Source organism: Salmo salar, chromosome 01, assembly GCF_965601325.2.
Source record: "Salmo salar chromosome 01, fSalSal1, whole genome shotgun sequence".
Taxonomy (NCBI): Eukaryota; Metazoa; Chordata; class Actinopteri; order Salmoniformes; family Salmonidae; genus Salmo; species Salmo salar.
In genome coordinates, this window is record NC_138291.1 from 153,911,542 (window position 1) to 154,020,321 (window position 108,780).

At 42.7% G+C, this 108,780-nt stretch overlaps 4 protein-coding genes across 8 annotated transcripts; 2 read left to right on the forward strand and 2 right to left on the reverse strand.

The window, feature by feature from the left end:
- Positions 1–6,419: 6,419 nt before the first annotated feature.
- On the forward strand, positions 6,420–15,128 carry LOC106566682 (amyloid-beta A4 precursor protein-binding family A member 1-like). Of its 2 annotated transcripts, none has more exons than XM_014134956.3 (13): positions 6,420–6,902; positions 7,682–9,661; positions 9,987–10,190; positions 10,916–10,955; positions 11,165–11,310; positions 11,797–11,829; positions 11,959–12,042; positions 12,276–12,491; positions 12,641–12,820; positions 13,097–13,309; positions 13,592–13,711; positions 13,823–13,963; positions 14,189–15,128. In XM_014134956.3, exons 2-13 carry the CDS (start codon positions 7,751–7,753, stop codon positions 14,258–14,260), a joined length of 3,360 nt encoding a protein of 1,119 aa, XP_013990431.3. In that variant the 5' UTR covers positions 6,420–6,902; positions 7,682–7,750; the 3' UTR covers positions 14,261–15,128. The 2 variants fall into 2 exon arrangements, with proteins under 2 accessions (XP_013990431.3, XP_013990435.3); XM_014134960.3 differs by having other exon boundaries at positions 12,279–12,491.
- On the reverse strand, positions 14,858–53,079 carry LOC106566671 (tight junction protein 2). Of its 3 annotated transcripts, none has more exons than XM_082955374.1 (25): positions 52,886–53,079; positions 47,958–48,762; positions 43,225–43,363; positions 35,921–35,974; positions 31,363–31,487; positions 31,141–31,243; positions 30,232–30,973; positions 29,985–30,088; positions 29,671–29,824; positions 28,890–29,001; positions 28,577–28,719; positions 25,371–25,455; positions 25,046–25,196; positions 24,757–24,865; positions 24,429–24,648; positions 24,140–24,321; positions 23,812–23,907; positions 23,512–23,591; positions 22,821–23,031; positions 21,845–21,945; positions 19,134–19,361; positions 16,785–16,886; positions 16,387–16,677; positions 16,100–16,185; positions 14,858–15,938 (listed from the first exon to the last, which is right to left on the reverse strand). In XM_082955374.1, exons 2-25 carry the CDS (start codon positions 47,972–47,974, stop codon positions 15,770–15,772), a joined length of 3,804 nt encoding a protein of 1,267 aa, XP_082811500.1. In that variant the 5' UTR covers positions 47,975–48,762; positions 52,886–53,079; the 3' UTR covers positions 14,858–15,769. The 3 variants fall into 3 exon arrangements, with proteins under 3 accessions (XP_082811500.1, XP_045547396.2, XP_013990421.3); XM_045691440.2 differs by lacking the exon at positions 47,958–48,762 and adding an exon at positions 39,230–41,476 and having other exon boundaries at positions 52,886–53,061; XM_014134946.3 differs by lacking the exon at positions 47,958–48,762 and having other exon boundaries at positions 52,886–53,061.
- Positions 53,080–59,041: 5,962 nt separating this feature from the next.
- On the reverse strand, positions 59,042–72,200 carry pip5k1ba (phosphatidylinositol-4-phosphate 5-kinase, type I, beta a). 2 transcript variants are annotated; one of them, XM_014134907.3, is made up of 14 exons: positions 72,068–72,200; positions 68,435–68,491; positions 66,894–67,024; positions 66,397–66,514; positions 66,036–66,188; positions 63,625–63,921; positions 62,678–62,871; positions 62,453–62,533; positions 62,319–62,367; positions 62,160–62,244; positions 61,914–62,051; positions 61,664–61,787; positions 61,384–61,471; positions 59,042–59,330 (listed from the first exon to the last, which is right to left on the reverse strand). In XM_014134907.3, the coding sequence occupies exons 2-14, from the start codon at positions 68,489–68,491 to the stop codon at positions 59,316–59,318; spliced, it is 1,530 nt and encodes a 509-aa protein (XP_013990382.1). In that variant the 5' UTR covers positions 72,068–72,200; the 3' UTR covers positions 59,042–59,315. The 2 variants fall into 2 exon arrangements, with proteins under 2 accessions (XP_013990382.1, XP_045547404.1); XM_045691448.2 differs by having other exon boundaries at positions 59,077–59,335.
- A 32,194-nt stretch (positions 72,201–104,394) lies between these two features.
- Positions 104,395–106,588, forward strand: LOC106566635 (uncharacterized). Its single transcript, XM_082955375.1, has one exon. The coding sequence runs from the start codon at positions 104,395–104,397 to the stop codon at positions 105,097–105,099; it is 705 nt and encodes a 234-aa protein (XP_082811501.1). The 3' UTR covers positions 105,100–106,588.
- Positions 106,589–108,780: the final 2,192 nt, after the last annotated feature.

A 108,780-nucleotide genomic window follows, 5' to 3' on the forward strand; every position in this document is an offset into this window, starting at 1 on the left:
GGCGGGGATACATTCGGCCTTCCACTTCACCTGCCTCCTCGAGTTTCTTTTTTGTGAAGAAGGATGGAGGTTTACACCCGTGTATTGACTATTGAGGTATAAATCAGATCACTGTGAAGTACAGTTACCCACTGCCTCTCATAGCCAGTGTGACAGAGTCATTGCACGGGGTGTGCTTCTTCACAAAATTGGATCTCAGGTGCGCTGACAACCTGGTGCGTGTCCGGGAGGGGGATGAGTGGAAGACGGCATTTAGTACCACCTCTGGGCACTATGAGTACCTCGTCATGCCGTACGGGTTGATGAAGGCTCCATAAGTCTTCCAATCCTTTGTAGACGAGATTTTCAGGGACCTGCACGGGCAGGGCGTAGTGGTGTATATAGATGACATTCTGATATACTCCGCTACACGCGCCGAGCATGTGTCCCTGGTGCGCAGGGTGCTTGGTCGACTGTTGGAGCATGACCTGTATGTCAAGGCTGAGAAATGTCTGTTCTTCCAACAGTCCGTCTCATTGCTAGGGTACCGCCTTTCCACGTCAGGGGTGGAGATGGAAAATGACCGCATTTCAGCCGTGCGTAATTGGCCGACTCCAACCACGGTAAAGGAGGTGCAGGTTCTTAGGGTTTGCCAACTACTACCGGAGGTTTATCCGGGCTTTGGTCAGGTAGCGGCTCCCATTACCTCATTGCTGAAGGGGGGACTGGTGCGACTGCAGTGGTCAGCTGGGGCGGACAGGGCTTTTGGTCACCTGAAGGCTCTGTTTACCTCGGCTCCCGTGCTGGCTCATCCTGATCCCTCCCTGGCATTTATAGTGGAGATGGACGCGTCCAAGGCTGGGATAGGTGCTGTGCTGTCTCAGTGCTCGGGTACGCCACCAAAGCTCCACCCCTGTGCTTTCTTTTCGAAGAAGCTCAGCCCGGCGGAGCGAAACTATGATGTGGGGGACCAGGAGCTGTTGGCTGTCATTAAGGCTCTGAAGGCGTGGAGGCATTGGCTTGAGGGGGCTAAACACCCTTTCCTCATATGGACTGACCACCGTAATCTGGAGCACATCCGGGCCGCGAGGACACTGAACCCTCGCCAGGCAAGGTGGGCCATGTTTTTCACACGTTTTATTTTCACCCGACCTTACAGACCAGGTTCCCAGAATGCTAAGGCAGACGCACTTTCCCGGATGTATGACACAGAGGAGCGGTCCACGGATCCCACTTCCATTCTTCCGGCTTCTTGCCTGGTGGCAACGGTGGTATGGGAGGTGGACGCGGACATCGAGCGGGCGTTAAATACAGAGCCCACTCCCACCCAGTGTCCAGTTGGGCGTCTGTACGTTCCGTCTGATGTCCGCGATCGTTTGATCTGTTGGGCCACACGTCACCCTCCTCTGGTCATCCTGGCATCGGTCGGACAGTGCGCTGTCTTAGTGGGAAGTACTGGTGGCCCACTTTAGCTAAGGACGTGAGGGTTTATGTTTCCTCCTGCTCGGTGTGCGCCCAGTGCAAGGCACCTAGACACCTGCCCAGAGGGAAATTACAATCGGTGGATTTCGTGACGGATCTTCCTCCGTCACAGGGCAACACCACGATCCTGGTCGTTGATGATCGGTTTTCTAAGTCCTGCCGTCTCCTCCCTTTGCCCGGTCTCCCTACGGCTCTACAGACTGCGGAGGCCCTGTTCACCCACGTCTTCCGGCACTACGGGGTGCCTGAGGATATAGATTCTGATCGGGGTCCCCAGTTCACGTCTAAGGTCTGGAGGGCGTTTATGGAACGCCTGGGGGTCTCGGTCAGCCTCACATCAGGTTTTCACCCCGAGAGTAATGGGTAGGTGGAAAGAGTAAACCAGGATGTGGGTAGGTTTCTGCGGTCCTATTGCCAGGACCGGCCGGGGGAGTGGGCGGCTTTCATCCCCAGGGCAGAGATGGCCCAAAACTCCCTCCGCCACTAACCTATCTCCTTTTCAGTGTGTACTAGGTTATCAGCCAGTCCTGGCACCGTGGCATCAGAGCCAGATCGAGGCACCTGCGGTGGATGAATGGTTTCGGCGCTCGGAGGAGACATGGGACGCTGCCCATGTGCACCTGCAATGGGCCATCAGGCGGCAGAAGGTGAGCGCCGACCGCCACCGCAGTGAGGCCCCGGTGTATGCACCGGGGGACCGGGTCTGGCTCTCGACCCGAAACCTGCTCCTTCGCCTGCCCTGCCGCTGGGTCCACGGTTTGTGGGGCCATTTAAAGTCCTGAGGAGACTGAACGAGGTTTGTTATAGGTTACAGCTCCCCCCTGATTACCGTATTACCCCCTCGTTCCATGTGTCTCTCCTCTGGCCGGTGGTGGCTGGTCCACTCCAGGAGTCTGAGGTGCGGGAGGTTCCTCCGCCCCCTCTGGACATCGAGGGGGCCCCGGCGTATACTGTTCGAGCCATCATGGACTCAAGGCGTCGGGCGAGGGGCCTTCAATACCTTGTGGAGTGGGAGGGGTACGGTCCGGAGAAGAGATGCTGGGTGCCGGTGGAGGACATCCTGGACCCTTCCTTACTGCAGGAATTTCACCATCTCCACCCGGATCGTCCTGCGCCTCGTCCTCCGGGTCGTCCCCGAGGCCGGTGTCAGCGCACTGCTGGAGCCGCGCGTCGGGGGGGTACTGTCACGACTTCCGCCGAAGTTGGTGCCTCTCCTTGTTCGGGCGGCGTTCGGCGGTCGACGTCACCGGCTTTCTAGCCGCCACCAATCTACGTTTCATTGTCCATTTGTTTTGTCTTGATTGTACACACCTGGTTTCAATTACATTATTATTTATTCCCTATTTAACCCTCTGGTTCCCACATGGTTTTGTGCGTGTTTGTTCGTTGTTATGTGTTCGCTATTTCTGTGAGCTGGAGTATTTTCCCAGCGTGGAATTATTTTGTGGTTTTTCAAGTAAAGTATGTTTTTTTACTCAGTTCTGTGTCCTACGCCTGACTCCGTCCTACCCGCTGCACACTGACACCTGACAATTCCTTTTGCCTGGCCGGTCTGTAATGCATGTTGTAGGTTTGTGTACATGTCCATGACATGCAAAAATGAACATCATGAACTAGCCCTTAATTCCTTGCTGTTTAAACACACACACACACACATGGAAACTTTGTAGCTGAAAAAGTGGCCTGATTGGAAGGAATTATGTGTAAAAAGTATCAGAAGTAAATCACAAGAGGACAGCCAGATTTAGAGTGGCTTTTTTAATAACATGGTTCTCTGTTATATTTTGTCATTTTCTTCAGAACTGAAGCAAATGAATGTCAGAGGGAGGTAAAAGTAAAGATGCTTCAGGGTGATGGATTGTGCAGAGAGGGTCTGATGCTAGTTATAAGACACATGTTATCCCACATTTGTTCTCCATATGTACTTTAACTGCCTGGTCTGTCTTTCCCTCTTTCATGAAGGTGCAGGGAAATGCTATGAGAGAAAAACAGATGGAATCCGTTCTGGGTGAAATATTACAGTATATACACTTGATTATGTGAAGGAGGGCCAGACTTGAGCAATCAATGCATTTAATTTGCTAAGAGAGAAGAGTGGGGTCATTTCTAGTGTAAGGCCAAGCATTGAGAGAACTGAACCAACATGCTATACAGAAATCCATTTTTACCGAAACTACCACAATTGTCATGAAATGACAATCAACAAAAACAGTATAAATAACAGAATGCCATTTCTCAAGCACCTTGTAAACATTGGGACAATGGTTTCATTAACACCCACGTGTGGTTTAAAAATATGACATCTGTAGCCTAGTTTGGGTCGACACAGTGCAGTTGTGTGTAAGCTGATACCCTGACGTGTTCTGTTCAGAATGTGGCAAGGTGCCAGAGGACTGATCCTTCTGGGCCCCACCTATCCGCGGGGTCTGCCCAGCCCAGAGGGCCTCATCAGGGGCCTAGATGGATAATAGCTAGTCCCCCCTTTCAGAACAATCATCAACGACAGAATCACAAAATCATTTGTCTCTCAACCAGAAGTTACAAGTGTGAGTTTGTATGAACTCCCTGTTTTTGAACTGCACCAAAGATCATCTGAGTAATAATATTATTACTGTAATAATGCAAGAGATAGGACATTAACTTTGAATATATATTCAAATGTCACACATTGCTTATGGGAGTGGACTGTTATGGAAATGGTTTAAGCCATGCAGTATATATTATATTAACACAGGAGACTGATACCATGTGGTTGGTCAGCTCATATCAGAAGATTAAGAACAGTTCAGCTATTGGACAGTGCCACCTGCAGCCCAGCCCAGGCAATACTACACCATCCATCCCTTGCTTTCTTCAGTGTAGTTTAAGCCTGGAAGAAGGCTACTGCATGAACAATTCTGGAGGTATTGCATGTGGCCCATGGGTTTTGCGTGACAACACTGTAATGAGCCTGATCAAACATTTATGAATGATATTTTCAGAGATGGGTTTTAAGCATACTCTTAGCCAGTCATGTCAGTTAAGAACACATTTTTATTTACAATGACGGCCTACCCTGACCAAATCCAAACCCAGACGACGCTGTACCAATTGTGCGCCTCCCTATGGGACTCCCAATCACAGCTGGTTGTGATACAGCCTGGGATCCAACCAGGGTCTGTAGTGACACCTCTAGCACTGAGAAGCAGTGCCTTAGACCGATGCGCCACTTAGGAGCCCAAGTTTCCATTTAACCATTCATGCAGATGAATTACCTGACACATGAAAAAAGTAATGACTGGGCTGAAAAACATGAAATGCCTGGACAGTTGTATAAATGCCGACAGACAATTTGTTCGTTTGACATGGTGGGATAATTTGGTGTCGGTAAAATGAACGATGTGAGAAATGATGGTGGAAATGCCTTTATGAGCAAATATTGATATAATAACCATCATATCGAAGTAAACTTGGAGTCACACGATGATATGTTGTGTGGTCCTCCCACTACGATTCGGGAAACAATGCAATTTATTAGGCTACAGATGAAATAAGTTATGATGAACTTCACAGGGTGGTGAATATGCAAGATGATGAGCTTGATGCTCCTCTCCAATAAATATTGAGGGTCTTCTGATGCTGTCTGGTCAAAAAGAGTATGATATTGTTGCCGCCTGTAGCATTGAATGCAAGGGAAGCCAGCCAGCTTTTGGCCTCCCTTGAATTTGTTTGACAATTAAATAAGAACCAATCAGCTGAGTGAGCTCACATTTCAATGGTCCTGGCACACCCCCCCAAAAAAAGTGTCAAGGGAAGGCAGTTTGGATTTGGCTTCACACCAATCACATCACATCAAAAGCCTAACTCCATTTACAGAAAAAAATATTATTGTTGCATCTCAAGGTTTTTCTCCTCCAGTGGCTAGCTAGGTAGCTAAAATTGGCCCTTTCCTAAATTAGCCATGGATGGAGATAGGGATTTGGACTTGTGGTTTGATTTAATTCTCACTACTGGCCAGTACAGGCGATTCTGATCCAACCATTATTTCATACATTGTGCCCATGGCCTGAGAGGATGGAAGTTCAATATGTAGCTAGATGTAGAAGGCTAATGTTAACTTGCAGGCTCATCGTTGCCCATCAAAGGAAGTTAGGCTAGCGATCAAGCATTTTAGCCAGGTAGCCTAGGACAACAAAAACTAAAAGCATGTACTGGATGACAGAGTCATAGACCGTTTAGGCAAAATGAAAGAGAGGAGGATGGCATTGGCGTTTCTCTACAAGTAGGGTGAGTCAGCAAGTTTTTCAGCGCTCACACATACACACACACAGAAATCAGTAGCATGGACAGCCACATCATATTTCGCTTATGTTGATTGAACTAAATTGTTTTAGGTATATTTTAGTTGTCACTGTAATAGACTAAGTATTGGTAATTTGATGAGGTTGAAATGTTAACGTTTAAATGGTGCTAGCTGGAATAGTGGAGAGATCTCTTGTTTTCTTTGTGACTTGCGTTAACTAGTGATTCTAAATCACGTTTAGTAGTCTTGAAAATGACAGAAAAATGAACTTGCTTGACAATGCTGTAGGTCATGTAACTGTTTGTAACATACAATATGCTTTGTGGACTTCACCAGACAGAGGTTGCTCTCTGGTTTTGTGATGAAACACAGGTGTGGTTGAATTTATTCTGCATCTTGTTATTGTCTCTCAGCCTTAGCCCTAAATATCACGGTGTCAAGGCATATGAACTAACAGGTTATAGAGCAAACATGCAATGATCACAAAGCATAGGTTGTAATATGGCACATTTTTCCTGGCTTGGCTTCCCCAATGATTTTACCCACACACCGCTACTTGGGGAGGGGTGAGGATCAAAGATTGGATACCATTACCATGGTTACTACTCACATCAGTATCTTCAGTCACATGTTGTCACGGTAACACGACAGCTCTGTTACGGTGAAGAGAGTCATGTGACTGAGGTGGGAGTGCGTTCTAGGGAATAATGTTCTCCCTAGATAACGTAGCCCACAGCCTATATATAGCCTAGTATATTCTGATAAAATGCAGGGAGCGAGTGTCCTTGAATAGCTTGTTTTGTGTGGTTGACACCGTGGTGTGGATATTCTGTTTAGTTTACACAGGTGTTTCTCAGCCCCAGGGGTAGAATTGGCGGGCTCTGATATCTCACTGCGCTCACGAAAAAGTGGTGCAGAGCATACAGCAGCGTTGCCTACGAAGAGGCGGAATACGGCCGGTGCAGCCCCGTAAATATTATGTTGAAACACAGCAGTCTTTTAAAGGCGCTTTGTGCGTCGGTAATCCGCTCTGATGTCACGATCAGGAGGAGTTGACCGCTCAGGCCTAATCCATGCAAATTGTCTGAAGGGACAGAGGGACCAGCAAAAATGGTGAAACGGATTGTTACGCGACCAACCCATTCCTACTGACGAACAGGTAAGATTATATTTATCATCCAGAATATAGGGCAACGATTAACATGACAGCGACTGGCATGTCGACCGCATTCCGTCTGTAGTATATAGATTGAAATGGAATGGATTAAGGTAGTCTACCGGTGGCGCCGATTATTTGACCACGAAAAGCAGCTGGCAGATGGATAATTTCATTAGAGATGTGTCACATTGTATAACCTTTCATCGTCGTCGGACATTCAGACAGGTGCCTGTTTTTTAAATATGACGACAGTCCATTCGTAGTGCAGTTGTCAATAACAAAAATGTATTATTTAACCACAGGATCGAGCGCCAAAATTACTGTTTGCTTTCCTTTTGGTCTGTGACACAGGATGACAGAATCGGGAGAGCGCTTTCTCATCCCATAGAATAGTGACTGTTCTGTCCGGACTCTGGACATATCGCGGGTTGAAAAGCCACGTTATTGCACATCGGCCTATAACTAATACGGAACAAAAATATGAACGTAACATGCAACAATTTCAAAGATTTTACTGAGTTACAGTTCATATAAGGAAATCAGTCAATTGAAGTAAATGCATGAGGCCCTAATCTATGGATTTCACATGACTGTGCAGGAGCGCAGCAATGGGTGGGCCTGGGAGGGCATAGGCCCACCCACTGGGGAGCCAGGCCCAGCAATCATAATGAGGTTATCCCCACAAAGGGGCTTTATTACAGACAGAAATACCCTGCTGTTTCATCCAGACCCCTGAACTATGACCTATCTGTTCTCATGAATTTCCTGTCTCTCTGCAGGCAGTGCTGTGATTGGTGTTTCTTTGGAGAAGGACCATGTTCTATATGTAAACAGATTACAGCAGAGCGATGAGCCACAAGCAGCAGGGGGAGGGGCTAGGTGATGCTGTGGGGGAGGAGCAGAAGTCTCCAGCTGCTCCCAGAAACAGGCAGCCCAATGGCACAGCAGGAGGAGGCGGAGGAGAGGGGGTCCCTGTCCGGAGAAGTTGGAGACCCTGCCAAATGCTCGGTCAAGACGGGCAGGATCCTTATCTTCATCACAACCACCATCATCATCCCTCTATTCCGCACCAAGGCTCGGGCCGCGGCCCCCCACGGCACCATAGGCGTTCACCCTCAGGGCAGGGCCTGTCCAGGCAGGGGGAGAGAGTGGCTATGGAGCCTCCTCGCCACACCCAGCCGCCCCGCCCTGGCGTGGCCCACTACCGCCGCCAGGGGGAGCCCAGGGTCAGAGTTCACAGACGGAGACAGACGCCGAGAGACTTCGAAGAGATCCACGACCCGCCATTTCCACATCAATGGTCATCTGACGCTTCTCTGACTGAGCAGAGTGACAGGACTGGTCCAGCAGCAATGAAGCAGCGGCACCCCCTGCACTCCCCTCCACCCCACCACACACAGGACAGTGGAGCACCTGACCTTACTGCTGGTACTCTTACGCCAACACACCACACACCATGTCCCCCTGCATCTGATATCCCTCCTCAAGAGCTGCCACCACCCCTTACCAACAGAGAGTCTCCCCAGCCTCAGGAGGATGAGGAGAAGGAGGAGGAAGGGTGCAGCTCATCCATAACTCAGTCTGTTAGTGCTCAGAGTGGATTTGACATCCAGACAGACCTAGAGTGGAACCAGGAGCATGGGGGCCATGGAGAAGGGGACCTAAAAGAGACGAGTCTGGGAGAAGAGGACAAAAGAGAGAGGGATTTGGGAGAGGACAACCAGGAAGATGGAACAAATGGCCACTGTTCTGACACTGATAGTGCTGCCTCTCTAAGCATGGAGGCTCCGTCCCTGAGCCCACCTCCTCGCCAATCAGCACCTTCCTCTCCATCTCCATTCTCGCCCCCTCCACTTCAGTCTGAGCTCTCGGACCAATGTAGTGATGAGTTTAGCCCAAGCCCCACCCACGACACTGACATAATGCCTGACGATGAGAGCTGCACTGATTCTCCACTGTCCCATTCTGAATCCTTCACCTTCACAGACTCGTATCCAAAGACCTATGCAGAATTTTATAATGAGTCCTACCCACAGTCAGAATCCATCACAGAATCCTACACAGAGCCCTACGCAAAATCCTACCCCCAGTCTTTCCCTGAACCCTTGAAATTGATGAATTATCCAGACTTAGACAAAGAGCTCCACAGGAGATCTGAGGCCGACCCTGATGAGCCATATGCAGAACCCTACCCAGAGCCATATAGTTGTAGACAGAGGGAGCATGTTTATAAAGGAGCTCCAAGCACTGAGCCCCCCACTGATCCACAACCCCATGCCTCCTGGCCAGGTAGGGATGTGGGGTTACCACAGACCAGCCCCCCTTGGCAGGGTCGCTCAGTTGGCTCAAGACTGCACCACTACGATGACACTACATCTGATGGGGAGGGCGACAGCCTTAAAGAAAGCTCCAGCTCTCAAAGCCTGGGGCCACCTCCCAGGTACGTTCAGGGTGAAACCCAGTCAGAGTGTCTCAGCTCTGGGCAGCCTAGTTCAGGCGAGTTACAGGATGAGCAGGCCAGGAGGGAGCTCAGGCTTCCAGCAGAAGGCCTTTCAGAGGACAGTGTCAGGGGATCAGGGAATGCCATCTCTCTGGCCATCAGGGACATCCGAGAGGCCATAGAGGAGGTGAAGACTAAGACGGTGAGATCGCCCTACACTCCTGACCAGCCCATAGAGCCTGTGTGGGTGATGAGACAGGAAGTCAGTCCTACCGAAGAGGAGTATTCCCCACAGCAGCCACCGGGAGGCAACGTGAGTGTGAGTATGAGGCAGCTCTGGATCACTATGAAGTGTTTACATAGTTGAGTTGTGTCAGTGATCATTGCATCATTGATAATAGTGAACACCTCTATGGGTGTGTGAGCATGGGGTCTGTCCAGGTGTGATGTAGTTGTTTGTATGTGTATGTTTTGTATTGTTTAAAATAAAATCTTACAACAACAAAAATTATAGGGAACAACACAGTGGCAATAATGTTATTTACTCAGATCTGTTTAAATGTGCCACCAGAAAACATCAATAATATCATTAACTGAAGTTTTCTCTATGTATTTCTTAATCTTTCCTACTGCCCGTCTCTCAGTCACCTTCACACTATACCCAAGTTCCAGTTCGCGACACAGTTCCAGTCCCTGTCTGTGTTCCAGTCCCATCACCAGCCCAAGTTCTGGCGCAAGTCCCAGAGCCTGTCTGTCCTGTGAGGGCAGAGTCCTCCAGAACACACCAGGTACAGCACAGGGAGCATAGAGAGCAGAAGGAACCGCCTAGGCCTCCATCGATTGAGGAGGTAAGTGACTGCTGTGCACTGTTTCAAATGCGGTTGACGTTTTATCATGAGTCTTGTACTGGAGGCAGAACCGAGCGATTTCTCCTTAGGCCAGCTGCAAAGTCAAAATTGGCTATATTGTAAAAATTCATGAAAACAAAAATCACTTTTTGTTCTTAATTTAAGGTTAAAGGGATACTTTGGGATGTTGGCAATGAAGCCCTTTATCTACTTCCCCAGAGTTAGATGAACTCGTGGATACCATTTTTATGTCCCTGTGTGCAGTTTTAAGGAAGTTGCTAACTAGCGCTAGTGCAATTTCGAAGTAGAATTAGCACAATGGCTGGAAGTCTGCATGCTCGCAGATACCCATAGACTTCCAGTCATCGCGCTATTGCTAGTTAGCATTGGCCTGAGAAGCTGCCTCTAACTTCCTTCGTACTGGACACAGAGACATAAAAATGGTATCCACGAGTTCATCTGACTCTGGGAAAGTAGATAAAAGGCTTCATTGCCAAAATCCCAAAGTGTCACCTTTAAGGTTAGACATTGGGGTTAGCAGTGTGGTTAAGGTTAGGGTTAAGGTTAGGGTTAGGTTTAAGTCAGATTTTATGACTTTGTGGCTGTGCCAGCTAGTGACCACTCTGCAGAGCTCTGAAAAGAGATGACTGAGGTTTAAGGAAGTGCTATTCTATAGTTACTGTCATCACCATTACTGATGTATAACAGTAATATTCATATTTCAGATCCGGAGGAGTATGCCCTTCTTTCCCTCATATGTGGAAGGTGAGTGTCTCAGTTGGGGGATTATTAGTTAGACAGGTGAAGGAGTGTATTCTTGGAGACAAAGCTTTGCTCTGGTATGAAGGAATTCAAATTACATTATGGAACAAGTCAGGATCAGTGGTATGTTTTCACTCAAATCTGATGTACAGACATTGTAATTTATGATGACTATTGATTGTACCCAGCCTCAATGACCGTCTTGTCTATAGTCCCAGGGCCATGTGACCCAGAGGACCTGATCGATGGCATCATCTTTGCAGCCAGCTACCTGGGCTCCACCCACCTGCTGTCAGAGAGGACACCCACTAAGAGTGCCCGCATGCAGCAGGCCCAGGAGGCTATGAGCCGTGTCAGGGTGAGAGTCACATGGGGGTCATATCAACTAGGACCCAATTCTCTTCCCTCATTTTCCTTTTTCAATCTTTTAAATGACCACTAACAAGGAGGTAAGATTTTCATAGATAATAATTCTCATGTCCTTAGATTCATATAATTATGTGCATTACATTTTTACTGAATAGTTATTGATAGATCTGCCAAATAACATTATTTCATGTCCATAAACAAGCATTGAAGAATGCCTAGGGCACCTGCCACTTAGTGTATGTTGTTAACACATGCAGTCTGTTTCTTGAGGTGTGCTCATATCACATTGATAAAGGGGCAACTTTTGAGGATGTTTGCCTTATAACCTCTGGACCAATAACTTTTGTCGGATGTGATAGACAGCTAACATCACACATGCCCCATCTTACTGTTCTTTACTAAGCACTGTTTTGAACGCTCTCTCTGATTCTCTCTATCTCTCTCGGTCTATTGCTTTTGCTATTCCATACGGCAGACCGCCCAAAAGCAAGCTAAACACAGAAAGAAGGTACAGTGACAGTGTTACGGCTGTTTGTTCTGTGTCTTTTTATTATTATAACTAAGTCTTGTCTGTTATTGTTGTGATTAAAGTCTCATGTTGTTGAAATGCTGCTCTCCTCTCTCCCTAAATGTGCAGACTGAGGATGAGGTTCCTTCCTCCACTGAAGTGGATCTCTTCATGTCTACACAGAGGATCAAAGTGCTGAACGCAGACACTCAGGTAAATACTGTATACTATTCACCTTTACATGGACTCAAGGATAGCAAACACTATGTTGCAGGTACCAAACAATCTATAGTATTAGTAAATCCAACACTACAAGTTATCAAATTTACCTCTCACCAGTAGTCACTGCTACCACACACACCTAAACTACACCCACATACTATACTGCCAAACACCTCTCTTTCCCTCTACAGCCACATAACCATGTCCTTATCCTGTGTTCCTAGCAGGAGTCCATGATGGACCTGCCTCTGAGGACCATCTCCTACATTGCTGATATAGGCAACATGGTGGTGCTGATGGCCAGGGGGAAGATGGTGCGCTCCAGGAGCGCTCAGGAAAACTTGAACCAAACCACTGACCACTCTGACCACACCAACAGCCCTGTCCGTGACGACCTTCCCCAGTACAGGATGATCTGCCACGTGTTTGAGTCAGAGGATGTAAGTGTGTGCGTGTATGTGTGTGTTTACAAATTATCCGTTTGACTCAGACACAAGTGTGTCGATGTAGAAATTGTGTGACATATGTGATATGTGCATATTTTTGTATTCATCAGGCATATATGATGCCTCTCCTTCTCTCTGTCCAGGCCCAGCTCATAGCTCAGTCCATTGGCCAGGCATTCAGTGTGGCATATCAGGAGTTCCTGCGGGCCAATGGAATCGACCCAGAGGACTTGAGTCAGAGGGAGTACAGCGACCTGCTCAACACTCAGGACATGTACAACGATGACCTCATCCACTTCTCCAAGTCAGAGAACTGCAGAGATGTGAGTCAACCACTAGGTGGCAGGCCAGTGTTGTGCTTGATTGATATGGGATTTTAGATCTATAGTGGATATGTCAATTACTTTTAATACAGTACAAGGTAGACCTATAATACACGCAACCTTTCTTGTTAATGTAACAAATAGATGCACAAATTCCGTCCTTATTGCAGTCAGAATGCTAACTACAACCATGAAGGCATTCAAGTGAACATAGTTGCATTGACCATAATTGTGTAAGTAGTGGTATGTCTTACTGTTCTGTGTATCCTACCTCAGGTTAACATCGAGAAGCACAAGGGAGAGATGCTGGGGGTGGTCATAGTGGAGTCAGGCTGGGGCTCTATCCTGCCCACCGTCATCATTGCTAGCATGATGCATTCTGGGCCAGCAGAGAAGTCTGGTCGACTCAACATTGGTGACCAGATTATGACCATCAATGGAACAAGTCTGGTTGGACTGCCCCTCTCCACCTGCCAGAGTATCATTAAGGTGTGTTTTTCCTTCTCTCTTTTTGTGTTTCCTGAAGTCTTTTTCCACGGTATCCTCTCCCTTTCTGTGTCACTGGAGCCCAACTGTGCATTTCTGCTGAAAATGCAGATACATGGTTGTCAACCTTAATCTAGTCTGCCCCTATGCAAGCCGGCACACATTGCAAACAATTGACTGACTGCTTGACGAGGCAGTTCTGCAAGCATCTGCATGTCTTTCCCTCGTCTTGGCTGTTAACTCCTGTTTACAATCCTCCCCTTAATGTCCATCTCTACTCTCCAGGGTCTGAAGGCCCAGTGCAGGATCAAGTTGAACATCGTCAGGTGTCCCCCTGTCACCATGGTGCTGATCCGCAGACCAGACCTCAGATACCAGCTGGGCTTCAGCGTACAGAATGGGATTGTGGGTACCATGACAATAGAAACCAATACAGATGTCCCCTATATATATATTTTTTTTTTAAACATAATTGTAGTTTTCTTTATCAGCTGTTTGTGTCCCTCTCCTCTACAGATCTGCAGCCTGATGAGGGGGGGCATTGCTGAGAGAGGGGGGGTCCGCGTCGGTCATCGCATCATTGAGATCAACGGCCAGAGTGTGGTGGCTACGCCTCATGAGAAGATTGTTGACATCCTGTCTAATGCAGTGGGAGAGGTATGAGAAGACACTTAACAGCTAGAATGTACTACAGTCCAGGGTTGAGGGTCAATCTATTTCAACTCAGACACTTTAGTAATGAGTTGAAATAATCCTTATTTAATCTGTAAATGGTGCTACAATGAATTAATGGGATTTTATTGAGTTGAGAACGGTAGGAAGCCTCATGCCCGGCTGTGTAGCATGTCTGATCATGCAACCTGTGATTTCTTTGTGCTGCAGATCCACATGAAGACTATGCCTGCAGCCATGTACCGTCTGCTGACTGCCCAGGAACAGCCAGTCTACATCTGAAAATGCTGTCCACATTAAGAGGATTTACTTCCATTTTATTTAATTACTTGCATTTATTTATTAACCATGTATTCATTAATTTTCACACTCACTGAAATGCTTGAAATGTTTTTTTCCCCCATTTCTCAGCACTGACTTGCCTTAATCTGAATCTATTTTCATTATACATATGAATGACAAGTGCATCGCTGAAGGCACAGATTAATTTACCAGACAGAGTATATATGTGATGTTTGATCAATAACCAAAGAACTGAATTTAATGTGCATATTTAAGAAAAACAAAGAGCAAGGAATACATTTGGTCTTTCAGGGTCCTATGAATGTACTATAATACTACACATACAAACAGTCTCCATGGGGGCATAGAAACAAATGTGAGCTTGTCATTGGACAAGAAAAAAACAACACTTAAATTCAGGCTTGCATGTACAAATATGTAACTCTGCAAAGGCAATGTCCTTAGATGTTAGATGTTGCTGCTATGCTATAATTTGCACCTGGTTGAATTAACTCCCAGAAGCCATCCTGCTTGAGCCAGCGTTAGACGTACACACAGCACTGTCACCTTTATTTATAGAATGAACTAAGACTCAAGTGAAAGTTAAAAAGTTATTTATTTATGTGTATTTGTTTGAGAAAGTTAAACTCCCTACAGTCGATTTCAGCAGCCTGAGGAACACAGACACGTAGAGCAAAGCAACAGACATGTTAAAGACAGTAAGAGTCACTCTCCTATACACCATGGTAAAAAAAGAAAAACGTATATACTGTATATGCCATAAAAATGTGATCGTCTCAGGTTGTATGTATGCAGCTAATCCAGAGAAGTAAACTGGCATGTTTTGCCCATCACCTCTGAGAGCCAAGTGTTGACTGCTTGTTTGTTCTTTCAGTGATCTGACACTGTTACACTTTCAGAGCTAAAGGCACTTTGTATGTGCTGATCTCTAGTATTTATGGAGACAAAATGTCCAAGTGTAGAGTAAATCAAAAGGGTATGCAATGCATGATTTAAAAGGATAAAGGCTAGATTCTCCACCACTAGCAGACCATAGAGCAGCAGTAGACAGAATATTCTGTCCGTCCAAATACATTTGTATTAATGTAACAAAGAATGCTTAAGATGTATAACATGTATAAAGATAAATATATACACAAATGTAAGGTTTATACATAAAAAAAAGACAGGGTACTCAGACTCCATTGGTTTGGGCAGATATGACTGAGGGGTTGAGGGTGAAGATCAAACACTACCCATCAGGGTAGACATTGTGAGGTTGGGAGGTTAAAATGCCGAGTCACCATCCACATAGTGTGGCAAACAAATAGTCAAGGTAAGGACACATACTTGGTTAGTGGTCACAAGGAACGGGATATATCCTCCTGCCACTAGGTCGGGCCAAAGATTCAGATAGGCAACCATAACACTAGGCTGTTTGAGTGAGCACAGTGAGGGCCTCGCTGATTGGGTGAGAACGGAAGGGTGCGATAGGTGGGTCTGTCTGTCCTACAGCTCAGTGTCTTTGTATTTCTGGGGGTTACTGTAGTAGCCTCGTCTGGTCTGGTCGGCCAGCTGTCTGCGGTACTCTTCCTCGTCGTCATAGTGACCCCTGCTCTCAGAGTACGGAGGCCTGGAGGATGGGGTCTGGGGCTCCGGGTTGGGGTTGGAGCTGGAGCTGGACACAGGAGAGCGAGAGAGAGAGACATTTTCATTCATTCTGATTGTTGTGCATCAAGTCTGTAAACATAAAAAAAAAAAAAACTATGACAGGCAGTGGAAAGTTAAGTTAAAATGCTAATTTGTGTGGTGACAGACAAGGTTCATATACGAACTTACCCTATTGGCTGTGGGCGGTTGTGGTTGGGCTTTGGTAGTTTCACTGGGACTGCATAGATGTCTGGATGCTTCTGGGCTATTTCCAGCTACAGTCAGAGATCAGGATATTACATACATTACAATCTAAGAAGGCAACATCCACACTTGAATATACCTTTGGGTACATGCAATGCAAAGTTGACCAGAAAAATGACATGATTACTCAGAATGCATGGTGCTGTAGCTCCATTAGTAATGCTTCATAAACAAACTATCTATACTTAGTTTCCACTATCAGTAGTACTGACCCGTGCTTGCTCGGCCTCCTGGAGCTCCAGCATCCTCTGGGCTCTGGCCAGGTGGTCCATCTTTTCAAAGGCCTTCACCTTTCCCATGAAGGAGCGGTTGGCCGGGTCCTCTCCCTCCGGGACAGCGTGGTCCTCAGATGACTGGTTGAGTGCCCTCAGAGTGGGCTTAAGGGCCACAGTGGGCTTGAGGGCAACTGGAGGTGGGGTTGGCTTGGGCCCCCCGGCAGTGTCGCTGCTAATGGTGCTACTGGAGTGGGAGTCGTAGCCCCCGCGAGACTGCACCCTCACCTGCTGCAATAGGAGAGGATAGTAACCTTAGTAAGTCTTAAGTGCAAGATGTGGGTCAGAGTTAGGCTTCAGGGGATTGAGAGGTGATGGTGGGCTTCAAGGGGTCTCACCTTGGGGGGCTCAGGGACGAAGGAGGGGGGTGGACTGGGGTCTCTCAGCACCTCTCTGCTCCCTGATCGCCTCATACGAGGTATGGGGGCAGGATGGGCTCTCTGGAGAGGGGAAGGATGTACATATGTCAACAGATATACATACGCACAGTGAGGGAAAAAAGTATTTGATCCCCTGCTGATTTTGTACGTTTGCCCACTGACAAAGAAATGATCAGTCTATAATTTTAATGGTAGGTTTATTTGAACAGTGAGAGACAGAATAACAACAACAAAAAATCCAGAAAAACGCGTCAAAAATGTTATAAATTGATTTGCATTTTAATGAGGGAAATAAGTATTTGACCCCTCTGCAAAACATTACTTAGTACTTGGTGGCAAAACCCTTGTTGGCAATCACAGAGGTCAGACGTTTCTTGTAGTTGGCCACCAGGTTTGCACACATCTCAGGAGGGATTTTGACCCCCTCTCAATCAGAAAGATTTCTGGCTCCCAGGTCTCTTTTATACAGGCAACGAGCTGAGATTAGGAGCACACTCTTAAAGGGAGTGCTCCTAATCTCAGTTTGTTACCTGTATAAAAGACACCTGTCCACAGAAGCAATCAATCAATCAATCAGATTCCAAATTCTCCACCATGGCCAAGACCAAAGAGCTCTCCAAGGATGTCAGGGACAAGATTGTAGACCTACACAAGGCTGGAATGGGCTACAAGACCATCACCAAGCAGCTTGGTGAGAAGGTGACAACAGAAACACAAAATAACTGTCAATCTCCCTCAGCCTGGGGCTCCATGCAAGATCTCACCTCGTGGAGTTGCAATGATCATGAGAACGGTGAGGAATCAGCCCAGAACTACACGGGAGGATCTTGTCAATGATCTCAAGGCAGTTGGGACCATAGTCACAAAGAAAACAATTGGTAACACACTACGCCGTGAAGGACTGAAATCCTGCAGCGCCCGCAAGGTCCCCCTGCACAAGAAAGCACATATACATGCCTGTCTGAAGTTTGCCAATGAACATCTGAATGATTCAGAGGACAACTGGGTGAAAGTGTTGTGGTCAGATGAGACCAAAATGGAGCTCTTTGGCATCAACTCAACTCGCCGTGTTTGGAGGAGGAGGAATGCTGCCTATGACCTCAAAGATTACCATCCCCACCGTCAAACATGGAGGTGGAAACATTATGCTTTGGGGGTGTTTTTCTGCTAATGGGACAGGACAACTTCACCGCATTAAAGGGACGATGGACGGGGCCATGTACCGTCAAATCTTGGGTGAGAACCTCCTTCCCTCAGCCAGGTCATTGAAAATGGGTCGTGTATGGGTATTCCAGCATGACAATGACCCAAAACACCCGGCCAAGGCAACAAAGGAGTGGCTCAAGAAGAAGCACATTAAGGTCCTGGAGTGGCCTAGCCAGTCTCCAGACCTTAATCCCATAGAAAATCTGTGGAGGGAGCTGAAGGTTCGAGTTGCCAAACTCCAGCCTCGAAACCTTAATGACTTGGAGAAGACCTGCAAAGAGGAGTGGGACAAAATCCCTCCTGAGATGTGTGCAAACCTGGTGGCCAACGACAAGAAACGTCTGACCTCTGTAATTGCCAACAAGGGTTTTGCCACCAAGTACTAAGTCATGTTTTGCAGAGGGGTCAAATACTTATTTCCCTCATTAAAATGCAAATCCTTTTATAACATTTTTGACATGTGTTTTTCTGGATTTTTTTGTTGTTATTCTGTCTCTCACTGTTCAAATAAACCTACCATTAAAATTAGACTGATCATTTATTTGACAGTGGGCAAACGTACAAAATCAGCAGGGGATCAAATGCTTTTTTCCCCCCACTGTATGTCAACAAAAACAGACTAGTTCAACACAACTAGTCAAGATTTTTGACTGACAATGGGAGATTGTAGCGTTAAGTATACTCCAATAATCTGTCAATATGGAATTTTTTGGCCGATCCGTCCATATTCACATAGAAATACCAGTTATAGGTCTGTCACTCTTATTGAAAGCAAGTCAAAATGTGGTAGATCTGTTCTATGTGCGCTATTTCTATGCTTCCAGGTCTTAAGTTTAGTTTTTTCGTCTTTTACTTTCAGTTTTGTACACCAGCTTCAAACAGTTGAAAATGCAATGTTTTGGTAATGAATAAGATTCACAGCATTTTTGATGGTACTTATGTCACAAACTGAAATAAGCAAACTATTAGAATTTTAGCAACCAGAAAATGGCAGAGCAATTTCTGTACAGTGCACCTTTAACAGGGAGGTTGGACAGAGAAATGCCATTCTCTCTCTGACACTGAATGAGCGTGATAGTAATTGACAGCAGTAAAGCCCACCTCCTCTGTAAGTACGGGCTCTGAGGAGCGGCTGATTGCCGACACCAGCTGATGGGGCTCGTCCATTGGTTCGTCCAGCTCGTTGTCGGTGTAAGCACCGCCCTCATCGGCCATGTCTTCGTAGTCGCTGGTCAGCCGGCTGTCCATGCTCAGGTAGTCAGCGCTCATCGCTGACAGGTATGACATTCGGTCGTCATGGATATCCAGGTCCTCCTCCGAGGCGTCCAACTGAGAAACACAAAGAGACAGAGAGATGCAGGTTGGTGTTTCAGAAGCTTGTGTTTCAGACATAAGGAAGTGAATGGCGGCAAATGTTTCACTTTTAAACTCGGACAAAACAGAGATGCTAGTTCTAGGTCTCAAGAAACAAAGAACTTCTGTTGAATCTGACAATTAATCTTGATGGTTGTACAGTCATCACAAATAAAACTGAAAGACTTCGGCGTTACTCTGGACCATGATCTCTTTTGACGAACATATCAAGACCATTTCAAGGACAGCTTTTTTTTTTATCTTCATAACATTGCAAAAAAGTTCATCCATGCTTTTGTCACTTCTAGATTAGACTACTGCAATGCTCTACTTTCCGGCTACCCGGACAGAGCACAAAATAAACTTCAGTTAGTGCTAAACACGGCTGCTAGAATCTTGACTAGAACCAAGAAATTTGATCATATTACTCCAGTGCTAGCCTCTCTACACTGGCTTCCTGTAAAGAAAGACTAGGGCTGATTTCAAGGTTTTACTGCTAACCTACAAAGCATTACATGGGCTTGCTCCTACCCATCTCTCCGATTTGGTCCTGCTGTACATACCTACACGTACGCTACGGTCACAAGACGCAGGCCTCCTTATTGTCCTTAAAATGTCTAATCAAACAGCTGGAGGAAGGGCTTCCTCCTATAGAGCTCCATTTTTATGAAATGTCTGCCTATCCATGTGAGAGACGCAGACTCTGTCTCAACCTTTAAGTCTTCATTGAAGACTCATCTCTTCAGTAGGTCTTAAGATTGAGTGTAGTCTGGCCCAGGGGTGTGAAGGTGAACAGAAAGGCACTGGAGCAACGAACTGCCCTTGCGTCTCTGCCTGGCCGGTTCCCTTCTCTCCACAAGGATTCTCTGCCTCTAAACCTATTACAGGGGCTGAGTCACTGGCTTACTAGTGCTCTTCCATCCCGTCCCTAGGAGGGTTGCGTCACTTGAGTGGGTTGAGTCACTGACGTGATCTTCCTGTCCGGGTTGGCGCGCCCCTCGGGTTCGTGACGTGGGGGAGATCTTCGTGGGCTATACTCAGCCTTGTCTCAGGGTAGTACATTTTTGCTAATTTAAACTGAAATATCACATTTAAGTATTCAGACCCTTTACTCAGTACTTTGAAGAAGAACCTTTGGTAGTGATTACAGCCTCGAGTCTTCTTGGGTATGATGCTACAAGCTTGGCACAACTGTATTTGGGGAGTTTCTCCCATTCGTCTCTGCAGATCCTCTCAAGCTCTATGAGGTTGGATGGGGAGCATCGCTGCACAGCTATTTTCAGGTTCAAGTCTGGGCCACTCAAGGACATTGAGACCTGTCCCGAAGCCACTCCTGCATTGTCTTGGCTGTGTGCTTAGGGTCGTTGCCCTGTTCGAAGATGAACCTTCGCCCCAGTCTGAGGTCCTGAGCGCTCTGGAGCAGGTTTTCATCAAGGATCTCTCTGTACTTTGCTCAGTTCATCTTTCCCTCGATCCTGACTAGTCTCCCAGTCCCTCCCACTGAAAAACATCCCCCCAGCATAATGCTGCCACCACTATGCTTCACCGTAAGAATGTTACTCGGTTTCCTCCAGATGTGACGCTTGGCATTCAGGAGAGTTCAATCTTGGTTTCATTAGACCAGAGAATCTTGTTTCTCATGGTCAGTCATTTAAGTGCCTTTTGGCAAACTTAAAGCAGGCTGTCGTGTGCTTTTTACTGAGGAGTGGCTTCTGTCTGACCACTCTACCATGAAGGCCTGATTGGCAGAGTGCTGCAGAGATGGTTGTCCTTCTGCAAGGTTATCCCACCTCCACAAAGGAACTCTGGAGCTCTGTCAGAGTGACCATCGGGTTCTTGGTCACCTCCCTGACCAAGGCCCTTCTCCTCCAATTACTCAGTTTTGCCGGGTGGCCAGCTCTAGAAAGAGTCTTGGTGGTTCCAAACGTCTTCCATTTAAGAATGATGGCAGCCACTGTTCTTGTGGACCTTCAATGCTGCAGAAATGTTTTTGTACCCTTCCCCAGATCTGTGCCTCGACACAATCCTGTCTCGGAGCTCTACAAACAATTCCTTGAACCTCATGGCTTGATTTTTGCTTTGACATGCACTGTCGACTGTTGGACATTAGATAGACAGGTGTGTGCCTTTCCAAATCATGTCCAATCAAGTTGTAGAAACATCAAGGATGATTAATGGAAACAGGATGCACCTGACTGCAATTTTGAGTCTCATTGCATAGGGTCTGAATACTTATGTAATTAATCAGTTTTTTATTTTATTGCCAAAAATTTCTAAAAACATTTTTCACTTCGACATTATGGGGTATTGTGTGTAGATTTATGAGGAAAAAAATGAATTCAACCAATTTTTGAATAAGACTAACGTAACAAAATTTGTAAAAAAGGGAAGGGGGTCTGAATACTTTCCGAATGCACTGTATATATTGTATACATTTACTAAGCATAAACAGAGCTTACCTTGCCCTCACAGACCCACACGGCCCGCTCCTGCTGTGCCCGGATAGAGTCCTTCACACTCCCGTACCACCCGTCATTGGCTGAGTTCAGGTCAACGGTCGCTGTGCATGGAAACAAAGCAGAAAGATTGGCACAGTAGCCACCCTGGCTATCCAACACTGCCACCGAGGACCACCAGTGTAACTGCAATACTGCTTGCTGTACACTGTACTGTATAATTGTACACATGAATTGGATTGTGTGTTTACTAACGCATTAGTTATAGTTTGTTGACTATAAAGTTAATATAGTGACAACGATGTAGGCAGTGTAACGTTATGGTATGAGGGTTTGGCTTGAAGAGGTTTTTGCACCTGGTCACAGGCAGCTGTTGTGGTGTGCACAGAAGTCCACAAGTGGAGGGAAAATGTGAGATGAGGATAGCGCCTATATGCGAGAAGGAATTATACAACGAGTAAAGTGATGATGCTGTATGTGGCTGCTACAAAATTGAACTGTGTGTGTGGGTTTATTCATTCCACCGATTCCGTTGCGAAACATTTTTTTTAAACGGAAGCATACGGAAAGAAACAGAGGGACCTACCTGAATTTGTCAAATAGAAACTCGTTTTGCAACTGTTTTGACTAATGATGACACCACTCATCAGTTAGATGAAGGCAAGAGTGTGCAATGCGGTATTGAATGTTTCACTGTCTGTCACCTTGATTACTCCAATTTTCTCTCGACCTGTGCACCTACGTTGTAAACTTTCATTCATAGGCTAGGTTGTAGCAACCTCATGATGGGTATAAGGAAAATTAGAGTATCATGTAGTAGCCTAAACCTATCACTGTTACATTGAGCTGGATTAATGGAATATGAATGCCTTTCATCTAATATGCTATAAAAGAAACACCACACTCATAACAAATAAAATGTAAAAATCCTCCCTAATCTCAAACGGCACCGACTGCCAGTGGTGTGTGTGTGACTGACCAGTGAAGAGGTGAGAACAGGTCTTCCTCAGTTTGACCGCCTGCTCGTAGAGTTTGCGGGCACTGCGGCTGGAGCCGGGCACCAGGCGGTTCCTCATGGTCTTGACGCCACCCTTGCTGTCCGGGTTGAGGAACACCACGATGGGGTACCACTGGGTGTAATTCAGGGTGTCCACCGCCTTGGGAGTTACATCCAGCAGGGCATGGCGGTCCTGGGGAGACAAGGAAGAGGGTCAATGTGAGGGGAGGCTGGAAAAGATGAGAGTGAAAGAGTAAGGTGAGGTGGAGTATGATGGAAATGAGAATTGCCGTGTTCAAAAGAATGAGGAATATTACTATGGTGATGAAGAGGATGGTAATGATCAAATCAAATTTATTTATACAGCCCTTCTTACATCAGCTGATATCACAAAGTGCTGTACAGAAACCCAGCCTAAAACCCCAAACAGCAAGCAATGCAGGTGTAGAAGCACGGTGGCTAGGAATAACTCCCTAGAAAGGCCAAAACCTAGGAAGAAACCTAGAGAGGAACCAGGCTATGAGGGGTGGCCAGTCCTCTTCTGGCTGTGCCGGGTGGAGATTATAACAGCACATGGCCTAGATGTTCAAATGTTCATAAATGACCAGCATGGTCAAATAATAATAATCATAGTAGTAATGATTAGGATGAAGATGCTGGTGGTTGTCTTCACCTGTTCTATGATCTGTCGAATGGTATTGAGTCTCACCACACCGGAGGACTTCTCAGTGCCTGCATCCTTGGGCTCAGTCTCTGTGTGGGCAAACAAAAACACATCAGCTTCTCACCAAAACCAGACACACACATAAACACACGCTCATAGAAGCAATAAGGCAGAGCTCAATTTAGCTTGCCTGGTCAGCGAAGGGGGAGAAATTTGCATTGAAATAAAAAATGCTAAAATAGAGCGCACCTAACGTAAATACATGATGCAAATTCAGTCAAAAGCAGAAGTTAGAGGCACCATACTTACTGGCTATGACAAACTCTTCAGGCAGGTCGTTTCCCAGTTTCTCATTGACTGCGTCTGCGATGGGCCCAAACACAACCACTGGTCTCCTGAAGCCAGCTGAGGATCAACACAGACACAGTTAGTATCTCACATCTGGAATAGACTTCTACTTGCGGTCTAGTGCAGACCATTATTGGAAAATTAAGAATCATTTCAGAAACATTCAGTTGAAGTTCAAACGAAGGTTTAGTGTTCTGATATGTCCTTTTTGATCTTACTCTGTTCTATGCAGTCAAGTGGCTCTTAGACCACAACAGGAGATAGGAGTCTTCTGCCTTGGGTGACCTACCTTCTCGTAAGACCACCCTCTCATAGGCAGGGAAGCGTGTGGTGACAGAGATGGCAGTCAGGTCCTCTCTGCTCTTACGGAGGTCCTTCTTCACCGCTCTTTGACCTCTCAACCTCCAGAAGTCTCCTCTGTCATTGGCTGTTCCTCTCTGGGCGTTCTGCACATTTGACATTTGTTCGGCCCTGAGAAGCAGAGAACGCCATGCATCATAAATTGGCACCAACTACCAATCATTGCACGCGCACACACACATAATCCTTGACACACATACTAGCACACACACACACACCTGCTCTTATTGGGGATGATGCCCTTCTCCAGCAGCTGGTTGTCTTTGTCAGTGCGGATGGCCAGCCAGTTACCAAGCTTGCCGTCATAGAGTGTGTCCGTCACCTTGAAGATCTCCCCCCGGAAGAAGGGCAGGCTCTGGGGAACCTCTTTCTCATACTCAAAGTGGGTCCTGATGAAGAAAGAGTCCCCCCTACCCGATGCCAGGATGTCCTTATAGACTAGAACAGACAACACACACCACAAACCTCAAATTACTTCACCTGCAATATGACCTGAAATAATATGACAGACTTGCCTTAAATCTATAGAGTGAAGGCGTTTCTCACCATCAGGTTTGCTCTGAGCCAGGATGGTGACATCATCTCCCTTTGGAATCTCCAGCAAGTACAGGACAGCATCCTCACGCACTATGCCCCTGAAGTCCATGTTATTCACCTGGACAAACAGACAGACATAACATTAGATCTATCATGTAAAGCACTCATGAACAGACCTAAGGGGTTTCAAACATGACACACAGGAGACACACAAACATAAATCAGACAAAGACATGCTATTCATATAGTGACACAGATCAAACAATGACATTAGACTAAGAGTTAACCCTTCCCCTACCTTCATGATCTGGTCCCCGGTGCGAAGGCCCTCCTGTTCTGCAGGGCTGTCCTCCTGAATGCCTGCAATGAAGATTCCCACATCGTTTCCTCCCGCCAGCCTCAGCCCCACGCTATCTCCCTTCTGGAAACGCACCATCCCCGTGTTGGGGCTGGACAACACATAATACATTTAAGACAAATGACAAGTTAATAACATTTGTACATTTCTATACATAATCTACTTTAGAGTATACTACACTGTTGAGTTAACAGAATCTGCACCCTAGACACATTCTCTGTAGATGAGGAACCAACACACTGTGCATGTAAAGTCGATGACTCACCCGTATATGTCCTGGTCCTCTATGCTTGGCCTCAGTGGCAGCTTTGGGGCAGCGTGGACTTTTGGGGCAACATTGACTACCGGTGCTGTAAAAAGAAAATCCTAGTGAGACAGATCAGTGATTGTGTGCTTCTTTTAGCATTACTATGATGGAGGTGTAAGTAGGGCTGTGACGGTCATTAAATTTTTTCGCCGGTTATTGTCATGCAAAAGACTGCCAGCCAGTCTCTAGGTAATTCACCGGTAATTAACATAAAGATGTTGAGCGTCGCCAAGCCTCCACTCATACAAGCCACGGATGTGTTTTATGAACATCTACATAAAAAACAAATCTAAATAAAATGTAATATACACCATCCCAAATCCATTACTTATTTTATGCAGGTATGAAGAAACATTTTGATATGATGAACATGTATTTCAGAAGAACAGAATGAGTTGGCCTACTGTATGTTATCTGGCTATGCACCATGCCATAGGCTTGTTCATTTAGCAGACAAGATATGCTATCAGTCCAGTGTGATTATTTGATATGATTTTATAGTAAGAAGAGTATAATTGAACTGTGCTGAATAAAATAGAAAGGATATTTTTCCCATTCTGGAGCGAGTGAGCATATGAAGTGTAAAAGTGATCACTTGAAACAGGTCCTATACCCTAGATTTATAGTTATTTTGCTAATTTAGTTGTGAAGGATACAAACCTTAATGTCTTAGAAATCAAAACATATGGGCTGCATGATGCAACTACAAGCGATTGATGATTTGATAACATAAAAAAGAAAGAAATTGCACTCTGTTCCTTGCTTCAGGCTGCACATGCTGTTCTCACATCAAGAGGTCATATTTTCACCCATCAGACTATTCTCAATTTAATCTTGTCTTGTAAAATGAGTTTCGATTTAGAACAGCCCATTATCAAATGGGCAGGAAGAGTGGCAGGGGGAAAAAATTACATGTAATGCACAAAATAGCCAACAGAGACCGCTTTCCCACCGGTTCGTTCAATCATGCAGGTAGGCTACTCCATTTATCGTTCTGCCCATGAGCAAGGCAGTTAACCCACTGTTCCCCAGGCGCCGAAAACGGACGTCGATTAGGCAGCCCCCACCCGCACCTCTCTGATTCAGAGGGGTTGGGTTAAATGCAGAAGACACATTTCAGTTGAAGGCATTCAGTTGTACAACTGACTAGGTATCCCCCTTTCCCCCTAGTAGGCCTAACATGTTTCCACAATGAAACATAATTCAACTTTGAGGTGGAGAAAGGAATTAAAGAGAGCGATGTTAACGCACAGTGGTGAGATATTCTGTAGCTAAAAAGATCATTATTAATTGAATTATGAAAATATAAAAGAATGCCCTATTACTAGGCTACTCCAAATGAAATATACTATAATTGTAGGCTAACTGTTGCCCTGCACAGACCTGGTGGATCTTCAAGGCATTCCTAGTCGATCACCAAACATCGCTGTAGAAAAGCCAACGATAAATGCTTGCGCTCCTTTTTTCTTTTTCATATTGCACTGTTAGCGGTAGGTGCAGTTGATTCAGAAGCCCTGCGCACCGGGTTGGAAAAGTGTCCCCATTTTGAACCATTTTATTTGTCTGAAACAAACACGCTCAAATCACAGCGCCTACAAGTTTGATACTAGCCTATGTGAGATTTCATAACGTAAAACCATGACCAGAGAGAGACTTCAAAGAATATAGCAAAGAGCTGCTGTTTTTATGAATGAGTTAATGTTAAATGTTTTACTTGGCACTGTCAACACAGTCTTTATTACAAAACATAAAAGGCCTTCTCCCTCCCACTTGCTCCGCAGCAGAAATGAATGAGTAGCCAAGTGTAGTGATAGCCCTGCGTTTGTATTATTAGCAGCTTGTCGTGTCCATTTTAATATTAAGGGATATTTCACTTTCTCTGGTCATAGGAACAACATGAATTTGTGCATGAGGCAGATGCAGTGCGACTCGAGTTTCGCCATCAGGTGGAAGACTGTATCCCCTCTCTCTGGTCAGTCTCACCAGAGGAAAGGAATGAGAGCAGGGACTTTGAGAGGCTGACCCTTTGCTGCTCTCTCCCTCCCTCTGCAGAGACTAATGCCATGTTCAAAACAACTGGAAACTCGGACATCTCCCGACTTCAGTACGTTCAAGACAACTGGTAACTGTGAAAAAAGTTGGATTGCCTGGGCAAAACCGTTTTGAGCAGTCATCCAACTTGGAATTCCAAGGCAGAAACTCTGGCACCTTTCTAGAGCCCCGATTTTCCGACTTGAACATCACGGACGTTGTGATTTTACCCAGTTCCCAGGTGTCTTGAAAGCACCATGACCATCAAATGCAGGTACCATCAGTCCAATAAAATAAAAATGCTAATTATTTCAATCAGAGCTACACCAACTGATCTATTTTGTTATCAAAGCTTGAGTTTTGAAATATAATAAGGTCTGAGAAGAACAATATTGGCAGGCCAGGCATATCGCCAATATTCTGTGATAATGTACTAGGCCTGCCTACAGCACAAATGGAATTCCTACAGAACTGTTTTTATTAGGTTAATGTTACATTTTTTTAAGTGATGTTTAAAAAAAATGTAAGAGTTAGATCTCGGCTTGCTTTTTGGCTGCGAAAGTGATCTTTACTCAGAAAAGGTTGGTGACCACTGGCCTAGGTCGATAAGTTCTTTCACAGACTCATTAATAGAATGTTTGGAGCATAGTAGACAATAACCAGCCCATCCAGGATGCATAATAATACATTTGCATTGATGTCAGAGTGGTTAGTCCCGTGTAGCTCAGTTGGTAGAGCATGGTGTTTGCAACACCAGGGTTGTGGGTTTGATTCCCATGGGGGACCAGTACGGAGAAAAAAAATGTATGCATTCACTACTGTAAGTCGCTCTGGATAAGAGAGTCTGCTAAATGACTAAAATGTAAAATGTTAGAGGGACAGTAGAGTCCTGAGTACCATAAGTGACCTCATTGCCATTAACAAGTTTGGTACTACCAACGCATGTCCAGAGTGCATAAAAGGAGACTACCGTGACTCAATGGTCACGTGGAATTAACTGCAGTTATGACATGACTGCCGGTAATAAGGTACAGCCCAAGGTGTAAGTTACCCGATGCTGGTTATATAATAACAGGTAAATGTGATAAAATTTGTATCTATCGTATTCATTTGTTTAAAGGCATTGTAGTTACCTGGGGGCGTTTCTGGGCGGGACTCCTTCCTCTCTGCTGGCAGAGGGGGCGTGTCCTCCATAACTCTATCTGATACTCGTGCCGGCATGGCGAACGGTGTTGGCATGGCGCCCATCTTAGCCAGCCTGCTTGGTGGGTCCTCCCTGATGTTAACGCACACAGAATCCTATGGTTCTCAAACTCTACAGCACAGCTACAGTCAAAGTAGACTTTTCTCATAGTGATGGAGTAAAAACACTCATTCTGTAAATATCTGAACTTGTTACATAAGAGTGATCCATAGTGCAGGTGGGACCAGAGGGTGACGGTTTACCTGGGTTTGTCTCGGAGCCTCTCATTGGAGGAATGGGAAGACAGGTCTGAGGTGGGGGCCCGTCGGTCATCCTGTGGCGAGTAGGAGCGGTACGACTCGATCTCCGAGATATCTGGAACACAAAATATCACCAACATCTAGTTCATCTTCAGACAGATCACCCAAGTCATGTTTCATACATACAGCCTCAGTGAAACACCAACTCAACTTTTTACCCAAGAAACATTCTAAGTAGAGTGAAACAGACACAGCAAATCTCACACAGTTACACTGTGGCAGTGGCTGACACACAGACATGCACTCCTGTACTCAATGACCTAGCTGCAGCTCCAATCTTAGACAGCACATATGCTACATGTCAGACCATAAGATAATACAATTCTGTCATATTCAATAGGTGGACTATGAGGGGTATTATATTCCCATGGCAAGCGCTCCCACACTACATCCCTGAATGGAACATTCTGGGTGAGAAGTCTCTGGGGCATGTGACATCTCTATACCAATGATCGTGTGGATGGTGAGTAAAGTAACAAATAAATAAAGGATTATCCCAAAAAGGTGGAAAGTGCTTTTTGTGAGAATGAAACAAAAACTAAACAGACATTTCAATAAAATCAGACAGGGACAGAACAATAGACAGCAGAAAACGTACATGTTCAAATCAGCAGATTATACAGAAGGTCAATGAAAGAAAAAAGCACTGGGACAGTTCTGAATCTGTCCACATAAAAAGTGAAAAGGAGCTGCTGCCACAGAGACAGAGTGGAGGGTCTCTCACCATCAAGCTCAGAGTCACTGTCTGCCAGGGGAGGAATCCTGACGAGGACCTGTCTTCTGTCTCTCTGCACCACCAGCTGCAGCTTCCCACGAGACTTCTCGATCAGCTTCCCTGCATCACTCAGAGACAGGTTCTCTGTCACCGTACCATTGATCTGACACAGGGTGAGATGTCAAAGCACATTCACATCTGTAGCCACCTGTCATGCCTTTAGACAACTTTACACATCATTTTTGAAGAGGCAGCACTGAAACAATACTTCCCCCAGGGCAGAGATGAAACGGTGGTGTGTCTGTGTGTGAGGCCCTTCCTACCTTCAGTATGATGTCTCCCTCCTGGAGGTTGCCATCCCTGCAGGCCAGACCTGTGCTGGTCATCTCCTTAATGAACAGCTGACTACCCAGATGCAGACCATACTCTACAACACAAACACACGTCAACATAAAAACGAAGTAAACATTTAAACACAGGCAGTCTTGGAGGAGAGGGTAGGTAGAGTCAACAGAAATGGAGGAGCAAGAGATCAATATAATGTAATGTTTCATATAGACCTCTTCTGACCTTCGTTGGGCCTGTTCTTCAGTAGCAGCACACTAACGGGTTTCTCCAGGGGCTCCGGCTCCCGAGGAGGGCGGGACATGGGGATTGGCATGGAGGCGGGGGAGGGTGAACGATCCAGACGTTCCCTGCTCCCACTCCTCTTCATCTGCTCCTTCCTCTGGTCGCGGTCACTAGGAACATGTTTGTGGTTCCGCTCAAAGCTGCGGTCACGACCGTGACTGGCTCTGTATCGCAAGTCAGGGCTGTTAGTGCAGTCCAGAGTGCGTTCGCTACGGAAACGCCTGTCAGGGCTGGGGTCGCGGTCAAGGGCCCGCTCACTGCGGTAGCGGCGGTCTGGGCTGGGCTCGCGGTCGAGAGTAAGATCACTACGGTAACGCAGATTGGGGCTGTGGTCACGGTCAAGAGTGCGGTCACTTTTGTAGCGGCGGTCAGGGCTACGTTCGCGGTCCAGAGTCCGACCTTTGCTGCCGTCACGTCTGTACTGCCTCTCTGGATCAAGGTCCCTCTCCATACTCCTTCCCCGGTCATCTCGACCGTAATCCCGGTCAAAGCCCTGTCCCTGGTAGCCAGCGTCTGTGTAACCTCCCCTCTCCTGGCTGTGGTCGCGATCTTGATGACCGCTGCGTCCACTGTACACACTGTGGCGGTCCTGGTCATAATCATTGTTGCTGAAGACACGGTCGTCAGGGGAAGGGCCGTGTTTCAGCAGGTTGACCGGAACCTTCCTGGGCCTCTTGACCGTCTGTCAAAACCAAAGACCACATAATGCACTAACTGAACAGTCAGGAATCATTGACACTTATCCAACCCTCAGATCCCAAACTCCTATACTCAAATCCTAAATGTAAAATCGCAAGCATCTTCATCTTTTGCCACCATAATAAAACGGATGTCAAATATTATACTCACAATTTTGGCTACTTTTCCACACTTTCTGAGGGTCTGTACAGCGAAGGAGTGTGGCACACCATCCATGGGAGTAGCGTTCACCTGCACCACCCGGTCATTCTCACTACAAAACACAATTAACATATGAGGGAGAAAAAAATTCCACTGAGATATTCAAACTGTAGATTCAAAATGACTGAACACATGATGCATCATTATGATTGATTGACAGGAGGTACGTACAATAGCAGGCCATCGGCGGGCCCTCCCTGAAGCACGTCAGACACTACTATGGACATCTCCCCGTTTTCCTCGTTGGGGTTGTCCCGCCCACCGGACACTGCAATACCAAAACCCATCTTGGGGTCCTGCAGTGGAGAGGACATGTATTAGAGATGTGTTTGTATGGGTGTTTTGATTAGATTTTTGTTCATGCAAGCGCCTGTTTCCTAGTCGGTTCAGGTTATATTCACTCACACTAATTATTTTAAGTACGTCTAAGTTTACTTTGTGTGTGTGTACCCTTCTGTCCCTGTCCTTGTTGTCTGAGTGGTGTACCTGCCCCTGCGCTGCCCAGATGAGATTGGAGCAAAGATTTGATGGTCCTCTAGGACTCCACCCCACCCCCCTCACTCTCCCATCTGTACAATTCTTTTTTTTTCTTCTGAGAATTGCTCCACTCCAATGTCTTTCAACACCAGATAGAGAGAGAGAGACAGGGACAATGGAGGCAATGGATTGTTAGAGAGCGAGTGATATGGTAAGCTAAAGAAAGAGGACAAGAGGAAGGGTAAATTGGAAAGAGGAGCGTGAGAGAAACTGGGACTAAGGAGATGTAGAAGGACGGATGAAGAAAGAGAGTCTAGAAAGCGCATATGACATCTGGCCTTGGAAGGGTCAGTGATATGGTGGTGAACAAAATCTATTTGTTAAAAGCAGCTTCATAGCCAGAGCATAGAGTGAGGCTATGAGACAATGAGTGTGAGCTCCACACGATTAACAGTGCTGGGCAGATGTGCTGCATGCATGGAATGTGTGCTGTAGATGGATGAACATGTTCTAGATCAGTGGTTTCCAAACTTCTTATAGTCCCGTACCCCTTTAAACATTCAACCTCCAGCTGCGTACCCCCTCTAGCACCAGGGGCAGCGTTCTCTCAAATGTTTTTTTGCCATCATTGTAAGCCTGCCACACACACGATACATTTATTAAACATAAGAATGAGTGTGAGTTTTCCCACAAGCCAGGTTGTGAGTGACAAAGAACTCTTATAGGACATGGGTACAAATCTTACATATAACATTTTACATATAAAACCTTATTTGTTCATCAAAATTGTGAACAACTCACCACAGGTTTATGAGAAGGATGTGCTTGAAAGGATGCACATAACTCTGCAATGTTGGGTTGTATTGGAGAGAGTCTCAGTCTTAAATCATTATCCACAGTCTGTGCCTGTATTTCATTTTCATGCTAGTGAGGGCCGAGAATCCACTCTCACATAGGTACGTGGTTGCAAAGGGCATCAGTGTCTTAACAACGCATTTTTTTGCCAAGGCAGGATACTCTGAGCGCAGCCTAATCCAGAAATCTGGCAGTGGCTTCTGATTAAATTACATTTTCACAGAACCGCTTCTTGCAATTTCAATGAGGCTCTTGTTCAGATATCAGTAAGTGGACTGGAGGCAGGGCATGAAAGGGATAATGAATCCAGTTGTTTGGGTCATCCGTTTCAGGAAAGTACCTGCTTAATTACGTACCCAACTCACTCAGGTGGTTTGCTATATCACATTTGACATTGTCCGTAAGCTTGAGTTCATTTGCACACAAAAAAAATCATACAATGATGGAAAGACCTGTGTGTTTTCCTTGTTAATGCAGACAGAGAAGAGCTCCAACTTCTTCATCATAGCCTCAAATTTGTCCCACACATTGAATATAGTTGCAGAGAGTCCCTGTAATCCTAGATTCAGATCATTCAGGTGAGAAAAAAACCTTCACCCAAATAGGCCAGTCGTGTGAGAAACTCATCATGCAAGTGGTCAGGCAAGTGAAGATTATGATCAGTAAATAACTTTAAGCTCGTCTCTCAATTTAAAAAATGTGTCAATACTTTGCCCCTTGATAAACAGCGCACTTCTGTATGTTGTAAAAGCGTTACATGGTCGCTGCCCATATCATTGCATAGTGCAGAAAATACACAAGAGTTCAGGGGCCTTGCTTTAACAAAGTTAACCATTTTCACTGGATTGTCCAAAACGTCTTTCAAGCTGTCAGGCATTCCCTTGGAGCAAGAGCCTCTCGATGGATGCTGCAGTGTACTCAAGTGGCGTCGGGAGCAACTGCTTGCATGCCAGTTACCACTCCACTATGTCTCCCTGGCATGGCTTTTGTGCCATCAGTGCAGATACATTTAAATTTTTTACATTACATTTTAGTCATTTAGCAGACGCTCTTATCCAGAGCGACTTACAGTAGTGAATGCATAGATTTCATACATTTTTTTTCTCCGTACTGGTCCCCTGTGGGAATCGAACCCACAACCCTGGCGTTGCAAACACCATGCTCTACCAACTGAGCCACACGAGACACGATATCAAAACATCTTGACCACTAAAAGTCCATTTGATGTCACAAAGCTGTCCAGTACTTTAAAAATATCCTCTCATGATGTCCTGGTTTTCAGAAGAGGATGTGTTTCTTAGTTAAACCCCCATAAATGTAAACGGACATATACCAGGAGCTGTGCCACATCTGTTGACTCATCCAGCTGTAAATGCATAGAATTCACTGGCTTGTATGCAAAGCAGTAATTGTTTCAAAACATCTCCTGCCATGTCACTGATGCATCGTGAAACAGTGTTGTTTGATGAAGATATTGTCTGTATAGTTTTTTGGCGTTTTCCCCCAGCATTGTACCAGCTATATCTGCGGCAGCAGGAAGAATTACGTCCTCCACAATAGTATGGGGCCTGCCTGTCCTAGCCACTCGGTAGCTCACCATATAAGATGCTTCTAGCCCCTTCTTATTAATGGTATCTGTTGCTTTTATAGGTCTTACTACTCGAAAGTCTTAATTCTCGCTCCAAAAACTCCTGCAGCTTATTTTTCAAATTGGTATGTTTTGTTTCTAAAATGTCTGTGCAAGAGTGAAGGTTTCATCAAGTTGTGAGACTTTTGCACATATAACACACTGTGGCTGAGGAAAGGCACTACTCCCAATATAAGTGAACCCCAAATCAATGTAGTTCTCATCATATTTGCGCTTCTTCGATGGTCCAACGGCCCTGTCTGTTGTTCGGTGCTCTTCAGCTGCATCAGATTCACAACTGTCAGTGTCCATGCTAGCTGGGCTAACAACAAATGTAGAATTACTGATGCTAGCATTGGATGTGCTCGTGGAAGCAGAACAACTTGTGTCGTCGACAGGTGCAGGTGTAGTACTGCTGGTAGTAGCAGCTGGTAGTAGCAGTACTACCAGTAGAGCTGGTATATGTCTCTATGGACGCGGGCTTTACTTTTTTTTAACCCTTTGTTCATTTTCGAGCAAACGGAATGAGCAGCAGCTACGTTTGGCTACATACGGACCGTTTGTGGAATATTCGCGAGAGAGTAACACCGTACCTAAACCGGCCGCACGTGCGCCAATTGATTTTGTCCCCCCACACCAAATGCGTTCACGACATGCAGGTTGAAATTTCAAAACAAATTCTGAACCAATTATATTAATTTGAGGACAGGTCAAAAAGTATTAAATATTTATGGCAATTTAGCTAGCTGGCTTGCAGTTGCTAGCTAATTTATCCTATTTAGCTAGCTTGCTGTTTCTAGCTAATTTGTCCTGGGATATAAACATTGAGTTGTTATTTTACCTGAAATGCACAAGGTACTCTACTCCGACAATTAATCCACACATAAAACGGTCAACCGAATCATTTCTAGTTCTCTCCTCCTTCCAAGCCTTTTCTTCTTTGGACCTTTATGGCGATTGGCATTGAACTTTCATAGTTATCACGACGACCGACCCAACTCAGTTCATCTTTCAATCACCCACGTGGGTATACCAACGAGGAGATGGCACGTGGGTATCTGCTTCTATAAACCAATGAGGAGATGGGAGAGGCAGGACTTGCACCGCGTTCAGGGTCACAAATAGAACTGACTTCTATATTAGCGCTTGGCAAAGCAGACGCTTGTTGGCGCGCAAGCAGTGTAGGTGCAATAATTGAATAACACGCATGTTTACATTTATTTTGCAACGCTTGCGCACGCGACTCGAGAGGTGTGGGAGACATTTAACAGTTAATATGATTGGATGTTAATTATTTGACTAGGCTACCTGTATTTGACATTGTGTTGTGATTTTGCTGAACACTAGATGGTTTCATTTTGGCAGTGTAACGAGGCTACTCAGGCGAGAAAACCTCACCCAAATGTATAGCCCCGTTGGAAAATATAAATGGACTGTTTGAAAATGTGAAGATTTAAAAAATAAAAATGTTTGTGGCGTACCCTCGACGGCACTGTACGTACCACTGGGGGTTGATAGCATAGCACATGTTCTGAAAGAAACAGAGCTTAAAAGGATCCACAGTATATTGCATTGTAATCTGGTGTTGTAGCTGTAGATGGCAATTATAATTAATATCTGGTTTGGTTATAACCCTACAAGAAGGGTAATGTTATGCACTGAAATGTGATATGGTTGGAGTAAAGGATGTTATGGTTGCAGTAACGGCAAGCAATATATTGTATTCTGTAGTAATCCAGTGTGGTGTGTGTATTGCAAAGCTAGACTCACCCTCTGCAGTGTCACAGTATACTGCTCCCACATGGTTTCCTCCATGACTGGGCTCTATGGGAGAAGGGCACATTCCACAATGAGGGTTAGAACAGGATATATTAACCATTTGTTTCTCATTTCAACAAGACATACAGTGTCAGATTAATCTTTAATGACCATGCCAATAGAATACATCAAAACATCTTACTCCAAATCTCATATAGCCAACAACACAAAGGTTAACAGTACTATACCTGGCACAAACAAACTCTTATGTTTCCAACACATGCTCTCTGAGCACATAGTACAGTACACACCAACCCATCACTTTGCCTGGCTAACCAGACTCCTTTCTCCCGCCAAACGCTACGCCCACGGAAGAGTTCCTTCTCCATAATGAGTCTAGATTGGAGTACCTCCCCGACCCGTCACAGAATGTGAACACATTAGGGGCCGTCCGATTTGTCCAGAAAGCCAGAGCCAGAACACACGTGGGTAAAGTGGCAGTTTGAAAATGTGTCATTGACTTTGATACTTGGTTAGAGATGATCCTATCACTGATTATTTTTGTACAAGGCCCCCCCGTAGCACAAACAACTTCAATGATGGCAGTCTCTGACTAAAATATGTAGCGAACGACAGAGCAGCGGAAGAATTTAGCGTGAGTTGTCAGTCTACTAACCAGCATCACACATGGACTACTGATTCCACACACCCTCAGCCTTACAACACAGAACCCATACCACCAGTTGAAAACAGAAAACTCTACCAAAATAACCACTGACACATTTACCAACTTCACTCACTGAAACTACTACACACATCATGAAACACTTGTCCCAACTGCCTGTCTACCTGCTTACCTTTCCACCCAAAGACCACCTGTCTTAACTATCTAGAGCCAAGCTGGAGTCACTCACAAGCCCCTTGAGGATGGGGGTGGCCTTGTAGGTGTGGATCCATTTCCTGTGCAGGTGAAGGACAGTCTTCATGGTTCCTCCTCTGCGCCTCTACCTCCACTGATGCGCTGCTCTGGCTGCTACGACTCTACCTCCTCCATTTCTACAGCAGCACCAGCGGTAACTGCAACACCCTGTTTTGGTCTGCCTGCCTAGCTTTGACGTAAGCTGGATTCTGCTGGCCTACATTCAGCGCAAATCCCACCATCCACAGACTGTGTAAACACAATCGCACACGACCATGCTGATGATTAAAATACACACACAAAATAACGCACTGACCTAATCGCACACACACATACAAATAAGTATGCAATTGTGTGTGTGTGTGTATGCATTTAACCCAAATACTCACACATACAGAAAATCAAACGCTTTAACCACATACTTAAAAAAAAACACACATGGGGGCACACACAGCCAATCTGAGAGCGCAGGTCTTAAGAAGTACTTTTTTTTTTTTACTTAAGTGGAGCCGAATCCCTGTGCTGCTGACATCTCCAGCCCAGGCTTTTAGAAATGGGGGCATCACTCTGGCTGACAGAGGGGACAGATCATAATCCACTTTTAGAAGTTTGGACTGACAGGACAGATAAGGAGTGGTCAGGGAGTGTATTCATTAGTGCACACTAGCAAACTGTAGCAAAACGTTGTGCAACAGAAAACCTTTTGCCGCAAAAATGAATGTTTCTTATTGGGAAAGTACAGGCTAGTGCTTTGTGTTTGGTTCCTAGTGAATAAACCCCTGGACTATTGCTATGACTCAATATAGAATGAGCATATATTGACACACAGTTGTTCTACAGACTAGTAGAACTACATTGTAAATCACTTGTGATTAAGTGTGAGGAATCAGGATATTGCCACACACGTGATGGAGGATATTGCAAAATCCACCATGATAAAAAAAAAAAGAGAGATTAGAAAGTTGGAATCTGTGTGGATAGCAGTTAGCAGACCAGAGCGTGGGAGTCTGGGGGTCTGTAGAGTGTATACCTCCAAGCAGAGACATGGAATGTTGGGCAGCGCAACAGTGCGTTCTCAAATATCTGAAGTAGCCAGCATTATGGAAAAAGTATCCAGCTTGTGGATCAGCGAGGGAACATTTTACAGGACAGGAGCTCACCTATAATACCAACATTTACCACACACATATTTCATCTCCCACAGTACAGCTTCTTAAAACCACTCATAACAATTTCTTCCCTTCATTTGCCTGACCATCTGGCGGTGAGAGTGGTGCTACACCCTAGTGGTAGGACAGTGGTATTGAGTATGTAGGCACAGAGAGAATCAAGTGCGTATAGTCTGCTTGCTCCTACTGTACGTCTGTCTCTCCTGAACAGTGATGAGAACAGGGAACAGGCAAGCCCAGTGGCACAGTGAGTCAAATTGCGTTTTTCTGCTGTGTGATGTCATTTAGTTCACTGGCAGGTCCGGTGGCTGAGTCTTGGCTTCCTGTGAGTATTACGCGAGAACACAGTTTCTCTGATGAGATTGAGCATTTCTACATTGAAATGGCTGAAATAACACTGAGCTAACCTCATGGGATGTGGCTTAGAAGAACAGATCCTTTAAGTGCATGCAGCGCTCTCAATCATAAACACACAGACACACACAACTGCAAAGACAGCACAAGCAAGGCAACCAACCATACTAAAAGAAACTAATCTACACACATGACAGCTAGAACTCCGGCAATGAAAATCTATAGTTCCCATTATGGCAGAGAAGTAATGTGGTTTTATCTGAAGGGTAGCCATCCTAGCCATCAGTCTAATCCACTCTAGATTGTTTTGTTGTAGTACGCCCTCTACTTGCAGTACAGCCACATTACATGGAGTGACTACGCACTGTCTATTAAATACACTGGAACATTAAAAAAGGATCATAACTACACTGTACATCACCTCAGGGTAGGTAACTTCTACCAACAGCAATCCATTAAAACCACTAGTAGGATTTTTTTTGGGGGGGGGATAATGACTCCCAAATATTGCCACACTTGCTCAGACGCAATCGTGAATGAATTATTACTGAATTATAACTTTGACTGCCCATTGTGCAATGACTTCAAACACCATATTAAGTAATATCTTCACTTCTTACGGAATATCACAACGTGGCTTGCAAAAGTTGACAGGCACAGCCTTTCAATGGTTGCTACGAGTGAACTCATTCCTTCGTGATACTATGTAACGTTAGCAGCAGCAGGTGGAAACATTCCAGTAAGGGTCCCGTGACAGACTTGAAACTTTGTAAAACATTTGTGCTCTAGTGTGTGTCAGCGAAATTAACATTGCAACAAGATAATTAAACAATATGGAATAATTTCTAAATGGACCTTAGAATCGTTAGTTTTACTTACTTTGAAATAATGTGTCTCATATCTACTAAGACTGAAGAGTCTCCCTCCATTTACGGGCATTATGCACTTTCAAACCGGAGACCACTTTTCTTGTGATTCAAACAAAGGAAATTAGGCAACGACCATTGTTAATAGTAACATGCAAAGTAACATGCATCCAATATATTTTTTAAAATGCCCCCATGTTTTTTTAAATAATCAGTAAAACAACCCAGCAAATTGAGTCAGTTAGAGAGCCCCTGAAAGGGACGACAGTATTAGGATGTACCAATTCAAGATGGGGTAACCTAAGTGGTCTCGATATTTTCATCTCGACAAATATGTAGAGGAATTGCAGTCCATTGCTACAACAAAAAAATCAAATAACTGATAGAAATGCTGAAAATGTACATTTTACCTTTACAAAAAAAATATAAAACACGCATTCATTTTTGCTTGGAATGCTGTAAATTTTCGGGCAAAATGGATCCTTCCAGATTACTTAAAGCAACCACATTCACATAGAATTATGAGGTATAGATCTGTCATTATAGAAAGCAAGTCAAGAAGTGGTATCTCTTCTATGTGTGCATGTTTCACATGCTTAAGTTTCGTTTTTTACTTTCAGTTTTGTACACAAGCTTCAAACAGCTGAAAATACAATATTTGTTGTTATGGAAAAGTCATTTCACAATGGTTTAGATGCTACAATGATGCTTTACACCAGGGGTACTCAACTACTATTTCAGAAGGTCCAGTGACAAATGTCCTTGGTGGCAAATGTCCTGATGGATATTGTCCTTTATTGGCGCTGTGGTACAGCATAGTAATAAACAGGTCTGTACATTAAATTAGACTAAGAATTTGAATTACAACTCATTTCGATTGTAAACATGCTGAAGAACAAAAGTGGTTGCATAATTATCTATGCAAACACCTTTGCTTGAAGGTAAACTAAAAGATGAGCTCATGGAAAAGATCAAACAGATCCCACTACAGAATGCACCATGCATTTAACTCTGAATGGCCTCAAGTTGTTAAGTTATATCTTCAGCTAATATTTCAGTTTTCCTCATTGCTGTGGAATCTGACAGTGGGATCAGTTTCATCTTTTCCATGAGCTCATCTTTTAGTTTACCTTCAAGCAAGGTGTCAGCAACTTCACACATGCATTCTTTTACCATCTCAGCATCTGAAAAAGTTTTTTTCCCCCAAAACCCAAGCTATCCTCAGTGAACACTCCATTGCACGTTGTTGGGCTGCCAGGGAATTGACAAGGACTTTGGTGTGGGATTTGAGTAAGTTAATCTTGTTTTTTCTCACCTCTGTGTTCAGGGGACACATCTGATCGAATTTACTATGCCTGGTGTGATAATGGCACTTAACATTGACACTTTTCACAAGAGCTACAGACACATTGGTTTTGTGCTAGTTGCAGGGAGAATGAATGAATACTGTTCCGTCCACTCGTCTTTGAATACATGGTTTAACTTTATTTTTTATTTAACAAGCCATATTAAACAAAGATACTGGTAACAAAGCTCCTTCTGTCATATTTACAGTTGAACTGCGGTAAAATCTGCTTCTTTCTGCCTGCTTGTCCCAAGGTTCTGCAAAGGATATTTGAATTAATGTGATTGTGTAAGACGTGGCCTCTTGTATTTGCACATAACCACGCGATCGGATTAGTAGGCACTAGTAGAGGTGAGCGTTGCTTCAATAGAGAGAGAGAGAGAGAGTGAGAGGTTGCCGAGTTTAAGAGGCCGCTGCGCCGGTAGATTTTTTAAAAGCTGTCAAAAAAAGAATGTATTGACTTTTATATAACAAAATGCAATATGTTGTCCCATCCGGATTGACTGTTCTCTGGGTCTGGACTCGGACCGCCAGTTGAGTTTGGCTGCACTACACTATACTTGCTTGTTTTGTCACAACCTGAAATTAGGTGAACTATTCAAATTTTAGCAACCAGGAAATGGCGGAGCGATTTCTGCATAGCGCACACACGCAGGCACGCACACACAACCGGCCAAAAGTTTTGGAACACCTAATCATTCCAGCGTTTCTTTATTTTTCCTATTTTCTACATTGTAGGATAATAGTGAAGACATCAAAACTATGAAATAACACATATTGAATCATGTAGTAACCAAAAAAAAGTGTTAAACAAATCAAAATATACTTGAGATTCTTCAAAGTAGCCACCCTTTGCCTTGATGACAGCTTTGCACACTCTTGGCATTCTCTAAACCAGCTTCATGAGGTAGTCACCTGGAAAGCATTTCAATTTACAGGTCAGTCAATCCAGAAAATTAAGAACTGAACATTTCTTCAAGTACAGTCGCAAAAATCATCAGGCGCTATGAGGACCGCCACAGGAAAGGAAGACCTAGGATTTACATTAGTTCATTAGAGTTACCAGCCTCAGAAATTTCAGGCCAAACAAATGCATCACAGAGTTCAGACACGTCAGGCCTTCATGGTCGAATTGCTGCAAAGAAAACACTACTAAAAAGACAGCAATAAGAAGAAGAGACTTGCTTGTGGCTAGAAACACACGCAATGGACATTAGACCAGAGGAAATTTGTCCTTTAGTCTAGAGTTCAAATTGGAGATTTTTGGTTCCAACCGCCGTGTCTCTGTGAGACGCAGTGTGGGTGAATGGATGATCTCCGCGTGTGTGGGAAACCATGGAGAAGGTGTTATGGTGTGGGGGTGCTTTGCTGGTGACACTGTGATTTAGTTAGAATTCAAGGCACACTTAACCAGCACGGCTACCACAGCATTCTGCAGCAATACGCCATACGATCTGGTTTGGGCTTAGTGGGTCTATCATTTGTTTTTCAACAGGACAATGAGCCAACACACATTCCAGGCTGTGTAAGGGATATTTTACCAAGACGTAAGCTTTTCTCCTTTGCCAAGATAATCCATCCACCTGACAGGTGTGGCATATATCAAGAAGCTGATTAAACAGCATGATCGTTACACAGGTGCACCTTGTGTGTGCTGGGGACAATAAAAGGCCGCTACAAAATGTGCAGTTTGTCACACACCACAATGCCACAGATGTCTCAAGTTGAGGGAGCTAGCAATTGGCATGTTGACTGCAGGAAAGTCCACCAAAGCTGTTGCCAGAGAATTTTGTTAATTTCTCTACCATAAGCTGCCTCCAACTTCTATTTTAGAGAATTTTGCAGTACATCCAACCGGCTTAACAATCACAGACCACGTGTAACCACGCCAGCCCAGAACCTCCACATCCGGCTTTTGTCTGATGAGAGGTGGGAGGGATGCTGAGGAGTATTTCTGTCTATAATAATGCCCTTTTGTGGTGAAAAACTCATTCCGATTGGCTGGGCCTGGCTCCCCAGTTGGTGCACCTGTGTAATGATCATGTTGTTTAATCAGCTTCTTGATATGTCACACCTGTCAGGTGGATGGATTATCTTGGCAAAGGAGAAATGCTCACTAATAGGGATGTAAACAAATTTGCGCACAAAATTTGAGAGAAATAAGCTTTTTGTGTGTATGGAAAATCTCTGGGAGATATATTTCAGCTCATGAAACATGGGACCAACACTTTACATGTTACGTTTATATTTTTGTTCAGCGTAGCACAACAATACGTGTTGTGATGGTTGGCCTGAATCTCTCACTCGGAGTTCTCTTTGAACCGCTTCTATGGATGAGTCCTGTCTTCCTGGTTAAATTTGCATTGGGGGAGGGGAGAGAACCAGCAACTTCCAAATAGGGCAATGGGACAAAGGCCTTGGATACATACACTTTGTGAATGGGGAACATGAATACCTGAAGGAAGACCTAAGGAAATAGATAACCATCAGAGCTTTTCCAACTGACTTAAAACATAAACAGGAAATCCAGAATGGTTTTGCCTAAAGACTAGATCACACGGCACCATATAAATCATACGTCCAACCACACATGCTCACAGTGTTAGGGCAGAATAGGATGGGTAAAGAACACATGTACAAAGTAAGCAGAAAGGATGAGGTACCCTCAGAATAGCAGAGTAGCTGCGTGCAGAGAGTCGACGGAGACACAGGTACTGGGCTTCCTTGGTCCAGTAGAACCTATCCCAGGAGCAGCTGGACCTGAACAGGTCAGTGTTGGACTGGTCAGTACTGGGTGTGTCCCTGTTGGGAGAGACAGCAGGGCTTTAGATGACCATTACTCAACATTAGGAATAGAGTTCAACTTTGTATAAAGAATTGTTATTGGTAACCTATGTAAAATCTCAGCTGAAAAGAGTAGAAACTGTATGAAATGAATTTCATTCCACATTAGAGAATTAAAACACTGACGGGCCATTGAAGTGAAACATTAAAAGAGTGAAAGGTATTGGTTCAAACACCAATCCATAACAAAACAAAGCCTTGCCCTGGTCACAACCATACAAACACACACATGTAAAGGCACAGTCTGATGCACAGGCATGCGCACACACAAACTTAAGGCCTCAATGCAGCTGTAATCTGTTTGCGCTTGAGCCAAACATTTACTCCGCAGCCATTTGACCTCATGTCAGAATAGTACTAAATAAAGTGATTGACCTTGTCGTGATCTTTGACCAAATGCTCAGCTTGTGTTGTTTGACTTTTCCTTTCCAATGAACTCCCCAATCCCCTACCCTAGCCGTATTATAGCTGAGCAGGGAAGCGATAGACAAGCTTCTGTCAGCATGAGACCCACACAATTAGGACATCTCCAAACTTAGATCACATTCATGTCCAAAATGGAATTCATGTACCTTGGGAGAATTACTAAGAGCAATGTTGTGTATACTGAATAATTGATCCACAACGTCAACCTCACAGTGAGTGAGGGGGGTCACATAAATATACACACAAACAAAAAACCTTCCTTGACAACTTAGTAACCGCTTGAGTGGCAATACACTGCAAATTTTATTTGCAACAATAAATACAGTAGCAGCCATGGACTAAAGAATGGTTCCACAGTGGATCTGATAATGGATCCAGTGAGTGACTGTATGCTGGATTGGTCCAGCTAAGGAGAGCCATGCTACTCACAGAAAGGATCTCTGCTACATTCATTAATCTGCTGTGCTCCAATAGCAGAGTCACAATCAAAATGCGGCATCTATGATCTGAGCAGTAACTAATGGCAACAGACATGCTCATGCTGTAGCATGTAGGCTAGTACCATCTGGTGAGCAAAGCAGAAACATATATTCCAAATCATGGTTGTGATTCACCCAGCGATATTGGCAACATTTTGAATACTTGTGCAAAAGATTCAAATATTGAAGAGGTACAGTAGATGCTTGTACTTGAATACACCAAAAGCTACATACAGACAGTAGACAAACATTCATTTTATGCATACAAGCTCATATTTACACCTCTGCTTAACTCACCCTGGGGGTCTCCATAGTTTCCTCCCAGGTGGTAGGAGCTCTCGTTTGTTGAGGGGGACAATCCCCATGGCCGCCTGCATGATGGTAATGAACTTCTTAAACTTCATATTTGAGCCCTCGGCTGTTTCTCCACTTACAACTGCATTACATACACCCCATGCTACTCACAACGGCTCCACTAACATCTCACTTCCCTCCGCAATATTCTGAAAGGAAGCCCTGACTTCTAACCCTCTCTGCCACCACTGTGCTCACTGCCATCATACACACTACACTGAACCCACTGAGCCCTGCCCACTTGCTACTAGGTTCGCAATCACGAGCCCTGTGTCCCCTACCGTCGGCTCTGACAGATGGTTTTTCCCCTCAGAGAAACGAAATGGACAACAGTCATGCTACTGGCGGTGGGCAGGCCCAGAGGGGATGACAGCGCGTCACTGTTACATAACTCTGGAGATCTCTAAACATTACACTAATGAAAACACTGCTGCTGCCGCCGGGATAATTGTGGTACGAAGCCCTGACAGATCATGTATGTACACCGCCCCATTTTCCCAAAATCCCTATGTAGGTTTAGTCCCCATTAAAACCCAGAGCCCCCCCATCATCATCTCACACACTCAACTTTCCATCATCACACCATACCCTCTCCCATCCCCAAAACTATTCTCCATCTAGCAGACCATTCACTTCTTTATTCACTTCAACATTCACATTCCCTGTCACCCACTGACAGCATGCAGCCATGTCCCGTGAGGGGGGAAATAAAGAAATAAATGCAGCTGGAGAGCTGCCAGCCAATACAAACCTCTGGATAGGAATTATATCCCAGCAGTTTGCATGTCTGGATTACTGCTCTCTATATGTCTGGACCATGAGAGCAGGAGATTTCACTGCGAAAGAGCAGGGCACAGAAATCCCTTGGCACTCTAAGGGCCCCAAACCAGCAGCAAGCCCATAAGTAACAGACTATTTATACCCAGTTAGGTAACAAAAACACTACAGAATGGAATAACTTTAATGGCTATGCATTGTGCATCATCCAGGCAGCAGGCACTGCCTAAAGGGCATACAGGACAAAGAGCATGTAGGATCCTTCCACTGTGCTGACTGATGACTAGGATTCTAATCTAAAACCCTCACTACCTCACAGAACATCTTAATAAACAAGGCATGGTCTCATAGAATCAAAAACTTTATAGTAATCTCATCAAATACATTTCTAGTATTAATCCATGTAGTCGGTGGCACATGCGCACAAGTGTCTCACTTCTCTCTTGCTGAGCATGGATGTCAGCAGAACAAAAGCATTAATCCTGTGGCCTCGTTCAGTCTTTTACTGTAAATCTCACCAGCTGGACCCGTGTCATGGCACATTACTACACACACACTAACCCCTCCACCATGCTGTCCCAAATATCACAATATGTCTTCTACATGATGTAATCACTGAATTCAGCATTAAACTGGTTTAAGATAAGCCTTTATGGACATCTGAAAAGCAGTGACACCACAACAGGGGGAATGAGAATATGTTTTACATCAAATAACATTTCCCTCAAATCAAAACAGCTCATCTCCTAAGCTGCAAAGTGATGCAATTTGACCAGAACATTGTGATGCAAAGTCTCTTGTGGTGATGAGTGTTTGGGTTGCTACATTTATTTATACTAGTTAACGTTTTAGTCACATTCTATTCTGCATGTTCCAAAAAATAACAATGAGATGAATGAACATCAGAAGCCAGCAAAGTACCCAAACCACCCTCAATATAAAAAAGATCACTTGGATCAGGAGGACAGGTAGGCCTACCTGTTTGGACCCCAGGAAGAGTAGCGGCTGCCTTGGAAGCAGCTAATGGGGAACATAATAAAATACCCACATCCGAATGCCTACCACAAGCGTGAGTGCCACATGCTCAGATAAGCGAAAAGGATAAAAGATGCTTGGTTATCTGTACTTTACTATTTATATTTTTGACTACTTTTACTTCACTACATTCCTAAAGAAAATATTGTACTTTTTACTCCATACATTTTCCATGACACCCAAAAGTACTCGTTACATTTTGAATGCTTAGCAGGACAGGAAAAGTCAAATTCACACTCTTATCAAGAGAACATCACTGGTCATCCCTACTGCCTCTGATCTGACAGACTCACTAAACACAAATGCTTAGTTTGTAAATAATCTCCTAGTGTTGGAGTGTCGCCTGGCTATCCGTAAATTTTCAAAACCAGAAAAGGAATTAAGTATATTTTAGCAATTAAATATACTTAGGTATCATAAGTAAACAAAAAAAAGTAAACCAAATAATTTTACTCAAGTAGTATTTTACTGGCTGACTTTCACTTGAGTCATTTTCTATTAACATATCTATACTTTTACTCAAGTATGACAATTGGATACTTTTTCCACTACTGGTGGTGGTTTCTAAAATCGGTAGCCAGTCTGTTTGCAAGTTGTTTTATGTCATGTTTTGATTGTCTTTATGGCTTTACGTAAGCAGTCTGTTTTATTGCGACCCTGTCTCTCACCAATTACCACTTGTAGAATTATTGTTGTATTTTTCTCGCTCGGCTTTCACTTGATTATGCATTGTCCCTATGGAATGCACACAGTATGCCAGACGGAGAGCCATGTCACTCACAAATAAATGTATTGAACTTGTTTGATTTCCTACTAAGCTCAATACATTTTTGAATACTGTTGAATTACGTTTAAATATCTGGATTCCATGATTACGTCCTCTTTTGCCGCAACGCAGATTTTCTAGGACCCTACTCCAATGCGGGTGTGGTTCTTTTTTTTTATTAAAAAAAAAATCTAAATATCAAATCGTTTCTGGGTAACAATTAAGTGCCTTAATGTGATTATTTTAAATTAAAATGTTCAAAAATAGCTTCTTAGCAAAGACCAATTTCTCAAGCAAGAACTGACTGTTTGGTAGGACTGTTTGGGAATGGTCTGAGTGGGGAGGGGAAAACTGAACACTAGCTGTTATTGGCAGGTTTGGAAATACTGCATCTTTCTTATTGGTCTATTAACAAATTTAGCAGGCAGGCCAAAATTAAATCCCACCAAAACAGTCTCAATCGTCAGGCGGTCTTTTAAAACAGCTCTTCCATTAAAAGGGCATCATCATACATTTCACAATATTATTTCAACCTCAGTGTGGAAATACACTGAACAAAAATATAAGACCCAGCACGCAACAATGTCAAACGTTTTACTGACGTATGGTTCATAGAAGGAAATCAGTCAATTGAAATAAATTCATCAAGCCCTAATCTCTGGATTTCACATGACTGGGAATACAGGTATGCACCTGTTGGTCAGAGATACTGTACCTTAAAAGTAGGGGCATGGATCAGAAAACCACTCAGTATCTGGTGTGACCACCATTTGCCTAATGCAGCGCGATGCAGCTCCTTCATATAGAGTTGATCAGGCTGTTGATTGTGGTCTGTGGAATGTTGTCTCACTCCTCTTCAATGTCTGTGCAAAGTTGCTGGATATTGGCAGAAATACACTGGCATACACGTTGTTCCAGAGCATTCCAAACGTGCTCTATGGGTGACATGTCTAGTGAGTATGCAGGCCATGGAAGAACTGGGACATTTTCTGCTTCCAGGAATTGTGTACAGAGCCTTGTGACATGGGGCCGTGCATTATCATGCTGAAACATGAGGTGATGGCGGCAGATGAATGGCATGACAATGTGCATCAGGATCTCGTCATGGTATCTCTGTGCATTCAAATTGCCATTTATGAAATGCAATTGTTTTCTTTGTCCATAGCTTATGCCTGCCCATACCCCACCTCCACAATGGGGCACTCTTGTTCACAACGTTGACATCACCCAGACGACACCATACACGCTGTCTGCCATCTTCCCGGTTTCATCCGTGAAGAGCACACTTCTCCAGCATGCCAGTGACCATCGAAGGGAGCATTTGCCTACTGAAGTCAGTTCCGACGCCAAAACTGCAGTCAGGTCAAGAGCCTGGTGAGGACGACGAGCACGCAGGTGAGCTTCCCAAGACAGTTTTTGACAGTTTGTGCAGAAATTCTTCGGTCTCAGATGATCCCGCAGGTGAAAAAGCCAGACGTGGAGGTCCTGGGCTGGAGTGGTTGCACGTTGTCTTGGACGCTCTGCCAAATTCCCAAAAAGTATGTTAGATAAATGAACATTCAATTCTCTGGAAACAGCTTTGGTGGACATTCCCCCCTTAAAACTTCTGTCTTCTATACATGACCAGTCAAAAGTTTGGACACACCTACTCATTCAAGGGTTTTTATTTGACTATTTTATACATTGTAAAAGAATAGTGAAGACATCAAATCTATGAAATAACACATATGGTATCATGTAGTAACCAAAAAAAAAGTGTTAAAGAAATCAAAATATATTTTATATTTGAGATTCTTCAAAGTAGCCACCCTTTGCATTCTCTCAAGTAGGTGTATCCAAACTTTTGACTGGTACTGTGTACCTACATATATACAACGTGCAAAGAAAAAGTATATGAACCCTTTGGAATTACCTGGATTTCTACATGAATGTGACCAAATTTGATCTGGTCTTCATCTAAGTCACAACAATAGACAAACATACTGTGCTTAAACTAATAACACATTGTATTTTTCTTGTCTATATTGAGCACATCATTTAAACATTCACAGTGTAGGTTGGAAAAAGTATGTGAACTCCTAGGCTAATGACTTCTCCAAAAGCTAATTGGAGTCAGGAGTCAGCTAACCTGGAGTCCAATCAATGAGACGAGATTGGAGATGTTGGTTAGAGCTGCCTTGCCCAATAAAAAACCCTCAATTTGAGAAGCATTGCTGATGTGAATCATGCCTCAAACAAGAGAGATCGCAGAAGACCTAAGATTAAGAATTGTTGCCTTGCATAAAGTTGGAAAGGGTTACAAAAGTATCTCTAAAAAAAGTCAGTCCGCGGTAAGACAAAATGTCTATGGAGAAAGTTCAGCACTGTTGCTACTCTCCCTAGGAGTGGACGTCCTGCAAAGATGACTGCAAGAGCACAGCGCAGAATGCTCAATGAGGTTAAGAAGAATCCTAGTGTCAGCTAAAGAAAATCCAGAAATCTCTGGAACATGCTAACATCTCTGACGAGTCTACAACACATAAAACACTAAACAAGAATGGTGTTCATGGGAGGACACCATGGAAGAAGACCCTGCTGTCCAAAAAAAAACATTGCTGCACGTCTGAAGTTCGCAAAAGAACACCTGGATGTTCCACAGCGCTACTGGCAAAATATTCTGTGGACAGATGAAACTAAAGTTGTTTGGAAGCAACACACAACACTATGTGTGGAGAAAAAAAAGGCACAGCACAACAACATCAAAACCTCATCCCAACTGTAAACTATGGTGGAGGGAGCATCATGGTTTGGGGCTGCTTTGCTGCCTCACAGCCTGGAGAGCTTGCTATCATCAACGGAAAAATGTATTCCAAAGTTTATCAAGACATTTTTTCAGGAGAATGTAAGGCTATTTGTCCGCCAATTCAAGTGCAACAGAAGTTAAGTGACGCAACAGGACAACAACCCAAAACACAGAAGTAAAACAACAACAAAATGGCTTCAACAGAAGAAAGATACACCTTCTGGAGTGGCCCAGTCAGAGTCCTGACCTCATCCTGATTTGAGATGCTGTGGCATGACCTCAAGAGAGCAGTTCACACCAGACATCCCAAGAATATTGTGGAACTGAAACAGTTTTGTAAAGAGGAATGGTCCAAAATTCCTCCTGACCATTGTGCAGGTCTGATCTGCAACTACAGAAAACGTTTGGTTGAGTGTATTGCTGCCAAAGGAGGGTCAACCAGTTATTAAATCCAAGGGTTCACGTACTTTTCCCAACCTGCACTGTGAAGGTTTACACGGTGTGTTCAATAAAGACATTACATTTTTTTCCCCCAAAAAAGGTAGTCAACATTACTGACACCCCCAAAGATTCTTAGAAATAAAATAATTAAAAGTTGGTTTGGTCCCATACTCCTAGCACGTAATGACTACATCAAGCTTTTGACTACAAAGTTGAATGCATTTGCAGTTTGTTTTGGTTGCGTTTCTGATTATTTTGTGCCCAATAGATATTTAAGGTAAATAATGTATTGTGTAATTTTGGAGTCACTTTTATTATAAATAAGAACAGAAGGTTTCTAAACATTTTTACATTCATGTGGATGCTACCATGATTGTGGATAATCCTTAACTCGTGAATAATGATGAATGAGAAAGTCAAAGGGTCAAAGACCATAACCCAAAGACATGCTAACCTCTAACCATTACCAATAAAAGGTAAGGTTAGCATGTCTTGGAACTTTCCCACTCATCATTATTCATGATTCATTCAAGATATTACCGTAATCATGGTAGTATCCACATCAATATAGAAGTGTTTAGAAACATATATTCTTATTTACAATTAAATTGACTCCTAAATGACACAATACATTACCCCCGAATTAAGATTGAAAGATGTCTGCAGAAAGAATGGGACGTCAGCTATAATGACACTTTTGAAAAAAATCTATTTTCGTTATTGAACTACAGTAAGTGAAGTGGATCAACACCCGGTAACAGAATGATGGTACCAGAATGAAATCATGGGACTATACTTGTGCTTATAACTTTTGCTTAGACCATGGTCTAAAATGCTTTCACATAGGCCAACCTGGCCTAATTAGCAACAATGCTGAGGACAGCCAGCTGAGCAGATAAATTATATCCAGTAACAAATTCTGTCTCAGCCAATTAAAATTATTCACGTAGTTGGATGTGATCCAACCCTTTTTTCATCTAAAGCATCCTTACCAGAACTCCACCAGCACATTCTGATACTCAAATCAAACCGCATCAAATGCAAAAATGTGTCTAGACAATTCTCACAGTATAAGACCTAGTTCCTCACACTTTTCAGGACTTGCAATTTAAGTTAGGGATTCTAAGGGGGGTCATCATTTTTCCTTTGACATGTCTCCCTTCATAAATCTACACATAATACCTCATAATGGTCAAAGCAAAAACAGGTTTTTAGAAATGTTTGAAAATGTATTCAAAATAAAAAACTGAAATATCACATTCACATAACTATTCAGACCCTTAACTCAGTACCTTATTGAAGGACCTTTGGCAGCAATTACAGCCTAGAGTCTTGTTGGGTATGACACTACAAGCTTGGCACACCTATATTTGGGGGAGTTTCTCCCATTTCTTCTATGCAGATCCTCTCAAGCTCTGTCAGGTTGGATGGGGAGCATCGCTTCACAGCATTGCCATCTTTGAATGCATCAACTTTATTTTCGGAAACTCTTTAGGGACTATTGTGATGAGCCCAAAAACCAAATCTGGAGTGAATCTGACTTTTACTCCACCAGAAAATATAAATAAATAAAAAATGTAAGCATTAGTGTTACATTGGCAAAAAAATTGTTGATTGATATCTTTAAAAAAAAGTAAACTATGCTAAACTTAACATGGTTCATCACGGTAATGTCTGAAATCAGATGTTTCATTTATCAATACCAAATGTGTTGTTATTTAGTCTAATGGTTAATGAGAGGTTTTTTCAAACGTTTCCCAAGATGGAAACGATGACGGACCTTATGGGGAAATTATTTGGCAAATTTGTTCCGCACGAGGAAAGACACCGACATACGAAGTTTCAAGTTGAGGGTTTATGCAAGACTGCCTATAAACAGCGCCACCTATAGCAGTGGCATTATTTTTACCAAAGTCACTCATGTCCTCAATGTTTTTTTTTTTAAAGTTACCAATCTATGCTTGAGTTATTTGATTATGTCAACAACAACAAAAAGGTTTCACAGCTTTGTTGTGAACCCCAAAAGGTCATAAGTTACACATGATTTAAAGATTAAATAGGTTTTGGTTGCCCAAACAGAAAAGCCAGAATGGATAAATACATCAACTATTAGGGAGGGAGGGGTCAACAACATTGAGGTCTCAGAATGTAGGCCAAATCGTTACAGCATAGCACTTCGCTGTGGGCAACAAAGGACAAACTCTGAAGCCGCCCAAGCCTGGTCAGTTATAACTGTACTCTATTTTCAGAAGCTTTGTTTTCCTTATGAATTAAGCGCATGAGAAGGCTACTGAATAAGCGCAACAGAGGCTACTGCAAAGAATGGTCAATGCCCAAATAAGGCAAAAGAAGCAAGCAGACAGTAGGCTAGGTTACAAAAGGACATGTCAGTTTCGAAGTTCGACACAAGTTTGACTTACCTAATGGAAGTTCTGGATATTTGATAGTTTGCTATGGAAATGCACAATTAAATACCGAATATGATAGTCCACCAACAGAATGTGAGTTTTGAAGTAACAAAATAAGCAGTTCGTCTTCCATCAAAGCTTTATATTTCCTGGTTTCTGCAGGTATGGGCGTGGCGTTGAAACTGAAGGTGAGTCGCACACGCTACCGTAAGCTTCCACGTGAGCGTAGGTGGGTGAGTTCAGGGGTGTAATCCTTACACCAAACAGTTGCAAAACGTTCTGTTTTGCAACGAAAACTAGCGTTTCTATTTGACAGATTCAGGTAGGTCTCGCCCTGTTTGCTGAACATGACCAATATAAACGCTTGTTTTTGTGTTTTGAGTAATGATTACACCCTAGTTTCGACCAAGGGAACGAGTCACACCACAAATGTTTACTTATGGCCCACTTTCCGTTTGATGTCCACTCTCCAGTGAATTGTACAGAAACTTAATGTCAGCTCATAAATATTTGTGAGGTGGGGGAATGCCTATTCGCTCATCTCTACTACTCACTCCTTTGAATTCAAAGTAATCCACACTAAAACTGAATGAATCATGTCTGGGAAGTGGAACATAAAAGGAAACATCCTCCACAACCAATTTTACTTAACCATGAGCACACTCCAACCCCTACCTTTTATCAGTAGGCTACAATTTGAATACCTGCCTAGTTGGTTTCACTTGTCATGTAAGAGGAGGACCCTGTGGCATATCCAATGTCTATCAGACAGAAGGCCTATGTATGGCTTAAATAGCACACAGTTCAGTTTGCTAAATGAGCATGACAATTGTTATAAGGGCTTCAATTGAATCACATCCTGAGCTGGATGTGTTAGGACTTGTACTATTATTTTGTTACTCGAGTCATTGACTTGGGTTGTCGAGAATCAAGTAATGCACAGGTAAGTTGAAACAATGCATACAGCACGCTATGTTCCCAAGATGTCAGCTTTTGCTTTAATGCATATGAAAATCATGAATGCAGGGTTGTAATGCACCCATTATTTTAGAGGGGGTACAAAGTATGTAAGGATGAAACAGCCTTTTCCTGCAATCTAGAGCCATAATCATTGTGCCATTCTATGTACAAAAAATGTGTATATTTCTCTGCATATGTTATCTAAACATACCTCTTTAACTGTTAAGGATGTCATTCTGACTTTTGTAAATCACACATCTCAATATACTGTCCTACAATGGTGTGTATTCCAGGATGCTAAGAGAAGCCAGGATTCCCCAAACAATTTGCCAGGAAAAAAAGATCAAATTTATCTTTCGTCTCTCTGTGTTTCATAATTTTCCTTCAATTAGCAAGAGGCTGAATGTATCTCACCGGAGAAAGCATCCAAGCGAACAAAACAGCACCCCTCTGTCTCCATTATGTGTAGCCCATCTTTTTGATGCTGTCTGGACAAAAATATAATTATATTGTTGCCGCCCGTAGCATTGAATGTAAGGGAAGCCAGCAAGCATTTGGCCTCCCTTGATAAAAAATAATTATACAATAATAGCCAATCAGTGTTGAGCTAAACTGAGTGATCAACTGTGAAAAGTGTCAAAAGTTTGGATTTAGCTTCACATCAAACCAAACTTCATTGACAAACAACAATTCAAATGTTTTATCTAGTTGTGTTGTGGTCCTCCAGTGGCTAGCTACCTAGCTAAAATGAGCCCTTTCCTAAATTAGCCATGGGTGGAGATGGGGATTTGGACTTGTGATTTTACTTAATTCTCCATACTGGCCAAAGATTATAATGGCGATTCTGATCCAACCATATATTCATACATTGTGCCTCTGGCCTGAGAGGATGACAGTTCAAAATGTAGCTAGATGTAGTAGGCTAATGTTAACTAGCTGGCTAATCGTTGCCCATGAAAGGAAGTTAGGCGAGCGAGCATTTTAGCCAGGTAGCCTAGGACAACAAAAACTAAAAGTGTGTACTGTATGACAGAGTCATAGACCGTTTCGGCAACATGACAGAGAGGAGGATGGCATTGGTGTTTCTCACCTAGTAGGGTGAGTCAACATGTTTTTTCTACTTACACGCACATAAATCAGTCCCATGGACAGCCACACGATATTTAGCTTACGTTGATTGGACTAAATTGTTTGTGGAATATTTTAGTTGTTACTGTATTAGAGTAAGCATAGGTGATTTGACGATGTTGAAATGGTGCTGGAATAGTGGAGGCAGCTTCTTTTTATTGTGACTTGCGTTAACTCTCCGGTGTTCTAAATCAAAAGTTGTTTTGTAGTCCAAAAATGTTGTAAATATTAACTTGATTGACCATGCTGTAGGTCATGTAACTGTTTAATTACAATATGCTTTGTAGACTCCACCGGACAATGTTGCTCTGCAGTTTTGTGATGAAACAAAGGTGTGGTTGAATTTATTCTGACACCATCTTATTGTCTTGACCTTATATTTATATATCTCACAGTGGCAAGGCATATGAACTAACATTATAGAGCAAACAACGCAATTATCACAACACATACAGTTGAAGTTGGAAGTTTACATACCTTAGCCAAATACATTTAAACTCAGTTTTTCACAATTTCTGACATTTAATCTTAGTAATGTCAGTAATGCCTAGTAATTCCATGTCTTAGGTCAGTTAGGATCACCACTTTATTTTAAGAATGTGAAATGTCAGAATAATAGTACAGATGATGATTTTTCTGCTTTTATTTCTTTCATCACATTCCCAGTGAGTCAGAAGTTTACATACACTCAATTAGTATTTGGTAGCATTGCCTTTAAATTGTTTAACTTGGGTCAAACGTTTAGAGTAGCCTTCCACAAGCTTCCCACAATAACTTGGGTGAATTTTGGCCCATTCCTCCTGACAGAGCTGGTGTAACTGAGTCAGGTTTGTAGGCCTCCTTGCTCGCACACACCTTTTCAGTTCTGCCCACAAATTTCTATAGGATTGAGGTCAGCACTTTGACTCCAATACCTTGACTTTGTTGTCCTTAAGCCATTTTGCCACAACTTTGGAAGTATGCTTGGGGTCATTGTCCATTTGGAAGACCCATTTGCGACCAAGCTTTAACTTCCTGACTGATGTCTTGAGATGTTGCTTCAATATATCCACATAATCTTCCTCCTCATGATGCCATCTATTTTGTGAAGCGCACCAGTCCCTCCTGCAGCAAAGCACCCCCACAACATGATGCTGCCACCCCCATGCTTCACGGTTGGGATGGTGTTTTTCAGCATGCAAGCCTCCCCCTTTTTCCTCCAAACATAACAATGGTCATTATGGCCAAACAGATCTATTTTTGTTTCATCAGACCAGAGGACATTTCTCCAAAAAGTATGATCTTTGTTCCCATGTACAGTTGCAAACCATAGTCTGGCTTTTTTATGGCGGTTTTGGAGCAGTGGCTTCTTCCTTGCTGAGTCAGGTTATGTCGATATAGGACTCGTTTTACTGTGGATAAAGATACTTTTGTACCCGTTTCCTCCAGCATCTTCACAAGGTCCTTTGCTGTTCTTCTGGGATTGATTTGCACTTTCCGCACCAATGTACGTTCATCTCTAGGACACAGAACGCGTCTCCTTCCTGAGCGGTATGACGGCTGCGTGATCCCATGGCGTTTATACTTGCGTAATATTGTTTGTACAGATGAACGTGGTACCTTCAGGCATTTGGAAATTGCTCCCAAGGATGAACCAGACTTGTGGAGGTCTACAATTGTTTTTCTGAGGTCTTGGCTGATTTCTTTAGATTTTCCCATATGTCAAGCAAAGAGGCACTAAGTTTAAAGGTAGGCCTTGAAATACATCCACAGGTACATGTCCAATTGATTCAAATGATGTCAATTAGCCTATCGGAAGCTTCTAAAACCATGACATAATTTTCTGGAATTTTCCAAGTTTTTTAAAGGCACAGTCAACTTTATGTAAACTTCTGACCCACTGGAATTGTGATACAATGAAGTGTAAGTGAAATAATCTGTCTGTAAACAATTGTTGGAAAAATTACTTGTCATGCCAAAAGGAGATGTCCTAACCGACTTGCCAAAACCATAGTTTGTTAACAATACATTTGTGAGAGGTTGAAAAACGAGTTTTAATGACTCCAACCTAAGTGTATGTAAACTTCCGACTTAACTTCCGTAATATGGCTTTCTGTCTTGGCTTGGCTTCCCCATTGATTTTACTCACGCACCGCTACTACTGCACTAACATACCTAGGATACTACATCCAAATTGCAACACAGTACATGGGATCATAATACAGGCATATCATAGCATCCTATTTACTACACAACCACAAAAAAATATATATATATATTTTTTTTAAACGCACAAATTTCTATCAATAATTATGATAAAACATGGCCTTAAATGCACTGTAGTTTAGTAATTAATTTAACATTGAAAAATGCAAAAACAGGAGAAATCTGAGGGGCATGTACGCTTGTGCCCCCCATGGGCATGACGCCACTGTATGCATGGCTTGATTGTATTTAAACAGGGTACATTGACAGCATTATGTCCAACAATATCCATAGGAGAGTAATAGCGAGATTACCTGATGTGTAGGTTTAGTGGTCTCCAAACTGTGATCCACCTAAAACCTTTTGAATTTGCCTGTACATCTCCAGATAATCAAAAATGTTTTAAGCCAAAACAGCCCAGTCTTAAGCCGTGACCCAGGAGGACTTGGCTGTGAATCACCAGGGGTCCTGACCACCGTGGCCCATCTCACTCACCATTTGGAAAATACTACCCTATGGGTTATATTACTCAACTGACTTCCACCAACATTTTTCCAATCAAAGATTTATGATTATTTCAAATAAGTAATCAGATTGAGGCTGTAAACAGTTGATCAACTTATTGCAGAAGCAGTTGTCTTTTAAAAACTCAGTTACTTTCTATGTTCAGTTTTTACTGAAAAAGCCTCTTCTATATGGAATTCTGATAGCATTTGCATCTATTCATAACAATCCTGGAAGAAATAGATTAGTAATTCTATTCACATTATGCCACCTACTGATCATTTATGGAAATGATTATGTTGCCCTCTTAGGGCTGAAGAATTTAGAGATGAAAACATAACGCTATTGCATACAATCTGATTTTATTTTACTTTGGCTGCATCCAGACAGGCAGTCCAATTCAGATTTTTTTGCCTAATAACTTTTTTTGATCAATCAGATTAGATCTTTTGCCAATAATTTAGCATCAGAAACAAAATTGGTGTATAAACTCAACCAATTAGTATTTTCTATAAATATAACATTTATTACAATATACATTAGGCCAACTGTACATTTAATTATCTTAAATACATCATTTCACAAAGAATGTATAATCATGACTGATCATTAATAGGACAACAGCTACATGAAATGTGTGATCATGAAAGGAAGACAATTGATATGGCATATTCACAAATCATTAGCTACATGACATAAGCCTTGGATGGTATTCCTTCACCATGGCATTGTTTTAAAATCTTGACCAAGTCATTGAACATTGATTGGCCTGTTGCACTGATTCTGAAGTGACTTGATTTCTGAGGACTCAGAGGTATGTCATGTAAATAAAGCATTTGCCCAATGCAGTATTTTCTGGTACCATTTTAGATTATTTATCTTAATGCAATCTTATGCAAAAAAAAAGTGTCTCTTTGTGCATGTATATACTTTTTGTATGCTTCAAATAAAAATATTTGATGGATTTTATCTTTCAGGGATCCAGCCTCAGAGATTTGAACTATATTGTTAGTGATGTCAAATCACTTATATTCATTGCTTCTCTAGCAGAGCTCTGTTTGTATGCACATCCATGTGATTGATTCTTTTAATATTGACATCACTAACAATATAGTTCAAATAAAAATATTTGATGGATTTTATCTTTCAGGGATCCAGCCTCAGAGATTTGAACTATATTGTTAGTGATGTCAATATTAAAAGAATCAATCACATGGATGTGCATACAAACAGAGCTCTGCTAGAGAAGCAATGAATATAAGTGATTTGACATGCTCCACAAGGGCTGCGTTTACACAAACAGCCCAATTCTGATATTTTTTCTATTAGTCTTTTGATCAATCACATCAAGATCTATTCACATCAGATATTGTTCAGAGCTGACCTGATTGGTCAAAAGACCAATTAGTGAAAAAAAGATCAGAATTGGGCTGCCTTTGTAACAGCCTATGTGACTGTTGCTAGTAGTCTCCATCTGAAAACCTTAGGGCTGTCTCTGTTACAGTAGCAGCAAAGTGTACTGTAGCAGGAGAAAGCAGCTTCATAGTGCAGGTCACGACATTAAAAAGGCAGGACAGTTTGTAAAGGAGTGCTGTCATGATAGCATTTGTTGTGCAGTTGATGCTTAGAGGTCATCGTCTATTTTGTGGTGCTGTTGGATGGGACTTCAGTCTTCACCAGTCTTCACTAGAACGCAGAGGTTGAGTATCAGTGATGTAACAGAGGAGCATTGTTGGTGATGACTTCATAGATTATTTGTTTGGTAGTGATTTCACACAGGATTGGTCAGAGAAGAACAAAAGTCATGCTGATGTCAGTGAAAAAAAAAAGACATTTACAGGAAATAGGTTATCAATAAACGTCACGGTGCAGAGCTTTAGATTTGGCTGCTGGGGGGCAAGGAGACCCCCAGCTTCGCTAAAACCATTGACAACCATGTGCCGTTTAATTTTTTGGGTTTTTGCTACCTATTGAACTACACATTTGTTATTCCAATTGAGCAGATTTATCTATCAGAGTTATGCATGCTTTTTACGATCAGTAAACATCAATTGATCATGTATTTTAAGATAGCTAATCAAACAGCATGTAATTTAGCTTGCGTCAGAGATTAGATTATTGGCAAGAGCTTAACGAAGCATGCCGCAAAGTTCTTCAATGTACAGTTGCGGCCAAACGTTTTGAGAATGAGAAATTAATTTCCACAAAGTTTGCTGCTTCAGTGTCTTTAGATATGTCAGATGTTACTATGGAATACTGAAGTATAATTACAAGCATTTCATAAGTGTCAAAGGCTTTTATTGACAATGATGGTAGCGCTCACCTTGTCTTCTCCGGATGCCCCAAACAATCGGAAAGGGGATTCATCAGAGAAAATGACTTTACCCCAGTCCTCAGCAGTCCAATCCCTGTACCTTTTGCAGAATATCAGTCTGTCCCTGATGTTTTTCCTGGAGAGAAGTGGCTTCTTTGCTGCCCTTCTTGACACCAGGCCATCCTCCAAAAGTCTTTGCCTCACTGTGCGTGCAGATGCACTCACACCTGCCTGCTGCCATTCCTGAGCAAGCTCTGTACTGGTGGTGCCCCGATCCCGCAGCTGAATCAACTTCAGGAGACGGTCCTGGCGCTTGTTCAACTTTCTTGGGCAGCCTGAATCCTTCTTTGCAACAATTGAACCTCTCTCCTTGAAGTTCTTGATGATCCGATAAATGGTTGATTTAGGTGCAATCTTACTGGCAGCAATATCCTTGCCTGTGAAGCCCTTTTTGTGCAATGCAATGATGACGGCACATTTTTCCTTGCAGGTAACCATGATTGACAGAGGAAGAACATTGATTCCAAGCACCACCCTCCTTTTGAAGCTTCCAGTCTGTTATTCAAACTCAGTCAGCATGACAGAGTGATCTCTAGCCTTGTCCTCGTCAACACTAACACCTGTGTTAACAAGAGAATCACTGACATGATGTCAGCTGGTCCTTTTGTGGCAGGGCTGAAATGCAGTAGAAATGTTTTTGGGGTATTCAGTTCATTTGCATGGCAAAGAGGGACTTTGCAATTAATTGCAATTCATCTGATCACTCTTCATAACATTCTGGCGTATATGCAAATTGCCATCATACAAACTGAGGCAGCAGACTTTGTGAAAATTAATATTTGTGTCATTCTCAAAACTTTTGGCCACAATTGTACATGTAGCCAAATCAAAAATCCCGACCTATGGTTCGCAATGCTCCACTCACTACTTGTATCTGTATAGTCTGTTTGTTTCTGTTGTTGGTCTTGGCTAGCTTAATGTTCCGGTCGGTAGTAAGCTAGCACTCACTCAAGTGGCTGCTAGCATCCTCATGAAAAGGGGCATGAGGGAAGCCTTACAATATTCCGTTTCTCTAAGAAGTGAGAACGCTACTTTTCAACATTTTGCCTGCTCCGTAATCTTTAGACGTGTTGTACTTTTCTTAATGTAGTTTTGTAATTGACTAAAACAAGCAGACAAGGAAAGTGTTTTTCCTGTGAGCCAATGAGAACCTAGGTAACCACAGGTTATTTTCCCCACAGGTGGACAGGGTCACAACGTTCTAATACCGACTGGGCCCATGAGTGACTTCAAAGGGCATGGAATATTTATGATATCAGAGACAAAACAAGCGGTGATGTTATAGAGAATGGAAAAATATATATTCTATTAAGCAATTTCTGACTTCTAACTAAATACATATTGTATCTTGTACACCCACCAAGTAGACATCATGTACAGAGTCTGGGCTGCCCTGGGTAGGGGGAAAGGGGACAGTGTCATCCAGGGCCACAATCGTACAAGAGGCACTGGGGAGACAGTGGGAAGAGAAACAATAACTCCATCACTGTCTTACAGAACAAACGGTTGATTCCATCAAGGGATGAGCCTTGAAAGGTACTGTATATGGGTGCTAAGGTGGTTAAGGTCTATATGAAGTGGGGCAGTGTACAATCAGGGTATTGAAGGTGTAAACACTGTATGAGCAGTTGACACTGTACCTATTCTCCAGGTGCTCCTCGAGGTCTTTCTTGATAGTCTGAAGAGCGGAGGAGGAGAAGGAAACAGCCTGCTTTAAACTTTTAGGGAGCGTAACTAGGTCAGGGTGCTTGGAGGAACTTATTACTGTTGAACAAAACAGAGAAATACAAAAAAAAAGCATAAAGAAAGGATAAAGCAGAGATTGCATGATGTGTGTTTATGTACAGGCCCAATAGATTGTGGGTTGTGTAGTTTATAAAGGGTGACTACATGGTCTGTCCAGGCATTCCATGCTTTGGGCCTTCCTCTCATCCTTCTCCTCCTTTTGGGGGGACAGCACCTCTTGGGAGGCTGACCTCATCGCATGGATGGAGCTCCTCTTCCTCTTGGAGGATGCTCCTCTTAGAGCTGAGGGAGAGAGAGCATTAGTGAAATGACTAAGCAAATGAATGGGAAAATATGATATAAAAGGACATGAGGCAACCAGTTCAGTGTGTGTGAGTCAAAGTCACTTACGATGAATCTTTTTGAATACAGTGCCACCCATGAAATTAAGAAATCTGTCTGCATAGAAACCGGGCCTGTGAACTGACACTGTGTCCTGAAACACAAACAGGTGTCAGGCCACTATGACAAATGGAATATGAACACAATCACACATGCACACTACCCTACCCCATCGTGTACAAGGGCCTTCCAGGAGTGTTCCATCTTCTTAATTAACCTTGAAAAGAAGCACAGATGTTACGTTACATAGATATGTTTTTCTTGATGGCAGTGCCAACAGTGGTTCCATGAAAAGCTCTTACCTGTAGGACTGTAGGATGTCAATGATCCCCAAGAAGATCAGCAGCTTCTCATCTTTGTGTTTTGCTGGAATTCCACCCATTCTGATAATTTATCAAAAATACATTTACATCTCACAGCTGCTATGCACTGTATGACTGGATCACGGTGTGAATAATACAATGTACTAACGTTTACAATGACATGTCATTGGTTAAAGGGCCTTATTAAGGTGAATGTTCGCTCACGTGTCATCGTCTGCCACTGGCTCTGCAACCTTGCCATCCCCTTCCCCTTGGATGGACTCCAGGGCGGTGGAGTAGAGGACCCTCTGGCCGTTGAGGCGCTTACTGTCCCCCCTGGACCCCCTTTCCAGACTCTTGTCCAGAACATGCACCCCTAGCAGGAGACTGTAGTCCATGATCTTAAAGCTTTCCAGGACCTGACCGAGACATAACCACACAATCCACACACATGAATATGACAGGAACATAAAAGAGCCGCAACACATGCAGTACACATGCTTCTGGCCAAGGATTCCTGGTCCTACAATGTGAACAAAGCACAAACATGAGCACATTTTGTTCCCACTTAATTAATAAACAATCCTCTTAATTGGCATCTCCACGTGACCTTTGAAAACCACCCATGCTGAAAGCTGTAAAAGCAAGAGCTGGATTATCAAACCAAACACACTCAAACCTCCAGCCTTCTGACCAAACACTGATGTGAAGCTGTAACTCCTCTAAACAAAGGCCTTTTCAGTGCCTGCGTTACCAAACACATTTACTGTAGGCTTATACTGTGTTGCTGCCTACATACCACATTGTGTTGGGTGACTGTTATTCTGCCGCAGTCCAGTTCCTAAGCCTTGTAATGAGTCAGGTGTTCTGCTCTGGGCTGTTCTTGAAAGTAATCCCTGTTGAGGGGTCTACTGTGCTTTCCCAGTAATCAAACAACATACAGTACTAATGAGGTCATTCAGAAGAGCTTAAGGTGATGCAGAAGAGGTCCGTCATCCTTTCATAATATTAATCGACAATGGGGGTTCAAAGTTCAATGACGTCAGCGATATAGCCAACCAAATGCTACTGAAGGAACTACTATTTTCCTGTCACAACACCAATTTGACTAGCCTTCCTGTTTTGAATATGCAATACCAATATGTAAGTGAATCTACTGTGAGTGGCCTCACCCTGCAATCCCTCTGCAGAGTCTTCATCAAGGCACTGTACGTGTCGCCATCAAAGTGCAGGCCCTCGAGCGTCTCCTGGAAGTCCAGGTCTTTGAAGGTGGGCGAGGACTTGGCGCGCTCCTTGCGCGAGGCGTGCCGTTTGTAGGTGGAGCCTTTCAGGTCGTATTTGTAGTGCATCTTAAGGGCCCTGGGTAACACGTTGTTCATCACCACCAGACGGATGTTGACCCCGGCACACTGGATGCAGTACAGGCCGTAGAACTTAGGTAGCAGTGTCCTCGGGTTCTGATTCAGATTCTGACAGAGGGAAAAACAGATAAATGTTCATATGAGGATATGATCAAGTGTGTTACTAACACTTAAATAAAGAGACTTTCTGGAAAATTTGCATAATCTTTAGCAAGTAGTTCTGAAAGTAGCGCTCACGAGCCAAAACGGGTCTCCGAAAATTGCATACTACGTCATATACAGTGCCTTCAGAAAGTATTCAGACCCCTTTACTTTTTCCACATTTTGTTACATCCTTATTCTAAAATGGATTACATAAAAAACCATCAGCAATCTACACACAATACCCCATAATGACAAAGCGAAAACAGGTTTAGAATGTTTTGGCATATGTATAAATACCTTATTTACATAAGTATTCAGACCCTTTGCTATGAGACTGCAAATTGAGCTCAGGTGCATCCGGTTTCCATTGATCATCCTTGAGAAGTTTCTACAACTTGGAGTCCACCTGTGGTAAATTGAATTGATTGGACATGATTTGGAAAGGCACACACCTGTCTATATAAGGTCCCACAGTTGGCAGTGCATGTCTGAGCAAAAACCAAGCCTTGAGGTCGAAGGAATTGTCCTTAGAGCTCCGAGACAGGATTGTGTTGAGGCATAGATCTGGGGAAGGGTACCAAAAAAAATGTATGCAGCATTGTAGGTCCCCAAGAACACAGCTTATTTAAATCACTCTTCAATGGAAGACGTTTGGAACCACCAAGACTCTTCCTAGAGCTGGCTGCCGGCCAAACTGAGCAATCGGGGGAGAAGGGCCTCGGTCAGGGAGGTGACCAAGAACCCGATGGTCACTCTGACAGAGTTCCTCTGTGGAGATGGGAGAACCTTCCAGAAGGACAACCATCTCACCAATCAGGCCTTTATGATAGAGTGGCCAGACGGAAGCCACTCCTCAATAAAAAGGCAGAGGAGTCCGTCTGGAGTTCGCCAAAAGGCACCTGAAGAATCTCAGACCATGAGAAGCAAGATTCTCTGGTCTGGTGTAACCAAGATTGAACTTTTGGCCTGAATGCCAAGCATCTTTCAGCGGCAAGGACTGGGAGACTAGTCAGGATCGAGGCAAAGATGAACAGAGCAAACTACAGATCCTTGTTGAAAACCTGCTCCAGAGCGCTCAGGACCTCAGAATGGGGCGACGGTTCACCTTCCAACAGGACAACAACCCTAAGTACACAGCCAAAGCAACGCAGGATTGGCGTCGGGACAAGTCTCAATGTCCTTGAGTGGCCCAGCCAGAGCCCAGACTTGAACCCGATCGAACATCTCTGGAGAGACCTGAAAATAGTTGTGCAGCAACACTCCCATCTAACCTGACAGAGCTAGAGAGGATCTGCAGAGAAGGGAGAAACTCCCCAAATACAGGTGTGCCAAGCTTGTAGCGTCATACCCAAGAAGACTCGAAGCTGTAATCACTGCCAAAGATGTTTCAAAGTACTGAGTAAAGGGTCTGAATACTTATGTAAATGTAATGTTTATTTTAATAAATTAGCAAAAAAGTTCTAAACCTGTTTTTGCTTTGTCATTATGGGGTATTGTGTGTAGATTAATGAGAATCTATTTAATACATTTTAGAATAAGGCTGTAACCTAACAAAATGTGGAAAAGGGGTCTGAATACTTTCCGAAGGCACTGTATGTGCAGTACGTCACTGCCCTCTTTCTATCTGCTGTGTCACTAAGCCGTTGAGCCTGCCCTGCAACCTCATTGGATAACGCTCGGCAGGCCTGAGCCAGCCTCCTTTCACTGTGCAACTCCTCGATATGCATCTTGGTTGCTGTCACTCAAATGGTGAGGGGCTGAAGCTCATTGGCTGGAAATCGAATTGCTAAGGGACTGGCCCATGTGGGCCAAGCTTGCAGTACTCAAAATAGCGCCACACAACTTCCAGAAAACAGTTGCTTTCAAACTATGGATTTCATGGCTAATTGAAGACAGTAATTCTTCTCATATTATGCATGTATGAACTACAAATTGCCCAAAGAGTGAGGTTTAAAAAAGATGTTCCGGAATGTCTCTTTAAATAATACTTTACAATCTATGAATTGGAATTTTCTGAAAGTACTAGAGATGATAAGAATTGCCCCATTTATGGTGTTTGTGTAAAGGGAGAGGCTCACCATGTAGTAACCGGGAAGGAGTTTCTGCAGGAATTCAGCCTCTTTATGCTGCACAGTCTTAATGATGAACTCATCGTCGCTGGTCAGGTAGAACCAGGAACTGCTGGCCCCGGGGTTGGACAGCTCAAGCAGAGGTTCGTTACAGATGGAGTACTGGAATTCATACAGGATGAGCTATTAGCACGCATTCATATAGACAGGAATGCAATAAAGAAGTATCAAACGAATAAAACAAAATTGTGCTCTTATTGATACATCATGGACAACTAACGGTGTGAATTGCTACATGACTGTATGCTGCATTATCAGTGAAGAACATGGTATGTAGGAGTGTTTTCTGTAAAGGGCTTTCCACACTAACCAGGTAGTCATCTGCTTTGATGCCAAAGAGCTCTCGGAAGTAGCGGAAGGCGAGAGGGGCGTAGGTTTTGAGACGGAAGTCTGGGAAGTGGTGCGCTGGTGTCATGTTGCTCCCCTCACTGACGGCACAAACAGATTAGTGTTAGTACAACAACACCTATATACAAACACTCATTTAGGACTGAAAATATGTACATTTGCAACAGAGAATATTGACTGAGTGACGCAAGGAAGCTATTGAAGTGTACACTAAGCATCAGTTGGGTGATATGCAGTGCCTAACAGATGCCACAACAGACGTGCGTCTTTCAGTGACGCTTAGAGGGTCGCGCTAAATGTTGTAGTTAACACTTGTAGTGGAAGGGACTTCTGTGTCAATGGGAAAATTTGACCAATGCGGTGTAGATATGCTTCTTTTACAGGGTTTGTGCTGTATTAGTGTCACTGACTAGTGATGTGTAGAACCCTGCTGAGTGATGCCAGTGCTGTGTACTGTACCTGGGTAGGAAGACACTCTCCACCATGTAGAAGTCCTGCATGAGTACATCTCTGTCAGGCTTGGATGTCAGGTTCCCCACAGCATACCCAATGCCCAGCTGGATGGCTCCTTTCAGGGCAGCTGCTGTGGGCTGGGACCACACAGACATGTTCTCACAGGGTACCAGTGAAAAGTCCAATGTGCAGAGGTAATTGAGGTAGATACAGTACATATAAACCAGGATAGATATTAAGCAGTAGCAGCAGAGTGTGTGATCAGTCAAAAGAGTTGGTGCAATGGAAGGGGGAGTCAATGTAGATAGTCCAGGTAGCTATTTGGTTAACTATTTAGCAGTCTTATGGCTTGGGGCTAGAAGCTGTTCAGGGTTCTGTTGGTTCTAGAGCGGCGGATAACATGATTAGGTAGATCAGCCACTACGTTGAGTCACACAAGGCACGCTGACTGCCCTGAAGATTGTTTCTGCCTTTCCATCAGTTCAGGATAAACAACTCAGTGGCCTTGTGGTTAGTGTCCGCCATGTGATTGGAAGTATGATCCCTGGCAGAGTCATACCAAAGACTGTAAAAATGGGACCTGTTGCGTATCTGCTTGGCACTCCGCATTAGGGAGATAGATTCGGGGTAAGGCCCTGCGATAGATTAGCGTCCTGTCCAGGGGGTGTACTTGTACTTCAAGCTGCCTCATGCTACAGAGGTGTTTGGCTACCTACATTGGTATAGGATGGAAAAGCCCAAATCAGTTAAAGCTGAAGGTGGTCCCGACATCAGATATACAGAAATATGATGGTTATGGTTTCATCTGGAACCTTACCCATTATAAACCAACTTCCAATCTCAGGGTGGACACTAACCACAAGGACACTGAGTTGTTCATCCTGAACCAATGGAAAGTCAAAAACAATCTGTAGGGCAGTCAGCATGCCTCAACACAGTGGATGATCTACCTAGTCACGTCGTCGGCTGCTCTGGATCCAACAGGACCCTGAACAGCTTCTAGCCATAAGATTGCTAAATAGCTACCTGGACTGGACTATCGGCATTGACCCCCCATTGCGCCAACTCTTCTGACTCATCACATACACTGCTGCTTATTATTTATCCTGTTTCCTAGCCACGTTATCCCTATCCATGTACTATACATATCTACCTCTGCAGATCGACTTGGTACTGGTACCCTGTGTATATAACAAAGTTATCGTTACTCATTGTGCAACTATTCCTCGTATTAACTTTATTTTTCTCTCTGCATTGTTGGGAAGGGCCCGGAGTAAGCATTTCACTGTTAGTCTACATGCTGTTTACAAAGCACATTTGATTTCATCAGCAAGCACAAACAGACTGAGCACCGTTATATAACACTCCACCATCTCTAGTCTCATGAGGACAAAGAATTGACCAATATTTCAGAGGAATAGCAGTTATCCTTCTTGAAGCTCAGTTCACCAATGGGACCATGTTCATTCTCAGAAGGACTTGATACAGAATTTGTACATGTGTGCCATGCAGTATAAATAAACTATCGGGGCCCAAAGACTCCATACCTTTTTGTAATCTTTTGACCCACTGGTTCCTCCACTTTCAGTGGTTGTTGTTGCCATCTTTTGGATAGAAAGAATATAGATTAATTTACAAGCAAGTTCAAGTATACACCTTTTCACCCTCTAACATGATCTACTAATAGATGTATTATAATCATGGTTCTGGTATGTCGTTATTACCCACCAATCAAATGTATGATAAAAATCGAATTTATTTTATTCAGAAGTTGTCACAAATTGCTTTCCAGATATCCAGCCTAAAATTCTAAAGAGCAAGCAATGCCGCCTAAGAGGCCATTGCACAGTGAGGGAAAAACTCCCTAGGCCACCATTCTGGTTCTTTTGTTAAGCAGAAAAACGGGAAACAGGAGAGTTCCTATTCCATGACACAATAAAATCGTGTGATATGAGGGTTGCATCTACAGCAAATATTTTGCAATTACTGCATATCCCAGTTACACAATTCCTAGAGGAGATAGTCAAGTCCAGAACATTCTGAGCACTGTATACCACCATAGCTAACATATAGATGTTTGTATCTACTATCCCACTTGCACTGAAGTTTATCTTTCTAATCACCATCGACAAAAATGAAGGTTTCTGCATATTACTGTACCAAATATAAACAAACAAAGTCAAGAGTACTCAGGTGACCAAAAATCTGAAATATCTCCTAACGCCAACGTCAATAGTGGAAAGAAGTACACCTGAACTAAATCCATCTGAGGCTTCCCTGTGAGAATATTATTCAGCTCTGAAAGGCTTCTTCCATAACAAACAATCTTCCATTCCCAGCCACACAGTATACTCCAATGTCTTCTGCGTATTTTCCATAGTTTCTGCTAGTGTCCAATACCTATGCCATCTTGTAGTCTAGAATGCGAGAGAGACATACGTACCTCTATGGGTAGTGCTGTGTTGTGAGGAACTGTGGGGCAGAAAGGGTCTATAACTCTACTCTGCTGACTGGACCCCTCAACACAACCCTTGATCCCAATTAAGGAGGATTGAAAAACCAGTGGAGGCTAAATCTCCCCCAGGGACATTCCAAGAAGTCTGAAATTCACAATTTAAAGTCTCTGCCTATATGTCGACAACTAGAACCTTAAAATCATGATTAGGCCCATATAACAATGGGTCTCATGTCCACTTCACTAAGCAACTTTACCTCTGGAGCTACTTGTTGTTTTGTTTCTTTGGGCAGAGGTAGCCTAATTTAAAGAGCTTTGAATTTCAGACTTCTTCTTGGAATGTCCCTGGAGGTGATTTAGCCTCCACTGGTTTTTCAATCCTCCTTAATTGGGATCAAGGGTTGTGTTGAGGGGTCAAGTCAGCAGAATAGAGTTATAGACCCTTTCTGCCCCACAGTTCCTCACAACACAGCACTGTGCAGAGAGGTACGTATGGCTCTCAATCTTGGAAAGCAATTATTTTACACACCCACATTGTGTTGAGAAAAATGAAAAAATATATATATTGTGCTGCTTTATCATGTTTTCAATGTGAATGCTATTCATCTGCTAGCCTCATACCAACCCATGAACCACTCACATTCTCAAGGAGCTAACATAAGTGACTGCCTCAAGCAAGCATCTCAGTGTTCATAAGTTGACTGGGGCCCATCATCAAATATGCATCCAATGGACCTGCTTCAAAGTGCAAAACTGTGTGCGAAGGGTTTTATTCTTTGGAGAGGTCTGATGAGATTGCATTCTCAAACAATCATTGTGATCAGAGCTAAATCAGACTGTTTCATACCCACCGGGCACACACTGGTTGAATCAATGTTGTTTCCATGTCATTTCAATGAAATTACGCTGAACCAATGTTGAATAGATGACTTTTCCTTGTGGGTATGTGTTTATTATAGCTCACGTTCCCTGCTTGTTTGTCACTGTACTGGACTCACGTACTGTGAATGGTGTTAGATAACATTTCATTATGATGGGGTTTCAGTTCAAACTGGTTAACTTGTTAAATGTATAAAATAATGTGTCAGAACCAAATCATGTCAATGCAGAAGCAGGACTACAGTGGGACCTATAGTCAGATTTAGGGTTTGAGTGTTGGGGTTATGGTAAGGGATTGGGGTATCAGTTAGTGTGGTAGTTTTCCTGTTTTGCCTTCAAATTGCTCTTCATGACCCTGTCTCTGGATTACATTATGTACAGCATAACGTGAGTAAACACATGCAACTTTTGATCAGTCATTGCTATTCTACTTAGAATAAGTTGAGTGTTAAGAGTTGACCAGTCGTGAAAGGCTCTCCCCATCAAAAACAATGATGTAAAGAAAAGTGGTGCTTGGTCAGACTTTAGATTGAATGCCATTCAGGAGTTGATGTATAATGCTAGTACTGGGGTTCTGTTATCTGAGCTGAAGATTTGTTGACCATGCTATAGTCATACGGTACACACACATTCAGCAGATGCTCTTATCCAGAGCGACTTACAGTAGTGAGTGCATACATTTTCCATTTTCGTACTGGTCCCACATGGGAATCAAACCCACAACCCTGGCATTGCAAGCACCATGCTCTACCAAGTCAGCCACGTGGTACAATGTCTCTTTATGAGTGGCGGAGAGGGGATGCAATAAACATTTTCCAAAGTTAATATTTGGTGTGTGGAGAGGGCGAGAACAGAGAATAAATTACGCAAATAAGGCACGAGATCACCTAAGCAAACAATGGACTGGATGAATTGTAGGATAGGTGGCAGGAGAGCAGATTAACCAGAGGGAGGAACCCTGCCAAATTTGAACAAAGAAATCTCTGAAAGCAATCCTATTAAGAGCTGTCCATGGGGACTATTCTAATCAAGTAGAAGTTCATAGAAATATCTGGTTTACTGTATATCTTATGCCTGAATGCTGAAAGGCAGTCACAGAGCCCAAATAGTATAGGCATCATGTCCTGTTATTAAATAATATCATAAGCAGGTCAACAACTCCTGTTACTGAATTGTGTATACTTTTAGCACAGGCTAATCATATTCATAGCGGTCATAATGATGCATGAACAGGTGAACAGTCGTAGGTAGCCTACGTTCTTCTACAACGTGTAGTTAGTTCCTTCTGTTAGGTTATGGGGAAGTGACAAACCAGATGTATTTCTGCCTGTTGCTAGGGCTAATGGTGCTTTCAAGACAACTGGGAACTCTGAAAGAAAACGAGGTGAAATCATTACGTCAGTGATCTTCAGGTCGGAGCTCTAGAAAGCAGGCCAAGTTCCCGAGCTCGTTTTTTCCAGAGTTCACAGTTGTCTTGATCAAACTGAGGTCAGAATTCGGAGATTTCCGAGTTCACAGTTGTTTTGAACGCGGCATAAGCAAGTCAGCTTCTTGTGTCATCAATAGTTTGCCTTACAATGAGCAAGTAAAATCCTACTAAGACTGCTTGAATAGGCGTTACCAACAACTGCAAAAGAGAAGTGATTGAGTGCGAACTTCGACTGTCAAGAAAATAGTTGTTTTATGAAACAAAAAAAGGTAGCGTATTCCATTGACGCCCAAAACGTCGGCAGGTGGCGGCACCAACAATATGACCGACATCTTCAGGTGGTGACAAGTTGGCAAAAGAAATTGGTGACAAGAAGACAACACAGTCTTTTCGCTTATAAAATATGTTTGTCCTTACCTTGAATATTATCGCCGTTGTCAAATGAAAATACAAAGACAGGTAACTTTGCAACCAGGCTTCATCGTTTCTGGCTCGTCTGAAGGCTTGTGGTAATCAGTGACGTGCGAGCATCCTCTGTGCTTCCGTGCCATTCTCCGCCTACTGTCACGTACCTTTATGTCGCCTAGGCCTACAACCCGGAGGTTGCTGCCTACATATTCGAAACTGTTCTCTAATGAACAAATAAATTGAAACACTTAACCTATAGTTAAATGCATTCCGGTACTCCCATGGAATTGAAGTCAAATAGCCTGCAACCAGTAGGCATATTATGAGTTGTTATTTAGTAAATGCACAAACCAACAGTGTTTAAATATTAGACTACTATATTGTTTGTATTGGTTATGACCGGGAGATGACTGTAGCCTATAATTAGCCATGAACCATTATCATTCTTTGTTCAGAACTGTGAGTTGTATAGGTGTAGTCTAGTCAGTAGGGGGTGCAATTGGTTCAGAATCATAATAACCTAGGCCTACTATACTCTAAAGCTCAGCATCCCGACATGAGATACAATACGTTTTACAATATAATACGACAGTTGGCTACTTACGATAGAATTCTGTAGTATACTGTAGAATACTATACTACACACTGTAATATCTCTAACATGTGTAGTACTTACTATAGAATGTTGTAGTATACTGTAGAATACTATAGTAAATACTACAGTATAATCTGCAAAACAACACTGTAGTAAATACTACAGTAATGTCCGCAAAAACACTACAATCTGCAAAAACACAACACTTTTTAACGATAGTAAATACTACAGTATTTAATTTGCATACTGACACCTAAGAAGTGTTCCACCTAAATGTTCCACCAGAGAGAGCAAGAGAGAGAATGGCTTCCAACACACACAGCAGTACTGAAGAGCTGCTTTGTGTCACTGGGGGACATATCAACAAACCGCTCTTTGAATTGTTGTGAAGTAAGAGTAACACACAAATTACACAATGTCAACTCATAAAACCTGATTTATAGAGGAGTGAAAAGCTTCAGTCTCTTACCACCCCTTCTTCCTGTGGCATTCGGCTGCAAAGACGGAAACAGTGAACATGCAATCCAGATGTTATTTACCTATAAGGGAATAATTATCAGGAAACAAAGTGCTAATAGACAAATCAATGGTAAGTCTAGAATTATTTTCTGAGTATAACAATTCAGCTTGGTCTTTTCTCCGCTGCCAAATGCAGCGACATCTATCAGGAAAGACGGCAATGGTTTTGATAAGTCAATGTGATAGTGTGATTATTGGATTAACGGTAGGATCCAAGGGGGCAGAGGGCAGGGAATGGAGCTGCTGAGAGAAAGTGCTCTGATTATGGACAGGCTCATATTACATGTGTGAGGGAGAGTGACCAGGTCACACTACATGCTACACTAAGGAATAGGATCGGACTCTGAGTGTACCATAGTGGGCTATTAGACGAGACAAACTTATACTGGGAAAAAGACGAGATGAAACAAACCTACTCTAATATAATGTATTTGTACAGTAAAATTATAAACTTGGATTAGCTAACACAACGTGCCATTGGAACACAGGAGTGATGGTTGCTGATAATGGGCCTCTGTACGCCTGTGTAGATATTCCATAAAAAATTATCAGTTTCTAGCTACAATAGTCCTTTACAACATTAACAATGTCTACACTGTATTTCGGATCAATTTGATGTTATTTTAATGGACAAAAAATATGCTTGGCTATCAAAAACAAGGACATTTCTAAGTGACTCCAAACTTTTGAATGGCAGTGTGTATATATACAGTACCAGTCAAACGTTTGGACACACCTACTCATTCAAGGGTTTTTCTTTATTTTTTACTGTTTTCTACATTGTAGAATAATAGTGAAGACATCAAAACTATGAAATAACACATATGGAATCATGTAGTAACCAAAAAGTTCTAAATCAAATATATATATATATATATATATATATATATATATATATATATATATATATATTTGAGATTCTTCAAAGTAGTCACCCTTTGCCTTGATGACAGCTTTGCACACTCTTGGCATTCTCTCATCCAGCTTCATGAGGATTGCTTTTCCAACAGTCTTGAAGGAGTTCCCAAATATGCTGAGCAGTTGTTGGCTGCTTTTCCTTCACTCTGCGGTCCAACTCGTCCCAAACCATCTCAATTGGGTTGAGGTCGGGTAATTGTGGATGCCAGGTCATCTGATGCAGCACTCAATCACTCTCATTCTTGGTCAAATAGCCCTAACACAGCCTGGAGGTGTGTTTTGGGTCATTGCCCTGTTGTAAAACAAATGATAGTCCCACTAAGCGCAAACCAGATGGGATGGCATATCGCTGCAGAATGCTGTGGTAGCCATGCTGGTTAAGTGTGCCTTGAATTCTAAATTAATCATTGACAGTGTCACCAGCAAAGCACCATCACACCTCCTCCTCCATGCTTTATTTATTATTTTATTTATTTATTTCACCTTTATTTAACCAGGTAGGCAAGTTGAGAACAAGTTCTCATTTACAATTGCGACCTGGCCAAGATAAAGCAAAGCAGTTTGACAACATACAACAACACAGAGTTACACATGGAGTAAAACAAGCATACAGTCAATAATACAGTAGAAAAATAAGTCTATATACAATGTGAGCAAATGAGGTGAGATAAGAGAGGTAAAGGCAAAAAAGGCCATGGTGGCAAAGTAAATACAATATAGCAAGTAAAACACTGGAATGGTAGATTTGTAGTAGAAGAAAGTGCAAAGTAGAAATTAATAATGGGGTGCAAAGGAGCAAAATAAATAAATACTGTAGGGGAAGAGGTAGTTGTTTGGGCTAATTATAGATGGGCTATGTACAGGTGCAGTGATCTGTGAGCTGCTCTGACAGCTGGTGCTTAAAGCTAGTGAGGGAGATAAGTGTTTCCAGTTTCAGAGATTTTTGTAGTTTGTTCCAGTCATTGGCAGCAGAGAACTGGAAGGAGAGACGGCCAAAGGAGGAATTGGCTTTGTGGGTGACCAGAGAGATATACCTGCTGGAGCGTGTGCTACAGGTGGGTGCTGCTATGGTGACCAGTGAGTGGAGATAAGGGGGGACTTTACCTAGCAGGGTCTTGTAGATGACCTGGAGCCAGTGGGTTTGGCGACGAGTATGAAGCGAAGGCCAGCCAACGAGAGCGTACAGGTCGCAGTGGTGGGTAGTATATGGGGCTTTGGTGACAAAACGGATGGCACTGTGATAGACTGCATCCAGTTTGTTGAGTAGGGTATTGGAGGCTATTTTGTAAATGACATCGCCGAAGTCGAGGATTGGTAGGATGGTCAGTTTTACGAGGGTATGTTTGGCAGCATAAGTGAAGGATGCTTTGTTGTGAAATAGGAAGCCAATTCTAGATTTAACTTTGGATTGGAGATGTTTGATGTGAGTCTGGAAGGAGAGTTTACAGTCTAACCAGACACCTAGGTATTTGTAGTTGTCCACATATTCTAAGTCAGAACCGTCCAGAGTAGTGATGCTGGACAGGCGGACAGGTGCAGGCAGTGATCGGTTGAAGAGCTTGTATTTAGGAGCAGTTGGAGGCCACGGAAGGAGAGTTGTATGGCATTGAAGCTTGTCTGGAGGGTTGTTAACACAGTGTCCAAAGAAGGGCCAGAAGTATACAGAATGGTGTCGTCTGCCTAGAGGTGGATCAGAGACTCACCAGCAGCATATTTTATGATGGGAACCACACATGCAGAGATCATCCGTTCACCTACTCTGCGTTTCACAAAGACACAGCAGTTGGAACCAAAAATCTCAAATTTGGACTCAACAGACCAAATGACAGATGTCCACCGGTGTAATGTCTATTGCTCATGTTTCTTGGCCCATGCAAGTCTCTTCTTCTTATTGGTGTCCTTTAGTAGTGGTTTCTTTGCAGCAATTCAACCATGAAGGCCTGATTCACGCAGTCTACTCTGAACAGTTGATGTTGAGATGTGTCTGTTACTCGAACTCTGTGAAGCATATATTTGGGCTGCAATCTGAGGTGCAGTTAACTCTAATGAACTTATCCTTTGCAGCAGAGGTAACTCTTCCTTTCCTGTGGCGGTCCTCATGAGAGCCAGTTTCATCATAACGCATCACGGTTTTTGCAACTGCACTTGAAGAAACGTTAAGTTCTTGACATTTTCGGAAATGACTGACCTTCATGTCTTAAAGTAATGATGGACTGTTGTTTCTCTTTGCTTGTTTGAGCTGTTCTTGCCATAATATGGAGATGGTCTTTTACCAAATAGGGCTATCTTCTGTATACCAACCCTACCTTGTCACAACACAACTGATTGGCTCAAACACATTAAGGAAAGAAATTCCACAAATTAACTTTTAACAAGGCATACCTGTTAATTGAAATGCATTCCAGGTGACTACCTAATGAAGCTGGTTGAGAGAATGCCAAGAGTGTGCAAAGCTGTAATCAAGGCAGAGGGTGGCTACTTTGAAGAATCTCAAATATATATACAGTGGGGGGAAAAAGTATTTGATCCCCTGCTGATTTTGTACGTTTGCCCACTTACAAAGAAATTATCAGTCTATAATTTTAATAGTAGGTTCATTTGAACAGTGAGAGACAGAATAACAACAAACAAATCCAGAAAAACGCATGTCAAAAATGTTATCAAATGATTTGCATTTTAATGAGGGAAATAAGTATTTGACCCCTCTGCAAAACATGACTTAGTACTTGGTGGCAAAACCCTTGTTGGAAATCACAGAGGTCAGACGTTTCTTGTAGTTGGCCACCAGGTTTGCACACATCTCAGGAGGGATTTTGTCCCACTCCTCTTTGCAGATCTTCTCGAAGTCATTAATGTTTCGAGGCTGATGTTTGGCAACTCAAACCTTCAGCTCCCTCCACAGATTTTCTATTGTATTAAGGTCTGGAGACTGGCTAGGCCACTCCAGGACCTTAATGTGCTTCTTCTTGAGCCACTCCTTTGTTGCCTTGGCCGTGTGTTTTGGGTCATTGTCATACTGGAATACCCATCCACGACCCATTTTCAATGCCCTGGCTGAGGGAAGGAGGTTCTCACCCAAGATTTGACAGTACATGGCCCCGTCAAATGATGCGGTGAAGTTGTCCTGTCCCCTTAGCAGAAAAACACCCCCAAAGCATAATGTTTCCACCTCCATGTTTGATGGTGAAGATGGTGTTCTTGGGGTCATAGGCAGCATTCCTCCTCCTCCAAACACGGTGAGTTGAGTTGATGTCAAAGAGCTCCATTTTGGTCTCATCTGAGCACAACACTTTCACCCAGTTGTCCTCTGAGTCATTCAGATGTTCATTGGCAAACTTCAGACGGGCATGTATATGTATTTTTGAGCAGGGGGACCTTGCGGGCGCTGCAGGATTTCAGTCCTTCACGGCGTAGTGTGTTACCAATTGTTTTCTTGGTGACTATGGTCCCAGCTGCGTTGTGATCATTGACAAGATCCTCCCGTGTAGTTCTAGGCTGATTCCTCACCGTTCTCATGATCATTGCAACTGCACGAGGTGAGATCTTGCATGGAGCCCCAGGCCGAGGGATATTGACAGTTCTTTTGTGTTTCTTCCATTGGCGAATAATCGCACCAAATGTTGTCACCTTCTCACCAAGCTGCTTGGCGATGGTCTTGTAGCCCATTCCAGCCTTGTGTAGGTCTACAATCTTGTCCCTGACATCCTTGGAGAGCTCTTTGGTCTTGGCCATGGTGGAGAGTTTGGAATCTGATTGATTGATTGATTCAGTGGACAGGTGTCTTTTATACAGGTAACAAACTGAGATTAGGAGCACTCCCTTTAAGAGTGTGCTCCTAATCTCAGCTCGTTACCTATATAAAAGACACCTGGGAGCCAGAAATCTTTCTGATTGAGAGGGGGTCAAATACTTATTTCCCTCATTAAAATGCAAATCAATTCATAAACTTTTTGACATGCGTTTTTCTGGATTTTTTTGTTGTTGTTATTCTGTCTCTCACTGTTCAAATAAACCTACCATTAAAATTATAGACTGATCCTTTCTTTGTCAGTGGGCAAACGTACAAAATCAGCAGGGGATCAAATACTTTTTTCCCCCACTGTATATATTTTGATTTAGAACTTTTTTGTTACTGCATATACATGATTCCATGTGTTATTTCATAGTTTTGATGTCTTCACTATATTATTCTACAATGTAGAAAATAGTAAAAATAAAGATAAAGCCTTGAATGAGTAGGTGTGTCCAAACTTATGACTGGTACAGTATATCTTTTTTTGAGGAGTGGGAAAATATCAGATCATTAGGCAATGATGTCTCCCTGGAGTTAGACTGAACTGGATTGACTTGGCTCCACCTCTGGTGGCTGTATTAGGTTTTCTCTCTGTCTCCGTCTCTCTATGTGCAAGTCTTATGGATGTGATTCTGAAGGTGAGTGTTGTTTGCTTATTTTATTTAAGAAGAAAACATTTCCAGAAAAAGTATTGGGGAGAAAAAAGCCCCCCCAAAAGGTATGAATGTGATCCTTGTAGAGTAAATCATCAACTTCAGTGATGTATTTTGATGCTGTTAACTTCTCCATCCTGACTCTCTTTAGGTGGGGGTGGCGATTGTCAGATTCCATGCAGTCAGTTGAAAACACAGAAAATAGATTAATTCAGTGAGTCAGCCTCACAGGAACTGAATAGGTCCCCGTTTGTTCTTTTACAATAATCAATGGCTCTGCACAGAGTCAGAGGGGCCACACAAGCTTTTGTGCTATAATGGTGTATGTGTACATGCATCTGTCTGCCTGTCTGTTTGAGAGTGGTTCATGCTACAGAGGGATTCCTGTGTTGAGGCAGAAACAGTGTCACGTTCGTGTGTGTATAGACAGACCAAGGCGCAGCGTGAGTAGCGTTCTACATCTTTATTATAAAGTGAAACTTAGCAAAATACAAAACAGACAATAAATGAATAAACAAACCGTAACTACAGCGACGCTACGTGCACTAACTCAAAACAAACAATATCCCATAACCCACAGGTGGAAAAAATGCTTCTTAAGTATGATCCCCAATTAGAGACAACGATAGCCAGCTGCCTCTAATTGGGAATCATACCAAACACCCAAACATAGAAAAACTAAACTAGAACCCCACATAGAAAATAATAACTAGAAAAAAAAGTCACGCCCTGACCTACTCTACCATAGAAAATAAGAGCTCTCTATGGTCAGAACGTGACACACAGATTGTAGTGTGCTGTTCAAGTGGAAGGGGTCGAGATCTGAGGACAAAATTATGTAGATTTGGAAGGAGAAGTGGTATTCCTTGATTATGTATGGTTGGATGGATAGAGGAGGAAGGGTTGGAGAATAAGGGTTAGTGCTCCAACAAGAGAGAGAGATGGAGAGAGGGGTGGTATTACTGTAATATCTCTGATCACACCCACGTTCTTGGTCGCTCGATTTCCCTGCCCCCAGTGCAGCCCTGACTGGAACCCTCCAGTAGGTTTTCTCAAGGAGAAAGCCTACACATTTATGTGAAAGATAATAAAACAAAACATTATAGTAAATACTACAGAATACTACAGTCCGCAAAAACACTACAGTAAATACTAGTGATAGGGAAACTAAGCTTCCTGAAGCATTGAGGTTTTCCAGACAATTGTGTCAAAAATAAGTTAATTATTCAAGACTTTGATCAACACATTGTACAGTAGTGGCACCTGCTGAGCAGCCAAATGAATATAGATAACATCCCACACCTTTTTGTCTTCTACCAATCCAATACCAAACTAATCAGGTGGTTGTTCGACGAAACTAATCTTCAAACGTCATTGATCACGTACTTCTGATAAAGGGATACAGGCATCGACACATTGCTTCGAAGTACACTGCTTAGCGATTCCGACGCATGCCTTGGAGCTCCGGTATCAAACGTAGTAAATACTACAATATAGTACAGTCCGCAAAAACACTACTGTAAATACTACAGTATACTACAATTTGCAAAACACTACATTAGTTACTATAGTGTATACTACAGTTTTTTACTATAGTATTTATACTATAGTTAACTGTAAATACTACAGTATACTACAGAATTCACTGTAGTGGTTTTGCAGACTGTAGTTCACAAAAACACTACAGTGAATACTACCGTAAAGTCAGCAAAAACACTACAGTGAGTACTATAGTATTTATACCATGGTATACTATAGTATTATTTCATGTAGGTTGCTTAATTAGACTAAGTTAGTGAGAGCTGTGAATTTATGAGGCATATTATTTACGTGACATGAGCAGCTGGGATGAGTGACAGGTTTGCTAGGCAGCTCTGGAGTGTGCTGTCACAGAACATAAATCCTCAGATTGGCTGCTGAGTTTATTTATTCACTGTTAGCACCAGTTATTGTTGATGTTTATAGATGAACAACAAAAATGACTTTTTTCCAACTCAAATTTGAATCATTTTCAGATGTGTTATAAAAGTGAGACAGCTTGAGACTATTCGATATCCAAATGCAACATATACCCGGTATCCAAATGCAACATGTACCCAGTAAGCAAAATTACTTTGAAAATATGTATTATTTTCCAGACGTTTGAAGTTAGGTTCATTTTAGGTTCTGAATGAAAGGTGAAAATAAGCTCCAGCCATTGCCAAGAGCCCGTCCTCCCCAATTAAGGTGCCACCAACTTCCTGTGTTCCATATACACAACTGTGTTTCCAGCGTATAATTGTCCGGACACTAGCCTGTAAAGCACGGAAGGAGTGTTTGAAATGTATTCGTAATCAGTTTGAGGCCCAGACAAATAATGAGATAATTACACCCATGGAGATTTCTATCAGACCTAACCCACATGGTGATGTGCCACCAAAGCCTCTGCACTGTTCTCATCAGAATAACCATTCTAACAAAGTGTGTGTTTGCGTATGTGTGTGAGTGTTTGTGTATGTGTGTACACCTTTACAGTGTCAACCCTGCATTTATTTCTCTCTCTCTCTCTCTCTCTCTCTAGCAGCTATTTGACCTCCTGCTGGGGACATGCGTTATCACGAGGGGTGTGTGCTTGTCATTAAATTCTGGAGGTGGCAAAGAGTCCTCCTTCAGGACCAATAAAAGTGCAAGGAGAGAGCCAGGATCTCTGCCTACGGCTCCTCTGACAGGTCATGCAGCATCTCGGCTCACATGGGAATTGAGATAGGCACAAGGGGGTTTGGCTGGATACAATTCTGGAGATATTGCTGGTACGTGGTGATGTTTTGAACAACACTGTTTCTGAACTGGTATGTCAAATTAAATTAAATTAAATTGTATTAGTCACATGCTTCGTAAACAACAGGTATGGACTAACAGTGAAATACTTACTTACGAGCCCTTCCCAACAATCTTTTTTCCAAGATGGCGTAGCAGTCAGACGTCTTTGTCCTGTCGTGTCCCTTGTATATATCTTTTTACATCTTTTTCTTCGCATATCTTTTAAAAATATTTTCCTAAACCTCAACTTCTAAACACTCTCCTGCCACCCGCCACACCCAATGTGGCGTGGATCTGTTTATAATTTTTTTTCTAAAGTATTTATATTTACTTCGGATCTGGAATCCCTCAACTGAAGCTAGCCAGCTAACTACCTACCAGCTATCAGTCAGCAAACCATTGCTAGCGGTCATCAGCTAACCTTTAGCTCGGAAAGCTCTCGCCAGTTCGAACAACGTGACTCAAACCAGAGCATAACGGACCTATTATTATTTTATATATTTTTTTCCCCATATCCCCGGATTCCTACCGCAAACGCTGAACATTTTCATCTGGATCTTCGCAACTAGCTAACCGCAATCCCAGGTGACTACTCCTGGCTAGCGTTTCCATCCCGGAGCAAGCACCAATTAGCCTGAAGCTAGCTCGGCCATGGCTCCTGTGCTACCACCAAAGCCCACTCCTGGGCTACAATATCCGGACCCCTTCTACTGCCGGTACGGGGCACAGAACCCCGCCGATCCTCTACGACTGGAATACCATCATAATCTGCCCGAGGATTCCAACAGGCCCCTCAGGCGCGACGTCCGCTGAAGGCCCATTCTGCTAACCGGCCTGCTAGCTATCTAGAGTTACTTGAACCCTACTAATTCCACGACTGGTTTATCGACGTCACCGCACGAAGAGGCAAAAACAGACTTACCTCCATCGCGACTTCCCCCAAAGGCTAGCTTGCCTGCCCCTGTCTGCTAACTGCTAGCTTGCCTGCCCCGGTCTGCTAACTGCTAGCTTGCCTGCCCCGGTCTGCTAATTGTTAGCTTGTTAGCACCGGCCTGCTAACTGTCTGAATCGCCGTGTCCCCAGTCAGCCCAACCAATCACTGGACCCATATGTTCACATGGTTACGCATGCCTCTCTCTAATATCAATATGCCTCGTCCATTACTGTCCTGGTTAGTGATTACTGTCTTATTTCACTATAGAGACTCTAGCCCTGCTCAATATGCCTTAACCAACCATGTTGTTCCACCTCCTACATATGCGATGACATCACCTGGTTTACACGTCTCTAGAGACTATATCGCTCTCATCATTACTCAATGCCTAGGTTTACCTCCAATGTACTCACATCCTACCTTACCTTTGTCTGTACACTATGCCTTGAATCTATGCTATCATGCCCAGAAACCTGCTCCTTTTACTCTCTGTTCCGAACGTGCTAGACGGCCAGTTCGTATAGCCTTTAGCCGTACCCTTATCCTACTTCTCCTCTGTTCCTCTGGTGATGTGGAGGTTAATCCAGGTCCTGCAGTGCCTAGCTCCACTCCCACTCCCCAGGTGCTCTCATTTGTTGACTTCTGTAACTGTAAAAGCCTTGGTTTCATGCATGTTAACATTAGAAGCCTACTCCCAAAGTTTATTTTACTCACTGCTTTAGCACACTCTGCCAACCCGGATGTCTTAGCCGTGTCTGAATCCTGGCTTAGGAAAACCACCAAAAACCCTGAAATCTCCATTGCTAACTATAACATTTTCCGCCAAGATAGAACTGCCAAAGGGGGCGGTGTTGCAATCTACTGCAAAGATAACCTGCAGAGTTCTGTATTACTATCCAAGTCTATACCCAAACAATTCAAGCTTCTACTTCAAAAAATTCACCTTTCCAGAAACAAGTCTCTCACTGTTGCCGCTTGCTATAGACCTCCCTCTGCCCCCAGCTGTGCCCTCGATACCATATGTGAATTGATTGCCCCCCATCTATCTTCTGAGCTCGTGCTACTAGGTGACCTAAACTGGGACATGCTTAACACCCCGGCCATCCTACAATCTAAGCTTGATGCCCTCAATCTCACACAAATTATCAATGAACCTACCAGGTACAACTCCAAATCCGTAAACACGGGCACCCTCATAGATGTTATCCTAACTAACTCACCCTCCAAATACACCTCTGCTGTTTTCAATCAAGATCTCAGCGATCACTGCCTCATTGCCTGCATCCATAATGGTTCTGCGACCAAACGACCCTCATCACTGTCAAACGCTCCCTAAAACACTTCTGCGAGCAGGCCTTTCTAATCGACCTGGCCGGTGTATCCTGGAATGACACTGACCTTATCCCGTCAGTAGATGATGCCTGGCTACTCTTTAAAAGTGCCTTCCTCACCATCTTAAATAAGCATGCCCCACTCAAAATTGAACTAGGAATAGATATAGTCCTTGGTTCACTCCAGACCTGTCTGCCCTTGACCAGCACAAAAACATCCTGTGGCATTCTGCATTAGCATCAAATAGCCCCCGTGATATGCAACTTTTCAGGGAAGTTAGGAACAAATATACACAGGCAGTTAGAAAAGCTAAGGCTAGCTTTTTCAAACAGAAATTTGCATCCTGTAGTACTAACTCAAAAAAGTTCTGGGACACTGTAAAGTCCATGGAGAATAAGAGCACCTCCTCCCAGCTGCCCGCTGCTCTGAGGCTAGGAAACACTGTTATACCACCGATAAATCCACTATAATTGAGAATTTCAATAAGCATTTCTCTACGGCTGGCCATGCTTTCCACCTGGCTACCCCTACCCCGGTCAACTGCCCGGCACCCTCCACAGCAACCCGCCAAAGCCCCCACCATTTCTCCTTCACCCAAATCCAGATAGCTGAAGTCCTGAAAGAGCTGCAAAATCCGGACCCATACAAATCAGCTGGGCTAGACAATCTGGACCCTCTCTTTCTAAAATGATCTGCCAAAATTGTTCAACCTCTATTACTAGCCTGTTCAACCGCTCTTTCGTATCGTCTGAGATCCCTAAAGATTGGAAAGCTGCCGCGGTCATCCCCCTCTTCAAAGCGGGTGACACCCTAGACCCAAACTGTTACAGACCTATATCTATCCTACCCTGTCTTTCTAAGGTCTTCGAAAGCCAAGTTAACAAACCGATTACTGACCATTTCGAATCCCACCGTACCTTCTCCGCTATGCAATCTGGTTTCAGAGCTGGTAATGGATGCACCTCAGCCACGCTCAAGGTCCTAAACGACATCATAACCACCATCGATAAGAGACATTACTGTGCTGCCGTCTTCATCGACCTGGCCAAGGCTTTCGACTCTGTCAATCACCACATTCTTATCGGCAGACTCGACAGCCGTGGTTTCTCAAATGATTGCCTCGCCTGGTTTACCAACTACTTCTCTGATAGAGTTCAGTGTGTCAAATCGGAGGGCCTGTTGTCCGGACCTCTGGCAGTCTCTATGGGGGTGCCACAGAGTTCAATTCTCAGGCCGACTCTCTTCTCTGTATACATCAATGATGTTGCTCTTGCTGCTGGTGATTCTCTGATCCACCTCTACGCAGACGACACCATTCTGTATACTTCTGGCCCCTCTTTGGACACTGTATTAACTAACCTCCAGACGAGTTTCAATGCCGTACAACTCTCCTTCCGTGGCCTCCAACTGCTCTTAAACGCAGGTAAAACTAAATGCATGCTATTCAATCAATCACTGCCTGCACCTGCTCGCCCGTCCAGCATCACTACTCTGGACGGCTCTGACTTAGAATACGTGGACAACTACAAATACCTGGGTGTCTGGTTAGACTGTAAACTCTCCTTCCAGGCTCACATTAATATGGCTAGGGGGCAGTATTTTCACGGCCGGATGAAAAATGTACCCAATTTAAACCGGTTACTACTCTGGCCCAGAAAATATAATATGCATATTATTAGTAGATTTGGATAGAAAACACTCTGAAGTTTCTACAACTGTTTGAATGATGTCTGTGAGTATAACAGAACTCATATGGCAGGCAAAAACCTGAGAAAAATGTAACCAGGAAGTGGCAGAAATGAGAATTGTAGTTCTTCTTTTGAATCCCTTGAGAAACTACAGTGACATAGGGGTCACGTTGCACTTCCTAAGGCTTCCATTGGCTGTCAACAGTCTTAAGAAACTGGTTTCATCCTTATCCTGTTACCGGGCAGAAAATTGTGGCTCAGTCAATCAGTGGCCAGTCTGAGGACAGGTGTCTCGTGACGCGCATGCACGCGAGCTCGCTGTTCGTTCTTTTTCTTCTGGGATGAATACCTATTGTCCGGTTGGAAAATTATCGCAATTTTACGTAAAAAAATACCCTAAAGATTGATTGTAAACATCGTTTCACATGTTTCTACAAACGGTAATGGAACTTTTGAACTTTTCGTCTACAACCCCTCACGGCATTGTAATAGTGTTCTGGATGCGCCAACAAAACGGAGGTATTTGGACATAAATGATGGACTTTGCAGAACAACTGAACATTTCTTGTGGGAGTCCTTCCGAGTGCATTCCGCCGAAGATCAGCAAAGGTAAGAAAATATTTCAAACATATTTTAGAGATTTGTCGAAGCCGTGGTTGTAGGCTAAGTTCTGTTCTCAGAATATTGAACAATGTGCTTTCTCCGTAAAGTTATTTTGAAATCTGACAGAGCGGTTGCATAAAGGAGTAGATTATCTATAATTCTTTAAATAATCATTATAAATTTTGTCAACGTTTATGATGAGTATTTCTGTAAATTGATGTGCCCATTCAACAAAAGTTATGGGGAGAATACATTTTATGAACGTCACGCGCCAATGTAAAATGAGGTTTTTGGATATAAATATGAACTTGATCGAACAAAAAATGCATGTATTGTCTAACATGATGTCCTAGGAGTGTCATCTGATGAAGATTGTCAAAGGTTAGTGCTTAATTTTAGCTGTATATCTGGTTTTGTGACGGCTATCCGTGCTTGGGAAATGGCAGTGTTTTTTTTTTGTTGCTAAGGTGCTATCCTAAAATAATCTAATGTTTTGCTTTCACCGTAAAGCCTTTTTGAAATCGGACAATGTGGTTGGATTAACGAAAAGATTATCTTTAAAATGCCGTATAACACTTTCATTTTAATCTAGAGATTGTGTTTTGAATTTCGCACCGTGCTATTTCACTGGTTGTTGTCCAACCAATCCCGTTAACGTGATTTTATCTCGAAGGGGTCCTGTAAGCATCTCCAATCCAAAATTAAATCTAGAATCGGCTTCCTATATCGCAACAAAGCATCCTTCACTCATGCTGCCAAACATACCCTCGTAAAACTGACCATCCTACCGATCCTCGGCTTCGGTGATGTCATCTATAAAATAGCCTCCAACACTCTACTCAACAAACTGGATGCAGTCTATCACAGTGCCATCCGTTTTGTCACCAAAGCCCCATACACTACCCACCATTGCAACCTGTACGCTCTCGTTGGTTGGCCCTCGCTTCATACTCGTCGCCAAACCCACTGGTTACAGGTCATCTACAAGACCCTGCTAGGTAAAGTCCCCCCTTATCTCCAGTCTCTGCTAGGTAAAGCCCCGCCTTATCTCAGCTCACTGGTCACCATAGTAGCACCCACCCGTAGCACGCGCTCCTGCAGGTATATCTCACTGGTCACCCCCAAAGCCAATTCCTCCTTTGGTCGTCTTTCCTTCCAGTACTCTGCTGCCAATGACTGGAACGAACTGCAAAAATCTCTGAAGCTGGAGACTCATATCTCCCTCACTAGCTTTAAGCACCAGCTGTCAGAGCAGCTCACAGATCACTGCACCTGTACATAGCCCATCTGTAAACAGCCCATCTATCTACCTACCTCATCCCCACACTGTATTTATTTATTTATCTTGCTACTTTGCACCCCAGTATCTTTACATTTACATCTTTACATCTTCACATTCATCTTCTGCACATCTACCATTCCAGTGTTTAATTGCTACATTGTAATTACTTCACCACCATGGCCTATTTATTGTCTTAACTTTCCTCATTTGCACTCACTGTATATAGACTTTTTGTTTTCTTTTGTTCTACTGTATTATTGACTGTATGTTTTGTTTATTCCATGTGTAACTCTGTGTTGTTGTATGTGTCGAATTGCTATGCTTTATCTTGGCCAGGTCGCAGTTGCAAATGAGAACTTGTTCTCAACTAGCCTACCTGGTTAAATAAAGGTGAAATAAATACAATTTAAAAAACAATGTAGAGAGAAAGAAAATAGAGAAATAACAGAAAAGTAAAACACATAGTAATAAATACACAATGAGTAATGATAACTTGCCTATATACAAGGGGTATCAGATGTGCAGTGGTATGAGTTAATTGAGATAGATACAGTTGAAGTCAGAAGTTTACATACACCTTAGCCAAATACATTTAAACTCAGTTTTTCACAATTCCTGACATTTAATCCTAGTAAAAATTCCCTGTCTTAGGTCAGTTAGGATGACCACTTTATTTTAAGAATGTGAAATGTCAAAATAATAGTAGAGATAATTATTTATTTCAGCTTTTATTTCTTTCATCACATTCCCAGTGGGTCAGAAGTTTACATACACTCAATTAGTATTTGGTAGCATTGCCTTTAATTTGTTTAACTTGGGTCAAACCCTTCCCACAATAAGTTGGGTGAATTTTGGCCCATTTCTCCTGACAGAGCTGGTGTAACTGAGTCAGGTTTATAAGCCTCCTTGCACGCACACACTTTTTCAGTTCTGCCCACAAATTTTCTATAGGGTTGAGGTCAGCGCTTTGTGATGGCCACTCCAATACCTTGACTTTGTTGTCCTTAAGCCATTTTGCCACAACTTTGGAAGTATGCTTGGGGTCATTGCCCATGTGGAAGACCCATTTGCGACCAAGCTTTAACTTCCTGACTGATGTCTTGAGATGTTGCTTCAATATATCCACATAATTTTCCTGCCTCATGAATGCCATCTATTTTGCGAAGTCACCAGTCCCTCCTGCAGCAAAGCACCCCCACAACATGATGCTGCCACCCCCGTGCTTCACGGTTGGGATGGTGACATTTCTCCAAAAAGTACGATCTTTGTCCCCATGTGCAGTTGCAAACCGTAGTCTGGCTTTTTTATGGCGGTTTTGAAGCAGTGGCTTCTTCCTTGCTGAGCGGCCTTTCAGGTTATGTCGATATAGGACTCGTTTTACTGTGGATATAGATACTTTTGTACCTGTTTCCTCCAGCATCTTCACAAGGTCCTTTGCAGTTGTTCTGGGATTGATTTGCACTTCACACCAAAGTACGTTCATCTCTAGGAGACAGAACGCATCTCCTTCCTGAGCAGTATGACGGCTGCGTGGTCCCATGGTGTTAATACTTGAGTACTATTGTTTGTACAGATGAACGTGGTACCTTCAGGCATTTGGAAATTGCTCCCAAGGATGAACCAGAGGCACTGAGTTTGAAGGTAGGCCTTGAAATACATCCACAGGTACACGTCCAATTGACTCAAATGATGTCAATTAGCCTATCGGAAGCTTCTAAAACCATGACATAATTTTCTGGAATTTTCCAAATTTTTTAAAGGCACAGTCAACTTTGTATGTAAACTTCTGACCCACTGGAATTGTGATACAGTGAAGTGTTAGTGAAGTAATCTGTCTGTAAACAATTGTTGGAAAAATGACTTGTGTCATGCACAAAGCAGATGTCCTAACCGACTTGCCAAAACTATAGTTTGTTAACAAGACATTTGCGGAGTGGTTGAAAAACGAGTTTTAAAGACTCCAACCTAAGTGTATGTAAACTTCCGACTTCAACTGTATGTACATATAACTAGGAAAAAAGTGACAGATAGTAAACAGTAGCAGCAGCGCATGTGATGAGTCAAAAAAAGTTAGTACAAAAAGGGTCAATGCAGATATGCAAAAATAGTGAACATTGAATTGCCAAAACATTGAAAATATTCTATTGAAACTGTCAGGTCCACATTGAGTAGACATCAATCGAAAAATAGGAAATAAAAAAATTATTTTGAATTCCTTAAAGTCATCTCATCTCTGCTCAGGCAGTAGGAGCCAAACAGCCAGGTAACGTTATCTCTGAAGCCTACTCCCCATACTGTTCTGTCTTTAGTCATGCAGCTGCAGGACTGTCTGACAAAGATAAGGCATGCTTTCACTGTCACCCGTTTTGAGCCCCACCAGTTCAGCAAAAATAAATAAATTAATGTAAATCACCTGTTTTGCATGTTATTTTGGCATTCATTCATGTCACATATCAGTTTGCAAACAATGTAAAAAATATATAAACGTTATTAATAAAGCACATACAAACATGGTCTCTTTCTTGAGTAAGGCAGGTCCAAAATGCAGGTGTTTCAGCCAAGCTCAGTGCTTTCTGTGGTCAAGGGGCAGCCAGCAAAATACTAATCAAATCAAATTTGTCACATGCGCCGAATGCAACAGGTGTAGACCTTACCCTGAATTGCTTACTTACAAGCCCTAAGAAAATATTTACTAAATAAACGAAAGTTTAAAAAAAGTATAATAAAGAAGAAAAAAAGAACACTAAAATAACAATAATGAGGCTATATACAGGGGCTATGTGCGGGGTACAGGTTAGTCGAGGTAATTTGTACATGTAGGTGTGGGTAAAGTGACTATGCATAGATAATAGACAGCGAGTAGCAGCAGTGTAAAAACAAAGGGGGGGGGGGGGTCAATGCAAATAGTCCGGGTGGCCATTTGATTAATTGTTCAGCAGTCTTATGGCTTGGGGGTAGAAGCTGTTAAGGAGCCTTTTGGAACAAGACTTGGCGCTCCGGTACCGCTTGCCATGCAGTAGCAGAGAGAACAGACTATGACTTGGGTGACTGGAGTCTTTGACAATTTTTTGGGCCTTCCTCTGAGCGTACAGAGTGTATGCGTTGGTAATCTTTATTTGCGCTGTGATTGGCTCATGGTTCTGTCACTCATGGGGACACTACGTCACCGCAAAATCTACAGAGAGAGCTAGGCAGTTAAAGCCCACTTGGGTGCTGCCATAGAAGTGCCCAACCAAGAAGGCTCAAGGTCATTGGCCACAGATAAAATGGCGTCAAATTTACCATAGTTTTGATTGGACTGATCATGTTACTTTCAAAATCTTAGGCAGGCAAGCAGTCATCATCATGAATCACGTCGACAATCTAGTGGCAAATCCTTTTCAATCCTTGACATATGAAGATAAATTATAGATAAAAGGTATCGGGGCTCATTGGCCATTGGACATACACATTACACAGTCGGAAATCGCAAATTCAACAATGAGTAGTTTGGAAGGAATCAGTGGCTAAATGCAAGCATTGCAAAGCAATAACTATTTTGCTTTGCGTGCCTGCTATTCGGTGGAGAGGGTGTGTGGTCCAAGTCTGGATTTAAGGATTTAAAACATCTGTCTGAAAGGGTCTCTTTTCCAAGCTTAAAAGGATAAACATTCGCTCGCAACACCATGGGCCAGAAAAGGTTGAATACATTGGCCATGCTGTCAATCCAGCATGACTTCTGCCGCGTTCAAAACAACTGGAAACTCGGACCTGGGAAATCTCAGACTTGGCCATACTGACAACTGGGAACTCTGAAAAAGCCTAGCTTCGACTGGGAAAATATGTTTGGGAATCCAACTCAGAATTCCAAACCGGGAATTCAGGCCTCTTTCTAGAGAGCCAACCTGAGGATTGCTGACGTTTTGATTCAACCTTGTTTTTTTAGAGTTCCCAGTTGTCTTGAAAGCACCTTTGATGACAAACTTTGCCCACAAGAAGGACCGCTGTGCCTCCTTCCTGTTCAAGTGAGCACAGCACAACAACGGTGAGTCCAAAAATGTCTTGTAAGCTGCTTCATAAATGAGTGCATGCGCTTTTCTTCACCAGGACAAGATACTATATAATGTTGTTGGGTCTGTAACCATGTTTGCCAGTGACAGTCTCTACCCATTCAAATATTTGTTTTTTAAAAAAAGTTCAGTAATAGACCCATGTAATTCTAGTTGATATTGCAAGGGTTGTTTTTTGTTTTGTTGTCACCGTTATTGTGCAATTAATGTGTAGTGTAGTGGCTTTGCTGGCATGCATAAAAAAATTATACTTTGCCCGACCAAGATTTACATGCTAAAACAACCACTGTGTACATTCCTCTCTCTATGCCGTCTGTGTGTGTCGAGGCATAAACATGTATCCATCTCTGCCTGAGTCGGAAAAAACTGTTGCAATTGATTATGGTAATTGTAGTTAATTACCACTTTATGCACAAACTAGGTTGAATATTTACTTAAAAAAACTACAACTCCCTTCAGCCCAGCGTCCCACCTAAACTCAGCAAAAAAAGAAATGTCCTCTCACTGTCAACTGCGTTTATTTTCAGCAAACTTAACGTGTAAATATTTGTATGAACATAACAAGATTCAACAACTGAGACATAAACTGAACAAGTTCCACAGACATGTGACTAACAGAAATGGAATAATGTGTCCCTGAATAAAGGGGGGGTCAAAATCAAAAGTAACAGTCAGTATGTGGTGTGGCCACCAGCTGCATTAAGTACTGCAGTGCATCTCCTCCTCATGGACTGCACCAGATTTGCCAGTTCTTGCTGTGAGATATTACCCCACTCTTCCACCAAGACACCTGCAAGTTCCCGGACATTTCTGGGGGGAATGGCCCTAGCCCTCACCCTCCGATCCAACAAGTCCCAGACGTGCTCAATGGGATTGAGATCCGGGCTCTTCGCTGGCCATGGCAGAACACTGACATTCCTGTGTTGCAGGAAATCACGCACAGAACGAGCAGTATGGCTGGTGGCATTGTCATGCTGGAGGGTCATGTCAGGATGAGCCTGCAGGAAGGGTACCAAATGAGAGAGGAGGATGTCTTCCTGTAACGCACAGCATTGAGATTGCCTGCAATGACAACAAGCTCAGTTTGATGATGCTGTGACACACCGCCCCAGACCATGACAGACCCTCCACCTCCAAATCGATCCCACTCCAGAGTACAGGCCTCGGTGTAACGCTCATTCCTTCGACGATAAACGCAAATCCGACCATCACCCCTGGTGAGACAAAACCGTGACTCAGAGCACTTTTTGCCAGTCCTGTCTGGTCCAGCGACAATGGGTTTGTGCCCATAGGCGACGTTGTTGCCGGTGATGTCTGGTGAGGACCTGCCTTACAACAGGCCTACAAGCCCTCAGTCCAGCCTCTCTCAGCCTATTGCGGACAGTATGAGCACTGGTGGAATGATTGTGCGTTCCTGGTGTAACTCGGGCAGTTGTTGTTGCCATCCTGTACCTATCCCGCAGATGTGATGTTCGGAAGTACCGATCCTGTGCAGGTGTTGTTACATGTGGTCTGCCACTGCGAGGATGATCAGCTGTCCGTCCTGTCTCCCTGTAGCGCTGTCTTAGGCGTCTCACAGTACGGATATTGCAATTTATTGCCCTGGCCACATCTGCAGTCCTCATGCCTCCTTGCAGCATGCCTAAGGGATGTTCACACAGATGGGCAGGGACCCTAAGCATCTTTCTTTTGGTGTTTTTCAGAGTCAGTAGAAAGGCCTCTTTAGTGTCCTAAGTTTTCATAACTGTGACCTTAATTGCCTACCGTCTGCAAGCTGTTAGTGTCTTAACGACTGTTCCACAGGTGCATGTTCATTAATTGTTTATGGTTCATTGAACAAGCATGGGAAACAGTGTTTAAACCCTTTACAATGAAGATCTGTGAAATTATCTTTAAAAGACAGGGTCTTGAAAAGGGACGTTTCTTTTTTTGCTGAGTTTATATGGACGATGTGGTGATGGTGATGACAGAGCGGAACGGACTAAGATACAGTAGAATAGTTTAGAATACAGTATGTACACATAAGATGAGATATGCCAGATGTGTAGACATTATTAAAGTGACTAGTGTTCCATTCCTTAAAGTGGCCAGTGATTTCTAGTCTATGCCTATAAGCAGCAGCCTCTAATGTGTTAGTGATGGCTGTTTAACAGTCTGATGGCGCCCGAGAAGAAGGCTAACGTTTTGCGTGTTCCTATCCAATTGAGTTTATTTTTTTTGCGTTGTTTGTGACTTATTATTTTACTTATTTTGTACATAATGTTGCTGCTACCGTCTCTTATGACCAAAAATAACTTCTGGTCATCAGAACTCCGATTACTCACCACGAACTGGCAGAATCCTTTCTTTAATGAGTCCGCCAGATCCCCGTCATTTGCGTGAAGAAAAGGTGGAGAAAATGTGACCGGAGGGCGGGCTGCCTTCTGAGAATTTGTAGACGATCGAATAAACCCCCACTTCCTTCCATTCTGCTAGCAAACGTGCAATCTTTGGAAAATAAAATCGATGACCTACGTGGAAGATTAAACTTACCAACGGGACATTCAAAACTGTAATATCTTATGCTTCACGGAGTCGTGGCTGAACGACGACATTATCAACATACGGCTGCTGTTTATTCGCTGTATCGGCAGGATAGAACAGCGGCGTCTGGTAAGACATGGGGCGGCGGACTATGTATTTTTGTAAATAACAGGTGGTGCACGATATCTAAGGAAGTCTCAAGGTTTTGCTCGCCTGATGTAGAGGATCTCATGATAAGCTGTAGACCACACTATCTACCTAGAGAGTTATCTGTATTTTTCGTAGCTGTCTACATACCACCACAGACTGACGCTGGCACTAAGACCGCAATCAATGAGCTGTATTCCGCCGTAAGCAAACAGGAAAACACTCACCCAGAGGCGGCGCTCCTAGTGGCCGGGGACTTTAACGCAGGGAAACTTAAATCGGTCTTACCAAATTTCTATCATTTTACATTTTAGTCATTTAGCAGACGCTCTTATCCAGAGCGACTTACAGTAGTGAATGCATACATTTCATACATTTTTTCTCCGTACTGGTCCACCGTGGGAATGGGGGCATTCTATCAGCATGTTAAATGTGCAACCAGAAGGAAAAAAAAAAACTCTGGACCACCTTTACTCCACACACAGAGACGCATACTCTCCCTCGCACTCCATTTGGCAAATCTGACCATAATTCTATCCTCCTGATTCCTGCTTACAGACAGCATAATGAACGCTAAGTACTTGGTGTTATTTGGACATAAATTATGAACTTTGTCAAAAGAAACCACATTTGTTCCGGACCTGGAATGCCTTCCGGACCTGGGATCCTGCCTTCTGATGGAGATAATCAAAGGTAAGGGGGTATTTACAATGTTATTATCGATTTTAGATGATGCTAACTGTATAGCATAGCCTGTTGTTCTTAGCATAGCACCCCGTTTATTGCAAAATGTGATTTCCCAGTAAAGTTATTTTGAGATCTGGCCATTCGGTAGCAATTACGAGATGATAATATATTATTCTTTGAATGACAATATTATAATTTACCAATGTTTTCGAATAGTAATTTTGTTATGTTCACCGGAAGCATTTCAGAGAAGAAAAAAATCTGAATTTCACGCTACTGTAAAATGCTGTTTTTGGATATAAATATGAACTTGATGGAACAAAAAATGCATGTATTGTATAACATAATGTCCTAGGAGTGTCATCTGATGGAGATTGACAAAAGTTAGTGCATAATTCAAGCTGGTTTCTGCTTTTGGTGACGCCTGACCTTGAATTGAAAATGGATGTTTGTACTTTTGTGGCTATGTACTGTCCTAACATAATCTAACTTTATGCTTTTGCCGTAAAGCCTCTTTGAAAATCGAACAATGTGGTTAGATTAAGGAGATGTTTATCATTTAAATTGTGTAAAATAGTTGATTGTTTGAGAAATTGAAATTATTAGATTTTTGATGTTTTGAATTTCCAGCCTTGTTAGCAATCCCGGCTCGGGGTTCATTGCTAACCTGTAGCCCCAACAGGTTAATTCATTCCTACTTAGATTTGTGGGTATTGAGTATATGTTGTGTAATTTGTTAGATATTACTTGTTAGATATTACTGCACTGTTGGAGCTAGAAGCACAAGCATTTCCCTACACCCGCAATAACATCTGCTAATCACATGTATGTGACCAATAACATTTGATTGGATTTGGATTTCATATCTAAACTGTTGGAGTGCTGGGTAGAGTGAAGACTGTGAGGATCACGAGAGGCGGGCTTGTTTAAAAAAATGTATGCTTCCGCGGATCAGAAGAAACGTGTTGTGTCTCACCCGATTTGATAAGTTTGAAGTGTTGTGTGTGTCTCTTAGGAACAGGGCATCCCTCAAGTGGGTTATATCTGGTGTCTCTTGGTAAATCGATGTTGAAGAGATTCAAAATATTCCTAGAGTGATTCATGCATGTCGGATTAATCGTGTGGTGAATGAAGAAAAAGTGAAGTCTCTGTTCTTTTGGTTTTTGATATGGAGTCTTTCCCTACTCAAGTGCAGTTAAGGTATATTAACTACAGTCAGAGCATTTATCCCAAGACCAATGCAGTGTGATCATCGTAAAGCATTTGGTCATGTTTCAAGTGTTTGCAGAAGGGATAAGCCGAGGTGTCAAAGTTGTGGAAAAGATCATATCATGTGTTATTGAAGTGATGAAAATGTGACAAGAGAATGAGGTGGCCAAAGTCAGGGCTGTCCAGAGCATTTCATATGCAGCAGCTGTTAAAAAGGTTAAGGGTTTGAATGGTGCACCTGAAGAGTCCATGGCGGTAGATAGGCCTTCACTGCAGGCTGCAGTGGTTGCCTTTCACGTGCAGGATCCTGACATTTTAAAGGTTAAGAAGGTGGACTTGGTGGCCTTTATAGCTATGGTGATTAATGGCACTGCCAAGTGGAGAGAAGATCCAGCAAGATAAAACTCATTGTGGATGTGGTGGAACGGTTCCTGGGGCTGAAAGATTTCTCGGCAAAGGAGTTACATGGAGCCGTACCACCCTCTCTGGTCCTAGAACCTGAGAAGGGAGATATGGAGATTTGAAAGGAGAAGTGGGAGTTTGGTTTTGTCAATGTACTATTTTTATTTGGGTGGATTAAGTTAGTTTCCCTATTATGTATGGATTTTTTTTTTATCATGTTTTGGTTTCAAGCTGTCCAGTTGGTGGTGGCAATACACCTTTTTGGTTTGTGGTCAGCCTTGAAACCCACAGAAGAAGAATATCACACATTTCCGGGAAATTTCATCACGTTTGTAGCTATTTGCCATCAGTTAAGTTATACTTCTATTCAATACTTTTTGATAAACATATTTGTAGCTCTCTTCACGACAACAGACACGGGTTGGTTCCTTGAAACGGGCGTTTATTGCATTGCACGTCTTTTTCTCCGATGCATCCACGTCACGCCGTGAGAACTATATGTTTGAATGAACACAGTAACGTTGATAAATTATACAGTACTGAAACAAAGAAATACAAATGGCGCTTGGCGCGACAATACAAATGGAACTTGGCGCGACTTTAAACAAAGTTCTATAGGTTGAACAAAATACCTCGTTGGCTGCTTGTCCTGAAAAGAGGTTCTTGAATTCTTAAAGTCCCTTGAAAGTCCCTTTACTGTCTTTCTTAGCCTCTGCCATCAACAATTATGACTCAGACTAAGATCTGCTTAAGTTAGATTGCACAGTCAATTAACAAATTCCGTAGCAGTAACACAACAGAGAACGTTAGTTCCGGGATGGAACATAAAAACACAATCAATGGCCTAACGTTAATTTACCTGTTACATCACATTTAAATTCTTATCTATACATCAATAAATCATTTATTTATTTACTACATCAAATAAACCTTGAATTATGTATTAATCATGCATAGTGAACACAGCATCTATGTAACAACACTTACAATATTTCATCAATCTTAAATTAATAATTGTTAGTTTGCAGGAATGTTGATTAACGAGGCTTTTCAGAGACAATTATCTACCATTGTCGAGGTATTAGTTGCAGCGGCAGTTGCGGAGATGGGCAGACTCCTCGATGAGTGCTCTGCTGCCGTTATGCCTCTAAAGTTGGTCCAGCAGAATGAGGAAAGTATTTTGCTGAAGAGTAGGCTTCAACGTGCTAACAAAATCAATACAGTGAGTGCACATTTGGTCGTCTACCGTTGGGAAAACGAGTTTGCAGATGACTGACGACAAACTTGGCTAGCTAGCAAATTGTTATTTAAAAACTTTTACCAGAATCCTGTAATTTTTTTTAAACCGTGTACTTCAAACGCAAATATAAACTTGAGTTTATAGAATAGAATCCATATATACATATGAGATGAGTAATGCAAAATAAGTAAACATTATTAACGTGGCCAGTGATTTCAAGTCTGTGTATATTGTGGAAGTGTGGTTTCGTCGGATTGAGGCAAGCATAGCTGGATGGATCTGTGTTTATATTTGAAAAATTCCATTAGGTCCATCGCAGCTTGGTTCTATTTGTTTCCTAAACGGTTTCCGTTACAATACGTAATGAATATACCCCATCAAACGTTAGTTAGTTACCTACTAGTCTCAAACTATGCGGCCTTCTCCCTACAGTTTTCAGCCAAGCTTCGCCCACAACTGCCTCATCTGAACTACAACCCCGACGCTGTGTGTTTAGAAACGTCAATAATCATAGCTTGCGATACGGTTTTGGAAATATATGGCCCATAAATTTCATCAGGTAGAAAGAATCCTTGAGTTTTTCACAGATCCATACAGCTATGTGGTCCTCAATCCGACGAAACTACACTTCCACAATATACACAGACTTGAAATCACTGGACACCTTAATAAGGTTTACATATTTTGCATTACTCATCTCATACATATATATGGATTATATTCTACTGTATCTTAGGTTATGCTGCTCTGGCATTGCTTGTCCAAATATTTATATATTCTTAATTCCATTCCTTTACTTAGATTTGTGTGTATTGTTGTGAATTAGACTGCACTGTTGGAGCTAGAAACACAAGCAGTTTGCTACACCTGCAATAACATCTGCTAAACACATGTATGTGACCAATAACATTTGATTTAGATTTAGACTACACTTCCCCAGTTACGCTTACACACAGGTGGTTGGAGATTGCTAGATAGCTTAATAGAACAGGTCTCTGTTCTGTAAACAAGCTCTGTAACAGATAGATATGGCCGTGTGGGAACTCTAACCCTATCAAGGTGTGTATCAATTTAACCTTTTGTTTTTTGAAAATTATTTCTTGGTGATATGAAAGATAAGGTCCTTATGCTAACAAAACTGTACCGCAAGCGATGCAGACTGAGCGTCTGGTGTCTTAACAAAACTACGTCCAATGACTTATGTGTAATGGAACTGAGTCATTGTCAAGTGCTAGCTACTTACTTACTGAACCAAAGATACTTCCCCTTTCATCTGTGATTGAACTGTCGTTAGCTCACCTAGCTAACCTGCTAGGTCATTAACTTCATATTTTAATCTTTCAGAGACAATTTTCATCATTCATGGAGATGTTGGGTAAAACATTGTTGGGAAAAATGGCAATGTTAATGAATGTGATCATGGTCGAAAAGGAGAAGACTGCCACAGGCATGAGCGCCCAGAGGCGTGTCAGTCGGGCAAGGGGGACAGAGGAAGGAGCACCAAGAGGTACACACCCATAGGGAAGATTTTCTTGTCTCCTTCTCAAAAGGTCAGAGGGGAGGGACCTCTGCAGGGCCTAAAATTAACACCCTCCAAATGCGGGTAGATTTTGGCATTGGCGGGAAAGATGTCTATTTCATCAGCAATGCTGGTGAGTGGTCAAGGCTCCACAGTGTAAGCATTTAACTTGAATTTGCAAATACAAAAACGTTCAAAGTCAAGTATGAGCACATTAATAGTAAAGTAAATGCTGCATTAGTTGTTTACAAAGTTTTGTTTCATAGCTGGTAGACAATGACACAAACTACAAATCCTATAATAATATTACACCCAATTGTGTGGAAATTGACTCAACTTTTTCCTTATTGACTATTTACATTGTTTGGTTCACAAGCTCCCGCCCTTAAAGGGGCAGCTGAACATTTTGTCTTGTGATATTTAGTTGAATTTTTTTTTTAAATTAAATAACATTGAGCAATATACCACAACACTTTTAACTAGTAATACATTTGTTTTAGAAACATTACCAAGCATGCTCATCTGTGACTTTTTTTTTGGGGGGGGGGTTGGTGTAAAATATATATTTTGACTGGTAAAAAATCGGAGTGGTTGGTAGTTTAAAAAAAAATCTAACTCCCACAGTGGCTGGTAAACCAAAAGGTTAGTTTTAGGCCCAGGACCTCTGACCTCATCCAATGGGTTTTCATAAGGAGACGAGGAGAGACGGTGCGAGGAGTATGTACAGTGCATTTGTAAACTATTCAGACCCCTTGACTTTTTCCACATTTTGTTACATTACAGCCTTATTCCAAATTTGATTAAATCATATCAGAAATACTTGAGAAATTAGCAAAGTGTTTCCGGCTATGGCTGGGCAATGTATGTTTTTGCGCGATATTCCAAATGTCTGTATTGCAATTTTTCCAAAAACATTTTATGAGCGTTTCTGTCCGCTTGTTCTCATGTTGTCTTTTTGGTCTTGTCTCCGTCGCTCCTTCTGTGCTGTTAGCACCTTCCCAATTACACCAGAGATCTGTATATAATGACGAAATGCCCATGTCTCTGCGTTAACTATGGGAGATGTTATTCCCAAAGGCGGGAAGATGGGCAACAAGCTTAAGTCCAAAATTAGCCCACAGAAACGCATTGGCCGTATTTTGCCGAGAGTGAAACATCTTACTTCAAAGGGTTTAGGTTAAGTGCATTAAGACACATTTCAGTTCAATGCATTCAGTTGTACAACTGACTAGGTATTCCCCTTTCACTTTGCCTCTTCCTTTGTTTACACACACACACCAAGCCCCTGCCACTCACACAACAAAGAAATCACTTCGTCCTCTTGACAAGCGGTTTCAACTCGCTATTTGCATTTGAGGTTTGGTCCGACAATCGGTCATATGGACACCAACACATTGAGACATTATTTTACTGTAATAGAGAAGTGAACCTTTCTAACAAAACCCCGGTCTATTTCTATGGGTACAAGTACTGTTCACACCCCTCTTGTTGGTGGAGAGAATTTAGCAGGTTTAAAGCTTATTTCCCGCAATTCTACACATTTTGTCACCCCCCCACATTTTGTCACCCCCCTGACACCCTCCTGCCGACATCTCGCCCCACAGTTTGGGGACCACTGTTCTAGCCTAGTGCAATTTGTACTCCTAACTGACCCACTTAGCTAGCTACCTCACCAGATAATGGTAACAACAAACAGTGCACGTGTATTTGTATGATGTAAATACTAGGCTGATTTCTAGCCATATCTATGACTAAAAAGGAATATGTTTTACAATGGGAGTTCATTATATCAAACACTGGAGTTAAATTCTTAGCTATCTGATTTTGAATGTGGAGTATTCTTATGGTGTTTTTGATGCATGTCTTTTTAAATATTGATACTGTTTTTTTAGGGGACAGTCTTCATTTCCACAACTACTGCACTGACCCTGTCTCTGAGAGTGCTCATCAAGAGGAGGATGACTTTAACCCCCAGACCTCACCTGCCTCAGAGACACAAGACGACCAGAGAAACACGGAGCCAAACTCAGGCAGGAATGGAGAAGATGCCCAGTGTGGAGGGGAATCTATTGGAGGTATGGGCAGAATTACACTGGATATAGTGAAGTCAATTAGCCATAACGTGTGCTGTAATTTTATGAAACTTAGTACTTGAATCAGTAAGCTAATGACATTGTGGCACCACTACCATTAAGCCAACTTTTGAGGTAGTGTTTGTCCTGACTATACTTAATCATAATCAGTCAAAACCCTATTTAATGTTCCTTTGCATTTATTTGGAAAATGCCACCAATTAAGCCATATTCAGACAGGTTTAGTTTTACTGGGGGAGGTCGGGTAATTTAATAATGTGCACGGGCACAAAACACCACAGCTGTAATTTTTTTGGCAGGAGAGTAATAATTCCAGCCTGAATAACAAACCTTTTTTGTTGTTGTCAAACTCCAAGGTCCTCTGATAATACTATATCTGTCCTGTGTGAATCAACATCCCTGTGTTTGAGGGGTATTAGTGTTAACATGTGCTGCCCGCATTTTGGGTAAGATCATGGGAACAAATTGATGCTTAAAACAAAGTGCTAACCACATAGCCTAAGTCTTCTGTTTACACACACCAAGCCTCTGCCACTCACACAACAAAGATGAGATATCACTTCTTCACCTCTGACAAGCGGTTTCAACTCGCTATTTGTATTTGAGGTTTGGTCCAACAGAATGGGTCACATGGACACCGAAACACATTGAGACATTATTTTACTGTAATAGAGAAGTTAACCTTTCTAACCATACCCTTTTTTATGTCTCAACTGCCAAAATGACATGCAGAGTAGACACCACTGAAACAGCAGTATCAATGAACGTTGATTCTGGAAAATGAATGCACAGTTTGTCACACAGCATTGAAGTAGCGAAAGCGGCACTCTAGTCAAAGACTGTTATACTAGCTGTCTCAAATTTTTTCGCATTTTTTAAATATATATATATATATATATGTGTGTGTGTGTGTGTGTGTGTGTGTGTGTGTGTGTGTGTGTGTGTGTGTGTGTGTGTGTGTGTGTGTGTGTGTGTGTGTGTGTGTGTGTGTGTGTGTGTGTGTGTGTGTGTGTGTGTGTGTGTGTGTATGTGTACAATAAGCCTAAAGACTTATTTATTAATTTGGCAAGTCGTTCTCATTCTGAGAAATAAGGTAGGCCACTTCTTTTTTAACATCTTAACAAAGTGGACAGGCTAGCATTCTGGTCAAACAGTTGGAGACGGACAGAAGGGTGTGTTTATAACAATTCATCTGTTCTGCCTTGTAGGCTAGCAAATATATCCAAGTTGGCTTAACTTGAAATATAAAGATTCCTTTAAAGATTGTCTGGCTACTATCAAGCTAGCATGTGGGCTTGTGCTTGAGACATTGTTCGAGACCTGTGTTCATTTTCTATAATGTCTGCTACAAGAAGTTAGTCATTATTCGTGAACGTGCATTATGCATGGTTCTGGTTAGTTGTAACAAAAAAGGCATTTTCATAGACTTGAAAAGCAGATCAGTTAAATTATTTGATAGCACAATTACATTATTAGTGGTGGAAGGCTTATATTTAGCCAAGGTATAATTTCACAAGCCCCGAATTCATTAGATTATTGCAGATTGTTTGAAATCAAGTGTATCTGACCTTTACTTGTAGAACAAAGCTTATTTAGAGAACATTAAAACGTCTAGAAAAATATTGTGTATCGCCCGTATTTTGGAGAAAATCTCAAGGAGATTTTTTTTAGGCCATATCACCCAGCCCTATTTCTGGCTATATCAGAATAAAGGTTTCTACTTACATTTGATCATTTAATCATTGGTCATTCAAAGGTGTGTGTGTGTGTGTGTGTGTGTGTGTGTGTGTGTGTGTGTGTGTGTGTGTGTGTGTGTGTGTGTGTGTGTGTGTGTGTGTGTGTGTGTGTGTGTGTGCTGAAGTATGCTAATTGTGTAAAATGTATCCAAATTCAGCAAGTGTTGTAGCCTAGTGCAATTTGTACTCCTAACTGACCCACTTAGCTAGCTACCTCACCAGATAATGGTAACAACAAACAGTGCACGTGTATTTGTATGATGTAAATACTAGGCTGATTTCTAGCCATATCTATGACTAAAAAGGAATATGTTTTACAATGGGAGTTCATTGTTTCAAACACTGTAGTTAAATTCCTAGCTAGTTAACTTCGAATATGGAATATTTTGATGTGGTGTTTTTGATGTATATCTTCTTCTTTTTTTAATATACATACTGTTTTTTTTAGGAGACAGTCTTCATTTCCACAACTACTGCACTGACCCTGTCTCTGAGAGTGCTCATCAAGAGGAGGATGACTTTAACCCCCAGACCTCACCTGCCTCAGAGACACAAGACGACCAGAGAAACACGGAGCCAAACTCAGGCAGGAATGGAGAAGATGCCCAGTGTGGAGGGGAATCTATTGGAGGTATGGGCAGAATTACACTGGATATAGTGGAGTCAATTAGCCATAATGTGTGCTGTAATTTTATGAAACGTAGTACTTGAATCAGTAAGCTAATGACATTGTGGCACCACTACCATTAAGCCAACTTTTTTGAGTCAGTGTTTATGATTTAAGGATACTCAGGAGAATCAGTTACACCCCCATTTAAAATGAGTGTTCCTATGCATTTATTGGGTAAAATGCCACCAATTAAGCCCTATTCGGACGGGATTCGTTTTACTGGGCGAGGTCGGTGATGTGACCTTTACACTGCAGTTGTAATTTTAGTCCCGTGTGAATCTGCCACATCAGTCATTTTCACATTTCTGGAGAGTAATAATTCCAGGCTGAATAAACTACAGTTTTCTGATGAGATCTTCTGATAATACTATATCCCGTGCGACTCGACATCCCTGTGCTGTGAGGGGTATTACAGCGTTTACCATGTGCTGCCTGCAGTTTGGGTAAGATCAGGGGAACAAATTGATGCTTAAAACAAAGTGCTATGCACATAGCCAACAGATGAGATGAATGATCTGTTTTGTCATATAGCCTGTCACCTTTCCCAGTGCTTATTTCTCTTTTAAAAGATTAATCTGATTTATATTGTGCCAATTAATTGATAAATTGGCAAATACGTCAGTTAATTTAATGTCTGCATACAGTTTATGTATGCATACATGTTATTTATTATATTATTTAGAATATTTAGAATTTGTCTGAAATGAAAGCCAGTTGAAATCATGCTCTGGAAAAACATGCTGGCGTAATAACTACATAACCAACGTTCTATAGTCATTCAAGTGCCGTTGAATAGGGCTTTAGACTGTTGAGGAATACCTTTCTTTAGGGTGGGTTTATTGTTAGCTGTTTAAATTATTTCTGAGAAATGTTAGTTAATATCCACCATCTTATTCATACATGTAATGCAGTAGTTTGTTTTACATTTACACCTCAACAACGACAATGACCCTCTCTGTTGCAGATGTGGTATTGCTCTCTGAATTTGATCATCAAGAGGTAGTTCACCTTAATCCCCAGCTCTCACCTTCATCAGACCCAGAGAAACAAGACAGACAGCCCTCAAACATGGAGCCAAACCCAGGCAGGATTGGAGAAGATGTCCAGAATGGTGATTCTTCAAATACAGACCAAAATTCAGATGCAAGTGATGCCAGAGCAGTGAAGGTGCCCTTCATTTGCGACTTTTGTGGAAAGTATTTCAATTGGAGATGCACTTTTAAAGCCCACCGTAATCATCACACCAAACCCTTTAGCTGCCCACAGTGTAGGAAAGGTTTTGGTACGAAGAATGGGTGTAATAATCATCTCTTGGTTGTGCATTCTACAGACAAGCCCTTCAAATGCACAGATTGTAGGAAGGTGTTTGCAATGAGAAATAGTTTGGCCAAACATAGGGTTCTCAACCCAACTCTGCACACCTGCACAACATGTGTGAAATCGTTCTGTGGGGAACGTACGCTAAAACGGCACAACTTCAGTGATCACCCGGAAAAGGCATACATCTGCTCTTTGTGTCCAAAAACCTTTCGGTCATGGCCAATATGGAAGCATCATAAGGCAGAGCACTCGGAGAAGAAGTATTGCTGTGAAACCTGTGGCAAGCTTTTCTGTTCATCTTCATCCTTGTCATCAGAGAACAGTTCATAGATGTCATAAGGCAGAACACTCAGGGGAGAAGGGGGAGAAGTATTGCTGTGAAACCTATGGCAAGCTTTTCTGTTCATCTTCATCTTTAGCCAGTCATCAGACAACAACTCATAGAGCAAAGGCTTATAGCTGTGATGTATGTACTAAAGGTTTCAGGGATGTAACCAATTTCCAAAACCATATGACCTCCCATATTAGAAAAGGCCATGTTAGTCTAGAAAAAGCTTTTGCCTGTAGTGTATGTGAGAAATGTTTCTCATGTGCACGCACTCTCAGAGATCATCTGACCATCCATACCGGAGTAAAACGTTTTGGTTGTAGCATATGTCACAAACGTTTTCGTCTTTCAACCAGTCTCAAAGGTCATATGACTTTACATACTGGAGAGAAACCTTTTGTCTGTGGTTTATGTGGCAAGAGTTACTGTCGTGCAAGCAAGCTCAAAGTGCATGCGCTTGCCCATACCGGAGAGAAACCTATGGCCATCACCCATACCAGAAGAAAAGACTACAGTTATGTCTGTGACGTATGTGGCAAACATCTCCCTGATGCAGCTAGGCTCAAATGCCATATGTTCGTACATACTGGTGAACAACCTTTTGCCTGTGATCTATGTGGCAAAAAGTTCAATCACCCAAGCAATCTCAAAAGACACAAGCTGTCTCACACAGGGCAGAAATTGTATGTTTGTAATACTTGTGGTAAAGGTTTTACTCGTTCAACAACCCTTAAGATACATCAACGCAGTCACACTGGTGAAAAGCCTTACTTGTGTGATATTTGTGGGCAAGGCTTCACCTCGCATGCCTACGTCAAGAAACACAAGATGATTCACCTGCTATCTCAACGTCATTCAAGACCGCAGAACACTGGGCCAAAGTCACATGTCTGCAGCTACTGTGGTAAAGGCTTCTGTTACAGATCTGTGTTGGATCAGCACATGCGCACTCACATAGGAGAAAAAACATTCAACTGTCTCATTTGTGGGAAATGTTACATGTTTAAGGCTACTCTTGAAATACACATGCGCAGTCACATGGGAGAGGCCATTCAAATGTCGCAATTGTGGGAAAGGGTTCATGTGTAAGAATACTCTTGTAATACACATGTGCACTCTCACAGGGGAGAGACCATATGCTTGTAATGAATGTGGCAAGAGTTTCTCCCAGAGTAGTCATGTAGTATTTCACCAGCGTGTGCACACTGGTGTCAAAGCATTTGTGTGCAACAAATGTGGGAATGCCTATGCCTGTAGCCGAAATCTGAAAGTTCATAAGTGCAAGTTCAACCAGAAAACAGTCCATGGACAGAATGTACAGGATCACTGAAGAAAACTGCTCACATGATCACTCTGGACCCAGTTTCCCAAAATAATCGTAAGGCTAAATTCATTGTTAGTCTTTGTAGGAGTATCGTTAAATCTCCAAGCTGTTTCCCAAAACCATCATTGCACTTAAACACTTATTTACCAACTGCCTCAGACTGCCCCCCCCCCCCCCCCATAGTTGCCAATGTCTTTGCAGTTGTTACAAACCGAGGATAAAAAGATGCTTCAACTGAAAACCGAGATGACTACATTAAATGATAAATAGGCCTATGGTGCAGCTAATTATTATTTAGCTAATTGTAGGCAACTATGTATTTTTTGCCTCAAAATATATATTATGTGTAACAACGTGCTCAATGATGTGCCAAAGTGCATTTTATAGGTAATGCTTATAAGCGTTAGAATAAGCCGCCTCAGTATTTGCAGTTATCGGTGATATCTCCAGAAACTGATCTGTTGTGTATATTGTTAAAATTCTAATGTTATGGTAAGATTTGAATGGTGAAAGCTGATCCGAGAGCAGCGCTGCTTTTCATACGATCATATCACAGTAACACGTTTCAACGACGCACTTGGCGAACATTCTCTGTGGTGTTTTGGGAAACGCATGTTACATCGCAGTTTATAGGAACGATGCATCGATAAAACACTTGTATGCCTAAATTCCATCGCTGTCGTGAAACTGGCCCTGGATAATAGGATGGGCTTACTTCATAGATGTTCCCAGTTTCATATGTTGGACTATAATTTGAATTCTAAATTAATAGTGGCAAGTGTTTCGCCCAGATAATTCTGTTTTTTTTTTTTTTTCTGGAAATACATTTTGAAAGTATTTGGTGTTCAGGCTTTATCTGTAAATAAACCAACCACCTTAGTTATGGTGGTCATTTTTAAGGAAAGGGGACTCGTTTTAAAAAAAAAAATTATATATACTTCAAGGCTTTTCCAGAAGGTTCTCTGACTACTAATAGTATGTTATTTTCTGATTCTTTGGGGGCATGATGGTATCTCTAAAAGTTTAAATTCAGATGCAGTTTGTAAAACATAACATCTCACAACACCTGGTCTTCAGCAAGTCTTAATACCCGTTGACTTATTCCACATTTTGTGTTGGCCTGAATTTGGAAGATTTATTACATTTATTTTTGTCACCCATCTACACACAATATTCCATAATGAGACATTTTTGCTAATTTATTGAAAATGAAATACAGAACTACTGTGTACTCCACAAGTATTGGGACAGTGACACTTTTTTGTTGTTGTTTTGGCTCTGTACTCCAGCACTTTGGATTTGAAATGATACAATGACTGAGGTTAAAGTGCAGATTGTCAGCTTTAATTTGAGGGTATTTTCATCCATATCAGTTGAACTGTTTAGAAATTACAGCACCTTTTGTACATAGTCCCCCCTATTTTTAGGGGACCAAAAGTATTGGGACAAATTCACTTGTGTATTAAAGTAGTCAAAAGTTTAGTATTTGGTCCCATATTCCAAGCATGCAATGATTACATCAAGTTTATGACTACCAAGTTGGATGCATTTGCTGTTCTTGTTTGTTTCAGATTATTTTGTTCCCAATAGAAATTAGTCAATACATGTTCACCTTTGGCAGCTGTGAGTCTTCATGGGTACGTCTCTAAGACCTTTCCACACCTGGATTGTACAATATTAGCACATTATTATTTTTATTTTTTTAATTTCTTCAAGCCCTGTCAAGTTGGTTGTTCGTTGCTAGGCATCCATTTTCAAGTCGATTTAAGTCAAAACAGTAAGTAGGCCACTCAGGAACATTCAATGTAATTGGTAAGCAACTCCACTGTATATTTGGCCTTGTGTTTTAGGTTATTGTTCTGGTGAAAGTTGAATTTGTCTCTGTGTCTGTTGGAAAGCAGACTGAACCAGGTTTTCCTCTAGTATTTTGCCTGTGCTTATTTTTATCCTAAACTCCCTAGTCCTTGCTGATGACAAGCACACCCACAACATGATTCAGCCACTAGCATGCTTGGAAATATGAAGTGGTACTCAGTAATGTTGTACTGGATTTGCCCCAAACATAAAGCTTTGTATTCAGGTCATAAAGTTAATTTCTTTGACCCATTTTTTTTTACAGTTTTACTTTAGTGCCTTATTGCAAACAGGATGTATGTTTTGGAAAATTGTTCATTCTGTATAGGCTTCCTTTTCACTCTGTCATTTAGGTTAGTATTGTGGAGTAACTGTTGTTTATCCATCCTCAGTTTTCTCCTATCACTGCCATTAAACTCTAACTATTTTAGTCACCATTGGCTTCATGGTGAAATGCCTGAGCAGTTTCCTTCGTCTCTGGCAACTGAGTTAAGAAGGACGGCTG

Coding starts and splice junctions, on each gene's coding strand:
- LOC106566682 (XM_014134956.3), top strand. CDS start 7,751: ATGAGCCACAAGCAGCAGGGGGAGGGGCTAGGTGATGCTGTGGGGGAG. Junction 9,662..9,986: donor CACCGGGAGGCAACGTGAGT/GTGAGTATGAGG, acceptor CCCGTCTCTCAG/TCACCTTCACACTATACCCA. Junction 12,821..13,096: donor AGTCAGAGAACTGCAGAGAT/GTGAGTCAACCA, acceptor ATCCTACCTCAG/GTTAACATCGAGAAGCACAA.
- LOC106566671 (XM_082955374.1), bottom strand. Junction 30,974..31,140: donor GTGGAAAAGTAGCCAAAATT/GTGAGTATAATA, acceptor TGGTTTTGACAG/ACGGTCAAGAGGCCCAGGAA. Junction 23,032..23,511: donor TTCGACAGATCATAGAACAG/GTGAAGACAACC, acceptor TTGTCTCCCCAG/GACCGCCATGCCCTGCTGGA.
- pip5k1ba (XM_014134907.3), bottom strand. CDS start 68,491: ATGGCAACAACAACCACTGAAAGTGGAGGAACCAGTGGGTCAAAAGAT. Junction 66,515..66,893: donor GAGAGTGTCTTCCTACCCAG/GTACAGTACACA, acceptor TTGTGCCGTCAG/TGAGGGGAGCAACATGACAC. Junction 62,052..62,159: donor TGTATTCAAAAAGATTCATC/GTAAGTGACTTT, acceptor TCTCTCCCTCAG/CTCTAAGAGGAGCATCCTCC.
- LOC106566635 (XM_082955375.1), top strand. CDS start 104,395: ATGACCCTCTCTGTTGCAGATGTGGTATTGCTCTCTGAATTTGATCAT.